A 144,179-nucleotide genomic window follows, 5' to 3' on the forward strand; every position below is an offset into this window, starting at 1 on the left:
AATATGAGAAGAGCATATATGTGATATATTATTATTTATTTCCATTGAGATAACTACCTTGGTGTATTCAAAATTGGAGACATTTCCAATCAGTAAAATCAAAAAGCACCAAAGTGTTACCTTACAATTCAATAGATTATGCAAATATTTACAAATTTCTTTTTGATAATTAGATTTACATATGCATTTCTGTCAAATAAATATTATTTTATTTATTTTCTACTCAAATTATCAAACAATAAAAATTAATTTTACACATTCCATCTTACTATCAACCTCTCATACTCCACTTGCAACACTCTTTCTACATACTTATTTCTGCAATTAAAATTTTCTTTAATTCCATTGTCATGTTCCCTTTTCCAAACTCTTTGCAATTGTGAAATTATAAAACCTAAAACATAGAATTTACCTATATCACAACTAAAGTGATTCTGCATAGAGTTCAAATGAATTTAATGAGTATTTAAAATACATTAGATTATGTTAAAGGACTAGCTAAGGATCAAACCCACAAGATGATGTACTAACATATATAAAACCTTGTCAGAGGTATGATGAGGAATACACATATATTTAGGAACTTTCTAGGAACTTACTTCTCTATTCCTTAAAGGAAAAATACTTTGATTAGCCAATAATTCAATTATAACAAGGGAAACAACCCAAAAAGTGAACAAAATTTTTCTACAAGAAACAATCCATTGAGATGAGTCAATCAAAAGAATCAACTATGCTATTATATTTCCCTTCAAGAAAATAACATTAGATTCCATTCATTCCTGTTGTCAATCAAATATTATATTTTTCTTTGATCCAATCTCACACACTTATCTTTTCATCATAGTATTCTCTCTCTAGTTTGCATTCCAAAATCTCAAGTAAAGTATCTTCCTTATACAAGTCTCAAACACTTATTAAGTCAACTCAATATGATATCTAATAACAAAAAAATTTAAATTAACCAATGTGATTCCATGATTGCTAGCTAGAACACATATAAAATACATTACAATAATAATTAATACACCATCATCTAACAAAAAATCACAATAATCCAAACAAAATGTTTCCTAACTAAGACTGATAAGAATTAAATTACCTTTCTATATTCAAGATAAAATTGACTTCTAAACCAATTATCCTCAAAAAAGCTACAAATAATTATGAATTAATTTCTACATGAAGTATCCTAAATCATATACCAAAATTTTTTTTTATTGGAACTCATCAATCAAAATGTTTGAAATAATTCTCGGTCAATACTAACATTAAACAATTTGTAGAAAATATTATGTGACTTCACCAAACATTCTCAAAAACACATGAGATGGAAAATATATAATTCAGAGTCACAAAAAATCATCTCATAACATTTTCATACTTAAGTGCATCAAATTGTGTCTTGATTGAACCTATCTGTATAGATCATCAATAGGTATGCCGACTAATAAGAAAATATTTTGACATCAATTAAAAACAATTAATAGAAAACTTAACTAGATATAATTCCATTCTCAAAAATATCTCCAATGATCATAATCCAAACATATTTATTCAATCTACCATCAAGTATTTCTTGTCTATAATACTTCCATGGTCCACCTAATGAGATATGCCACCTATCCATTGCCACAACATCACAAAGGGTGTCATCATGATAAGACACAATTTTTAATTTTACAACACATTCATCACTTATCAATAACTTATTAACAACCTCTATCCATGAAAGATAGTAATTCTTAAAGTTCTTCATCCTTAGTATCTATAATTTGGTATCCAATTGCTCTTATGCTAGGTTATTTGAACTTCCACAATCAATGATGACTTTACAACACTGTCTCACAACTTTACATCTTGTATTGAATAAAATTTTATCTAATATGTTTTTTTATTAGGTCCCTCATTAGATAGAGCTGTTATAACCATCAAGGCCTCTCCATCTTCTTGTTGAGCCAAAGATTGAGGGACTCTTCTTCTATAAATCATTCCTACTATAGCTACTAGTTCTCTTACTTTAATTTTCTTGTGTGCACTCAAATTCTCTCTGGCTTTCTAATCCACATTTGAAACAAGTTCCCTAGAACAAACTCCTATATTCCCTTATATAATTACTACTTCTAGGATAAGCTCCTTTTCTTCCTCAATATGAAACTTGTTCTTTCCACTTTGATTTTCCTTTATTTGGATCTAAATAAGATCTTCCTCCTCTAGTAAAGGATCTACCTCCACTAATGAATTTCCTTCCTCTTTCAAATCTCCTACATCTTAATATGTGTCTATGTTCTCATGTCTTGTTCAATTTTTTCTCATCTTTAAGTGACAAATGTTAAGCTTTTTTAATATATTTCATATTTACCAAACTAATCTCATCTTGAATAGATGTCCTCAAAGCATTCATATACCTTGAAATTCCCTCCACCTTATCATCCATATGTCAATGTCCAATATCCAACCTATCTAGGATTCTTTAGTATACTCTATTAATTTAGATGTCTTTCACTTTAAGTTATACATTTTCCTCAACAAACTTACTTGATAATCACTAGGCAAGAATTTACCTTTCAATTTATTTACCATCTTGTTTCATTACTTGATATTTTCCTTTCATCTCCTCTATATCTATTTACAAATGTTTCCACCATAATGTTGAACATCCTTTCAATTTAGTGCTATTAATTTTTAGCTTCTTATATGCATTTTTATTTTCATATTCAAAACATTTTTTTATATAAATGATACAATCAATAAATTCATCTAAATATAGCTTTCCATTATGTTTAGAAAAAATAAAGTGTGGTCTTGTAATAACTCTAGTGAGGGCTCTCAAGAATCTATCATCCCTTTGATCAAGTACATATATGTCATCTCCTATAGTTTCTTCCTCAATTTCTTCAGCACTCACATCTTCAATAGCTAATCCAATTCTATGAGTAGTTTCCAATTCTTCAAGTCTAGCTACAACTTGTATCAATATATCCATAAAAACATGATCTACATCTCTTCTTCTATGAAATCATTTTTTACCCACTATAATTATAGGTTGGATCTAATTTTTCTGCCCTACTAAAATCAACTAATGATTCAAATGTTTTAGTTCAACAACTCAATTCTACAATAATATAAACTAAGATTTTATGCCACCTAATTTAGTCATGGATAGAGGGACCTCAAGGTTTTTCTAAGCATGTAGAAAGAGTAAATGCAATTAGTACAACAACAAGGAATAGAGATAGAATTTTAATAAAAATAGATAATACAATATTATTAAATAAGTAGTGATAATAAAATCACATTAAGATAGAAATTGAATAATAAAATTTATAATATATTATCAATAATTAAAATGAATAGGATCTAAGGAGAGATAAAGAGGGGGGAGGAGAGAGAGAGAGGGGAGGGAGGGAGGGAGGGAGGGAGGGAGGGAGGAAGGGGCAGAGAGAGAGAGAGAGAGAGAGAGAGAGAGAGAGAGAGAGAGAGATGGTTGAGGGGAGAGAGGGGGGATCTAAGGATATTAAGAGATTAAGAATGAGAAAGATTGAGGAACAAGAGAGAGAGAGAGAGAGAGAGAGAGAGAGAGAGAGAGAGAGAGAGATAGATAGAGAGAGAGAGAGAGAGAGAGAGAGAGAGAGAGAGAGAATGGAATAGAGATAGAGTGTATGAGGAGAGGGTGAGAAACATGAGGGCATGATAAGGAGAAGAGTGTTAGGTACATGAGGAAAAGAGGAGAGGGAGGGATGGATAGGGGGATAGAGGGAGAGGGTGGAGAGAAAGAGAATAGGAAGAGGGGAGAGTGAGAGATAGGGAGATAAAGAAAGAGAGAAAGAGAGGAATGTGTGTGTGTGTGTGTGTGTGTGTGTGCATGTGTGTGCATGTGCATGATATATATATATATAGACACACACACATAGACACATGTATATACATAAATACATACATACATACATACATATATATATATATATATATATATATATGCATACATATATATATATGCATATATACACAAAGAGAGAGAGGATCTAAGGATATAGAGAGATTAAGAGATTAAGGATGAGGAAGATAAAGGTATAGGAGAGATAGTGAGACAGAGAGAGAGATATGGGAAAGAGAGATAATTCAATAGAGATAGAGAGTATTAGGAGAGGCTGAGAGAGTGAGAGAGAGAGAGAGAGAGAGAGAGAGAGAGAGAGAGAGAGAGAGAGAGAGAGAGAGAGGAGGAGGAATGCCTTTATGTTTCCAAAATGTGAGCATGTTATGGACAACTACTTGAATGTACTTTGTGCTTTCTAGAACCTGATCATGTTCTAATGGAAACAAAAACTTGAGTGCATTTTAGGCTTCAAAAAAGGGTTCATAAATGACCCCAAGGCTTGAAAGCCCATTTTCCCTTCATTTTAGTCCTTTTAAACTTTTTTCATCATCCAACTTTAATTCTTGACTTCGTCCTTATTAGGTTTACAAATGATCAAGTGTGTATCTCTAAAATTACTACCATAATCTAACACATCTTTTCACCTTTTTAACTATATAAGCTTTTCAATTTTTGGACAAAATTAACATTGTGAAATTTAATTTTCTTTAATATTGTCTTGATAGGCTTCATAGACACATGTCTACCATTTTTTAATAACTTTTGATCAACTGACTAATTGCAATTTATTTTACATATTGTTGTTCTACATTATTTTATTTTCAAAATACTCAATCTAACTATATCTATTGTTGAGCACATGAAAACCACTAAGTTATGTTTTTCACAAAAAAGTTAGGAATAGTTTATTGTGCATAGAGGGTTTTATCCTCTTAATCTTTTCTATTTTTAAAATTTTTAGCAGTTTAGAAACTTTATTTACATTACCACAATTCTTATTCTTTAGATGTCTTCTAATTTTGAGTGCAAGACGAGGTCAAATTTCTCTTTAAATTTTAGGTTTATCCGATTTCAGATAAAAGTGTCAACTTCACCCCCTTTTTGTACACTATCTATTTTCCATTTTTTGAGCTTACATCATTATCATTTTTTAATTATTAGAATAAAAAAGAATTCTTTCCTTGTTTGAATTTGAAGTGTAAATATTCAATTAATTTTATTCATTAAAATTTATAAAATTTTAAATATTAATTTGAAGCTTATTATTAACTAGAATTTTAAAACTAATTAAGTGATTATGATATTAATATTCATTTTCAAATGATCTCCAACATTTGCATGGATTTTGTTAGAAAACATAAAATTGGTATTTTCACAAATAATAGACAATACTATTTGATATAATTATTTCTACCATTTAAATCTTAAAAAATCCTTATGCAAAATATTTTCTCACTGCTCTTCATTTTAAACGTATTTTTTTCCCCCAATGGTTGCATTTGGTATAGGCTGCTACCAACTAAACAATAATGATGTTTGATTTCTAATAGGGGAAAATTTAAAATGTTTTATCAACAAAATATCTATTACAAATTTTCCTTTAAAATTACTATAGTTAAAATAATAATAAATTTGGAATAAATAATTAAAAATAGAGTTATACGGAGCAATTTAATATGGCATAGGTGTGGAAGCTATTGGTGAATTTATGAAGTTTGGATTTAGCCTTGCCTATTATAGTTGCTTGAATATTATGAGGCATTTTGGAGAAATATAATTTACCCACATCGTTTACCATCATAGCCTAGTCAAACAATTTCTCTCTTGTGTATTTAACGTGTTCCTATTAAAGCACCTCATTGTAGGTGTTCTTTCATAGCATGTCCATGATCTCTATTGCAATATTTTTTCCTACACAAGAATACTCTATATCTTGTAGAAGATAAAATGGATCAACATCCACAAATGAGACTAAATTGTCTAAAATGAAAAATGCATATTTAAATGGTGTCCCTTTATTGTAGGTGAATTAGGATGGGGATTGCGTACTTCTTTTTATTGTAATTTGAACATGGGTTCAAGGAATTTTGGTTTTCAAAGCTATTCATGGCATGTAAACATGTACTTGTATAATCTGTATATTAACCCTCCCCTCCCCCCCCCCCCCCCCCCCAAAAAAAAAAACAAAAAAAAAAAAAACATATTTGTATGCTTTCGCCTAAAGCACTCTACATATTCTCTTCCATCACTTCAATTCCATATGTTGTTTGTGGTCCCTTCTCTTAGCATGTTCTACAATAGTTTACTAAACAAGAAGATTATAAATCAGTTTGATCGACAAGCCAAAGGATCATTATAAGATAGATACCAAATAGAACTTAAAATTTTCATTAGTTTACTTAGTCAAAAAACATTATCTATTCAAACTTAACTTGTATATATTGATCATGACCATTTATAATTAAGTTTATGGAAAATGGAAAAAAAATTGTGATCTATATTTTCATGTATGTAGAGTGTAGATAATTAGATGTGTGGAAAAAGAATTGAGATCTTTCCAAAATGGATGGTCAAATCAATGATGTCTAATCACTAACTATTTTCATCTATCTCTTCATCACTTTTGTCATTTCTTTGCATGCTTTGCAACCATGGCAATTTATGAGGGGTCCAAATCAGTGAATACCTTTTCCAAGTTTACATTTTCTATTTTCTCAATTAATTGAAATGCTTCTTTTCATAACATAATATTCCTAATTCTTCTACTTGTTAGGTGGCTATATGTTCTCATTTTGTAATGGTGATCTCAATTTCCTTGATGTGCAACTTTAGTTTAAATTATAATCAACCTATCTTATACAAACTATAAAGTTTTCTTCTCCAAAATATATAGTATGAGTATCTTCTATTTATAACTATTTCCTTCACCATTCACTACTTTCAATGTTTGATGAATGTCTAATTATTTTTATATTAAAAAGAAGCCAACATGGGGGCTGATCCAAAACAAAAAGAAACTACTACATTTGGGCCTGAATTGCAATAGTAGGTCATCACAATTATGAGGGCCACTTGTCACCCAAGAAACAAAACCACAAATTGGCTCCTGTTGGATGGGCATCAAACTTTTTCTGTCACAAATTGTGATGGGAAGGGAAACCACCATAATTGCAATAGATAAAATTATCATAATTCAAAAGAAGAAAGGGGCAAGAGTTGATGTTGATGATGTTGCAATTGTGATAGTACATTGTCATAATTATGACATCTTAAGCTTCCAATCCTCTATCACAATTGTGATATCCATGTGATTGTTGTCTTGTAGAAGTGATGATTATCCATTAGGACTAGTAGTCATAATTGAGACTTCTATTTATATTATTAAAAAATATTATTGTGCAATTTCGCATGCCACCAAAATTGACCCTTGTGAAATAGAATTTTTTTCTATTTTATAAAGCAAGAAAGTAATCCTTCCAAAATAGAAAAATTCACTATTTCACAAGAGTCATTTTTTGGCAGCATTTGCATATGCAATTTTATCACATTGGAAAACTCTATTTGATCTTGCTACCTAGGAAAAATTGATTGTTCATTTTATTGTACCTAATTTAATGAAATTTCTATAGGAATTTTTAATCAACCTAGCTAATCAAAAACTAGACCAATTTAACTAGGTTATGGCTTGTTTCTTTCTAAAAATATCGACTATGACATGGTTTTGTAAAATTTCTTGTGAACTTTGCCCATTTTTCCTAGTCTGCATTTTTTTTTTTAGGATCTTGAGGTAAGCCAGTTAGCATAGGTTCAGTGAGTTTTATTGTTTTATTTTTTGGATTCTGGAATATGCATGCAACTGGATCAATTTTTCTATTGTACCAAGATCTCTTTGTATACATACCTACCTACATACACATATACATATGTGTGTGTATGTATGTATGTATAATATATACACATATATATACATATATATGTTACATACATACATACATACATACATACACACATATACATAAATAATAGTAATATATGTATTGCATCTGCATTTGTTTTGTCATTGCTTATAAGAGTGTTTCAAGGTTGGGAACCACTTCAACATCCTTTGTATGGTTTATAGGTAATATAATTGTGGTAGAGGCTTCTACAAGGGAATGAGCCTCATGATTTTTGCATTTACACAAAAGAATAAATTTCTTCTTCAACTCCTTATACTCAAATCTTCACTGAAGTTATTCCTCTAGTAGTGAGAATAGTTGCTACAAATTCCTAGGAGCCAAGGGACCTTGAACCTATGCTACATTTTCTAGAGACATGGGAGAAGTTACTAATTGCTTCAATACTTCATAACATTCTATATCATATAGTGATGCCCAAATTAATAACAACAATAGCTTCTTGGGATCCTTGCAAAAGACTATGCCAATACATGCATGGTTACAACCTTGGCTTTCATTACATTGGGCTAGCATATGTGATGCAAGAGCATCAGGGCATGCAAGAATCTCTAAAGAATACAAAAGATGGATCAAGGGCAAGGAGGATTTTGAACAAACCAATTGACATGTTTTAAAGCCAATCATAGCCTTAGAAAGCTTTGAAGATGATAAAAATGTAATGAATCCCAAAGGACCTATTAAGGACATTAGGATCTTTAATAGTGAAATATGGGCATAATGGGATATTGGAATTAATTGGGTCCTTAAGAGTCTTATAAAGGTTTAGTATTGGTTATATTTTTCTCGAGGACCTAATAGGAAAGTTTAGTGGGTTAATTAATTATTTTATTCAATAAATTGTAAGTTGGGAAATTCAAATATTTGAATCCCAATAGTTAATTCCATTTTTGGGGGAAATTATATTGAATGAGCTTTAGACATAACTAAGAATTTAATCCAATCCAAATTGGTTGGGATAGTTGTAAGGGATGTTATTAAGTCAAGTTTGAGGCATTTTATAGAGAGAGTAATATTGGGATTGATCAATTGTATGGATTGTCTAAAGAGAGCCAATAAAAACTTCATTTTCCAAGCATTTTGTGCATGGTCTCTTGACTATCATTGATTTATTGTAATCTTATGGTCTCATAATTATTTTTTCATAGTTTTTGATCAATTCCTAATGAACTAAGATTTGTGATGTTCATTCCTTTCAAGTTTGTTGTCGTTGGTTTAAGGGTTTTATTATTTTCATTAACAAGTTTGAGTTTCTATTTGAAATGTTGATCATTCCATGAATGTAGGAATATTATTCTCGTGGAATGATCTTGTAAAATTATGTAGAAATCATATCTAACAATTTTTTAACATGAATTTGTAGGGAAGGGTGATCAGGTCATTGGAGTTTGTGAAGTAAAGGACACTAAATTCATGGCTATGGAACAACAACATGAGTTATAGCCATTAGAGTTTGGTTTTTAATTATTTGAAGAGCTTTAGGATGTTGAAGAAAAGGTCAAATAACCTTTAGTTGAGTCTAAAGGTGGTTGGAAGGTAGAGACTTAGGAAATCCTTCCTTTGAGGGTTTGTAGGAGAGTGATTTGGGGCTTTTGGGGTTATGAAAGTTTTTTGGCTAATTTCTTTTGGATTTGGAACATTTACAACATAAGGAGAGACTGTCCAAAGTTTTGGGTCTTGGGAATACAAGAAACTTATGGTTGCTTTGGTAAATTTCCCTCTTTTCATGTGTTTTTGAGCCACAGTATGGTAAAAGTAGGATATGATCTGAAGGAACACATGGAACCCTTCTAATATGTTGTAGTATGGCTTAATGGGTATCTAAATCCATCATTTTTTTAAAAGTGTTTTGGAAAGTTTGAGAGGAAAGTTCACTTTTGTGTTGTTGTGGTGCTAATAGGAAATCAATTATGCCTTTAAAATAATTTGAGGGATTTGGGTGATGGTCTATAACTAAAAATGCCTAATTAAATACCTCTAACAAAATTTCAAACCTATTGCATTTTTTGGCTCCACCTGATGTTGTATGCATATGAATTGATATTGCATATTGGACTATGGCCTCTCTACATTGCTTGAAACCAAGAGATTCACATAGTTAGTTGTCATGAAATAATAGGTTAATGTTGAGATTCACTTGGTTTTGAGAATAGTTTAATATTCTCTAATAATTAGGGCCAACCATGTGAAGGTGGAAGCTCATCTGGTTGCCCCCCTCCCCCCCCCCCCCGCCAACATCTAAATTCCCCATTAACATCTAAAATCTTTAAGAAAGGATCAATCTTTAGAAACCTAGAAATTGGGCAACTCTTATGGAAAGTCCATCTTCATTTCTCATGAAAAATTCATCACAATGCTTTAGTCTTCCCATACATCTAACATGGGTACATGTCAAAGAATGTCCTCATTGCTTCCTAAATAAAATGAATCCAATATAACAAAATGCTTCATAAGAAATAATAGTTCAACTATAATAAGCACATGAAAAATGAGAGAGAGAAAGAGGAACCTACTTACCAATAGGAGTTTCTATCACATCTATTGCCTTGCTACATGTTGAGTGAGTTTTATTGTTTTATTATTTAGATTCTGGAATATGTATGCAACTGGATCAATAAGCAGTTAAAAAAAGATCTCTCTCTCTCTCTCTCTCTCTCTCTCTCTCTCTATATATATATATATATATATATATATATATATATATATATATATATATATATATATATATACATACATACATACATAGACATAGAAATATGTATGTGTATTTATGTATATATATACATATGGATATGTATATATATATATATACATATATACATACATACATACATACATATACATAGATCACAAGAACACAACAAGACATAGAAATATGTATGTGTATTTATGTATATATATACATATATACATATATACATACATACATACATACATACATACATATACATAGATCACAAGAAAAAGACAATGAAATGCAAAGATTACAAGGGCACAATAATGAAATGTAGAAATCATAAGAGAACAACAATGAATTCATAGATCTCCACTCATCTCCACCAACTTTTAGAGCTCTCCACCCTCATTTGGAGCTCTCCACCTTCTTTCGCATGTAGCTCTACATAATCGATCAAAATAAATGGGGAATGATTAATCTCGTGTTTTTTTTTTGTTTTTTTTTTTTTTATAATCTACAATCCACAAAATCTATATATATATATATATATATACATACATACATACATAGACACACACACACACATAAATATATACATACATACATATATATACATATACATACATATATAGATACATATATAGATACATACATACATACATATATACATATACATACATATACACATACATATATACATACACATATACATACATACATACATATACACACATATACTCATTAATATGTACATACATATAAACATACATGCATACATACATACATCTACATATACAATTATCTTGGAAAACTATATTTGATCCTACTAGCTAGGAAAAAATGATTGTTCATTTTATTATACCTAATCTAATGACAATTCTATAGGAATTTGTAATCAATGCAGCTAATCAACAACAAGACCAATTTAACTGGGTCATGGCTTGTTTCTTTCTAAAAATATCTTCTATGATATGCTTTTATAAAATTTCCTATGAACTCTGCCCATTTTTCCTGGTCTACATTATTTTTTATGTAGGATCTTGAGCAATCTTGAAAACTTGAATGCTGAAATGAACACTATCAAGGAAGTGATTGAAATATATGCACAAGAGCATGACATCCAATGTTTCCCTAAAGTGGGACACACACATGATGGTCTTCAAGTTTATGACTTTGGAACTATCAATATCTATTTATATTTTGTAAAACAACAAGTGCTTTTACAATCTAGAGATTGATGGGTGATTGCATCATTGTAGTAGCTAGTTGAATGTTGAAATGTTGGAATGAAAGACATAGAGGATCAACCACCTATGCAATAGTTACAACACAATGCGAAGTTGATTTTAGATATGCTAGAGGTGGATATTGATAAGTTTTGTACCTAATCTGATGATAGTTCTACAGAAATTTGTAATCAATGCAGCTAATCAATAGCTAGACCAATTTAACTAGGTTATGGCTTGTTTCTTTCTAAAAATATCTTCTATGATATGATTTTGTAAAACTTCTTGTGAACTCTACTCATTTTTCCTAGTCTACATTATTTTTGTGTAGGATCTTGAGGTAAGTCACTTGGCATGGATTGAGTGAGTTTTATTGTTTTATTATTTGAATTCTAGAATATGTATGCATCTAGATCAATTTTTCTATTGTGCTAAGATGTAATAAGCTATTAAACTTGAAATCTAGAATGTGAACATCAAAGATTTCACATATGTTCAAAACTCAAATGAAATGGATATTGGTAGTTTTGTACTAACAAACATGAGTGGTTCAATTCCATTCACATAAATCTTGTTAGTTAAAAATGGATATAGTTGTTTGTATCCAATTAACTTTTTCACAAACTTTTTGTTTGATTTTTTTGTCTAAAAATCCATTTGCCTCCCTTTGTTGAAGAATAACCCCCCGTAGATATAAATTTACAATCATATACCACTAAGTGATTTCTTGCACTTGTAAAGAGTTGCATTACATATATTAGATTTGCATTCATAGAAAATCAATTTTAATGGGCAGTCACATGTATTCCAATGCATATATTTCCTTTTATGTATAATTCGTCAATGTTGTACCTTACAAAAGATAAAATTTTATAGGTACAATTACTCAATATTGTACTACACTAGATAAGATGTTCTTTATTATTCATAATGTTCAGCTTTTCCATTGCTTATAATGTTCAAAAAGACCCTTAATCCTAACTATATTTGTTCACAATCATCATCATTAAGAGCACTACCTCCATCTTATTAGAAAAATCCTCAAAATAAACCATAATTAGGAAGTTCATAATAGAGATAATGATGGATAAAATGAAATCAACTAATTGTGACTCTATCACTAGTTTGCTCCTTTGGGCCAGTCACCCATTTTGATTGCTTGTTAATATTTAAAAACCATAGTATAATTCATTAAAAATCCCTAGCTAGCCTACTTATCCTAGATAGTAACTACCATAATTGTGTAATCACTACCTAACATACTTAGCCTAGTATAATAGTAACTATATAATCAATACTTATCCTTTTGTAAAATCACATAATTTGCATTAGCACTCACATTAATAAGTCTCAAAATCCTAGTTATTGAACCAAGCAATTAGTTAAATTGTGTCTCGACTACTATGAATAATTTTGTAGTTGCTAAATTGTGAATATTTTGCATACATTATCTAATAGTTAATTTTCATTTATGTTCTTCATTATAAAATTAATTTTTTCAAAACATGCATGACCAAGGTAAGAGATGTGAATCTTGTCCCCTTATTCTCCAAGAAAATGCATTAATAATATTCTGGAAAACCACTATCCAATATACTCAATTCAACGTGTTGTAGGTCTAAACACCATGATCAAGGGAAGAAAAAAGGATTGAAACAAGGATTGAAAACAAGTTAGGATAAAAAGTTCATATTAGTATTTCTCCCTTCAAGATATATTTTTATTTTTGTTATTTTATTTCTATTTTGAATCTACTAAAGTACCTATGTTTGAATCCAACTTGTATGTTTAAATTTGTTTTTCTACCTTTGATTAATTCAAATATTGTGGAAAAATTTCCCTACTTCTATTCAAATATAAAATATCTTACTTATCAAAATAAGCACCAACCAAATGCTATTATCTTTTTGTAAATTCTTATACAAAAATTATTATATTTAACTTTATTAAAAATATCAGTTTTAATTATCAAACAATTGAAAGCTTTTAAAATTCTAACCATTTTAATGTATAAAATAGCATTGGGAGAAGAATGTAAAATATTTCAGTTGTAGTATATGTGCTTCTATATTTTTTATATACTTGTACTATTATTACAATTATAAACCAAAAAAATCTCATCTTAATTATATTTTAATGCATTTATTTATTGATTTTTATTGTGTACATTTGAAAACAACATTATTATTATTACTATTATTATTAATATTAATATTTTTCAATATATCACAAGTATATCAAATATTTTAATTTTACAATTTTGATAAATATGAATGTGATTGAAAAGTTTGAAACATAAAATAAAATAAAATAAATTAATGATGAAAAGTTTCATTTTCATTAAGTTGTGATATATGCAATAAGCAATGGCCTAGTATAACACAAATGGATTTGGACTATACATATGCCAAATGAGAATGAGTAAAGCTGAAAACATAATATAGGGAAAAGATATGAAGTAAGTCATGCTGAGAATAAACATTTAGCACTCAATTATTCTATCATTGTGTAGACACGTATTTTATTTTATGGAAAATAACACAAGAAAGAAAGCTAAGTTTCATAAACATATGCAAAGCATTGCACTTTGCAACCTCAAAAGAGCTGATTTTAACTAGCCATTTTAATATTCAATTGAATGGATTGTCAAAATTGTGCCTCAAAACGTGCTACTTCTTTCATGGGATATAAATTTGCTACAATAATTCAAAATAAAATCTAGCTATTGTATTTCCTTTGTGTCATTTCTTTACAAAATAATCCATGTGGTGGTGAATTTTTTTGGAGATATGGAAGATTAACACATCTCATAAGGTTTTTTTATGGAGGGTTCAGATCTGCGAGGTAGCTCAACAAAGAATGATTTAGCAATCTGATACGGGCCCACTTGTGCCTGAACCCTCTTTGAATTAGAGTCAAGGATTGAGGGGCATCCACACCATCAAAATCATCTGGGGCACAATCTTGACCTCATCCCTTATGATGTTGGAGCCTTGCACTTAGCGAGACTTGATCCCTAGTGCACTAGTACAAAAATAGTAATATGTGACTGAAAAAACCACTAAAATTTGTATATATGTGACTAAACTTGGTCATGTGGCTAATAGTAGTTAATATCCAATCATTTATAGGACTACTAAATTTACTACTAAACAATTTTAGTGATTTATTTGATCACTAATTTAGTGGTATGTTTAGTAGTATATAGTGGTATATTTAGTATAGTATTTAATCACATATTTAGTTGTAAATTTGATAGTTGATTTAGTCACATATTTAGTATTATATTAAGTAGTGTATTTAATCATATAATTAATCATATATTTGGTCACATATTTAGTATATTTAATCACATGTTTAGTGGTATATTTAGTAGCATATCTAGTAGTATATTTGATCAAGTATTTAGTAGCATGTTTAATAATGTATTCGATCATAATAGGGCATGATGGAATCCAACCACCATCCATCTACCTATAAAGCAGGTGCTCTTCCATTGAGCTAGCACCCTTTAAAGAATGATCATACAATGTATAACTTTCTACATTATCCGTGTTCTTATCTTTTGAGTTAATCCCAATCATTTCTATAGTGATTTATATCTAGTTTCTATTTACAATTAGTGTACCTTTATCTTGATTTTTTCTTAGATGAAAGTATAATTGATTATTTTACTTATAAATAGCTAAATTTTGTCTATCTAAATGATGTATATTTATCCTTAAGATCTACATCATATAGTTAGAAATATCAATCAACATATTAATTAAACACCACCATTGTAAAAAAATTGTTTAAACATCTAATCATGACTCGCAATTAGTCTTAATCAACACTTGATTATAACACTTTTCATTTCTTTAAAGTTCAACCTTTAGACCTAGTTAGACCTACCAATGATGAATCCATCTTTTTTTGAAAATTTTATATTCCTTTAACACAAACTCATTAACCTTTTATTATTTAGACACCCCATTCTCTGACCATATTGAATATTTATAGTTACATTTTATAGATGAAAATATTCAAATGCTACCTATTGCATGATCTTACACAACCTCATTAGTCATCTTACACCATGTCATCCAATACTTTTATAATTACTTTAACTCCCTTTCGAGTCTTTGGAACATTTCTTCCTAAATGGACCTTGTCAGAACTATAGCTCTTGATCTTTAATCTAAATTTTGCATTCAAAGGTTTTCCTTAGCCCCTTGTTGAAGATTGAAGATGTATTCTACATGGGATACATTTTTATGGCATCGAGATTTATTTATATTATATGTAACTCACATAGTTATTTAGACTTATGTAGTATTAATGCTAACAAATCTCCACAATCCATGAAATATCTAGCTGTTGTTTACAGATGCCATTATGTGAAAAATTTTGCATCAACATTTTAAATAGCATTTCAAGATCTATCATTAGGATAAAAGAGAGCACAAGGAGAATGAAAAAAGTAATAACTAGACTATATATATATAATTATTTATTCATTTATTTATTTCACAAATTTAGTGTCAAGATGTGCCTAAACCCCCAAAAAAATTACCCTACAAGCATATGCAAATTCCATTACTAGACTAGTAATTTGGTTCTAGTTTTTTACTGGCAACTTCCATGGTGTTCTTATGAATATGATTATTCTATAATATTTGTGCTCCTAGCACATAGTTTATGTGCTTTGAAAATATTTTATCAATACAAACAAAGAAAAACCACATAACTACAAAAGAAAAAATCATAATTTACGCTAACAACAATTTCTTGACATTTTGAGAAATAGACTTTAAATTCATACTTATACCATATTGCATTTGACAAAGTAGGCTTACCTTCTTAATATTGTCCATCATAACACCCTTCACTTCAAAAACCCAAGCCTTCACTTTTTTAGGCTCATTGATCTCTTCTGAATGATCCGGACAATATGGCATATTTTCCATAAATTTTAAACCAAAAAATTTGATACAATGTAATTCATAATTGATGGCATAGTTAAAATGGAAAAATCATCTTTACTTCTATTATATGCGCATTAATATCTATAAAATTCAAACTTGAAAAAAAAAATATGAGGTTAATTTTTTAGTAAGAAACATGAAATGAGAAACATACTTCAGTATATGCTTAAAGTCTTGTTCCCCTAGAACTCACAAATTGTCACATAAAATTTTTATTTGCAAAATAATTAAGCAAATAAAATGAAAATTCTCCATCAAAATATTTGTTTTGGTCAATTAAAGAACACAATAAATTTCCTCACATTCAAAATAAGCAAACAAAATAGGTCTGTTTGAATAAATGAACCAACTCATCAATTGTCAATGAATCTTCCTTGATGGATGAGCACGATGGATCCTCAAATGAAATGGAAGTAACTAAGCCAAAAACTTCCAAAGGTTTGTTCAACCACACAAGGTCTCAAGCAAGGCTACTCTTTTGTGTTGTTGAATTTCCTTCATATCTGCAATCACAACGAAGGCAGGGATAACCATAAAAATCTAAAAATTTGTAAACATTGATGCCACTGATCAAAAATTATGATGGGGTTGTAGGTGGTTGTGTTGATTCTAAATATCTCACACAAAAAAATACAAAATCTAGTAATATAGAAAGAATATCAAGTCCTACAAATAGAAACTAGTATATCACATTTTTACCTACCAAAGATAAGAATCTTAAAGTTATTAACTTAGAAGAAATGTAATATTTAGCCTTCACATGCTTTTATTTTTGTTTAATTTCCTTGAGAATATCCACCACATAACCAAATAAATAAAGCATTATAAGATATTATTAGAAAAATGAACAACGTTAGTATTGGATATCATCAAACCAAGGTGACAAAATTTTAATTGTTATTCTCATAAAGGTATCTAGAGAAAGAACACTTGCTGAAGAAAGGAGAGCATCTAAAAATTAATAAATCTACATCAAAGAGATAATAAGTTTACCTTTGGTAGCTCAATAACTTGTTGGAAAAGATGTCTAACATCAAGGATACATGGATCAATCTTAGCTGAGGCTTTATATTTTAAACTAACAATATATATTTTAGAAAATGTTGATTGACTAGCAACTAGATTTTGTCACTTCTATTTTTTCAAAAAATTGCATTTAACATTTCAAATATTCAGTAAATGAAGATATGACTTCCATTCAAAGTATTACATTAACCAAACATAATAGAAAAGTGAAATATAATTAACATGATCATTACCCAACATTACCTACATGAAATAATAAAGTAACACATTGTAATCCTAAGATCTGAACACCTATCACATTTCATAACAAGTGACATCTTTTAAAAGGGAATAAATTTTGAACGGAAAATGTTTTTAGCCTATTTTTAGTGCCAAGAAACCTACCACAAATTGAATAAAGTAACTTCTTTCACCCATATTGTAGCTTATTAAAGTTCCTAGAAAGGACAAAAAAATAAATACTAAAAACATGAAAAGGAATGTAACAAACAAGAATCTTTCTTTTCACTATTCTTGTATCAATGGTCACAATAAACTGGAAGATTTTGTGTGGCCCATCATGCTACTAAATACACACTGCTAATAGAGAGTAACATATCAGATCCATTTTGTGATCAATGTAGGAAGCCACTATGTCATAAAAAGAATTTATCATCCTTTGAGAACCAAACAAGTTACTCAAGGTTTTGTGCTCAGATTTGAGCACTGCATGAACCATGTTGCTCATGTTTCCATTTCAATTAGAAAATGGATGAAACTCTAATACAAAACAACATTTTAAAAGTTAAGTAATTTGAATATTTTAATGTGATTCATTACATTATAGGTAAGTTTGTATTAATGTGCATTCATTTGATAAAAGAGTTGCAAATGGTATTAAACTTTGGTTATCTTCTAGAGAAAAAAGAGTATCAATATAGAAGTAAACAATTAAATATTTCCTCTTAAGTTAATAAAATGAGTTGAGTGTGCAAAGACAAGAAGATGATCAACAAAAATATATTAAGTCAATTTTTAGAGTGCCTTAAGGAACATATGTATAAAATTCTCAAGCCTAATCCAACACATAGATATCTTCATCAAACAAGTGGAAACAATACATTGGACAATAATAGTTGAGCCTCCATTGCATCATTCATCATCAAAAAAAAAAGGAAATATTTTTTATAAGCATGTAGCTATTGAAGTTTTAATTTATACATTCAAAGGGATTACAATGAACTTAACAAAAATAACTTAAGGAGTCCAGATGGAAAGGTCAAACAAACTACATGCCTGAAGTAGTATGTGACCATAACATATTCAAACAAAGCTATGCAGTGATTAATATATCTGAGTTGGTGATATCAAGGGAAAATAGGAAAATGGCATACAATAATTAGAAGTTGCGAAAACACATAAATTTCTGGTTGACGAAACCATTTAGGCAGAAAAAATACAACCTAATGATTTGATTGTAAGATACAAAGTTACTATGAATATACCTATAGATGATATCAATACAACCTATAACAATTGGCAAAGATACGATGATAGTAATGAAAGCATAAGGAAACCTAGGGAAATTGAAAATAGTTCATCCCATTGTAAATTCTACATAGATATATCATAATGAATATTAGCAATAGAGCTAGCAGAAGAATAACACCAAAGTTTCATGTTTCAAAGAAAATTGAATCAATTCTGATGCTCTAAGAGAAAACTGGTATCAATCTAGGGTCGACCATTGTAAATATATGATACTTCTCTACTAGATCTTTGTGGTTCTCTTAAATACTTAGCAAAGTCCAAGAAGAAAATAATTTAGATACTTGGTGAAGTAAAACATTGGGACCATGTTTTATGTATAGTTGAGTAAAGAATAATTTTACCCAGACAATATGTTAAGGTTCAATATGCCTGAAAATCTTTATAGGTTAGATGGTATCCCTTGCAAGATATAAACACAATTGTCTCTGCAACTTATCATGAGAAATAGACATTGCAGATAATAATAGGTCCTCAAATCATAGTCATCCTTTTATAAATATATTATAACATCAATGACAATGTCCTTTTTGTAAGAATTAATGAGTCATCATTCCATATATAATGCTCATCCCTTGTAATTCAACTTCTCCATGAAAATTTTGTGAAAAAAAAACAAATCTCAATGAGGAAACATACTCTATGTTGTATGGGAACATATGAACAACATAAGTCTAGTATAGGAAATTATTTCAAGAATTTTATTTCCATAGAATGCATGGGTTTAAGGTTGGGCTACCAATCTTGTTTTAGTGGAAGTATGGAATGAGATTAAAGCATTCATTTGATAGTGGAAATTCTAGTTTTTGTAGGTGGATGACCAAGTATTTCAGAGTACAGTTATATTCTTGTGCAACCATATCAAAATGATTTATATTCTACTTCTTTGGTAAACTATTATAGAAGATGTTGAAAGAATAGCGTGCAAAAAATAGTTGGAATTGAAGGGAGTGAAGAGAAAATATAGAGGGCTATAAGATAGGGCATGGATACATGTTTTTTGTTAAATATATATTGTGCATTTATATTTTTAAATGGCATGTGGCTTAGGGTCATAGGATATACTAAATGAATATATGAATGCCATGGAATGGACATGTTGTACAGATGGGCTAGGAGGTTGCATTTTTGCTACAACTTAGTCTTGTCAAGAAGTCATCCTAAAGAGATTGGTGCAACAAATTGTGATGCTCAAATGTGACAAGGGTTATAGTGTTCTTAGGCCACAAACAACTACACACAATTTTGATATTCACAATGAACCTAAAGGTTAGGCCACCACCATTCCACACTAATCAACTTCTTTCAAATAAAATTCCAATCTCTTAGTCTACTCAATAAAAAAAAGCTTACTTAATCATGTGCTAACTCTAATTACTAAGCACCAACTTGAATTGCATTCATTTTCATAATTGACCATGCACTTCTTCTTGGTTGATTGCATCTATTCTCTCTAATGGTACTACGCACATTCACTCCTCATAATGACAACTAGGATATCCTTTATAAATGACAAAAAAACACTCCCCATAATGTTAAGTAAATGGAAATGACCTACAAATAATCCAAACTCCAACAACTTATTGAACAAATAATGGACTACATTAACTATTCTTTCAATAATCCTACAAAAATCCTTTTGTTGATTTTACCCTTGCACCTTACGAACCTTACTACCCTCAACATGAAAGATCCTTATGACTCTATATTGGTCACCTTATGTGACCTTAAAACCCACTTTATACTTTACAAAATTCTAATCTTAAATACTATCAAACTATGACAGTCAAGTAACTTACTACCAAAATAGTCGCAATAAAATTCTTAATCCAAGTTCCCTTATCTACTATCCACTTGAAAATATCAAAGATTAACCATTAAAATTTTTTGAATTAGCAACACCCTTATAACCTACTCCAAAGAAATCAGATTTATTACAATCATAAATGCATGCACAATAATGCACATGCCCAAAATAATACTTATCATCTTTTCCAAATCCAATGCACATTCCATCCTTTGTAAGGGCCTTTTAAAAAAATACAGAATGAATTAAAAACCCTCTTCCATCCATTCACCAAGTATGATGTCTTTGTACATATGAATTAAGTGTATTCTTACATTTTTGCCACCCAAAATTTATTCTAATAAGGGATTGAATAGTTTTTACTAAAAATATAATATCCTAGCCAAAACTAATTGGAATTGAATGAGACAAAAGCCAAAAGAAAGAGAATTTGATTGTTTGCAATCCCCAATGGATGGATGTGCAATATCTTAATATTTTAATTTTAAAAAATGGTTGTAATAAGACTATAAAAACAAAACCAACATACATAATTCCTACACATGCATTCAACATTCATTGAATACTAGACCTTGGATCAGCTCTATGCATGGTTCCCTTACAATCAAATCAATGAAGGAATTAATAAAAACTTCCCTTAAAATAATCAATAATTCACAAATGACCTTGCCTTGGGTCACCAAAAAAGTGAGCACTCTCACTATCCTAATGTTGTCAAGATGACAGCCACTAACATACTTGTAAGATGGTCATTTAAAGCACCCTATCCTTATGTTTCTTCACAACTGATGCATTGAGAAATATTTTAAATTATTCTAAGACTCTATTCAGATTATTTATGTCCTTCCCACACATATAATACCCCTTTGATCCATTGTACACAACTTTGGAAACAAATAATTAAAAACATAACTTCTTGATGTCTCCTAGATAGACCTCTACATAGTGATTCATAACATTCAAACAAAATATTATTTCCTTAATTGAATCATTGAGATTCTTCCAAAAAAATTTATGTTAAATATATTCAAAATTTATATCAATCTAACAATTGGTTTATAATATATTACCCCCATAATAGAACTCTATTTTTAGATGGCAGTTTTTTCTTCAAAATGACTAGAAACAATTCCTTTTCATGGTTTCTTTGTACCTTTTAGCCTATGCATGATCCCTACAGCCAACATGATAATATGATACATCCTTCCTACTATCTATTGGCCAAAAATCAAGCCATAAAACACATGCAATATATTTCAAATCTACATTATTGCATCCACGAATTTCCTAATGAGCATTTGAGCAGTCTTAATATAGAACATGGTATCTTTGTGTATAACCAACCAAATCAAGTGATTCAAAACCCAAAATGAATGTAATTCATAGTATTATCTTTCCTAAATAATAAAATTTCACAAAATTAACACTTAATTCACTGTATGTACTTAGAAAAGTGACTTTTATAGAAGAGAACCGTGAGATGCAAGAATCAGACACTTTATTACTGCTCAAAAGATGATTGCATCTACTTCCCCCTCATTCTCCCAACATTCTAAGTTTAAATATAATATCATAAAATTCCCCTAAATTTTCATGCAAAATATTAAAAAAATTTATTATAGGTTAACAAAAATGTAGCTAAACAAATATTGCAAGAATACAATGATCATAGAAAAATATTGAAAGCAAAGATTATACAACATCATCAATCATTGGTTGGACATCTGCAAGCATTGTATATTTTAATCCAATTTGTTTCTTTGCAATTTTGAATGCTCTTTCCTCTAGTATATTTTTTAACATAAATGTCTTTGTCATTCTACCCATTCATAAAATATGACCTTACAAGAAATGTCTATTTATCCCAAATAAAAAATGGCGCTCAAGATAAGACAATCTCAAAGCCACTGCATGATAAAATAAGTTAATTTCATGTACTATAAAACAATGATTAAAAAGCTCACACACCACACGTACTTTCAAACTTAAATATTCTAAACCTTTCTCATAGTAGGTAAAATTCAACTTCTATGAAGCACCATGAAAAACAAGATCTTTGTGCAACTTTTGTAACTCAACATCAAAAGAAAAATAAACATCAATCATAAAAATCACAAAACCCTTGGCATATTCATTGAACAATTTGAAATGACAAGAATCTTTGTTTTGTTATAAATTTGAAATTCATGAATAAAATAGTAGAAAAATGTATGGTTTCAACTTGTCAAAAACAAAATAAATATTATTCTCTATAAGCATTTCTTGAATAACATAGAGCTCCTAGAATTATGTGTACTCTTTGTAAAAAATGTTAGTTCCTATTAATAAAATATGTCTAAATGTTTTCACACTCAATAATCAAGATATAATCCATAAATGCAATTAGCATAGTTCTATAGGATCACTTATTCTATAGAACAAATATTCATTACGGCAATGTGAAGGCTTCTTCTTACAATCTAGAAATAGTAAATCATATGTTAATTAGTGTTTTCATCCCATATTTCAAAATGTTTACATATTAGTTTCTTAGAAATTTCTAACAAGATGATGTGTATTGATGAACAAGAGATCATTGCTAAGATTAAGAATAAATAAATAAATATTTGCATGGCTGAAAGGTAAAAAGTATCAATACATATAATTTCAAATTTTCATTCAATTATTCCTAAGAACATTCAAATAAATTATATTATTCAATGGTAACGCACCCTTTTACAAAACATCTTTTAAGTTCAACAAGAAACTAGCACAGAGATTAGTAGTAGGAGGGCTTGTTTTGAATTTTTTGCTTGCTCTTTGGATCAAGTCAGCATTGCAAAAATGAAACCTGTACTAGAAAATTCTAGAGGAATGATGATGCTTGTTGAAACTTTTTATTCAGACAAGCTCATGAAATGTTTGTAGTGACTCTTTGCTTGTGGTGATAATGGCCACCTAAATATGAACTTTAATGTGACAATTGAAACAATCACAAGTAAGGACATCAAAATTTTCAATGCTCTTGGACCATGCTCTTCATTGAATAAAGAGGCTCCATCAGTAAGTGAGCATGAAATTGGGATTGGAGGTACTTGTTCTTGGAAAATGAGTACACTAACTAACAAAACTTTACTAGCTTTCTTCTTTAAGGCAAGTAGTCGACAGTCTATCCAAATCCACACAAGACATAACCAAAAGAATCTAAAACAAAATACAATTCCATAAACGCAATAATTTTTTTTTATAAAATCATCTCAACACAAATTCCAATACAAGGATTGAATCACTCTTATACAGAAAAGTTCCTAATGAAAGAGAATATCGTCCAAATACATTTTCATTACAATAAGAATACATAAAGAGTTCAAAACTATAATGAAATAAAATTTCATTTCTTGACACCTATGTCCAATATAGGAATCCTAAATATTGATTCAAAAAGTAACTTTGATAAACATCCTTAGCTACTTGAAACTCAAAGCACCTAAAAACCACACAGAAAGCAACATAACACAAATAGGGGCTCAGTACATACTAAGTTTAAAAGAAAAATCCATCTGCATACATGCTAGTACCAACATATAGATATCCAAAAATAGATTTCTAATCCATCTAACATAGTGCAAATCTGGTAATAATATGCAAGAAGTAAACAATTACTTTGCATTGCTAAATTAAACCCGCACTAAGAATAACTCATAAATGAAACATATATATTCTAAGGTGTTATCGTTATGGCACTAAGATTTTGCATCCAAATATGGTATGCTCTTAGTCATCATATAATGATATTCTCTATTTTACTTGTCATTGACTGAATAGAGACATGCCTTTTCTCTGTACTTAACCATATAGGTTTAAGTCACAGGTAAGGCCAATTATCTATTATGTGAAATTAACCCACCCAATTTATTTTAAAGTTATCACTGAATTAATTAACTGAATAGGATAAACCAAATTCAGCCACCTTGATATACGTTCATCACAGCTATTCTTAAACACACTTCAAATAGATTTACTAAGAATGCACATGTAATGAATAACTATTCAATATAACCTATAATACTACAGTCCTTATCAAATCGAAACACATCCTCTTCTGCCAATTCTGAAAGTAAACTTAGGTCATTACAACAACAGAAACCAAAACTATGATATGATGATCCCATAAATATAATTAAACTGACTTAACCATTTAATGACATTTATCGAACCTTAATACTATACAATTGAATACCGCTGATATAAAAAACAAACTTATCCTTCGTAATGACTAAGATATTAAAGTAATTTATGATAATAATGAAATTTCATTAATCACATATCATAAATTCATCTTTTTATTTGAAAACAACTTTTCTGTTCAACAATGAATTCTAACAGTTCTATAATCAAATATGTAATAGAATACATCTTTCGAAATAAAAGACTTCTATTTTAAAGCATTTAATTTCAACAAAAACTTATTAAAGCTAATGAAATAATTCTTATCCATTTACGCAATCTTGACAGATTACCTATCTTCAAGGTTTATTTAATATTTATACAGAGATCAAAGACAATGATGTCGACTTAACATCTGTATATATATATATATATCATCCTAATGCAAATTATTTTGTTTCACAAAAAGTTTTCATGTAAATCTTTCAGCATTTTACACAACTATTTAACAATATGTCAATACCCTGATTATATATGTATGTTTTTTTTCAAAATTACAATTTATATGTTATGTCAAAATATCATTCCTGTCAGTGATCAAAAATGAACAAAATACAACTTCCTTTGAAAATCTTTAACAAAGATCGACTAATGCTTTTAACATGTTTACGGCCGACTGTTCTTACTGAAATTAACTACAACCTATAGTTCCATATTGACATTAAAACCAACTATATACAATATCATCGAACCTCAATTTAATAATAGAATTTCCAAATCAAATTTCATTTGCGACACAAGACAAATGTTTGAGAAAATGTCACTACCTTCAATTCCTACTAACAATACTTCAGAAACAAAACCTCACCATCTACGAATGGATTATAACCACTATGCACTAAGATTTTGACATCCTAAATACATACGGTGAACATTGTATTCATTCATGGATAACATAAACACAAAATCCCAACAACATAATGTTTGAAAACTCATATTGCTTGATATCCAAATATGGATACGTGTAGAGCTCGACTCCAATTGTACAACCCTACATATATCCACACTTGGGTATCGACAAGTGTAACTTAAAACTAAACTTCCCAATTTCCTTAAAAATAAATTAACACCCATAACAGTAAAAGGGTAAAGGTTAGGAACTGCCCCCTACCTCAAAACTCAGCATATGAATAAAAACGTTCAACTCAGAGCTCCAAAAAATTTTCTCGACTCCGAAGCCCCAATCAGAACAAAATCTCCACAATGCAAAACAACTGAAACCAAATTTCCAACCGCAAGAAAACTTCCATCAAGTTCCCTTTTGCTCAATTACATAAGCAAGAAAATCATTCCAATAGAAACCCCACACCTTGCCGGAAACCCAGCAACAACACACATAGGTGTTATTCGAAACATAGGAAAAAGGCCCAAATTCAGGTGATTTCCATCAAAATCCTCTTTCAAACAACAAAGGCCGACATTCCTTCAAGGATAGTAAAGCCTCCATAAAAGAGCATTTAATAAATTTGCAACTCCCAAAGAGTTGTGCATATGGCTTTCCTAATAGCCTCCGCCATTTTGGCTTCAAAAAAACAATAAACATTTATTTTTACCTATTCAAATCATGCGAAACCCTCTAGGGTTTTATGGTAAATGGTTTTATTCAAATATAAATAAGTGCATAACAAAATCACCCCCAATGGTTATTGCCATAGTATTTAAACATTGCAAGCTCCCAAAACCATTACTCCACACAAGAATTTATGTGAATATATGTGTGAATATCACATACCTATATTTATATGAATTTTGTGTGTGACTTATCAAATTATCCCTTTATATAAATATATTCACAAGTCAAGAACTTAAAGGCATGGAATGAATTTCTCAAAAATAATAAAGATAGCAATATACCTGAGAAATTCCTAATAATACCATAATGCATTTTTCATACATGTACCAGATATGTTTTCTTTCCATCAATAAGATAAAGATTAACATCTACGTAAACATATACACAGTTACATAAAAACACAAAAGAGTTTTACAAACATCCTTTTAACATTATGCTCACAATCTAATATACCTGCAGAAGAATATAAAAATCAAATGTACCAATACATAAGTTATACCAGATCAACTTGAAGATACCAATTCTGATTTTCACAAGCATAGCCATAACTATAAATCCTACAATTAAAATCTTGTAACAAGAATTCCATGTAAACATTAATTCTAATCAAAACTTGATTCAGTTCAGAGATCAAATGATGTATTTCAAAATCAACACTACAACTAAAATAGATCAGTTGTAAACCCGAGAATAGTCCAATTGCAATGCAAAAGCAGTATCCAAAATATATGTATCTCATAAAACCAAAACTAACCTATCTGATATAACAAAACAGTGTTCAAAATATAAAATCTCCCAGCCACAGAACTTGTGTCAAAACAACATCTGAAGTGAATAAAGAGAAACAAGAAGAAGTAGGGTCAGGCATGACACCATGCTCTTCATTGAATAAAGAGGTTCCATCAATAAGTGAGCATGGAATTGGGATTGGAGGTACTTGTGCTTGGAAAATGAGTACACTAATTAACAAAACTTTCCTAGCTTTCTTCTTTGAGTCAAGTAGTAGACAGTCTATCCAAATCCAACCAGGCACTACAATTTTCATCTAATTCATCAAATAATATCAACATGGAAATGGTCAAATCCATTTGTAGGTAACTACTACTAAATTAAGGTGGATCAGTGGAACCTAGTTGCAAGAATTAGGAGCTAGCTTTGAATACAAAGTTGCAACAACCATCATGGCCTGACTTGTGATGCACAAAAGTGAGAGTGAGGACATACATGAGATTCTCAGGTGGCTAGGTAGGATCGTGATTTGAATAAATAGACATTTTATTCAGCATTTAATTTTTAATTAGAAGGAAAGCAACAACAATAAGAATATTATGCTCAAAAATAAAACTCATAAGAAATGGTGTTTAGTTGTAGCATATCAACAGAAGCTAATGGAGTAAAAGAAACCTAGCACTTCGTTTTTCTACATCTTCCAACACATATTTTAAGATATTAGCCCCTAAAACATAGATAAATAAATAAATATAATAGTAGACCATATGTAATGCTTGGATACTTACTAATGATGTGTCACATATGAATCCTCTGAATGAAAAATATATATATATATTTAAGCATGTTGCATTGTAGAGAATTAATGCAAATAATAAAACTCAATGCATGCCTAAATTAATGACTAAATGTGAGCTACAACATCTAGACTTGTTTCTGTATCAAAGAATAGCCTTGAAAATAGTAAATTACAAAACAGTGTTGCTTAATTAGAAATGCTACTATAATTATCATGACCAGCATCACTACCTATTTAAGCATGTAGAAGGTGTTGGAATGGGAGAGAGGCATTGCAACAGATGAAGGTAGAAATTGATCAGCATTTGGTAATAAGTAAAGGCTTATTTCTTGCAACTTTTGATGATGATTTCATTTTGGTGATTGTTTCAACTATGTGGATGGTTTTAACACATTATTTATTACATATTTGAAGCCCTTTCATGATTGTTTCATCATTTTTTTATCAGTTTCACTATTTGTATTGATTATCGTTAATGATTTAAAATATTTTCCTTAATAATTTTGATAATTTTAATAGAAATCAGGGCCATTCCATGAATGAACATTTGTTGCGCAGGGAATAGACCCTATCTAACATGTATTACATGATTCTAATAAGAAAATTGTAGTAAAGTTGATTGTGAATGGATATCCCATGGTTTTGGTGAATCAAGGTGCATGGTTTTTGTGGCTACCTTATAGCAGCAGGAGATCTTCCTTAATGAGATGGTACTTTTATGATTGAAATAGTGTTTTATGGTGTAGGGGCTTTTGTATTAAATGAACTCATAGAACTAAATTGACTTGATGAATATTTGATTAGAATCATATTATCATATTTTAAAAGGCCAAAAGCTTTAGCGTTAAGTTTTGTGGGTACTTCCTTTGTAAAAGTGGGTGTTTGGGGCTTAAAACAAGGCCTATAGTGGTACAATAGGAACATGGTTCAAAATAATAGTACCTAAGTTTTATATATGTTATATTAGGCTGAAATGGGTGTCAAGAAATTGATTTTTTTTACAAAGTGTTTTGGAAAAATTTGGAGAAAATGGGCAAAAATAACTACATTGGGGCTAATTGGGCTATTATGCCTAGAAGGAGGAATTTGGGGTTTGCATGAAAGATAGATAGCTAGAACCTTGAAATAAATTTAATCACACCTTATTAGGTTGGAGTAGGTTTTGGGAATCATTGGGATTCATATACAATTGGTAGATTGAAATTTTCCTTCATATAGCTTTAAGGCACCATACATATAATCAAGGAAAATTAATCATATTTTTCTATTCGATCAATGGTTTGGCCTTAGAGCCTTAAAGCCTCTTAACCTATATATCAAGTGCTATCATGGAAATTGAAAGGTTTTGGAAGAGAGAACAAGGATGGATTTCACAAAGTGTTTTTGAAAAATTTGGAGAAAATGGGCAAAAACAATTACAACAGGGCTAATTGGGCTATTGCGCCTAGGAGGAATTTGTGGTTTGTATGCAAGATAGGTGGCTAGAACCTTAAAAAAATTTAATCACACCTTATTAGGTTAAAATAGGTGTTGGGAACCATTGGGATTCATATAGAAATTGTAGATTAAAATTTTCCCTCGTATAGCATTAAGGCACCATACACACAATCAAGGAAAATTAATCATATTCTGTGATTTGATCAATAGTTTTTTCCTTAGAGACTTAAATACCCTTAACCTTTGCATCAAGTAGTATGAGAGAAATCGAAAGGTCTAGGAAGAGAGACTAATGATGACTTTCAAAAAGTTAGAGAAGAAGTTGGTAAAGTTGTTGAAAGAGTTTATGGGTAATGGTAAGAAGAAGAAGATGAAAGTAGAGAGAAAGAAAAGAGTAGAAGAAAGAAAGAAATAAAGAGTTAGAATGGATGAGAGAAGAAGAGTTGAGATGTATGAAAAGAGTACTTGAATAGAATGAAGAAATGTTAAGATGGTGAGAAGATGATAGAGAGAAGAGAAGAAGGGATTATGAACTTTGGGAAGCCCAAAGTGAAGAGAGGATAGAAAAGATAAAGAGAAGATCCATGAGTTGGCATTTGAAGTTTAGTAAGAAATTAGTGTAGCCTATAAAAAGGCTAATGAAAGTAGTAGAAGAAAGGAATAAGGATACTTAGGAGGCCTTGATGGTACATAATGATGTAGTTTACCAATAGGTGCTAGAAACCATTCGGAGTCATATATAAGTTGTAGATTGAAATAGGTGTTGGAAACATACGGGTGTCTGAAGACTTCAAACCTGATTGATTTGAAATATAGCTCAACCCTATAAATTTCCATGGTGATTTTATATCTTTACCAAACTATGTACATTTGTACCAAGGCTGGGAACAACAAAAAAATGTGAAAAACAACACTCATAATTCCAACCACTACTCAATCAAGTTCAATTTTCTCCCACATACAAATGAGTTAGAACCTCTAACTAGAATTTTTTGAAATATAATTCAAATATATTTCTAACTATATAGGTTTTTGACCTTAAATAGGCCACATAAACAAGTGGGAACCAGAAAATGACAAGATTTCAATCAAAAAATAGATTTTTTTCTTTATTTCTATAATCCAAACTTGTTCCAAAACATTTTTTTATTGTTTGATAAACTTGCATTATGATACAATTTGATCATAAAAACATAGATACACATGAATCTTAGATTTTTGAGCTCTTGTGTATTTAAAAGATTCCTAGACTTCTAAAATTGCTAGAATTTCCTAGTTGTAAAAATGCAACTTTGTACTATGCGAGCAATATTAAGCTACCATGCATTTCTAATTGTGTGACCCCTATAAAACACTTAGATAGTCCTAATATTTAATTAAAGGAACTAATTACATGCTTATAGGCTAGTTGAAAACTTGAACATGATGGTTTATAGGTGTGCCAAATCATGTAAGTGCCTTACAAAATAATCCTACATTACAACTAAATGCAATTAAAAGAATAGATGACATGAACACAACCTATCAAATATGAATAATATGATCTATCCTAATGCATGTTGTACATATTTAAGTGTGGAAATAGAATTTAAATGGAAAACTCTTTATGTAGGTGCTCCTACACCATACACCCTGGGCAAATTTATCTAAATCGACCATCTCCTTCTCTTGGTTATTGGAGGGAGGCTTGATAAGCATAAGGTATTGGAAGGAGGGTTGATAAACAGTTATAGGATATGAAGATGAAGTTAGGGACATAGAGTCATATGATCAGATGTGGTCAATAGATACAATTTAGATAAGAGGTGATTTGTGATAAGTAAAAGGTTGAGGTGTGTGTTGGAATTTGAGAGACCTAAGGCAGATAGGTCTAATCCTTGAAGGGTATTTTGGATGATATCAAGAGATAGGTTGACAAGAGGGGAGTCTATTAATCCAAGATTGATGAATTTTATTAGTGTCTTTGAAGATGATAATTGATGTAAGAATTTGTAACTTCTTGAGGCAATGGGAGATTTTCCCTTATTGATTAGGACATTTGGTGACAATTTATAGGATGCCTAACATCATAGGAGGATACTCTGCATCACAAATCCAAATAGATACGATAAGCCACCTAGGATTATGTTAAGATGTCTTTTTGTTGGGACTCCTTATTTTTATTTGGTAAGTTGATAATCATTAAAGAAATACATAGTTTTAGCAAGGTTAGTCATGTTAAGTAAATGATAATAAAAAACACACATCAAGGCTGTTTTAAGTGCCACTAATGCATTAGAATGAAGAAAAAATAGCTTTTCAAGTCCTTTCAAAATGCCTATAGTTGTGGTATACCATTAAATTAGGTGTATAGCATGCATTTGTTAATCAAATTTTAGTGTAGCATAAACCTAGTGCTATATCAAGGTTGGTACCTTAATAGATCAGCCTACCTTTATTTCATATGCTTGAATGGTGTCTTGAAGACATCAATTTCTCACCACATCATCAAATTAATTTATGCTCCATTATATTCATAATATTTATATTTTTATCCGTTATCAACCCATCTACATATTGATGTTCTTCATCATGGAGATTATCATTTATACAATTATGGACTTGAGCCCTTAACCTTAGACAATTTATTAGCCTACCAGTTCTAATGACTATATACTCTCTTATTCTTTGAAATGAAAATTGAAAAAATGTATGATAGAATGATATTAGGTAAATAAAATAAATGAATAATCCAAACGTTAAACTAAATAATAAAATATTTCAACCTAAGTTACCTAAAATTTGAAACCGCTATAACAGACCAAACACACCCAATTATCAATAACAAGCATGTTACCCGTAAAATAAAGCTTTTAGGAAAAAAAAATCAATTTGTTTAGTTTTTTTTTTTTTTTTTTTTGAGCAATAACTCAGCACATTTCTGGTAACATTTACCTATTGTGAGAGCAAGAAGAATCTTCTTCTGTAATAGAACATCCCCAACATGATCATTTCCATCATATAAACTTTTAACTTTTACATAAATAGTTTGTATTGAAATAGTTCATCAATTAGAATGGATAGAATAATTACATAGGTAAAAGAGATTTTAAAAATTAACTTATATTTTCATTCAAACAATTGCTAATTTACCAAGATCTACACTAAAGGAATCAAAATTTGGAATGGAAAGACATAATCAATGCATCTTCTCAAATTCAATCGGAAATAGAACCAAGTATAATTTGTCAAACAATATTTGAGTAAAAATAATCAGGCAAAAAATATTACATTAGTCCAAATTTGAGGCCTACATGGTCTTATGAAACCATAGTTGTGCTCAAAAAAGGTTCTAATTTAATCTCAATAGACCAACCTAGCCTACATGGTTGTAGATGCCACAACCTTGTTTAGGATTAAAATACTCTTTAAATTGACTTTGAATTCTCTCCAAGAGTCTCTGCCTCTGAAATGAGTTATGATGCTTTCCTATTCAGCAAACTTTGCACACACTATGACTATGCAAATTTTTAAAGGCAATAAGGGTTTCTAACTAAAATAAAGATTAAGGTTCTTACCTAATGGCATTGATAAAGGGCTATTGGGAATTTATTAATCTGGACTACCACCAACCTCCTCCTCCTCTTCATCCTCTTATTCACCTTCCTCCATAGCTCATGTGCATGGTTTCTCAAATTCCTCATCTATGACCAATATTTTGGTGCCCTCTAAACTCACAACTCTAGCATGTCCACTAGAGTGATGAGGCGTACAAGTAGTTTAGGAATAATAACATGTCCATTAATCTTTGATATGATCAAGCCACTCCAATTTCAATATCCCCATGGCAACATGCATTTCTCATAGCTTCAATTTCATCTTTCATTCTTTGATTTGACTTTTCTAAGTTGAAAATTTTGAATCTTCAACTTGCTTCATTTCCTCCATTTCCCTCTCAATGCGAATTTGAGAAATTAAATAATCAACATAAAAGTGTAAAAAGAGTTTAATATCTTTCATTTTATTTAGATATTGTCTTTTAGATCAAACAATTATAGAATATCAAGAGCCTTGTTTTCCTAAAAAGAATAATTTCAATGATTTGTAGTTGTCAATAAATTTAGAAATGTGATTCTATTTTTAATAATAGACAATTGTTTTATCTATTTTAATTTATCAATTTCTTATCATATATTATTTAGGGATTTAAAAGACGTGGCTATAGATAGTCTAGATTAGTATAATCAATGACTTCCAAACTAAAGTTCTATTTGTGACCATTTAACAAAAATGAAAAATCAAGAAATAAATTAATATTTACAAAATTAAAAATATAAAAAGAAATATTTAATATGATTTTTATTATTATATTATTTTCTTGTAAAAAATTAAAAGGAAATATTTGATAAATTTAAATTAAATTATAAGTTGAATTCATTTTTGAGGGTGTCCTTAAATTTGGCTTTGTTGTAGAGGGGCTCATTGACTTCAAATTCATTGTTGAACAATGTAAATTCATTTCCCACTTTAAAGCAAATGGACATGGAACTTTTCTATTTTTTGAGAAATTGTTAGCATGTCTTAGTGCTTTGAATGAAGATCTTGACTCCTTTTCAACAAGTTTGGAGCAACTCAAGGTTATTCAAATATTGTTGTTAGTCAATAAGTTGATCAATCAAGTCATATGAGATGAATTAAGTGGCATGTTGTTAGTAGGAAATATACTTCACTGCATGGGAATTTTCCATTTAAACATGGAACAAACTCTATCACAGCCTTTCAAGTAGGCAAATAAAAGTAAAATTTGTAGATAAAGTATCTATAGTCATCATCAATTCAAAAATTAGGGTCTTGAAGCCAATGGGGCTTCAGATAGTGTATATGAGCAATGTTAGTATGCTAATAGAAACCAAATTTAAATAAAGCTTCTACAAACTAAACAAAATTCATAAACATCAAGATAGACTAAGATGAGCTCTCAATTGAGAATATGAGCCATTAATGGACTCTCTCAATAAGAAGCTCTCTTGTTGAGTAGCTTTATCTAAATGGATAGGATGTATGCTCAATATGCTTCCAAAGGCTTCAATGGATGATTGTGGATTTTTGGTGTGGATAGATGGCTTTAGTATGGATTTGGCTCTCAAAATAGCATTATAACTTTACTTCATGGATTGCGTTATTTTGCAAAGGGGAAGGATCCAATTTATAGGCAAGAGGCTTGAGGGATTGAGGGCTAAGATGCAAGGATGGGAAAAAGCTTATGGAGGGCTCAGATTGCATGAGAGGAGAGCACATGGATTGTGCTTCCTTATAGCCAATCAAGGAGTGACACATGTCACATGGTGAGAGGATGGAGGAAAGGGGAAGGATGAGTCAACAAAGGAGGCTCAAGGGATAAAATCTTCATAAAGACCCTCATAATGACTTGTAAGAGCAATAAAAGGGCTTGTAAGAGTCATTTATGATCTAGTGGACTTCATAAAGTTTTATGGTTGAGATATTTTGAGGGTGATGAGAGAAATTTTGACTTGGACTTGATTAGGAAGGTTTTAAGCTTGTTTAGGCTTGTGCAAATGATTAGAGGATGGATTAGGATGGTTTAGGATTAGCTTAGGGATAGGCAAGTGGATGGCATTTAATGAGGGTGGGTGAAGGAGGAGATATTTGTTAACTTTGGCTTGGGTTATGAAGTTTTAACTCATGTTTAGGGAATGTGACAAGGTTAGGAGGGGATTAGGATTAGTTTTAAAGACATCTTCTAGAAGAGTCTAGACTTTGGATGAGGATAAAGACTTTCTAGAATAGTCTAGAATTTCCTAGGATGAGGATGAAGACTTTCTAGAAGAGTCTAGAACTTCTTAGGGTGAGGATAAATTAGATTTTTAGGAAATAAATAAAGTTTTATTTATTTCAAGGGTTTGGGTTGAGATATTTATTAAAACTTTTTTAATAAACATGAGGATTAATATTTAATCTTAATTAAATATTTTGAGTTGGGATTAGGGGTAGGAAATGATGGGATTAGCCTTTAATTAAAATTAAAGAAGGATTAGAAGATTTTGGAAGAGGTTATTGGTCATAAGGAAATTGGCCAAGTTTTGGGCAAAAAATAAATTTTTTATTTATTTTAGGATTTTTGGTCAATTTATTAATTAAATAATTAATAAATAAGGAAATAATGTTTAAATAAGATTTAAACATTTTTGGGAGGGATTCCTTAATTAAATATTTTTAATTAAGATAAAGGGATTTAATGGCATAAAAATTAAATAATTAATTAATTAATAAATGATGATGTCATCAGGACTTTTTCAGAAAATAAAAATACTTTATTTTCTAAACGTTTTTAGGAGTCTACATTTTGCCCCTCTTTGATGTGATGCCGCAAGTGGCATGGCATCAAAAATAAGAAAATAAGATGCCCAAGGCTAGAGCAGAAGAGGAGAGAATGGACTATGAGATGCCCCCTCAAGAAGGCAGCGGGGAGAGAAAGTGAGGCTCGATGGCTTCTTGAAATGTACAAGAATCTCAGATGAGCAAGGAAACTTAGATTGGAAAAGAGAAGGGGCTAAATTAGCTCAAACTCTCACTATGGGAGAATGATAAAGGAGAATCAGATGCACAAGAGGAAGCAAGCTTAAGACTTTAGGGAAGGTGGAGGATGAAGGAGCGGAGCGCTATAAAAAGGAATCCAGGATAGGGAGATGGATAAGGGGATTAAAAAGCTGATGCAACAGGATTTCAAAGAGTCAGATTGGTGGAAGATGGGTTTCGGAGATCCCTAGGACTAGGATTGTGGATCTCAAAAGATGAGACTTGGTGGATTGATTTGGATTGGTGGATCCCTAAGACTAGGATTGTGGATCTCTAAAGCTAAGAGTGATGAGTGATTCAAAGAGATACTGATGCATAAGCTGGGGTAGGAGAGACAAATGCTGGATATGGATGAGGGATAATGGAGATGAAGGAAAACCATTGAAGCTTTTTGAGCGGGGGGATACTTCAAAGAGAAGTACCACCATGTAGTTGAGCACTAGATTTTCTATAGGACTATTGGTTAATTGCCAGGGTTACCAAGAACATCAAGGCCTTTTTACCAACCGTCCAGAGGACTGACGAACTGACTCAAAAAAAATACACAAGGATTGCCCCAATATCACACATGAATCCCAGAGAAAGCAGTGTAGAAACGACACTAGGTAACCCACAAGCAGAAAAAGAAAACAAGCAAAAGACCTGATCAAGACCTTACGCTCTAATTGCCCCATTCGTAGCATACCATTATATGGAAGATCGTGGCAACCTTGAGGAGGGAACAAGGAGATTGCTTGGAAAATATATTTCAAGACCCAAAAGGGAAGATCCCAAATCAAAAGAAAGCGAAAATCCAAAAGAGAACTATTTTCCAACGAGATGGGTAGGACAAGGTACTAACAGACCAAGATCAGACATGAGGAAAGCTATTTCCTGCAAGGACCTATCGGAGAGCACCGAAGCTGGTGGATTTGGATGAGTGATGCGTCTAGCAAGCTGAACTAAGAAAGCTAACACTTTGGTGATAGGAAATCTAGCTAAAGGATGCATTGGAATATCTAACCAAAGTGTGTGATGTGTGCAAGATGTTGACCAAGGATGAACTAACACGAACGTTGGATAGATACAATGGTACTAAGCTAAAGAGGATGTTCAAGTTGATGGACCAAGATATGTTACAAATGTACAAGTCTTTTCATATTTTGGTTTTTGTGAGATGGAAATGTTTGTGAAGGATGGGGATGTCTATAATAGGTGATAGGTGGATAGGTAGATGGTTTGCAAAAAGATTAAGTGAAAATGGGGTTTTGTGTGTGCACGTGATAGTATACAAGTTAGGATACAAGATTATTTATATGCTGGAATATGGTACAAACCTTGGACAAGATTCGGATAGACAAGGTATGGTACAAGATTTATAAGGTATAATACAAGCATTAGTACAAGATTTACAAGTTGTACAAGAGGTATTTACAAGCTTCATAAGATTTTGGATATTTGGTTGGAACACCAAGGGAACAAGCAAGTGTGTCTTATGGGATGGTGGGTAAATGGATGAGGGATAGGATAGTGATAGATAATGGATTAGTCTTTAGTACACAAGGCACCTGAATTACCAGGTTTTCACCAAGGTACCTATCCAAGGTGCTTGAATTGCCAAGTTTTCACCATTGGACGCTTATTTCTCTTTACTATTTTTTTCTTTTGTATTTTTCAAAAGCCTGGTATACCAAGGATCTTCAAGCATAGAACTTCTTGAGATGAATGATGTTAGTAGGATCATTCAAGAGTTCTCCTTCTGTTGTAGATAGCTGATAAGCTCCAGAGCCAAAGGAAGCAGTGACAACATAAGGACCAAGCCATGTAGGTTCAAACTTGCCTTTCTTTTCTTGATCTACTTGGACTTTCATGTTTTCTTTGAGGACCATGTCACCTGGCTGAAAGTGTCATGGAAGCACCTTCTTGTTGAAATTTCTTTTGAGATGAGTTTGATAGACTGTGAGATGATCATAGGCTTGTTGCCACTTCTCATCTAAGAGATCTAGCTGGGTGAGTCGAGCTACTCTATATTCTTCATCTGATATTTTCCCTTGCAAAGATATGCGCAAGGAGGGAAGTTCAACCTCTATAGGTAGTACCGCTTCATCACCATAGACTAGGGAGTATGAAGTTGTGCCTGTGGATGTACAGAAGGAAGTTCGATAGGCCCATAGGGCTAGATTTATTTGTAGGTGCCAATCACGGTCAGAATCATTGACAACTTTCTTTATAATTTTGAGGAGGGTTTTGTTAGTTACCTCTACCTGGCCGTTACCTTATGGGAAATATGGGCTAGAAAAGTGGTGATGGATGCAGAGGGAAGTGCATAATTCTTCCATGTTGAGATTTTCAAAGTTACCTCCGTGGTCGGTGAAGATGGTGGATGGGATGCCGAAGCGGCAAACAATGTGGTACAAGATGAACTTGGAGACCTGAACTCCTGTAGCTGAGACTAGGGGGATTGCTTCCACCCATTTAGTGAAATAGTCTGTAGCTGTTATTATCCATTTATGTCCATCAGATGAGAGGGGTGTGATAGTTCCAACTAGATCAAGGCCCCAACAAGCGAAAGGCCAAGGTGGTGCAATAGGCTGTAGATCCTGTGCCGGAGTGTGCACAAGATTTGCATGCTGCTGACATGGGAGACACTTTCTGACAAAGTCACAGGAGTCTTCTTCAATGGTAGGCCAATAGTAGCCTGCTCTAAGGATTTGTCGTGCTAGGACAATACCACTCATGTGGGCACTACAAAGTCCAGAGTGTACTTCCTTTAACACCATCGTGGCCTCATTTTGGTCTAAACATCGAGAGAGAGTATCGTGATAACCCCGACGATATAGGGTATTGGCTATGATAACATAGCAGGATGATTTTTGGATGAGGTTCTGGCGTTGGGTAGGTGCAAGGTGAGGGGATATGATACCATCGTTAAGGTAAGCATGAATCTCATGGTACCAAGGGGATTGGGGACCAACCAAGATACAAACACGGTTTGAATCCTCATTCGCATAGGCGGGTGTGAGGAGCTGTTCCACTAAAAACTCATACTGTGTAGCTGCTTGGGGAATTTCCAAGAGCGAGCCTATAGTAGCCATAGCATCTGCTGCTTTGTTCTATATTCGAGGCACTTGTGTAAACTGAAGCTTTATAAAATGTTGGGTTAGCTAATCAACCAGCTCTTTGTAGGGTAATAGCTTTTCATCTTTGGTTTGATATTCATTTAGGGCTTGCTTGATGATGAGCTAAGAATCGCCAAAGATTTGTAGCTCAACAATGTTCCATTCTGCAGCTATCTTTAATCCTGCTATGAGGGCATCATATTCAGCTATATTGTTGGTGCTAGGGAATTGTAGCTTGAAGGCTTTTGGAATGTAATCTCCTTGAGGTGTGACCAACAATATTCCTACCCCTGATCCATGAGATGTGTATGAGCCATCAAAATAAAGTTTCCATGGGGGTTGTTCTTCAATTAGATAGATATGCTCATCTAGAAATTTTGTGATCAATGGATAAGCATCTATTAGAGGTGCATCAACTAGGTGATTTGCTATAGCTTGCCCTTTGATTGCCTTTCTATCCACATACTGGATGTCAAATTCACTAAGGAGCATAACCCATTTGGCCAAACGGCCTGTAAGTGTTGTTCTAGAGAGCATATACTTGAGAGGGTCAATCTTGGAGATGAGTTGGATGGTATGACTTAGCATGTAATGGCGAAGCTTTTGAGTTGAGAAAACAACTGCCAAACAAGCTTTTTCCATAGGAGTGTAATTGAGTTCATAACCAACTAGGGTTCTACTGATGTAGTAGATGGCTCTTTCTCTATTGTAGTCATCAAGCTGTGCTAGAAGTGCCTCTAGAGCAGTAGGTGTTGCTGATATGTACAAAATTAGGGGATGACCAAGAACTGGTGGAACAAAGATAGGGGGATTGATGAGATACTTCTTGAGATGGTCGAAGCTGCGCTGACATAAAGGATCCCACTTGAAGTTCTCATCCTTCTTCAATAAATGTGAAAATGGTGTACACTTATCTACAAGCTGGGAGATGAAGCGCCGAATAGATTGGAGCTTTCCTTGAAGAGAGAGAAGCTGTTGCAGTGTCTGGGGAGGAGGCATGTCTAAGATAGCCTTGACCTTCTTGGGGTCGATCTCTATACCTCGTTTAGAAACTATGAAACCTAGAAGCTTGCCAGATGTGACCCCAAAGACACATTTCTTGGGATTCAGCATGAGATGATATTTGGCTAACCTATCAAAGACTTTCTCCAGGTCAGCAAGATGATCCATGAAGGTATGAGACTTGACCAAGATATCATCCACATAATCCTCCAAAATGCTATGGATGAGATCATGAAAAATGGCTGTCATAGCTCTTTGATAGGTAGCCCCAGCATTCTTTAGGCCAAAAGGCATCATGTTGTAGCAAAAGGTTCCCCAAGGGGTAGTGAATGTTGTCTTATGCTGATCCTCTTCTGCAATCTTGATTTGATTATACCCAAAAAATCCATCCATGAGGGACAAAATTTCATGTCCAGCTATAAGATCTACAATCATATCTATGTTGGGCAAGGGAAAATCATCTTTTGGACAAGCTTTGTTAAGATCTCTAAAATCAGTGCAGATTCTGATGTCACCGAAAGGTTTAGTGATAGGGACCATGTTGGAGATCCACTCTGAGTAGTCGATAGGTTGGATAACCTTAGCAGCTAACATTATTTCTAATTCATCTTTGACCAATAATGCCACCTTGGGGTGCATTTTTCTAAGCTTTTGTCTAACGGGCTTGATCTTTGGATCAACTGCAAGATGATGAACTACAAGCTTTGGATCAAGTCCTGGCATGTCCTGATATGACCATGCAAATTGGCCAATGTTCTCTCTTAAGACCTCAAAGAGGAGGTTAGCTTGGTCTTGTGATAGGGATGCAGCAATGTGAACAAGTCTGGGGATCTCTGAAGAACCAATGTTGACTTCTCGAGTATCCTCAATTAGAATAGAAGACACCTCTGGTCGATTATCTTGAGGAGGCAATGCTAAATCCTCATGTTCTTCTGGATTTTCTTGTTGAGGGGTTCTCTTCGTTGCCTTAGCTAGTCTTAGATTCACCTTAGTTCCAGTTTTGGGTGTATCGGAACTAGGTTGGGGATTTTCTCCAAAATACCCCTTGGGATCTAGCTTGTAGATATAGGTAGAATCTAGCTTTTTTTTCTTGTGAGGAGTTTCAGCTCCCATGAATCTTAGAAGTGCCTCCTCTGATGTGAACTCATCGATGTGTATGACACTTGGTTGGTCCCAATCTATGAGTTGTGGATGGGCGAGTGGTAGGTCAATGAGGTGGATGGATAGTTCTTGGAGAACAGAGTCTCCGAGGGAGATTTGGTCTAGGATATCATCGTAGGCTCTCTTTTCAACTTCCTCAGGAATGTCTTCAATTTCAACAAGGTTGCGGTGAATGTTTAAAAAAGCATGACCATTCTCATTGGTGCCCCCAATTGTGGGTATGCCAAAGCCAAGACCTGACTTCGATTCCCACTTGTGTGCGTCGATGGGGCACTGCATGCCTCTTTCTTCTGGTCCTAGACCACCACCTTGATAGTTCCATTTGTTAGTGATGAGCTTATGTTCTTGGGGATACTTTTGGCTAAAGTGATCAAGGCGTGCTTGATTTCTTTGAGGTGCATCCTTATGTAACGATTTGTTGATATCTGGAGTGAGCTCCTCATGAAGAGGGATTTTTGAGGATACAAAGGTTGTTGGGCCAAACTATTTGTATCGAGGAGATGGAACCTCCTTAGCTTTGTGATATGTCGGTCGTCCATGGGCATGTGGATCAAGTGGGAGTGCCTCGATAGCAAATGCATCTGACAGACTATACTCTCCACAACCTTTGTTATTGATCTTCACGGTAGACAGGGTAGAGGCGAGGATGGTTTCTGGGTCATTATAAGTGTGGGATGAGTTGGCGATGGATGTGCCGATATCAATTCCAGGGCAATGGTTTGTAAATGAAGCTTCAACTGCATTGCAATAAGTAAAGGGTTCTAGATCGGCATGGATGGTTACCTCAGTGCCTTGATGCAAAAATTTGATGCACTGATGGTAAGTGGATGGAACGACTTTCCTGGCATGAATTCATGGGCAACCAAGGAGGATGTTAAATGGTAGGTTTAGATCAATAACATGGTAGAGTTTCTCTTGGATGACTGGCCCAACCTTGATTGGCAGCAAAATAGTTCCTTCTGTGGTTCTTTCCAAGTTGTCATAAGCTTTGATGGTGATAACCTCACTGATGATATCTGCCTCAGTATACCCAGCTTGTTTTATGAATTTTAGGCTGCAAATATTCAAGGCTGATCCATTATCTATCATTACTCTTTTTATAGCAAAGTTGGATACCATGATGGCTATGCGAAGCAGAAGGGTGTGATCTGGCTCGACCACGGGTATGTTGGTGGGTTTGAACGATAGGGCACATGAGGATGAGAGGTGTCCAACAAGATTACAAAAATTAGTAGCATTGATATCAGAAGGGACACGAGATTCTATGAGAGCACTATCAAGGATGTTCTTGTACACAGGACTAGTGCGAAGAAGGTCTAAAATGGAGATTTGGGCTAGCATGTTCCCAAGGTGTTCCAAGATATTGTACTGGCTTTTTGATGGAGCTGATGGTGTTGGTGTAATAGGTGGGCCTGCGATGTCAAATCACGCTCTTCGAGTGGTGACTGCACACTCATTTTTTGGTCCTTGGATATTGATAACATTGACGGAAGGCTCTTTCTCGGATATACAACCTATAAGGCTACCATAGTCTATATAGGATGAAGTGTGGTCATTTTTCTTCCCATGCTGTTGGTTTGGCTGACGGTTGTTGGTGTTGTTGTTGTTGGTTTGGATAGGTGCTTTTCCAGGATTTTGGTTGTGGTGTGGAGGAAAAGCATTTTGATAGATCTGTAAGCTTGCATTGGGAGAGGTTTGGGCACCAATAGTGATTTCCTTCCGATCAATGAGGTTCTGCACATAGTCTTTCAGTTTCATGCATCTGAGGGTAGTGTGACCTTTTACCCTATGAAATTTGCAGTACTCATTATCTTTGTACCATGCAGCTTTGGATTGGCTTGGGTCAATTTTCTGGGTAGGAGGAAATTTGATGAGGTTTTCTTTGACTAATTTCTCAAAAATGACATCCAATGGCTCACCAAGGGGTGTATAGTTTCTAGGTGTAGGTTGGAATCTAGGCTTTTGTCCTACAGCTACATTGATGGCATTAGCTTGATTGCTAGACCCTTGGAAGTTGGGTCTTGGATTGTGGTTTTGATAGCTTTGTTTATTCTGTTGTTGGTAGTTGATAGCTTGTTGATATGGTGGGTTGGACTGGTTGTGAGAAGGACCAACAATATTCACATGTCTGGTGTCAGTGATGCCATCTGTTGCAACGTGCTTGTTTTTGTTCCAATACCTAGACTTGTCATTGGAATGTGATTGATTTTGGTTGGCTTCCTTGTAAAGCTTGACCACACCATCTTTAATGAGTCCTTGCTCAAGGATCATTCCTTTCTCTTTGATATCTTTGTAGGTTTGCAAACAGTTCATGGTCATGTGGTGAGCCAAGCTAGGATGGGCATTATCAATAAACATTTTCACCACATGGCATTCTGGCAAGGTGCAGGATATGTGGGTGGTAAGGGTTTGCCATCTTTGCAAGTATTCGGCAAGGCTTTCTCCACTTTTTTGCTTGGTGTGGACAAGATCAACTATTGATAGCTCTGTTTCAACAAGATGGGCATATTGGGCTACAAATGCCTCAGATAATTCAGCAAAGTTTTTAATTGTGCCATAGGGGATTCTATAAAACCATTCAAGAGCTGGTCCAGCCAAGCTTTTGGGAAAAAGGTGCAAGAGGAAGACATCATTGTATGCTACATCCTGGCAGTGCATCTAAAATTATTTGATATGTTTGACAGGGTCTCCTTTTCCTCTGAATTTGTCAAATTTGGGTACCTCAAAGTGTTTGGGAAATGGTGTCATGGTAATGGCTCTGTCAAATGGGTAAGGACACACATTCTCAAACTTGAATGTCTTCGGATCATTCCCTTCTTGGATGGCTTTCAGAGCTATCTTCATTTTCTCCCATTCTGAATTGATAGGTGATGGCTGGGGTGCCCCCAACGTAGGAGTGCCTTGAGGTAGGTATGTGCTGGATGGGGCCACTGAATATGGATGGCTATGAGGGATTTTTTGATAGGGATTGTACATTGTTTGGGCAGCTGCATAGTGGATGACAGGTTGCTGAGGGGGAGGTGGCGCATATTGCTGCATGTGCTGCGAGGCTTGCTGTTGATATGGGATTTGAGGTTGGGATTGAAGAACATAAGCTGGCTGTGGGATAAATGGATTGCTTTGTGGAGGTAAGGTATAAGATGGTTGAGAGGCTTGGGGAAAGGATCAGGGGGCTTGTGGGATTTGACCAATATATGTGGGTTGTGCCCCCATTTGGGATGGTATCTGCAAATAATTGGTGGTTGGCTGGGGTGGTGGATTACCTCCTAGAAGTGGCATTGAAAAGTAGTTGGTAATTGGAGGTAATGGATTAGTTGGTGGTGGAGGTGGTGGGAATTGAAAGCTTGGGAATGGAACTGATGGGGTTTGATAGCTTTGTGGTTGGATTTGGAAGCTTGGTAGAGTGGTGGCAGGGGCTGGGGTCACTTGGGAGTTTGGTAGAAAATTGGTAGTAGCTTGTGGGATTTGATAGCTTTGTGGAGTGAGGGTAGTAGCTTGTAGATTTGTGGCTAATGGTATTGAGCTCCCAAGACCTAATGGAAATGATGGGATTGTGCTTTGGGCTGTAGTAAACAAGCTGGGGGTGATGAAAGGTTGATTACTTGGCCCCATGAGTGGCATCCCTATTGTATATTGCTGAGGTTGGCCAAAGATGCTAGCACTGATTTGGGAGATGGGTGGATTTGGAAGGCTGGGTTGGGGGGCAGTAGCAGCAATAGTGAAGGGGGTGAACGGTGAGCTGTTTTGGGTAAAGGGGGTTTGGAGCAGAGAGGTATGAACCAAGGATGCAGTGGTGGTGGATGGGTTGGCTTGCAGCATGGAGATTTTAACTTGGGTGGATGATGGTATGTTTGGGTCTGTTGGACCATATGGATTGGCTGGAGGCTCTTCTTTTGGCATATATTGAGGATAATTTGGATCATAAGAGCCTATGGGTGGTGGTAGCTACCCAAACAATGGGTGAGATGGATCTGATAATGGAGGGGGTCTTCCAAAGTCAAAGGTTCCTACATTTTCCCTTCGAAAATTAGCCATGATCGTCTCTTTGTTCTTGTCTATAATGGCATTTACCAATACTGCATTTCCTGGTTGGTTCATGAAATCTTCAATGTCAGTACATGATGGCATAGCTTTCTCTGGGCTGAAGGATGGCTGAGTGCTCAAGGGGGGTGAGGTTGTTCGATCCAAATGATAGGGCTCCATTGTTTCTTTCTTCTTGGCTAAGCGAGTGACGGGTGGCATGAAAAATGCTCCTAGGGATGAGATGCAATAATGCTGATGGATGCAAAAGGGGGAAGGCTTCTCTATGCAAATGATTTCCTAGGTTAAGGCAAAGCTATATGAAAAAACCTAAGGAGGATTGGGTTGGAGATTCTAACTTCAAAGATATTTTGCCAAAGCACGAAAGGTCTGCTTTCCTATGTGCAAGCTTGGTGGTGATTGTGTCAACTTAAGGATAGACTGATGATCCTTTAGGAAGAACACGATATTGACCACTTGTGGATCCCAACCTTTAGCTCAAGGTGATGAGGGATAACAAGTGACAAAGCTGGATTACCCTAGACAAAGCTCTATCAAAGGGATAACCTTGGTGAGATTGATGGATTTGGAAGATTTTAGGAGTGGCAAACTTTTGGCAAAAGTGACAACAATTTTGAAGGCTTGGATGTGAGGTTTTGATTGCTGGCTAGATGGTTTGATTCTAAATGAGATGGATGAGCTAATAATGCTTAAGGGGATAACCTAAGATGGCTGGCTTTTCTACAAAGATGACTCTAAAGTGAAGCTCATCCAAGAAGATGTGGAGAAACAAGGGTGTCTAATCATAGAAATCATGCCTAGTTGGTAAGGCATAAGCAGGATTAACTCCTGGATGTTGGCTAAATTTGATGGTGCGCTCTAACCAGGCCTCTTGAAGTGCTTCGTCGGTAGCTTTTTCCTCTACTTTGTGGAGTTTGGCAATTCGTGGGCTTGGTGTTATTTCTTTTCTCTTGGCTGAAAGTTCTTGGTATGCTAGAGATTGTTTGAGTTTAACTTTGTGGAACTTCTATTTGGGTTTGGGTTGCTCTGACATCAATTTTTGAATCTGCTTGGCTTTGAGAGATCTTGGTTGTTTTGCTTCAACTCGTTCAACTTCTAGAATAGGCAGTGACTACGCTAAGTATGCCCTAAGCTAGGATTGACCAAGTTTGGCAAACATTCATTCAACAAATAAAAGATCAAGCAATAGATAGAAACAACCAGATAGAAGTTTTTGATTCTTAGAAAGTGATAATTGCACCAAGGAGTGTGTATGTTTTACAAATGTTTCGATCAGTCACCTCAAACACATTAACATCCTAGATGGTTGTCTACAAGGTTGACAGTTGGTTTAGCTAAGGATTCCTCGATATACCCAAGGTACGTGAGGCCCAAATCCGTAGATGAGACCAAAAAGATGTCACATAGCCAAGAGGAGCGGTAACCCACTTCTCCTCTTTAACTTCTCAAGGGTATAAAGTTCCTTGAGGCTTAGCCCGAGTGACAAAATCTTGATCCCAAGAGAGGTGTCTTTCGATTCACCTCCCAATTCTTATACTCTGCCAGAACACTGGAGTTGAGGTCGTCCAAGGGGTGATGAAATCCCCAAGCAGGCCTCCTAAAAAGAAACAAGGTTTTGGATCCTAATCTTATGCACCCAAGATGGCCTTGAAAGACGACAAGGGGAGAGAAGACTTGGATGACCTTGGGCTAAAAAACACGCTTGTTCTTTTACCAACTGACTCTTATGTGTGCTAATCTAGACTTTGCAAGAACTCATGTTTAAGAGACAATGTTCAATTCCAACTTGAAGCACCAACAAAAGTAAATTGATCGAAGAATGCAAACAATAAGAAGAGTTAGGGTCAACAAAAGCAAACTTGCACACCCAGAGGCCCTCCACGTCAAGTATCGATTAATTTTCTTTAAGGCATTCAAGATTGAGTGTGAGTTTATTTTAAGCCCAAAACAAAAGTGTGTGAGATTCGATTTCAAGCGCGCACCCAGAGGCTCTCCACGTCAGTTGTTGTTCAATTTTAGTGCCCAAACTTGAAGTGTGATCGATGTAATCTAGAGTTTTGATCATTTAAGAATTTTGATAAAGTTAAAACAAACATTCAAAGACCAAGTGAGTGAGTTAGATTGTGGAACATTTAACACCTTTTTCAAGTAGACCCATCCCCATAAATGGCACTGAGATTACAACCAATGGTTAATATTTGATGGGTGATTAGAAAAGAGGTGAGTCTAAGGAACTACTAAAATTGATTTTTGCAAATTTGTATTTTAACTTAACAAGGTTTCTTAAATGTCCAAAAATCAAACTTTACCTAGATTGCATATGGAAAAGAGATTTGTTTTGTTCAGTTTTTAGAAGCTCCAAATGAAGTGTTTGATATTGCAATGGTTAATTTATCCTTAGAATTCAAGATTGGATTTTTTTTTTTTAATCATGCATTCAAGAAAAATTTGATTTTAATCCATGGCATTCAAGAGTGATTTTAGCAACATGCATTCAAAGAAAAGTGGTTAAACATTCAAGTGTTTTCTTTTGAGCATTCAAGATTGAGATTTTGTGTGTTGTTTTAAGAACTTTGAAGTGCATTGTTTTAACCTTAGATCATTCAAGATTTTTTTGGACTCAAAAAGTGAAAATGACTCTTTGGACTTTGGTTTTCATTCAAGATTTTGTGTTCTAGTTTGCATATTTTAAGCCCAAAAATGATATTCCTAGATTGTTTTGATGCATGAAAAACTTAAGAAACATTCAAGATTTTGCAATAAGACATTTGTTTGGAACAAATAACAAAGCTTTTAGGACAATTTTTGGCAACCATTTAGGACTCTTAGTTTTCATGAGATTTTTTAAAAGAACTTTAGTGTGCACTTAGTGTTGATTTTGAACCTTTTGAAATGGAAACTTGAAGTTCTTTTTAAATTCCCAAAAATGAAGTGTTCCTAATTTTGCATGAATGCATCTAAAACCTTGATGTTGCAAGGATGCAAATGATTAGATTGGTTTAGTTTCACTTGTTAAAAGATTTTTTCTTTCTTGCAAATTTTTTATTTTTCAATGGATTTAAGTATGATTTGGGGGTTCATTTTAAGCACTAAAAAGAAGTGTTATGATTTTGCTTCCTTAAAAAAAAATGGCCAAGATCTCCCACAAGAAGAAGAAGAAGAAATAGATGGAATAAGAAGAATATTGACAAGAAGAGGATGAAGAATTTCAAGTTCTTTGTCCACCTATAAGCTTGAAAAATCTGCAAACACTATGAGATAGATTATGAGTTCCTTTGTCTTCTTCATGCTCATGTGGACCTACAAAACCAATTTATACAATCCTACCAATCACAAAAACAAGAAAAATTAGCCAAAATCAGCAAATAACATACAAAACTTGAGAAAAAAAGCTAATTAAGATGACCCATGCGGGGTCCCACCGGGCGTGCCAAAATGTATATGAGCAATGTTAGTATGCTAATAGAAACCAAATTTAAATAAAGCTTCTACAAACTAAAAAAAATTCATAAACTTCAAGATAGGCTAAGATGAGCTCTCAATTGAGAATATGAGCCATTAATGGACTCTCTCAATAAGAAGCTCTCTTGTTGAGTAGCTTTATCTAAATGGATAGGATATATGCTCAATATGCTTCCAAAGGCTTCAATGGATGATTGTGGATTTTTGTTGTGGATAGATGGCTTTAGTATGGATTTGGCTCTCAAAATAGCATTATAACTTTACTTCATGGATTGTGTTATTTTGCAAAGGGGAAGGATCCAATTTATAGGCAAGAGGCTTGAGGGATTGAGGGCTAAGATGCAAGGATGGGAAAAAGCTTATGGAGGGCTCAGATTGCATGAGAGGAGAGCACATGGATTGTACTTCCTTATAGCCAATCAAGGAGTGACACATGTCACATGGTGAGAGGATGGAGGAAAGGGGAAAGATGAGTCAACAAAGGAGGCTCAAGGAATAAAATTTTCATAAAGACCCTCATAATGACTTGTAAGAGCAATAAAAGGGCTTGTAAGAGTCATTTATGATCTAGTGGACTTCATAAAGTTTTATGGTTGAGATATTTTGAGAGTGATGAGAGAAATTTCGACTTGGACTTGATTAGGAAGGTTTTAAGCTTGTTTAGGCTTGTGCAAATGATTAGAGGATGGATTAGGATGGTTTAGGATTAGCTTAGGGATAGGCAAGTGGATGGCATTTAATGAGGGTGGGTGAAGGAGGAGATATTTGTTAACTTTGGCTTGGGTTATGAAGTTTTAACTCATGTTTAGGGAATGTGACAAGGTTAGGAGGGGATTAGGATTAGTTTTAAAGACATCTTCTAGAAGAGTCTAGACTTTGGATGAGGATAAAGACTTTCTAGAATAGTCTAAAATTTCCTAGGATGAGGATGAAGACTTTCTAGAAGAGTCTAGAACTTCTTAGGGTGAGGATAAATTAGATTTTTAGGAAATAAATAAAGTTTTATTTATTTCAAGGGTTTGGGTTGAGATATTTATTAAAACTTTTTTAATAAACATGAGGATTAATATTTAATCTTAATTAAATATTTTGAGTTGGGATTGGGGGTAAGAAATGATGGGATTAGCCTTTAATTAAAATTAAAGAAGGATTAGAAGATTTTGGAAGAGGTTATTGGTCATAAGGAAATTGGCCAAGTTTTGGGCAAAAAATAAATTTTTTATTTATTTTAGGATTTTTGGTCAATTTATTAATTAAATAATTAATAAATAAGGAAATAATGTTTAAATAAGATTTAAACATTTTTGGGAGGGATTCCTTAATTAAATATTTTTAATTAAGATAAAGGGATTTAATGGCATAAAAATTAATTAATTAATAAATGATGATGTCATCAGGACTTTTTCAAAAAATAAAAATACTTTATTTTCTAAAGGTTTTTAGGTGTCTACAGATAGAAACCAATCTTTAAATTGCAAAACATTATTATGCGTAGGCATTTTTCATTCCCTCTCATAAAGAGGATGTAGTGCAATTTTATTTTGAGGCATATTAAATAAGTTTACATATAGTCTTGCTCAAGAAATTTAGGAGCATGTGTACTGATTTGCACGACTTATAAGTGATGTATGATCAAAGGATTCTACTATTTAAGGAACATTATTTTGCAAAATGATGCTTAATCACATAGAAAGAATTCTTTTATTTTTCTTCATTTAAGAATTTTTTTAAAATGAAAATGCATTAGAAAAAAAGTTTCATTTCACTAAGCACATTACTATAACTTTTAATGGTGAGACTAAAATTTTTAGTCACATAGTCACATATTTGCCAAAATGTACTAGTGGTGGGCTCTTTGTGAATCATTCAACTTCACTAGTAGACCAATGGCCCATCAGTTTTGGTCAAACAATGCTTCAATTTCTAGAACATGTTCAATATTGGGAGTTATTAATTTTAGGTTGAGCACATGATAATCTTTCAAAATCTTAGCTAGGAGTTGCAAATTTAAAATGAATGGCTATAATGACAGTGGCTAACAACAACTAACAAGAGTTGTGTGGACCATAATGGAAAGCCAAATAGAGGATGGAAGAATGTCCAAAAATAATAATCAAAGAATAGAATAACAAATGGACCCAGAGCAAGGAGGTCAAACTTTAATTTATGATGTTTAAGGCTGGTCTAAAATATATAGATCATGAAGAATAAATGTTGAAAAATTTAGAATAAATCTATTTTGTTTTAAACTGCACCGAGCTACCAAAGGTGGGAGATGCCTCCTAATTTCCTAGCTATAGTTGGTTTGGGGTCCTCCAAGATAGAGCTACCTTCCTTCCCTTTGGTTGGTAGAGTGTAGACTGACCCTGCCTCTGCATGCAGCAGCCTTACTATTCTAATGGGCTTGTCTTACAGAATGGTGGGGCAAGGGCATCAATCTAAATAATGAGTTCCAAAATGCTCTCCATATATACTCAACCATTCTGCATGCACCATGACACAAATTTTAAATTTTTTTAAAATAAATTGATCAACATTACATTTTTCATAAAAGATAAAGAGTCTAAAGAAAAGCATGTTTCCCATACATGACACACTCCATATTCTTTGGAAAACTTTGACAATCAATTTTTTGGCACGTAACATCTTTTGCATCTTGGTCTAATCTTGGACATTGGCTAATGAGAATCAAGCAATGAAAAACACTTGTTTCACCATCATAACTTAAAATTGTTGGAATATTAATTGCATTTAGCTATTTGTCTTTGGAGCCAAATGCCCACCTACCACCTCTGACGACCTGCACAATATTTAAAAGATTTAATATGGGTAGGTGAGTTTTCAAATTTGGAAAAGAGGGGGAAATTTTTTTGGTAGAAGACAAAAAGGAATGTCTCACATTCATTCGAGTAGTTGAAGTTCAACAAATCAGAGAGAAGTTGCAAAGCAGAGAAAAGTAGAAAGAAAGTGATCAACAGATCTAGTTGTTGCAAAGGTAGAAGGAAGCTTGTTGCATGACTACAATTGCACATGCTCCTTTATCTCATTCTATAAGTTCATAGTTTATTGTTTGATTCAACCTATGAAGCAGTAATTGCTCCAGGCACCATTATATGTAGCCATTAGAGCTACAAGTTAAATTTTTTTGAAGTTTGAAGTTTTACCAGTTTTAGGGTTATTTTAGGGTTTTCTAGTTGAACCTAAATGCTCTTAGATTTGGTAATAGTTTGAATCAAAGTTGAATAGAAAGAAAGAAGGAATACTTGAATCCATTATTCTTCTTCTATTCATTACATTTGAAAATTTTATTTACAAGCTTCATACTTTAGCTCTTTGATTTTTAATGGTGAAAACATTCACATTATAAATCTTCACTCGGTCAAGTCTAGTTGAAGTTTTTATCTCTATAGTGGCTATCAAGTTCACTCGATACCTTCTTCTACCAAGCTACACCCTCCAGTAGCTACCGAGTTCACTTGGCATCTACACTACCAAGCTCACTCAGCATCCATTGGTGTCGAGTTGTTCTTCATTTTTTGAGCTCACTTGACACTCTCCTACAAAAGTGGCACTTGGCAATAGTTTTTGTTGAGTATTATTTAGGGTTGTGAAATTAATTTTTAGGGTTGGTAATATATTTCTTCACATGGTATCAGAGCTTTAAGGCCCCACATCCATAGTGATTTAGGGAAAAAATTTATAGGATTTTTGTCATGGTAGGAGATCTAAGAAAGATATGGCAGCATAAACTACCCATCAATAGACAAAATTATGATACATGGGCAAAGAAAATGAAAACCATAATGGTTGGAAATGATTTGTGAGATTTTGTGATTAATGGGTTCGATGATGTGATAGACCCAACTTAGTATGTTGCTCTCACAAATGCCCAAAAGACTCAGTTGAAAGAGTCAAGGAGAAAGGATGCTAAGGCATTAAGTCTTATTGAAGCAGCAATGACAAAGACAATATTTCCCAAGGTTGAAACAACAAATTATGCAAAGGAAGCATGAGATATCCTTGAGACAAACTTCAAGGAGACTGATAAAGTATGTATAGTAAAGCTACAAAATATAAGGAGGGAGTTTGAGAACCTTCAGATGAAGGAAAATGAATCAATTCCAAATTTTAGTTCAAGGACCTCCAATGTGATTAATCAACTAAAATCAAATGGAGAAGACTATCAAAAGTAGAAGATAGTGGAAAATATATTGAGGATTTTACCTCATTAATATGAAAATTTGGTCATGACCATAGAAGAGGCAAAATATGTCATTATTTTGACAATAGATGAGTTGATAGGTACTCTTCAAACCCATGAACATAGGATCAATAGATCTACATCTTCTTCTTCCCAAGAGCAAGCATTCAAGGCTTAGTCAAGTCCAAGAGGAAGGGGGAGAGGAAGAAATGGCTCAGGCAGAAACTCTAGAGGTAGAGGCCGAGGTAATGGAGGACACAGAAATTTTGCAGAAGAAAGCTCAGGAAGAACAGATGGAGCAAGTAGCTCAAAAAATACTTCAAGAGGAGGTAAGAAAAACTACAACTCAAATAGGAGTAATGTAGAATGCTACTACTATCATAAATATGGGCATTATGCAAGTGAATGCTAGAAGAAGTAAAATGATGAGTCAGGACAAGCAAATGTGGCTGATGTGAACATGGAAAGTGGAAACAATGCCATTACCTTCATCATGTGTAATGTTGGTGAAGAAGGAAGCCCTGAGGTTTCGTATCTCGATAGTGGATGTAGCAACCACATGAGTGGTAATGAAACCTTGTTTTCATTCATTGACAAGAGTTTCAAATCTGAGATTAAAATGGGTAACAATGGAACCCTACCAGTAGTGAGCAAAGGATCTATTATGGTCCGCATCAAGCAAGGTGAGAAGAAGGAAATAAAAAATGTGTATTTTGCCCCTGGTGTGAAGCACAATTTGATGAGCATTGGTTAGCTCATTTAAAATGGATACAAAGTGCTGATGGAGAATGGCAGGTGTATCATTCATGAAAAGGATGGGAGCAAGAACTTACTTGCAGTAGTTCAAATGAAAAAGAATGGAATGTTTCCCTTGAGGATAGAGACATGTTTCTTATCTCAAGTTGGTACTGCAGCTCTCGCACAATCAACTTTAAGGAGTGTGATTAAAGACCCATCACGACTATGGCACCTCAGGTATGGTCATCTAGGCTATGCTGGTTTAAATTTGTTGTCAAATAAAAGAATGGTAGAAGGTTTTCCATGCATAGGAAAGTCATGTGACAAGTGTGAGGATTGTATTTTGGGTAAGCAACATAGGCTTCCCTTTAATTCTGGAAATTCTAGGAGGGCTAGATATCCATTAGAGTTAGTGCATACTGACCTAGTCGGTCCTATGCAAGTTACTTCTATTGGGGGGAGTACTTATTTTATGACATTTATTGATGATTTTAGTCATAGGACATGGGTTTATTTTTATAAATATAAATTTGAAGCATTTGATAAGTTTCTTGAGTTTAAAGCCTAGGCTGAAAGAGAATGTGGACACTATATCAAAGTCCTAAGATCAAATAGAGGAGGGGAATATACCTCCAATTCTTTTGTAAATTTGTGTAGGAAACATGGCATAAGGAAACAACTCATAGCCAACTATACACCATAGAAAAATAGAGTGGCTGAAAGAAAGAATAGGACCATTGTTGAAATGGCAAGGAGCATGATGAAAGAGAAAGGCCTCCCAACTGAATTTTGGGGAGAGGGTGTAGCAATAGAAGTTTACCTAATTAATAGGTGTCCTACAAAGGCAGTCTATGATAAAATTCCAATGGAAGTGTGGTCATGAGGAAGATGGATAGTTGAACACCTAAGGGTGTTTGGATGTGTTGCATATGCATGCGTACCTAAAGAGAAAAGGCAAAAATTGGATGAAAAAGGTGTGAAGTGCATCTTCATAGGGTACAACTTAGAATCAAAGGCATACAGATTGTATGACCTATTGAACAACAAGATGATTCTCTCAAGAGATGTGGAATTTCTTGAAAATCAGTCTTGGTATGGAACAATTGATGAGTCGCCGAGCACTTCTATTAAAGTACCAATTCTGAATGAAAAAGATGTTGATGAACAACAAGAAGAAGGAGAAAATAGAAGAAAAGGCATGTAGCCTTAGTCATTATCGAGCTCCTCTAAGCATGATCGAGTCTCAGTGTTGTGTAACAATGAGGACTGAGCTAGTTAGCAAAGAAGAAGTAGTGAAGATTCTAATCCCACATTCTCCTCCCTGTTACTAGGAAGGACCAAGAGTCTTAGGAAGATATACCAAGATGAAAGGTGTGAAGATTATGATGAGAGTGTTAATTTTGCATTATTTTCTCATAGTGATCCAATATATTTTGAAGAAGCTATTAAGGAGAAGAAATGGTGTAAGGCCATGGATGAGGAGATAGATGCTATAGAAAGGAATGAGACATGGGAGCTAACTAATTTTCTTCCCAAAAAGCAAGTGATTGGAGTGAAATGGGTCTACAAGACCAAATGCAATGCTGAAGGCAAGATTGATAGGCATAAGGCAAGGCTGGTAGTCAAGGGCTACCAATAGTAGTATGGTAGAGATTATGATGAAACATATGCCCTGGTTGGAAGAATGGAAACCATGTGTGATGTCATAGCAATTACAGCTCAACATAAATGGAAGGTATACCAAATGGATGTGAAGTTTGCCTTCCTTAATGGTGTATTGAAAGAAGAAGTATATGCAGAGTACCCACTTAGTTATGAAGTAGTAGGTGAAGAGAACAAAGTATATAGATTGAAGAGAGCTCTTTATGGGTTCAAGCAAGCTCCAAGGGCATGGTACAGTAGGATTGATTCATATTTGAGGAGCAATGACATTAGCAAAAGCAATGGTGAGCCTACACTCTACATCAAGGTAGCAAATGAAAATGTGTTGATTGTTGTCTTGTATGTAGATTATATAATTTTTACTGGTAATGACAAGGCTTTAATTGGTAAGTTCAAAGAGGCCATGAAAAATGAATTTGAAACGACAAACCTAGGTCTTTTGAAATACTTTCTAGGCATAGAAGTAAAACAAATGCATAATAGCATCTTCATCTCTCAAGAAAAATATAACAGGAAGATCTTGGAAAGATTCAAAATGCAGAATAGTAAGCCAACCCCCACACCAACATCAATAGGTCTAAAGTTGAGCAAGGAAGACTCTAGCAAGAGAGTGGATCCAATACTATACAAGAGTATGGTTGGAAGTTTAATGTATTTGACTACAACTCAGCTAGACCTAATGCATGCAGTAAGTTTAATTTTTAGATTTATGGAAACATCAAAGGATTCCCATTGGCAAGAAGGAAAGAGTATCCTAAGGTATGTGAATGGTACCAAGGAATTTGGGATTTTATATACTACATCAACTGAATTCAAGTTGGTAGGTTATATAGATAGTGATTGGGCTGGAAGTATAGATGATAGGAAGAGCACTTTCGGATACATGTTTTATATGGGATTAGGTGCAATTTCATGGGCATCCAAGAAGCAAGTTATTGTTGCTCAATCTATAGTAGAGGTTGAATACATGGCAGCAAATGCAATAGCATGTCAAGCTATTTGGTTAAGGAGGATCTTGATAGATTTGAATGAAAGGCAAGAGGATGGAACCACAATTTATTGTGACAACATCTCCTTTTTGTCCAAGAATCCAATCTTTAATGGGAGAAGCAAGCATATTGAGATTAGGTATCATTTCATTAGATAGTTGGTGGAGAATGGGGATGTCAAGATGGAATTTTGTAACTCTAAGTAGCAACTAGCAGACATTTTTACCAAGCCATTAGGGATTGGAACTTTTGTACACCTAAGAGAGTGTCTTGGTGTAGTTGATTTGGATTAGTAGTGATCCTTGTTTATTTGGATCGAGATAAAGGGGGGGTGTTGGAATATTAATTACATTTAGTTGTTTGTCCTTGGAGCCAAATGCCCACCTACCACCTCTAACAACCTACATAATGTTTAAAAGATTTAATACGGGTAGGTCAGTTTTTGAATTTGGAAAAGAGGGGGAAATTTTTGTGATAGAAGACAAAAAGGAATGTCTCACATTCATTCAAGTAGTTGAACTTTAGCAGATCATAGAGAAGTTGTAGAGTAGAGAAAAGTAGAAAGAAAGTGATCAGCAGATCCAGTTGTTGTAGAGATAGAAGGAAGCTTGTTACATGACTATAGTTACATGTGCTCCTTTGTGTCATTATGTAAGTTTTTAGTTTATTGTTTGATTTGACCTATGAAGAAATGATTGCTCCAAGCACCATTTTATGTGACCATTAGAGCTACAAGTTAAAGTTTTTTTGAAGTTTGAAGTTTTACCATTTTTAGGGTTATTTTAGGGTTTTCTAGTTGAAGCTAAATGCTCCCAGATTTTGTAATAGTTTGAATCAAAGTTGAATAGAAATCAAGCATGCATACTTAAATCCATTATTCTTCTTCTATTCATTGCATTTGAAAAGTTTATTTAGAAGCTTCATACTTTAACTCTTTAACTTTAAATGGTGTAAATATTCATGTTATAAATCTTCACTCAGTCAAGTCTAGTTGAATTTTTTATCTCTGTAGTGGCTACTAAGTTCACTCGGTACTTTCTTCTACTGAGCTCCACCCTCCAGTGGCTACCGAGTTCACTTGGCATCCACACTACTAAGCTCACTTGGCATCCATTAGTGTCAAGTTGTTCTTCATTTGCCGAGGTCACTCAAAACTCTCTTGCCACTCAGCTCCTTAAGGTGATTAGAAAAATTGGCACTCAGCAACAATTTTTGCCGAGTATTATTTAGGGTTGTGAAATTGATTTTTAGGGTTGGTAATATATTTCTTCACAAAAATGATCTAATTGTTTCAACATCATAATAAAAAAATGGCACAATTGTTTCAAAAAAGGAGGAAGACATTTTGGGCATTTTCCCTCTCATCATCTTGGTCCCACAATGTATTCTTGAAGTAGTGAATGCACTCCGCTCATCTCCTTCCAAAATGTATTATCCCAAGCTGTTTCAAAATGCAAAAGCTCCTAAATTCATCGCCGCCATTGTTGCAATTCTAGTGGTGCTATAGATTTTCTTCCACAAGAGGCAGAGAAAAGGTGCATCATCAAGATTCCCACCAGGGCCAACCCCCTAGCCTATTGTGGGAAAATTTTTCCAGTTGGGAAGGCTTCCCCACCTCAATCTCACACATTTTTCTAATAAGTATGGACCCATATTCTCATTAAGATTGGGTTATGTTCACACAATTGTAGTTTCTTCTTTCACTAGGGAAAACTTTATATTGAAAACCTAGGATTCAATCATTGCCAATCGATCCAAAATAGCTGTAGGAAAGTACTATGCCTATGACTACAAGGATGTGGCTTTCACATCTTATGGAGCTTACTGGAGGCAGATGAAGAAGTTGTGCATGGTGGACTTGTTCAATGCCAAGAGAGTGGAGTGTTTCTCACCCATTTTAGAGGAGAAGCTAACTTATGCTCTACATTTTGTGTGGAAGGAGAGCCATTGTTGGGAATGAGTCATTAATTTGAGGGAGATTTTTGTGGCCAGTATAGAGGTGTACATGTGGAGAATCCTCTCTGGCATGTCATCTAATCAGTACCGTTTGAATGAGAGTGGTAAGCAGATGCCCTTGTTCTCATCTTTCATATGGCTCTTTGTAAGATGCCCTCGTTCCTACTAATATAGCTTCTCTCCTCATTCATTAATCCCTAACTAGTTCCTATAGATTCTCATCTTTAGTATGGTCCTTAGAACTTTTGTAAATTTATGCATTTGAATGGTTGTGTTTTCAGTATCTTTTTGTGGGTAGAGCGGATAAATTAGCCACTACATTAAGATTGGAGATGAGCTTAATAATTGGAAACCTCACATGGCAAAAAAAGTGCAAGAGGAAATTGAAAGCATTCTAGAAAGAGAGAGGGAGATAAAATGTAGTGATCTTGAAAGCATGGAATATCTTGGGTGTGTGGCTAAAGAGACATTGAGGTTGTACCCAACAGCACCTTTATTGGTTCCCCATGAGTCAACACAAGCTTCCACTATTGAGGGCTACTTCATACCTATGAGAAGTAGGATTATCATCAATGCCTGGGCTTTGGCAAGAGATCCCATTGTGTGGAAAGATCCTCTAGAATTCAAGCCAAAAAGTTTCATGAGTAAAGATGTTGACTTTCTAAAAGACATGGAGTTTTTTTATATGCTTCCCTTTGGAGCAAGACATAGAGGATGTCCTCAAGCTACCATGGCCTTCACCACTATTAGGCTTACCATCACTCACTTCATGCACTATTTTGACTAGCATGTGGACGAAGAGTTAGACATGACTGAAAAATTTTGTATCACCATGCCCAAAAAACATGATGTTCTCTCCTTTCCTACCTTAAGGTTGTCCACTTGTCCTTGATTTAGTCTATGCTTCCTTTGGTATAGAATACGGTATTGTATTTAGTATAATGAGTGTAAGGGAAATAATCTATTTCTATGTGAAACTCTTACTTTTAGTAAACATATGTTAGAGCAATAGTCTATTTCAACATGAAAATAATTATGTAGCAACCTAGTGTTGTTGTTGTAGTTATGTATGGATTTCATTAAAATGTTTATATATATCTAAAACTTCTTGCTTTGAGTCACCTGTCAATTATTTCAAATTTGCTATTTTATCAATCACATTTGAAGTGCAATATATTAGATAAGCATGTCTATTCAATTCATATTATCATGTTATATTTTTTTATTGTTATAGTACTTATGTTGGATGTTATTATATCAAAAAAGTATTTTTAGTAATCTCTATGTGTATATATACATACATTGTATGTGGCACATTTGTGTGTTATAATTTATATTGATTTTTGTGAGTCATATATCAATTATCTAAAAATTTCAATTCTAATCATTTGCATTTCAAGTGTAACATGCCAAATAAACTTGAATATAATAATCTTATGATTCAATCCATCCATATATACTCTAGCTTTCATAATTTTAAAAATATGTTTCTATATTTATAACTAATCTATAGTCAATTAATAAATAGTTAAAATTTTCTCATTAAATTGGATAGTTTATAAATCTAATAAATAGTTATTTTTATCATAAATATTTATTTTATGAATAAGTTAATCAATGAATGTACATATTATTCATGTTAGACCATGTAATACAACTTTAAGAGTTAGAAATAGATCCTCCATGCAAAGTGAACATGCTAGGTTTTTGTTACCCTTCTTATTTTAAGGCATATTTGTTTTGAAGCTCATTTATTTGACTCTAGGCCAAATCGATAAGGCAATCTGGTCTATGAAACAAAAATTCTAAGGTTCTTTCTTGGTAGGTAAAGATCCATTTGAGTTCCCAAAATTATGATATATCCACTATTCCCAAACCATGTAAGGATCTCCTTCACCAATGACACCAAGTAGAACTTTGACATGCATTGAGAGTTGGATGATTCCTTCATCACACCTTTCATGACATGCTCATCATAGATAGAATAATGTGTCAAATCCATAAATTTTTTAGAGAAAGAAGGAAGTTGACATCAAATAATTTTATGATAGCCTACCACATGTCTAGTCTAAACTACACCATCTCTTGAAGATTTGACATGGCTTTCCATTCAAAAGAATATGATGCTTCTTTCTATCCATCCTTCTAAATCAACCCCCTTTCATATACCTTTTAGTCTCTACGCCATCTTATTTCTCCAACCAAACCTCCTCTAACAATATATCTAGTTTATTTTATCTCTTGATTACTCTCTATTCCTAATATATCTCCCCCATTTATATGATCATATATCTTTATTTTTATCTTTCACATATATCTTGATCTTTTTCTCCCTCCCTCCATCTATGTCCTATTTATTTTTTCCCACGTGTAATCTCTCCCCATCTTCATATATTTTCATATGTGTACTCATAATGGTATTGGCAATAAAATTATTGGAACTCATTTATTTCCAATGAAAGAGAAGGGAAAATGGTAGTTATTAATGGTACCTAATCTATAACTGTAAATATTCCATTATTATTTCAAATGCCTATTCTAGCCACTCCAAATTTCTTATTTTAAATCTGCCTTCTACAAGGTGGGGGGTACATTTCTTATTTTACATCTTCCTTCTTCAAGGAGTGTGTATGGTTCCTCAATGTTTGGGTGTCATATATGTGAATTACTATATTTGAAACCATGATCTTGGCAAGATATTTTATCATCAAAGGTTGTATTTCTTTGTATCATATTTTTTTCTAGAAGGAGAATCCCTAAAAGAAGACATGTCATTCAACACTTGTCCATAGTGCTATGATTTAGATCCTATATTAGGATTGCATAGCATGAATCTAAAATTTTTAGTACTATCCTGATTGAACTATGATATCATTAACCTTGTCACCTTTTCTTATTTGATAATTATGTCTCACCAATTTAAAGTATGGATCTTAAATTTCTCCCAGATTCTTGGTTCTCTATATATGTCGTTCTCATTTGTAAACTATGGAAAGTAAATTCATAACCATTTGAATCAATGTGTTAGTTTCTTAATGTTTCTTAATTTTGTCTTTTAATTTTTTCTTTGTAAGCTCTATTTTTGTTCATTTTTTGTAGTGATTTGTGAATTCAATGTCATTTTATTTCATAGCATTGATAATGAATTTGTAGTGATGCTTGTGTTGCCTGATCCCTAATTTCTGTAAACTCCTATTGAGGGAAATGGAAAGCTATCTGTTGTAATGCCTCATTGACTTCAACTGATGGTGAATGCATGAGTAGTTTGGGTGCACAAAATCAGAATTATAATTGAGACAAATTAGAATTTGGCATCCTCATTTACCCTCTAAAACCATAATTTGTTCTTCCATCTAAATAGGTGAAATTGCAACCATTCCTAGATTTTAATTCCAATTTTCCAAAAATGAGGATTATATATTATTTCAAATGAAATCATTTTAAAGTTCTAATGTATTTTACCTAAGTTTAGAGATCAACAACTTTGATTAGGCCTTATCCCATGATATTTTACTTGAGTTCTGAGACTAACAAGTTTAAATTGCTTTGCCAAATTGTCATGAGAGTCAACATCCATAAAATTCAATATGTCTTGGAGAATGGAACCATATTTAATATGCTCAAAAATTCTCTTGTAAGGCTCTTCTAGGTGATACTCATTTGGGTTTAAAGGCTATAGAACAAAATTTGAAAAATAACATTGTTATTATCAGTGCATAAGAAACCACCATGAGATAGAAAGATATAAGAATCAATGTTGTTGTGATTTCCCACTATCACATAACACTCCTAGTACATTTCCTACTCCATTCATTGTTAAACCAAAAAAATTGTGTATTATAATATGCACTTAAAGTTATTATTCTTTAATTGATGATGAGATCTAGTGTAGTCTAAGTATGAATTTTATTAGTATACATCAAGTAAGTTGGTTGCATTAAATGAAAATAAAAATTGTGTTTACATAAATAGAGTCTAATTCCTAAGGAGAAGACCTTAAGATATTAACATCACTTATGCTCTACATTTGGTGTGGAAAGAGAGCCATTGCGAGGAATGAGCCATTAATTTGAGCAAGATTCTTTTGACTGTTATAGAGGTGCATGTTTGATAAATCCTCTCTGACATGTCATTTGATGAGTGCCATTTGAATGATAGTGGGAAGGAGATTAGAGAGTTGTTTCTAGAGATGTCACACTTGGTGGGAAGTCTCAACATTGGGGAGTTAATTCCATGGTTGGAATAGCTTGATTTGGAAGGAATAAAGTAAGGGATTCAAATGGCACACCAATCTTTGGAAAAAATTGCTTCCAAAATATTAGAGGACCACAAGGATTTTCACATTACTTGACTCTCTTCATCTTTGAGAACTTCTTGTATAAGATATCCTCCTCCTTGCCATTTAGCTTGAAATTTGGATCTATTTTTCCCTTGTTCTCATTCATTTTCATCCTTACTAGCCCTTCATCATCATTTAGTACTATTTCTATAAGATATCCTTCTCATTTTTATTCAAATTAGTTCTTCATGTTTTAAGTCTAGAGCATCCCTTCAACAATATAGGATTTTCATTATGGAACAAGAAAGATTAATCCATATAAGCCAAATCCATTGATCAATTCTATTCCTTAAAGTCAAAAATGAGACCAAGAGGGAGAAAATCCATAAACCAAGCCAAGTCAACTATCCATCTAGGTTATTGATATTCAACTTCTTATACATTATCCTCTTGTTCTCATGATTTTCAATAATACTAGCCTCTCTGTCTTTCCTTGAGAAAAATATCCCTTTTTATTTTTCATTTATCTTTGAAGCTTCTTATTCCCTATCTTCCTACTATCATTTATTTTCATCATTAGTATCCTTTATTCATCATCAAGCAATACTTACGCCAATTACCCCTCTCCTTTTTAATTACCTTCAAATTTTTAATTATTATCAACTTGTTTACATTAAATTTTTATAATTACCAGCCCCTCTTCATTTTTTAGAAGGGGTCTCATATCCATTTAGTTTAGACTCTTGATGCATCATCTCCTTTTTATCATTTATTTTCACCATTCCTAGCCACTTTATCTTCAAGTAGTACTTGCACCAATTATTTTACCTATCATCTTGTATCTGTAAAAATCTTATCTTCTTAAATAATATGTAACACAAGATATTGAACAAAATATTTACTAATCTCAATGCTTCCAAGTACTTCCAAGGTTATTTTAATTTTAAATTATATAATCTCTAGTAAGCTCAAGGCCTATATTTTGAACCTTGGTTTGTGGGTCCAAATATTAATGAAATTATGGGTAATAACATGTAGGTCTTTATAGATTTTATAAATCTCTAATGATGTGATAGTTAGTTATTATTATTTAAAATTATGTAGGTTTTAGTGATCTCTAGGCCTAGTTTGAATAACCCTAAATTCTGGGTTATAAAGTATAGGTCCTTATGGTTTTTGTAAATTTCTACATTCAAATGTTTTCTTTCAAGATCATTTTTTGGCTTCCATAAAATATCAGCCATTATATTAGGATGGGTGATGGGATTACTAATTGAAAACCATCCTATTGTGAAGAAAGTGTAAGAGGAAATCGAAGGCATTGTAGGAAAGAAAGTGGTAAAAACTAGTGATCTTGAAAGCATGTAATATCTTGGGTGTGTAGTGAAAGAGACATTGAGATTTTTCCGATCAAGAGAAGCTTCCACTATTGAGGGCTACTTCTTTCCTTAAATAAGTAGGATTATCATCAATGCCTGGGCTTTCCCAGGAGGTCCTATTGTGTGGAAAGATCCACTAGAATTCAAGCAAGAAATATTCATAAGTAAAGATGTTGACTTTCTCAATGACAAGGAATTTTTTTGATATGCTTCCCTTTATAGAAGAATGTAGAGAATGTATTGGAGCTACCATGTCCTTCGCCACTCTCAAGCTTACCATCACTTAATTCATGCACTACTTTGGTTGGTTTGTGGAAGGAGAGTTAGACATGATTGAAAAATTTGGTATTACCATGCCTAGAAAACATGATTTTCTTGCCTTTCCTACCTTGAGGTTACCCATTTGGCCTGGATTTAGTCTTCTCATTTTTTTTCTTAGAATATGGAATTGTATTTACTATATTATGTGTAAGGGAAAGAATCTATTTCATTGTGAAATTCCTACATTTAATAATCCATGTGTAAGGCCAATAGTTTGTTTAAACATGAAACTAGTTGTGTAACAACCTATTGTTGTTATAATAGTTATGTATATATGTCATTAATGCATTTTTAGATAAATTTAAAATTTATTTCTTTGCATCACCTGTTAATTATTTCAAATTTTCTATTTTATCAATCATATTTGATATGCAACTTATCAAATAAGCATGTTTGTTTAATGCATATTGTAATATTATTATTTGTGATTGTTATAGTATTTCTGTTGGATGTTAGTATACCAAAAAATATTTTCAGTCCTCTCTATGTGTATATCTACATACATTGCATGTAGCACATGTGTGTATTAATAGTCCTAATTTTGAGTCATCTAGTTTTTTTAATATTAACCATTTGTCTTTCCAGCAAAACATGTCAATAAACTTGCATACAATAATTTTACAATTCAATCTATCCATATAAAATTCAATTTTCATAATTTGACAAATATATTTCTATATTTAGAATCAATCTATAGTTAAATAAAAAATAGTTAAAATTTTCTCATTAAATTTGATAGTTTATAATTATAATAAATAATTTTTTAATAGAAATGATTTTTTATGATTGAGATAATCAATGAACATAAATATTAGTCATGTTAGATTATGTAATAGAGCTTTATAATTTAGAAATAAAAAAATTGAATGTACTTAGAAAACCCATCCAATGAGTGACAAATATTCAAATTGATTTTTCTTTTGATCATAATGTAACATCATAAGAAATGGGCAATTCTTATTTATCTCCCATTTGAAAATGTGAAGGAAGTTATTTGGTAGAGGAATTTCTTATTTTGGGGGATTCTGAATTGTTTATTATTTTGGATTTCTTGTTAATTGGGAGGATAATTGGAACAAGTTATGGTATTTTGTTGAAGATATTTGATAGTAGGCTTTTTGGATTTTATCTCTTTATCTATAAATCTATTTTTGTAGACGTTAATGATTGATGATATTGTACATGAGTATTAATTCAAGCTTCATGGTGTGCAATGTTTGGGAATGCATTGTGAAGGTCAAGCTCATCCATATGAAAAGAGAAACCTTAGAGCATGAGTTGAAAGATGTGGGATCCTCCTTGGGATGTGAATTTTTTTGCCTTAGAAAAGGATAGGTTTGTTGGGTATGATTATCTCTATGTGTGTGATTTGGTAATATGTACGAAGAGGAATGTAAGTGGATTATTTTTATTATGAGAAGACCATATATGTGATATATTTTTATTGATTTCCATTTAGATATCTGCCTTGGTTTATTCAAAATTGGAGATATTCCCAATTAGTCAAATCATAAAGGACCAAAATCTTACCTTACAATTCAATAGATTATCCAAATATTTACAAATCTATTTTTGATAATGAAATTCAAATATGTATTTCTATCAAATAAATATTGTTTTCTTTATTTTCTACTGAGATAATCAAACACTAAAAAATAATTTTAAACATTCCCTCTTATTATCATCCTCTCGTACTCCATTTGTAGTTCTCTTTCTACATATTTATTTATGTAATTAAAATTTTCTTTAACTCCATTGTCATGTTCTCTTTTCCAAACTTTTTGTAATTGCAAAATTAACAAACCTACAACATAGAATTTACCTATATCATAACTAAAGTGACACTAGATAGAGTTCAAATGAATTTATCAAGTATTTAAAATATATTAGATTATGTTAAAGGACTAGCTAAGGATTAAACCCACAAGGTGATGTACTAACACATATAAAACCTTGCCAGAGGTACAATGGGGAATGCACATACATTTAGGAACTTTCTTGGATCTCACTTCTCTAGTCCTAAAAGGAAAAAAACTTTAATTAGCTAATAATTCAATTATAACAAGGGAAACAACCCAAAGAGTTAACAAAAATTCTCTATGAGAAACAATTTGTTGAGATGAGTTGATCAATAGCATCAACTATGCTAGTATATATCCTTTCAAGCACATAACATTAGATTCCACTTATTCCTCTTGTCAATCAAATCTTATATATTTATTTGATCCAATCTCACATTCTTATCTTTTCGTCATAGTATTCTCTCTCTAGTTTGCATTTCAAATTCTCAAGTATCTTCCTTATACAAGTTTGAAACACTTATTCGGTTAGCTCAATATGATACCTAATAACAAAAAAAATTATAACCAATGTGATTCCATAAGTGCTAGCTAGAATACATATAGAATACATTACAATAATAATTAATACACTATCATCCAACAAAAAATCACAATAATCCAAACAACATGTTTCCTAATTGAGTCTGCCAAGAAATAAATTACGTTTCTCTATATAAGAAAAAATTAAGTTCTAAACCAATTATGGTCAATAAAATCTACAAATTATTATGAGTTAATGTCTACATGAAGTATCCTAAATCACATACTTGAATTTTGTTTCATTGGAACTTATCAATCAAAATGTTTGAAATGATTCTTGGTCAATACTAACAGTAACCAATTTGTAGAAAATCCTTTATAACTTCACCAAATAATCTCAAATGTACATGTGATGCAAAATATATAATTTGTAGCTGCAAAAAATCATCTAATAAAATTTTCATTCTTAAGCACATCAAATTGTGTATTGATTGAACCTATCTAAATAAATCACCAATAGGTATTCTGACTGATGAACAAATATGTTAACATCAATGAAAATCAATTAATGGAAAAATTAACTAGAAATAACTCCACTCTTAAAAAATCTCTCCAATGATCATAATCAAAACATATTTATTCAATCTACCATCAGGTTTTTCTTATATATCATACTTCCATGGTCCACCCAATGAGATATGACAACTATCCATTGGCACAACATCACAAAGGGTTTGATAATTATAAGACACAATTTTTAATTTTAAACCATATTCATCACTTACCAATAGATTATTAACATCTTGTACTCATGAAATTTAATAAGGCTTAATGTTCTTCATCCTTGGTATCTATAATTTGGTATCTAATTGTTCTTATGCTAGGTTATTTGAACTTCCATAATCAATGATGATTTTACAACACTTTCTCATAACTTTACATCTTATATTGAATAAAATCTTCCTTGATATTGGTTTTTCATTAGGTCCCTCATTAACTAGAGTTGTTATAACCATCAAGGCCTCTACATCTTCTTGTTGATTCAAAGATCAAGGGACTTGTTCTATAAACCATTCCTACTACTGCTACTAGTTCTCTTACTTTAATTTTCTTGTGTGCACTCAAATTCTCTATGGATTTCTAATCCACATTTGAAACAAGTTCCCTTCAAAAAACTCCTATATTCCCTTCTATAGTCACTACGTCTATGATAAGCTCCTCTTCTTCCTTAGTGTGAAACTTCTTCTTTTTGCATTGATTTTCCTTTATTTGAATCTAAATAATATCTTCCTCCTCTAGTAAAGGATCTACCTCCAATGGTGAATTTCCTTCCTCTTCAAAATCTCCCACATATTAATATATGTCTATGTTCTCCTCACTTGTTCAATTTTTTCTCATCTTTAAAGGACAAATGTTAAGCTTCTTTAATACATATCATACTTACCAAACTAATCTCATCTTGAATAAATGTCCTCAAAACATTAATATAACTTGAAATTCTCTCCACCTCATCATCCATATGTCAAGATCCAATATCCAACCTATAGGATTCTTTAGTATACTCTTTTAATGTAGATTCCTTTCACTTTAAGTTATATATTTTTCTCAACAAACATAGTTGATAATCACTACGCAATAATTTACCTTTCAACTTATTTACCATGTTGTTTCATTACTTGATATTTTCCTTTCATCTCCTCTATCTATCTATTTACAAATATTTTCACCATAATGATGAACATCCTTTCAATTCAGTGCTATTAATTTTCAGCTTCTTATATGCATTTTTACTTTGATATTCAAAAAGAAATTCTATATCAATGATACAATCAATAAATTCATCTAAATATAGCATTCCATTATGTTAAAAAAAAAACAATGTGTGGTCTTGTATTAACTCTAGTCAAGGCTCTCAAGAATCTGTCATTGCTTTGAGCAAGTACATATATATAATCTCTTATAGTTTCTTCCCCAATTTCTTCATTGCTCACATCTTCAATCAGTAATCCAATTCTTTGAGTGGTTTCCAATTCTTCAAGTCTAGCAACAATTTGTATCAAGATATCCATAAACGTAGGATCTTCATCTCTTCTTCTATGAAATTATTTTTTACCTACTATAATTGTAGGTCAGATCTAAATTTTCCACCCTACTAAAAATTAACTAGTGATTCAAAACTCTTAGTTCAACAACCCAATTCCACAATAATACAAACTAATATTTTGTGCCAGCTAATTTAGTCATGGATGGAGGGACCTCAAGGTTTGTCCAAGCATGTAGAAAGAGTAAACACAAAGAGTACAAAAACAAGGAATAGAAATACAGTTTTAATACAATATAGATAGTACAATATTATTAGATTAACAGTGATAATAAAATCACATTAAAATAGCAACTTAAAAATTGAATATATACATATTATCAATAAAATAATATTTATTATAAGATTTTTAATTATTAAATAATAATAAAATTAAAATGAATAAGATCCAAGGAGAGATAGAGAGGGGGGAGGAGAGAGAGAGAGAGAGGGGGGGGGGGGGGGGATACTGAGAGAGAAAGGGATAAGAAAATGAGATTGGGAGAGATAGAGAGGGGGATAGGAAGAGAGGGTGGAGATAAAGAGAATAGGAAGAGGGGAGAGTGAGAGAGAGGGAGATCTAGAGAAAGAGAGGAAGAGAGGAATATGTGATTGTGTGTGTGTGTGTGTGTGTGTGTGTGTGTGTGTGTGTGTGTGTGTGTGTGTGTGTGTGTGTGTGTGTGAGTGAGAGAGAGAGAGAGAGAGAGAGAGAGAGAGAGAGAGAGAGAGAGAGAGAGAGAGAGAGAGAGAGAGAGAGAGAGAGAGAGAGAGAGAGAGAGAGAGAGAGAGAGAGAGAGAGAATGGGATAGGTAGGGAGACATGGTTGAGGGGAGAGAGAGAGGGTTGGGGGATCTAAGGATATAGAGAGATGAAGATATTGAGGATGAGAAAGATAGAGGAATGGGAGAGACAGGGAGATAGAGAGAGAGATGGGGAAAGAGATATAATGAAATAGAGATAGAGTTTATAAGCAGAGGGTGAGAGACATGAGGACATGAGAAGGAGAAGAGTTTTAGATACATGAGGAAAAGAGGAGATGGAGGGGGAGAGATATAAGATGGAGATCAAGAGGACTAATTATAGATCAAATAATAGAGATAATTTGATGAGTGAGGAAAATGAGAGTGAAAGAGGAGGCATGCCTTTATATCTCCAAAATGTGAGCGTGTTATGGAGAACTACTTGAATGTTCTTTGTGCTTTCTAGAACCTAATCATGTTCTGATGGAAATAAAAACTTGAGTGCATTTTAGGCTTCAAAAAATGGTTCATCAATGACCCCAAGGTTTGAAAGCCCATTTTCCCTTGATTTTAGTACCTTTACACTTTTTTCATCTTCCAAGAGTAATTGTTGAATTCATCTTCATTAGGTTTACAAATGATCAAGTGGGTATCTCTCAGATTACTACCATAATCTCACACATCTTTTCACCTTTTTAACCATATAAGATTTTCAATTTTTGGACAACATTAACATAGTTGAATTTAATTTTCCTTTAATACTGTCTTGATAGGCTTCCCAAACACATGTCTACCATTTTTTAATAACTTTTGATCTACTTGACCGATTGCAATTTTTTTTTACATATTATTGCTGTACACTATTTTCATTTTCAAAATACTAAATCTAACTATATCTTTTGTTGAGCCCATGAAAACCATTAAGTTATGTCTTTTCATAAAACATTAGGAATAGTTTATTGTTTGTAAAGCATTTCATCCTCTTAATCTTATCTATTTTTTTTTAAAAATAGCAGTTTAGAAACTATATCCAAATTACTACAATTCTTATTCTTTATATGTCTTCTAATTTTGAGTGCAAGACAAGTTCAAATTTCTCTTTGAAGTTCAAGTTTATCCGATTTTAGATAAAAGTGTCAACTTCACCCCCTTTTTGTACACTATCTATTTTCCATTTTTTGAGCTTAAATCATAGCCATTTTTTTATTATTAGAATGAAAAAAAATCTTTCCTTTTTTTAGATTTGTAGCATAAATATTCAATTAATTTTATTCACTAAAATTTATAATTTTTTTAATATTAATTTGAAGGTTATTATTAACTAGAATTTTAAAACTAATCAAATGATTATGATATTAATATTCATTGTCAAATGATCTCCAACATTAGCATGGATTTTGTTAGAAAACATAAAATTAGTATTTTCACAAATAATCAACAATACTGTTTGATATAATTATTTCTACCATTTAAATCTTAAAAACTCCTTTTGAAAAATATTTTCTCACTACTTTTCATTGTAAACATATCTATTCCCCCTAGTGGTTGCATTTGGTGTAGTCGACTACCAATTAAACAACAATGATGTTTGATTTCTAATAGGGGAAATTTTAAAATGTTTTATCAACAAAATATATATTATAATTTTTTTATAAAAAAAATTACTATAGTGAAAATAATAAGAAAGTTGAAATAAATAATTAAAAATAGAGTTATAAGGAGAAATTTTATATGGCACAAATGTCGAAGGTATTGACAAATTCATGAAGTCTGTATTTATCCATTCCTATTACTATCACTTGAATATTATGAGGCTTTTTTAAGAAATATAATTTACCCACATTGTTCAACATTATGGCTTGGTCAAACAATTGCTTTCTTGTGTATTTAACTTGTTCCTATTGAAGCTCCTCATCATAAGTGCTCTTTTAGAGGATGTCCATGATCTTTATTGCAATTTTTTTCTTACAAAAGAATACTCTATATCTTATAGAAGATAAAATGGGTCAACACCTACAAATAAGACTAAATTGTTTAAAATGAAAAATGTATATTTAAATTATGTCCCCTTATTGTAGGTGAATTAGGAAGGGGATTTCACACTTCTTTTTCTTGTAATTTGAACACAGTTTCAAGGAATTTTGTTTTTCAAAGCTATTTGTGCCATGTAAACATGTACTTGTGAAATGTATATATAACCCCCCCCACCGCCCGCTCACCCCCCCCTCCCCGCCCCCCCTCCCAAAAAAAAGAAAAAAAAACATATTTCTATGTCTTAGCCTATAGTGCTCTACATGTTCTCTTCCCTCTTTTCAATTCCATCTATTGTTTGTGGTCCCTTCTCTTAGCATTGTGTACATTAGTTTACCTAAAAAAAAGATTATAAATCATTTTGATCAACAAGTCAAAGGATCATTATGAGATAGATACCAAATGACACTCAAAATTTGCATTAGTTTTCTTAAGTCAGAAAACATTATCTATTCAAACTTAACTTGTATATACTGATCACGACTGTTTATAATTAAGTTTATGGAAAATGCAAAAAAAATGTAATTTGTATTTGCATGTATGTAGAGTGTAGATAATTAGATGCATGCAAAAAGAATTGGGAGTTACCCAAAATGCATGGTGAGATCAATGATGTCTAATTACTAACTATTGTCATCTATCTCACTTTTTTCATTTCTTCGCATGTTCTACAACCATGACAATTTATGAGGGGTCCAAATTAGTGAATACCTTGCCCAAGTGTAATTTTTCTATTTTCTCAATTAATATAAATGCTTCTTTTCATAACACAATATTCTTAATTCTTCTACTTGTCAAGTGGCTATATATTCTCATTCTATTGTGGTGATCTCAATTTCTTTGATGTGCAACTTTAATTTAAATTATAATCAACCTATCTTTTGTGAGCTATAGGGTTTTCTTCTCAAAAATATATAGTATGAGTATCTATTATTTATTATTATTCCCTCCACCATTCATTATTTGTAATGTTTGATGAATGTCTAATTATTTTTTATATAAAAAAGAAGTTAAAATGGGAGGCTGACCTAGAACAAAAAGACACTACTAGATTTGGGCCCAAATTGTGACGGTAGGTCATCACAATTATGATGGCCACTCATCACCCAAGAAATAGAACCATGAATTGGCCATAATTGTGACAGATAAAATTTTTGTAATTTGGAAGAAGAAAGGGGCAAGAGTTCATTTTGATGATGTCACAATTGTGATAGTACACCATCATAATTATGATGTCTTAAGCTTCCAATATTCTGTCACCATTACAACATCCACACAATAGTTTTCTTGTATAAGGGACAATTATCCATTGGGACTAGTAGTAATAATTGTGACAGCTATTTGAATTATTAAAAAAAATTATTTTGCAATTTCATAGGCCTCTAAAATTGACCCTTGCGAAATAGAAATTTTTTCTATTTAGAAAGCCAAGAAAGTAAGCCTTTTAAAATGGTGAAATTAACTATTTCACAATGATCATTTTTTGTAGCATTTGTATATGCAATTTTATCACATTAGAAAACTCTTTTTAATCCTGCTAACTAAGAACAACTAATTGTTCATTTTATTTTACCTAATTTGATGAGAATTCTACAAGAATTTGTAATCAAGCAAGCTAATAAAAATCTAGATTAATTTAACTAGGTTATGGTTTGTTTCTTTTTAAAAATATCTACTATTATATGTTTTTGTAAAATTTTGTACAAACTTTGCCCATTTTTCCTAATCTGCATAATTTTTGTGTAGGATCTTGAGATAAGTCACTTAGCATAGGTTGAGTGAATTTTATTGCTTTATTATTTGGATTATGGAATATTGATGCAACTAGATCAATTTTTTTTGTGCCAAGATCTCTTTGTATACATACATACATACATACACACACACATATGTGTGTGTGTATGTATATATAGTACACACACACACACACACACACACACACACACACACACACACACACACACACACACACACACACATACATATAGATATACATATATGTATGTATATGTATATGTATGTATATGTATATATATGTATATGTATATATATATATATATGTATATATATATATATGTATATATATGTATATGTATATATATATATGTATATATATATATATATATATATACATATATATATATACATATACATATATATATATATATATATATATATATATATATATATATATACATACATACATACATACATACATACATACATACATACATACATATACATAAATAATATTAATGTATGTATTGCATCTACATTTGTTTTTTCATTGCTTATAAGAGTATTTCAAGGTTGGGTACCACTCCAATATCCTTTGCATTGTTTAGAGGTAATATCATTGTCACAGAGGCTTCTACAGGGGAATGAACCTCATGATTATTGTTGGAAATATTCAGGATATGACAAGTTACTAAGAGGGGAGGGGTGAATCAATAACTTTAAAACTTTCCTTTAAATTTATCACACATCCATCTATACTACTATATACATTAGTATTGAAAGGTAAATCATTCATCACACAAAAGAACACAATATTTTGGTGACCCAAAAACCTTCCAAATAGAAGGTAAAACTAGGGTGGGGATGATACCCACAAAACTTCAATACTGTAGCATAAAGTTGGCCTATTAAGGCTTACATTGACCACTTCTGGTGATCTACCCTGTTAGGAGCACAAAGGACTACTAGGTCCACCTTGTTAAAGGATTTACAAACATACAATGAAGTATGCACTTGGTTAGGAGATTTATACAAAGACTGTTAAGTCTACCCTCTTAGAGGATTTAGAAAATTGATTCACCTATTAAGATGAAGTAGTGGATCTACTTTCAATTGCTTTCTGATAAGATCCTTTATGCACTGATCACCTTATGTGATGGATATAACTTTTTTGCCTCTGTATTGACCTTGTTGTATTCCTTAAACTACTACTGAAAAACTATTGCATATCCTTTTCATTACTTAGTTATTTCTTCATACATATGATATCTTGCAATACACCTTACATATTGATGGAGACACAACCCATGTATAGAATGGGCACAATAGGAAAGGGAAAACTTTATTAACTATGAAAATATGCTAATACACTCAGTGCGGAGAGAATAGACTCCAAAACATGCCCTATGGGCTTACAATAGTATAAATCTGGAGATAATTTCTTCTTCTAGTACCTTCTCTCAAACTCCACTATGAACTGCCTTTTAGAATGCCAGAAATGTTCTTAAATAGACCCTAAAGGGTTAAAGATTAGGAATACATTCTAGAAAGTGCTAGTTGCCATCCACTGCCAAAATGGAAGGCCCCAAAAGTCGCTTTAGAAGTCAGTGCAAAATTAGAAGAATCCAGATATGGTAGTCAAACTTCTGAGAGGCGTAACTTTTGAACTGTAGCTCTAATTAATGAACCGTTTACATTTCTAGAAAGCTCTCAAAGTGCTCTATAGCCATATTGAAAATCTTTGCTTGTTCCCAATTTTTTAGGCCTATAAAAGGTCATTTAGTACCTCAAACATTACTTTGAAGCATTCTTAGGAGGTCTCCAGAAATCAAAAAATTGCGATAACTTTCAAAACGTACAACCTTTTGACCTGATTTTTTTTTTTGGAATGTTCTAAATTACAATTTTAATCATACCTCCAATTTACAACTTCTAACTCACCATAATTATGGCTCAATTACATAGTCCTATTTTTCCTACATTTACATGTATTCCAAGGTGCTTAAAAACTCTAACCTAGAACACTAATAGTGGAACTGCGAGAATTGGAACCTTTATTTGACCCAAATGGGTATCTAGAAATGAAAACACATGAAACTAAAACTATGTCTAGGTATATTTTTTTTGGGTGACATTGGATTGTCCTTATACCTAGGATACTCTTGCATCAAATATATACCTTTTAAATTTACAAAACTGGAAGGTCAGCCAAAATACAAGTAAACAAATACATTACAAAGTCTACCCAATAATAAATAACTAGGGTTAACTAAACTGACTTGGTGACCTTCCGATACACGGCATCCACTACATTACTCAGCATCGCCATGCACTCAGTAGAAGTGAAGGCTTGGTCCATACTAATCACTTGATGCAATTCTGAACTCAGTAACCACTGGTGACTCGGTAGATGTAGTGTCACTCGGTAGATACTGCATATTGAGTTTACCTTGCTTAACTTAGTAAACACTACTTCTTCCAATGCTCAATTTACATTGAACTTCATGACATAAATTTACTACTTGATAAACAATGTGAAGCATGGCAGATACTGAGAAGCTTGTTAGACACTATTGGTCTTCACATTGCCTGTATTTACTCAGTAGCTTTAGGAATGCTCGGTGTAAACTAACTAACTGCAAAGTTTACAAGGTAACCACTAAATGCTTAGTATAAACTATAGACTGAGTGATGAGGTTGGTAAGCATTCCAAATCAAGTAAGTGTTGTCACTAATGAAAAATATAACATAATGCCAAAAGATTATGACATTTACATAGAAGCATACATTTTTTCTTCAACTCCTTACACTCAACTCTTCACTAAAGTTATTCTTCTAGCAGTGAGAATAGTTGCTACAAATTCCATGGAGCCAAGGGACCCTATACCTATGCTACATTTTCTAGAGACATGGGAGAAGTTACTATTGGCTTTAGTACTTCATAATATTTTGGATCATATAGTGATGCCCAAATTAATAATAATAGTAGCTACTTGGGATCCTTGCAAGGAGACTATGCCAATACATGCATAGTTACATCCTTGGCTTCCATTACATTGGGCCAGCGTATGTGATGTAGGAGCATCAAGACATGCAAGGATCCCTCAAGAAGACGAAAGATGGATCAAAGGAAACGAGGAATTTAAAAAAATTAATTGGCATGTGTTGAAGCCAACCATAGCCTTAGAAGGCTTTAAATATGATAAAAATGTAATGAATCCTAAAGGGCCTATTAAGGACCTTACGATCTTTAATAGTGAAATATGGGCATAATGGAATATTGGAGTTAACTAGGTCCTTAGGAGTCTTAGAAAGGTTTAGGATTGCTTAGGTTGGCCTTCAGGACCTAATAGGAAAGTTTAGTGGGTTAATTGATTATTTTATACAATAAATTGTAAGTTGGGAAATTAAAATATTTGAATCCCAATGGTTAGTTCCATTTTGGGGGGAAATTAGATTTTATGATTTTTAGGCATAAATAAGAATTTAAATCAATACAAATCAGTTGGGATAGTTGTAAGGGATGTTATTAAGTCAAGTTTGAGGAATTGTATGGAGAGAATAGTATTGGGATTGATCAATTGTATGGATTGTGTGAAGTTCATTCCTTTCAAGTTTGTTGTCTCTATTTTAAGGGTTTCATTATTTTCATTAACAAGTTTGAGCTTCTATTTGAAATCTTGATCATTCCATGAATGTAGGAATCTGATTCTCATGGAATGATCTTGTAATAGTATATACAAATCATATCTAACAATGTTTTGACAAGAATTTCTAGGGATTGGTGATCAAGTCATTGGAGTTTGTGAAGAAAAGGGCATGAAAGTCATGGCTATGGAGCAACAATAGGAGTTATAGCATTAGAGGTTAGTGTTTAATGATTGGAAGTGCTTTTTTATGTTGGAGATAAGGTGAAATAGCCTTCAATTGAGTTTGAATGTCCTTGGAAGGTAGAGACTTAGAAAACCCTACCTTTAATGGTTTGTAAGAGACTGATTTGAGGCCTTTGGGATTACAAAAATTTTGGGACTAATTCCTTTGGTATTTGGAACACTTACAACATAAGGAGAGATTTCCAAAATTTGGGGTCTTGGGAGTACAAGAAACTTGTAGTTTCTTTGTTAAATTTCCCTCTTTTCATGCATTTTTTAGCCACGGTATGGTAGCAATAGGATATGATCCAAAGGAGCACATTGAACATTTCTGTATGCTATAGTATGACTTAATGGGTATCTAAATCCACCCTTTTTAGGGGGAGTGTTTTGGAAAGCTTGAGAGGAAATTTCACTTTTGTGTCATATCAAGGCTATTTGGAAATCAATTAGGCCTCTAAAACAGTTTGAGGGATTTGGGTGAAGGTTTATAACTTAAAATACCTAATTAAAGACCTCTAACAAAATTGCAAGCTTGTTGTATTTTTTCAGCTCCACCTTGATGTCACATGCATATGGAGTGAGATTGTATATTGAACTATGGCCTCTCTACATTGCCTAAAACAAAGATATTCACATAGTTAGTTTTCATGCAATAATATTTTAATGTTGAGCTTCACTTGAGCTACATTATTTTTTGTGCAGGATCTTGAGAAATCTTGAAAACTTGAATGCTGAAATGAAAGCTATTGAGGAAGTATTTGAAACATATGCACAAGAACATGACATCTAATTTTTCCCTAAAGTGGGACACACACATGATATTCTTCAAGTTTATGGCTTTGGAAGTGTCCATATCTATCTAGATTTTGTAAAACAACAAGTGCTTTCACAATCTGGAGATTGATGGGTAATTATATCATTGGAGTAGTTAGTTGAGATGCATCATAATCAAACTAGAGGAAACTTGAAAACTTGAATGTTGAAATTCTAGAATGAAAGCTATTGAGGATCAAACATGTATGTCAAAGTTACATTACAATGTGAAGTTAATTTTGGATATGGTAGAGGTAGATATTGAGAAGTTTGATTGTATCTAATCTGATGATAGTTTTATAGGAATTTGTAATCAACCTAGCTAATCATCAACTAGACCAATTTTATTGGAGTATGGTTTGTTTCTTTCTAAAAATATCTTTTATGATATGTTTTTGTAAAATTTATTGCAAACTCTACCTATTTTTTCTAGTCTGTATTATTTTTGTGTAAGATCTTGAGGTAAGTCACTTAGCATGGGTTGAGTGAGTTTTATTGTTTTATTATTTAGATTTTGGAATATTTATGCATCTGAATTTTTTTTTTATTGTACTAAGATATAATAAGAAATTAAACTTCAACGTTAGAATGTGAGCATCAAAGAATTCCCATATGTTCAAAACTCAAACCAAATGGATACTGGTAGTTTTGTACTAACAAACATGAGTGGTTCAATTCCATTCACACACATCTTGTTGGTTAAAAATGGATATAGGTGTTTGTATCCAAATAATATTCTCATAACCCTTTTAATTGATTTTGTTATCCAAAAACCCATTTTCCTCCCTTTGTTAAATTGCCTTGAATATGATTAAAGAATAACCCCCAACACATATAAATGTACAATCATATATCACTAAATGATGTCTTGTGCCTATAAAGAGTTGGGCTACATATGTTAGATCTGCATTCATAGAAAATAAATTGTAATGGGCACTCACATGTATTCCAATGCATATATTTCCTTATATGCACAATTGGTCAATGTTGTACCTTACAGAAGATAAAATTGTATAGGTACAATTACTCAATCTTGTACTACACTAGATAAGATGTTGTTTATTATTGTTAATATTTAGCTTTGTCATTGCTTGTAATGTTCAAAAAGACCCTTAACCTTAACTACATTTGTTCAAAATCATCATCGTTAAGAGCACTACCTCTATGTTATTAGAAAACATCTCAAAAATAAACCATAATTGGGAAGTTCATAATAGAGATGAGGATGGACAAAATGAAATTGACCGATTGTGACTCTATCACTAGTTTGCTCCTTCAAGCCAGTCACCCATTTTGATTTCTTTTTAATATATAATAACCATAGTATAATTCATCAACAATCCCTAGCTAGCCTATTTAGCCTAGATAGTAACTAACCATAATTATGTAATCACTACTTGGAATACTTAGCCTAGTATAACAGTACCTATATAATCAATAGTTATCTTTTTGTAAAATCACATAAATCTCAAAATCCTTGTTTTTGAACCAAGCAATTAGTTAAAATGTGTCTCAACTACTTTGTATAATTTTGTAGTTTCTAAATTGTGAATATTTTGCAAACATTATCTAATAGTTAATTTTCTTTTATATTCTTCATTATAAAAACTAAATTGTTCAAAAAATGCATGACCAAGGTAAGAGATGTGAAGCTAGTCTCCTTATTCTCCAAGAAAAAATACTAATAATTTTCTTGAAAACCAGTACCCAATGTACTCAATTCAATGTGTTTTAGATCTAAACACCATGATCAAGGGAAAGAAAAATCATTGAAATCATAGATGTGGGTTTTGCCTAATCTTAAAAAAATACATAGATTTCATAGAGAACAACTATCAAAACTTATTATCTCAAATATATACTTTTTTAAAACAAGTTTGGATAAAAACTTCATATTACTAGTATTTCTCTCTTCAAGATATATCTTTATTTTTTAAATTTTTTTTCTATTTTGAATCTACTAAAGTACAAATGTTCGAGTCCAACTTGTATGTTTAAATTTATTTACCTACCTTTCATTAATTCAAATATTGTGGAAAAATTGCCCTACTTCTATTCAAATATAAACTATTTTACTTATCAAAATAAGAACCAACCAAATGCTATTATCTCTTTGCAAATTCTTATACAAAAATTATTATATTTAAGTTTATTAAAAACATTATTTTAAGTTATAAAAAAATTGAACGCTTTTAAAGTCCAATCATTTTAATGTATACAATAGCATTGGAAGAAGAATGTAAAATATTTTGCTTGTAGTATATGTGTTTCCATATTTTTTATATGCTTGTACTATTATTACAATTATAACCCAAAATAGTTCTCATCTTAATTATATTTTAATGAATTTATTTACTAGTTGTTATTCTATACACTTGAAAACAATATTATTATTATTATTATTATTATTGAATACATCACAAATATATGTGATTTTTTAATTTTCCAATTTTGATCAATATGAATGTGATTGAAAAGTTGGAAACATAAAATAAAATCGAATAAAAAGATAATGAAAAGTTTCATTTTCATTAAGTTTTGATATATGCAATAAACAATGTTTTAGTCTAACACAAATGGACTTGGACTTTACATATGCCAAAAGAGAATGATCAAAGCTGAAAACATAAGATAGGGAAAACATATGAAATAAATCATGCTAAGAATAAACATTTAGAACTCAATCATTCTATCATTGTATAGACATGTATTTTATTTTGGAGAAAATAACACAAGAAAGATATGTTTCATAAACATATGCAAACATTGCACTTTGCAACCTCAAAAGAGTTGATTTTAACTGGCCATTTTAACTTTAAATTGAATGGATTGTCAAATTATGCCTCAACATGTACTAATTCTTCCATGGGATATAGATTTGCTACAATAATTCAAAACAAAATCTAGCTAGTGTGTTTCCTCTGTGTCATTTCTTTACAAAATAATCTATGTGGTGGTGAATATTTTTTTGAGATATGAAATATCAACACATCCCATCAGTTTTTTTTTAGTTTTTTTAATGGAGGGTACATATCAACTCAACAAAGAATGAATCTGATACATGCCCACTTGTGCTTGAAATATCTTCAGCTTAGAGTCAAGGATTTAAGGGCATCCATGCCATCAAAATCATCTAGGGCACAACCCAAACCTCATCCCTTATGATGTTGAAACCTTGCACCTAGTAAATGTTTAAAAATTTAGAATAAATCTATTTTGTTTTCAACTACACTGATCTGCCAAAGGTGGGAGACACCTCCTAATTTCCTAACTATAGTTGGTTTGGGGTCCTCTAGGATAGCAAGAGCTACCTTCCTTCCCTCTAGTTGGAGGAGCATAGACTCTCCTTGTCTCTGCATGAACCAACCTTAATATTCTAATGGGCTCATCCTATAGAATGGAGCACTAGGGGCATTAATCTAAATAGTGAGTTCTAGAATGTTCTCTGTATATGCCAAATCATTCTATATGCAACATGGCCTAGTTTTCAAAAAAAAATTAAACGAAATTGATCAACATTAAATTTTTCATAAAATATAAAGAGTTCAAAAAAAAATGCATGTTTCCCACACATGAAACACTCCATCTTCTTTGGAAAACTTTGATAGTCAATTCTTTGGCATGTGACATCTTTTGCATATTGGTCTAATCTCAAGCATTGGCTTATGAGAATTAAGAAAAGAAAAACACTTTTTTCACCATCATAACCTAAAATGGCCCAATTGCTTCAACATCATAATAAAATATGGCATAATTATTTCAACAAAGGAGCTAAAGCTAACATAGTGAAACACACTCCTCTCATCTCCTTCCAAAATGGATTATTCCAAGTTGTTTCAAAATGCAAAAGCTCCTAAATTCATCACCACCATTGCTACATTTTTGGTGGTACTATCAATTTTCTTCCATAGGAGGTAGAGAAAAGGTGCATCTTCAAGATTTCCACCGAGGCCAACCACTTGGCCTATTGTGGGAAACTTGTCCCAGTTGAGAAGGGTTCCCCACCTCAATCTTGCACATTTTTCTAACAAGTATGGACCCATCTTCACATTAAGATTGGGTTATGTTCCAACAATTATAGTTTCTTCTTCCACCATGGAAAAAGTGATATTGAGAACCTAGGATTCAATCTTTGCCAATCGACCCAAAATATCTACAGGAAAGTACTATGCCTATGACTACAAGGATATGGCTTTCACATCTTATGATAGAAGAAGAAGTTGTGCATGGTGGAGTTGTTTAGTCCCAAGAGAGTGGAGTGTTTCAAACCCATTCTAGAGGAGGAGCTAACTTGCACTCTACATTTTGTGTGCAAGGATAGCCATTGTGGGGAATGAGCCATTAATTTGAGCAAGATTTTTGTGGTTGTTATAGAGGCACACATGTATAGAATCCTCTCTGGCATATCATCTGATCAATACTATTTGAATGAGAGTGGGAAGTAGATCAAAGAGTTTTCTCTAGAGTTGTTGCACTTGGTAGGAAGTCTCAACATTGGGGAATTTATTCCATGGTTGGACTAGCTTGATTTGGGAGGAGTAAAGAGGGCCATGCAAAGGGGACAACAATCCTTGAACAAAGTTGCTTCCAAAATATTAGAGGACCACAAGGAGAGGAGGAAAAAGTTTCCATTAATACTTGACAAGGAGAAGAAAGAGGACATCATTGATGCCCTCTTCTAGATGCAGGCCAATGACTCCATCATTATGATAGATGTGTGAAAATTAACATTGTTGAAGTCATTGGTTATTAATCTCTTATTTTAAATGATTATTAAATTGATGGAAACAAATTCAAAACTAATATCAAAAAATAAGACAACTACAACTTCACCAATAAAAGACAGAAAGAAATTTAGAATACAAAGAACAAAATATTTTTGGGCAAATCATCACTATAAAAACCCCTAAGGGAAAACTATTTTTTCAAATGGAAAATAAATTAACTTCAACAAATCAAGAGATATAGTATTCCTTGCCTCTCAATGGAAAAATTCAGACAACTTCCTAATTTCTCCTACTAATATTCTCCACTACTATCCCTAATGCTATCACTGCACCCTTGCTTACACTGCAAGACTATTTTCTATCATTGCAAACTCATTGCTAACACTACAAGACTATTTTCCATCACTACAAACTCATTTGATAACACTACAAATTCTTGTTACAACTCTTGTTTTTCTCTATACTATTATGTTCTCCAAATGCCTCCCTTGACCCTCTTTTATACTACTTAACCAAGAGGTTTCTAGTTGCTTCTTGATCAAGACAACTCAACCAAGAATTTTCTAGTTGTTTCCTAACCAAGAATTTTCTAGTTGCTTCTTGACTAAAACAATCAAGAAGTTTCTAGTTGCTTCTTGACTAAAACAACCTAACCAATAGGTTACTAGTCGTTTCTAGAAAGAGTCAATTAATTAACAAAAAAGTATTTTTCATAACTCTAACAATTATTTTCCAATTAATCATATGGATGAATAGATGTCCAAGCTACCTAAAACTAACACTCCCTCTCAGTGAGAAAGCTATTTTGCATGACACCCAACTTATCTTTGAAGAAGATGAATTTCACCTTCCCTAATGTCTTTGTCAAAATGTCTACTACTTGAATCTCTGTAGGTATGTACTATAGCTGAACAACCCCCCATTATACACAATCTCTGATGAAGTGATATTTGATGTCCATGTGTTTTGATCTATCATGAAACACAATATTCTCAAACAACCTGATGTAACTCTGATTGTCGCAGTGTATCATAGTAGTCTTAACCTTCTAACCAAACAAGGCTACTAACAACTTTTGAAGCCATATAGCTTCACATGTCGCCATGGTATTTTCTATGTATTCTACTTCTTCTAAACTTAGAGCCATGGATTTATGCTTCCTACTGAACCAAGATACAACTCCTGATCCCAAACTGAAACGACACCTCGAAGTGCTCCTTTTGTCTGTTGTACTTCTTGCCCTGTTTGCATCAATATAGCCCATCAACCTAATACCTTTACCTTGAACATATGTAATCAATCTACACATGTGGGGCTCTTTGTTATGTGTTACAAATCCTTTTGGTTACTTTATGTATACCTCCTCCTTTAACTCACTATTAAGGAACACTATCTTGACATCCATTTGATATATCTTCCATCCCATTTGTGTTGTAAATGAGATCACAGCTCTTATATAAGTATACCTGGCCACTGGATCAAAGATCTCTACATAGTCTATTCCCTCCTTCTGAGAGAAATCCTTGGCTAGGAACCTTCCCTTGTATTTCTCGATGCAACCATCTACACCATGCCTTATCTTATAGATCCAACATGATCCAACTACTACTCTATCTATTTGTCTAGAAACTACCTCCCATACATCATTTTGCATTATTGGGTTATACTCCTCAACCATAGCATCCTGTCATACCTAATGCTCTACTACCTCTTGATTTCTAGAAGGTTCACTATCTACCAACTAACTAACTAGTTCCACATAGTCACTAAACTTGGCTAGTTGTCTCCACTATCTCATACTCTTCTTAGGTGCTCCGAAAAACTCTTGAGTATCCCTTAGTGTCTCTTAAATATCATGGTTCTTTCTGCCAACTATAGAAAATGAGATATCAACCTCTAAGTCTTTTAGATGCATTTCCTATGCATTTTCTGCTCCATGCTCTATGAAACTTCACCACCTAATTCTACACTTGTACTGGTACCTATACTTTTTCTTTGTTGCCCTTGACTAGGCCCTAGAGCTTCTATTAGATACTCAATCTAATCATCTACTAGCAAATCTCTAGACCTTCTAAATTCCTAGTCCTCCATCAACTTGACATCACATCTAACAATAATTCTTCTAGTCCTGGGGATAAAAATTGTATATGCCTTTGAGGTTTCATTGTACCCAACAAAGTACCCCCTCTCTATAGTCTAATCTAACTTGGTACATGTACCACCTAGAATATTAAAATATGCCAAAATTTAAAATATTTTGAAATGGCTAACATCAAGCTTCTTATCTATGAAAGCTTCCTCTGGTGTTGTCCTCCCTAGCATGTTATGTGGAACCCTAGTCTAAATGTAGAGTACTATAATACATGCCTTTACTAATAGGTAGTGGGGCATATCCTAGTAATGTAGCATAGCTCTTTCCACCTCGATTATAGATTGGTTCTTCCTCTCAACAACTTTATTCCACTGTAGATTGTGAGGAACTATCCATTCTCTATTGATTCCTTCCCTAGTAGAACTCTTGGAAGTTCTTTCCTTTGTACTCATCTCCATTGTCTGAATAAAGAACCTTTATCTTCCTTCCTATAGAGTTCTCTACTATAGCCTTGAACACTTGGAAACAACTAAAAAACTCATCCTTGGTCTTCAAGAAGTATATCTAGGTCTTCCTAGAGAAATCAATGATAAAAGTAACATAGTAGTCATATCCTCTAAGAGACTTCATTAACATAGGTACACATACATCTAAATGTACTAGATCAAGAACACCTTCAAATTGTGTGTCACTCCTTGGAAAAGATGCTTCTGCAAACATCCCCAACATGCATCCCTTACATATATCATCATGCTCTGTGCTCACCTCTAGAACACCTGTCACCATCCCATGAAGCAATTTGAGTGCTACATGATAAATATGGCCCATCCTCCTATGACATAGCTCTCCAAGATCTCTAGCATTAGTGATGCTCGTGAGCGCTTTAGGAGTATTAAATTGCAACCTAAAAAGATGACCACTCCTAACTCCTATAGTTATGAGTGATTTCCAATCCTTGTGCTTAATCAGCACATTTATCCCTCTAAAGAGTACATTATAACCCCTATCATGAATAATAGATATGGAAATAAAATTCATACCTAAGTCTGGCACATGCAACACATCATGAATTGGAACTATCTTTCCATTCTCCCTCTAAAATTGAACAATCCCTTTCCCAACTAGGTTGATTTTGGACAACTGTCCCATAGAAATTTTCATATCGATGCTCTCCTCCTTATAACTAGAGAAGTAATCTCTAACTCATATCATATAAAATGATGCTCCACTTTCTATATATCAAATAGTCTATGAGGTTGAGCTCACCATAGAAGATATAAGTGCAAACTCATCTTCCATTCTTTTGGAGAGTTCTTTTACACTTGTTGAAGTTGTTGCTTGCCTCTTTGCCATCTTCCTTTCTAGGTAATCACTGACATAGTAACCATACTCATGACATCCAAAGCACTTGACCTTAAGAAGGTTGTTCTTCTCCTTACCTTGTGAGCTAAATCCTTTGCTAGATCCCTATTTTTTCCTCCCTTTCCCTATTAAGGCAACATTTTCCTGTTCCACCTCACTTGTTTGACTCTTGTTGGCCCCATTGACAAGACTTAGTCTAAATTCCTCCTTAGTGAAATTGTTCCATAGTCGATCCAAACTCAGTAAGGTATCTCATCCACTAACTTGAACAAAGACAATCCACTATTTAGGAAACACATTTAGGACTATTCCCACTAGCTCATCATCACTAGGACTATCTCCCACATCTTCTTTGCTATATCTAGCCTCATGATATGTGGAATAATATGATGCTTGACACCATTAAGGATAATCCTCCTCATCTTGGCATCATCCTTCTTATATGTTGCAAGCTATATAACATTTTTAAGTATAACTATACCAATGGTAGCATAATCTTTTATACCATTCTCTTCCAACAATAAAGAAATTTTTGTCTTCTAGACATAAAAATTAGAGGCACCATCTAATCTATCCTAATCTCTTATACTAGCTAAAGCCATCTCAAGAAGTGATAATAAATATGAAGAGATGACAATTTCTTTCCTAGGGTAAAACTCTTCTACCCTCAACAATTTTCTAATACCATGTGAAAATTAACATTGTTGTAGCCACTAGTTATTAATCTCCTATTGTAAACAATTATTCAACTTCTAGAAACAAATTCATAGCTAATGTTGAATAATAACATAACTGCAACTTCACCAATAAAATATGGAAAGAAATTTAGACCACAGAGAACACATTTTTGAAAAAATCATCCTTGGAAAAGCTCCTAAGGGAAAACCAGTTCTACAAATGGAAAATAAACTAACTTCAACAAATCAAGAGATACAAAATTCATTTCCTCTCACTAGTAGAATTTAGACAACCTCCTAATTTCTCCTAATAATATTCTGCACTACTACCCCCAATGCTATCATTATGTCCTTGCTACCATTGCAAGACTATTTCTTATCACTGTAAACTCATTGCTTACATTGCAAGGCTTTTTTTTATCACTGCAAACTCATTTGCTAACACTACAAATACTTCTTACAACTCTTTTTGTTCTCTATACTATTTTTTTTTGCAAATACTTCCCTTGACCCCATTTTATACTACTTAACCAAGAGGCTTCTAGTTGTTTCTTGATCAAGACAACTCAACCAAGATGTTTCTAGTTGTTTCCTAACCAAGAAGTTTTTAGTCACTTCTCAATTAAAATAACCTAACCAATAGGTCACCAGTGGTTTCTAGGAGTCAATTAGTTAAAATATAATTATTTTTCATAACTCTAACAATTATTTTCCAATTAATCGCATGTGGATGAACAATTCTCCAAGCTACCTAAAAGAAACACTCCTTCTTAGTGAGGAAGTTGTTCTGCATGAAACCCAACTTATCTTTGAAGAAGATGAATTTTTCCTTCCCTATTGTCTTTGTCAAAATGTATACTACCTGCTCCTCCATAGGTAAGTACTGTAGTTGAAAAATCTGCCATTGTACACAATCTCTGATGAAGTCAATCTAATGTCTATATGTTTAGACCTATCATGAAACACTAGATTCTTAGACAACTTGATGCAACTCTAATTTTTACAGTGTATCATAGTAGTCTCAACCTTCTGACCAAAAAAGGTTACTAACAACTTTCAAAGCCATATAGCTTCACATATTTCCATCCTCACTGCTATGTATTCCAGTTCTTCTAAACTTAGAGCAACAGATTTCTACTTCTTGTTGAATCATGATACAACTCCTAAGCCCAAACTGAAACAACACCATGAAGAGCTCCTTTTGCCTATTGTACTTCCTACCCAATTTGCATCAGTATAGCCCATCAACTTGATACCTTCACCTTGAAAATATATGATCAATCTACATGCATGGGTCTCTTTGTTGTGTGCTACAAAGTCTTTTGGTTTCTCTATGTATACATCATCCTTTAACTCACCATTAAGGAATGTTGTCTTGACATCCATTTGTTATATTTTCCATCCCATTTATGCTACAAATGATATCATACCTCTTATAGAAGTATACTTGGCCACTTGAGAAAATGTCTCCTTGTAGTCTATTTCCTCCTTCTGAGAGAACCCCTTGGCCACGAACCTTGCCTTGTATTTCTTGATGCTACCATCTACACCATGCTTTATCTTATAGATCCACCGTGATCCAATAACTTCTCTATCTATTGGTTTAGGAACTACCTCCAACACATCATTTTATGTTATTGACTTATAATCCTCAAACATAACATCCTACCATACATGATGCTCTATAGCCTCTTGATAGCTAGAAGGTTCACTATCTACCAATTGGCTAACTAGTGCCACATAGTCATTAAACTTGGTTGGTTGTCTCTAATATCTAGTACTCTTCCTTAGAGCTCCCACAAACTCTTGAGTATCCCTTGGTGTCTCTTGAACTTCACAATTCTTACTACCAACTATAGAGGATGAGATATCAACCTCTAAGTCTTCTAGATGCATTTCCTATTGCACCTGCTACTCCGTACTCTATGAAAATTCACCACCTAAGCTTACACTTGTACTAGTAACTATAATTTTACTTTATTGCCCTTGAATAGGCCCTAGAGCTTCTATTGGTTCCTCACTCTAATCATCTACTTGTAAATCTTTGGACCTTCTAAATGCCTTGTCCTCAATCAACTTCATATCACATCTGAGAATAATTCTTCTAGTCTCAAGGATAAAAATCCTATATGCCTTTGAGGTTTCATTGTACCCAACAAAGTACCTCTTCTCTATAGTATTATCTAACTTGGTACATGTATCACCTAGAATATAGAAATATGTTGAACTTCCAAATATTCTAAAATGGATAACATCGGGCTTATTACCTATGAAAGCTTCCTCTATTATCATCCTCCCTAGTAGAACCTTATTATGAATGTAGACTATTGTACTACATGCCTCTGCCCATAGGTAGCAGGCCATATCCTGGTCATGTAGCATGGCTCTTGCCGCCTCTAATATAGATTATTTCTTCCTCTAAACAACTCAATTTGGCTATGGATTGTGAGGAACTATCCACTCTCTCTTGATTCCTTCCCTAGTATAAAACTCCTGGATGTTCTTTCCTTTGTACTCATCTCCATTGTCTGATCGAAGAACCTTTATATTCCTTCTAGTCAAGTTTTCCACTAGAGCCTTGAACTCTTGGAACCAATTAAAAACCTCATCCTTGATCTTCAAGAAGTATATCTAGGTCTTCCTCAAGAAATCATCAATAAAATTAACATAGTACTCATATCCTCTTAGAGACTTCATCAACATAGGTCCACATAGATCTTAATGTACTAGATCAAGAACACCTTCAGATGTGGTGTCATTGCTTGCCCAATAGGCATACCTTACATATATCATCATGCTCTATGTTCACCTTTGGAACACCTATCACTATCTCATGAAGCAAGTTGAGTGCTCCGTGATGAATATGGCTCATCCTCATATGCCACAGCTCTCCAAAAATCTCTAGGATTAGTGATGCTCATGAGTGCCTTAAGAGTATCAAATTGCAACTTATAAAGGTGACCACTCCTAACTCCAATAGCTATGGGTGATTTCCAATCCTTGTGCTTAATCAACACATTTGTCTCTCTAAAGAGTAAACTATACCCCCTATCCTAAAGAAAAATGTGGAAATAAAATTCATACCTAAGCCTAACGCATGCAACACATCATGAATAGGAACTATCTTGCCATTCTCCCTCTAAAACTAAATAGTCCCTTTCCCAACTAGGTTGAGTTTGGGCAAGTTTCCCATAGAAATTTGGATATTGGTGCTCTCCTCCTTATAACTAGAGAAGTACTCTCTAACTCCTATCATATGAAATGACATCCCACTATCTATATACCAGATAGTCTATGAGGTTGAGCTCACCATAGCAGCTATAAGTGCAAACTGATCTTCTAATCTTCTGGAGAGTTCTTTTACACTTACTAAAGTTGTTGCTTGCTTCTTTGCCTTCTTCCTTTCTAGGCAATCACTAATATAGTGACCATACTCATGACATATAAAGCACTTATCCTTAGGAAAGTTCTTCTTCTTCTCACTTTGTGAGCTAGATCCCTTCTTTTCCTTCCCTTTCCCTAATAGGGCAACATTTTCCTATTCCACCTCACTTTTCTAACTCTTGTTGGTCACATTGACAAGACTTAGTCTAAATTCCTCTTGAGTGAAATTGGTCCATAGTCAATCCAAACTTGATAAGGTATCTCATCCACTAACAACTTGAACAAAGACACTCCACTATTTAGTAAACCTATTTAGGGCTATTCTCACTAGCTCATCATCATTGGGACTATCTCCAACAGCTACTAACTCATCCTTGACAAGTCTAATCCTGGTGAAGTAACTTGTAACATCTTCTCCCTAGTTCATCTAGGTATTCTTTAGCTTCTCTCTGAGAATCATCTTCCAATTGGTGGTAACATTCTAGTATAGATTTAGAGTTGCATCCCACATCTTCTTTGTTGTATCTATCCTCATGATATCTGGAACAATATGATGCTTGACACCATCAAGGATAATCCTCCTCATTTTGACATCATCCTTTGTATATGTTGCAAGCTGTATAGCATTTATACATATAACTATACCAATGGTAGCATAATATTTGGTACCATTCTCTTCCAACAATAAAGAAATTTTGGCCTTCCAAACACAAAAATTAGAGGTGGCATACAATCTATCTTGATCTCTCAAACTAGATAAAGTAATCTTAAGGGATTAAAGCAATAATAAATCTGAAGAGATCACAATTTATTTCCTAGGGAAAAACTCTTCTTCCCTCAATAATGCTCTAATACCATGTAAAAATTAACACTATTGTAGTCACTGGTTATTAATCTCCTATCGTAAATGTTTATTAAACTATTGGAAACAAATCCATAGCTAATATTGAAAAATAAAAAAATTGCAACTTCACTAATTAAATATGAAAAGAAATTTAGACCACAGAGAACACAATAATTTTGAACCAATTGTCCTTGGAAAACCCCTAAGGGAAAACCAATTCTCTAGATGGAAAATAAATTAACTTCTACAAATTAGGAGATACAAAATTCCTTTCCTCTCACTTGCAGAATTCAAACAACCTCCTAATTTCTTCTACTGATATTCTTGATTACTATTCCCAATGCTATCATAGCACCCTTTCTAACACTACAAGACTATTTACAATCACTCAAAAATTGCTAACATGGCTAGACTATTCTCTATCACCACAAACTCATTTGCTAACAATGCAAATACTTCTTATGACTCTTGTTGTTCTTTGTACCATTCTATTCTCCAAATGCATCCATTGACTCCCTTTTATTCTACTTGACCAAGAGGTTTCCAGTTGCTTCTTGATCAAGACAACTCAACCAAGAAGTTTCTAGTTGCTTCTTGATTAAAACAACCTAACCAATAGGTTACTAGTGGTTTCTAGAAGGAATCAATTAATTAACAAATAATTATTTTTCACAACTCTAACAATTATTTTCCAATTAATCACATGTGGATGAATAGCTATCCAAGCTACCTAAAACTAACATGCTTAACACATCAAGGCCATGGTTTTTGTATGATGCCCCTACCTTACTAATATATCACTTCTCTCCTCATTCACTGCTCACTAGTTCTTGTTGATTCTCATCTTTCATATTTCTCTTTGTAAGATGTCCTTGTTCCTACTAATATAGCTGCTCTCCTCATTCATTAAATCCTAACTAGTTCTTGTTGATTCTCATCTTTAGTGTGGTCCTTAGAATTATTGTAAATTTATGCATTTGAATGGTTGTGTTTTCAAGATCTTTTTGTGGGTGCAATGGAAACATCAACCACTACATTAGGATGGGTGATAAACTTAATAATTGAAAACCCTCATGTGGTGAAGAAAGTGTAGAAGGAAATTGAAGGCATTGTAAGGAGAGAGAAGGTGGTAAAATGTAGTGATCTTAGAATCATGGAATATCTTGGGTGTGTGGCTAAAAAGACATTGAGGTTGTACCCGGTAGTGCCTTTAATTGTTCCCCATGAGTTAACACAAGCTTCCACTATTGAGAGCTACCTCATTCTTGAGAGAAGTAGGATTATCATCAATGGCTAGGCTTTGGAAAGAGATCCCACTGATAGAAAGATCCACTAGAATTCAAGCCAGAAAGATTCATGAGTAAAGATGTTGACTTTCTAAAACAAAAGGAGTTTTTTTATATGCTTCCCTTTGTAGCAAGATGTAGAGGATGTCCTAGAGCTACCATGCCCTTCACCACTTAGGCTTACCATCTCTTAGTTCATGCACTATTTTGACTGGCATGTTGATGTAAAGTTAGATGTGACTGAAAAATTTGGTATCACCATGCCTAGAAAACATGACCTTCTCACCTTTCCTACCTTGAGGTTGCCCACTTGCCCTTGATTTAGTCCTCACTTTTTTTGGTATAGAATATGGTATTGTATTTAGTATAATGACTATAAGAGAAATGGAACTATATTCAACATGTCATGGAGAATGGAACCATATTAAATATGCTCAAAAATGCTCTTGTTATGCTCTATTGGGTGATATTCATTTGGGCTTCAAAGGCTATAGAACAAAATCTGAAGAATAACATCATTATTATCGATGCAAAGGAAACCACCATGAGATAGAAAGATATAAGAGTCAATGTTGTTTTGATTCCTCACTATCCCCTAATACTCATAGTACATTGCCTACTCCATTCATTGTTAAACACAAAAATTTGTGCATTATAATATGCACTTTAAGTTATTATTCTTTAATTGATTATGAGATCTAGTGCAGTGTATGTATGTATTTGATTAGTTTACATCAAGTAAGTTGGTTGCATTCAATGAAAATAAAAAATTTAGTATACATAAATAGAGCCTAATTCCTAAGGAGAAGACCTTAAACTATTAAGATAGAGTATTGGGTACATGACAATTCATAGAACAATGTGTGAAAAGAGCTACAAGAGGATGTCATAACTCTACAACTCATATTGCTTTTATTTTAGTCTTTGTCAACCCATTTTTAAAACAAATTTCCTTTTATTGATGTGTATTATTTCAATAAATACTACCATATGCTATGAAATTAAATATGTATAATGTTGATATCACTTATTATTTCCTTTTACTTTAACCATCAAAGAATATTTCTTTCATTTCAAATATAAATAAATAAATAAATGCTTATTCTAATTGATATTCCAATTCCAAAAATGTGCAACCAAAAGGATGAAATGTGTATTCTCATAATCAATTCTTGGTGAACCAAATAGTCCCAAACTAAATTCTTAAAACTAAAATATGGATTCCATATTCAAAATTTGAAATGCCAATTCCCAAATCATATTGTAAGAACCAAATGACCCCTAAAAGTTTGTAGTCTTTCGTGCCCATTCTAGAGTAGGAGATAACTTATGATCTATATTTGGTGTGGAAATAAATTCATTATGGGGGATGGGCCATTAATTTGAGCAAAGTTCTTATGAATGTTATAGAGGTGCATATTTGGTGAATCCTCACTAACATGTCATTTGATGAGTACCATTTGAATGATAGTGGGAATGGGATTAAAGAGTTGTTCTTGGAGATGTTGAACTTTATGGGAAGTATCAACATTGGGGAGTTCATTACATTTTTGGATTGGCTTGATTTGGAAGGAATAAAGTAAGGGATGCAAATGGCACAAAAATCTTTGGACAAAATTGCTTCTAAAATATTAGAGGACCACAAGGATATTCACATTACTTGCCTCTCCTCAACTTTAAGAATGCTTGTATAAGATACCCTCCTTGTTTCCATTTAGCTTGAACTTTGGATCTATTTTCCCCTTATTCTTGTTCATTTTCATCCTTACTAGTCCTTCATCATCATTTAGTACTATTTATATAAGATACCCTTCTCATTTTTATTTAGCTTACTTCTTCCTATTTTAGGTCAAGAACATCCCTACAATGATATAGGTTTTTTGTTATGGAACAAGAAAGATTAAGCCATAAATAAGCCAAATCCATTCATCTCTTCTATGCCATAGACTCAAAACAAAGACTGAGATGGAGAAAATCCATAATCAAAGCCAAGTCAACTATCCATCTAGGATATTGATATTCAACTTCTTATACATTATTGTCTTGTTCTCATGATTTTCAACACTACTAGCATCTCTCTATCCTTGAGAAAAATAACCCTTTTCCTTTTCTGTTTATTTTACAAGCTTCTTATTCCTTATCTTCCTAATACCATTCATTTTCATCATTAGTAACCTTTATTCATCATCAAGAAATACTTGCACCAATTAACGCTCTCCTTTTCATTTAACTTAAAATTTTGAATTATCATCAACTTGTTCTCATTGTTTTCTTAATAACTACTATCACCTCTTTATTGTTGACTCCTTTCCATTTAGTTTAGACTCTTGATGCATCATCTCCTTGTTATCATTTATTTTCACCATTACTAGCCACTTTATCTTCAAGTAGTACTTGCACCAATTATTTTACTTGTCATCTCATTTCTGTAAAAATCTTATCTTCTTAATTAAACTAAATATTTATTAATCTCAATGCTTCCAAGTACTTCCAAGGTTATTTTAATTTTTAATTATATAATCTCTAGTAAGCTCAAGGCCCATTCTTTGAACCTTGGTTTGTGGTTCAAAATATTAGTGAAATTTTTGGTAATAAGGTGTGGGTCTTTATAGATTTTATAAATTTCTAATTATGTGATAGTTATTTATTATTATTTTTAATTATGTAGGTTTTAGTGATCTCAAGGCCTAGTTTGAACAACCCTAAATTTGGGGTTATGGAGTATAGGTCTTTATGGTTTTTGTAAATTTCTACTTTTGAATGTGTTTTTTCAAGATCTTTTGTGGCTTTTATAGAAATATCAGCCATTAAATTAGGATGGGTGATAAGATTAGTAATTGGAAACCATCCTATTGTGAAGAAAGTGCAAGAGGAAATCGAAGGAATTGTAGGAAAGAAGGCAGTACAAAAACTAGTGATCTTGAAAGCATGTAATATCTTGGGTCTATAATGAAATAGACATTGAGGTTTTACCCATCAACTCAAGAAAACCTTCCACTATTGATGGCTACTTCATTCCTCAAAGAAGTAGGATTATCATCAATGCTTGGGCTTTCACAAGAGATTCCATTGTGTGGAAAGATCCACTAGAATTCAAGCTAGAAATATTCACAAGTATAGATGTTGACTTTTTCCATGACAAGGAATTTTTTATTATGCTTCCCTTTAGAGAAGGATGTAGAGGATGTATTGGAGATGCCATGGCCTTCACCACTCTTAGGCTTACCATCACTTACTCCATGCACTACTTTGGGTGATTTTTAGAAGGAGAGTTGGACATGACTGAAAATTTGGTATCACCATGCCTAGAAAACATGATAGTCTTGCCTTTCCTACCTTGAGGTTACCCATTTGGCCTTGATTTAGTCTTCTCATTCTTTTTTTTAGAATATGGAATTGTATTTACTATATCAAGTCTAAGGGAAAGGGTCTATTTCAATGTGAAAGTCCTACATTTAGTAATGCATGTGTAAGGCCAATATTCTGTTTAAATATGAAACTAGTTGTGTAACAACCTATTGTTGTTATTGTAGTTATGTATATATGTCATTAATAAATTTTTGGATATATCTATAAAAAAAATTCTTTGAGTCACCTATCAATTATTTCAAATTTTCCATTTGCTCAACCATATTTGAAGTGCAACTTATCAAATAAGTGCGTTTGTTTAATGCATATTGTAATGTTATGGTTTATGATTGTTATAGTACTTATGTTGGATGTTAGTATACCAAAAACTATTTGTAATCCTCTCTATGTGTATATATACATAAATTTTATGTAACACATTTGTGTATTAATATTCCTCAATGTTTAGTCATATAATTTTTTTAATACCAATCATTTGTCATTCAAGTGAAACATGTCAAATAAGCTTTCATATAATAATGTTACAATTCAATCTATCCATATACAATTTGATTTTCTTAATTTTAAAAATATATTTTTATATTTATAATTAATCTATTGTTCAATAACAAATAGTTAAAATTTTCTCATTACATTTGATAGTTTATAATTATAATAAATAATTATTTTAATAAAAATGATTTTTAATGATTGAGATCATCAATGAACTTAAATATTTGTCATGTTAGATTATGCAATAGAGCTTTAAAATTTAGAAACAAAAAAAATGAATGTACTTAATAAAACCCATTCAATGAGTGACAAATATTCTAATTGATTTTTCTTTTGACCATAGTGTAACACCATAAGGAGTGGGCAATTCTTATTTATCTCCCATTTGAAAATGAGAAGGAAGTTATTTGGTGGAGGAATTTCTTCTTTTGGGGGATTTTGAATTGTTTATTATTTTGGATTTCTTGTTAAATGCGAGGAGAATTGGAACAAGTCATGGTATTTTGTTGAAGATTTTTGAAGGTAAGCTTTTTGGATTTTATCTCATTATCTATAAATCTATTTTATGTGGATGTGAATGATTGGTGATATTGTACATGAGTATTAATTCAAGCTTCATGGTGTGCAATGTTTGGGAATGGGTTGTGAAGGTCAAGTTCATCCATATGAAAAGAGAAACCTTAGAGCATGGGTTGAAAGAGGTGGGATCCTCCTTGGGATGTAAAATTTTCTACTTTAGAAAATGATAGTTTTGTTGTGTATGATTATCTCTATGTGTGTGATTTGGTAATGTGTATGAAGAGGAATGTAAGTGGATTATTTTTATTATGAGACGAGCATAAATGTGATATATTTTTATTTATTTACATTTAGATGACTGCCTTAGTGTATTCAAAATTGGAGATATTCCCAATCACTAACATCACAAAGCACCAAAGTCTTACCTTACAATTCAGTAGATTATGCAAATATTTACAAATTTCTTTTTGATAATGAAATTTAAATATGCATTTCTATCAAATAAATATTGTTTTCTTTATTTTCTACTCTAATATATGTATTTCTATCAAATAAATATTGTTTTCTTTATTTTCTACTCACATAAGAAAACACTAAAAATTCATTTCACACATTCCCTCTTGATGTCAAAACCTCACACTCCATTTGTAGCACTCATTCTACATATTTATTTCTACAATAAATAATTTCTTTAACTTCGTTATCATGTTCTCTTTTTCAAACTCTTAGCAATTGCGAAATTATGAAACATACAACATAGAATTTACCTATATCATAAGTAAAGTGACACCAGATAGAGTTCAGATGAATTTAATGAGTATTTAAAATAAATTATATTATCTTAAAGGACTAGCTAAGGATTAAACCCACAAGATGATGTACTAACACATAAAACCTTGTTAGAGGTAAAATGGGGAATGCACATACATTAAGGAACTTTCCTTGATCTCACTTCTCTATTCCTAAAAGGACAACAACTTTGATTAGCCAATAATTCAATTATAACAAGGGAAACAACCCAAAGAGTAAAAAAAAATTATCAATGGGAAACAATTCATTGAGATGAGTTGATCAAGAGCATCAACTATGCTAGTATATTTCCTTTCAATCACATAAAATTAGATTCCACTCATTACTCTTGTCAATCAAATCCTATATGTTTCTTATATGTTTCTTTGATCATAATAACAAAAATAAATTACATTAACCAATGTGATTCCATAAGTGCTAGCTAGAATGCATATAGAATACATTATAACAATAATTAATACACTATCATCCAACAAAAAACACAATAATCCAAACAACATGTTTCCTAACTGAGTCTGCCAGGAAATAAATTACCTTTCTCTATTTAAGAAAAAATTAACTTCTAAACCAATTATCCTCAAAAAATGTACAAATAATTATGAATTAATGTCTACATGAAGTATCCTAAATCGCATACTAGAATTTTGTTTCATTGGAATTCAACAATTAAAATGCTTGAAATAATTCTTTGTCAATACTAACATTAATCAATTTGTAGAAAATCCTTCATAACTTGACCAAATAATCTCAAAAACACATGTTATGAGAAATATATAATTTAGAGTCACAAAAATCATCTCATAATATTTTCATACTTAAGTGCATCAAATTTTGTCTTGATTGAACCTATATGTATAGATCATCAATAGGTATACTGATTAATAAAAAAATATGTTGACATCAATGAAAAACAATTAATATAAAATGTAACTAGAAATAATTCCATTCTCAAACAATCTCTCCAATGATCATAATCCAAACAAATTTATTCAATCCACCATCAATTTTTTCTTGTCTGTCATACTTCTATGGTCCACCCAATGAGATATTACAACTATCCATTGGCACAACATCACAAAGGGTGTTATCATCATAGTACACAATTTTTAATTTTATAACACATTCATCACTTACCAATAGATTATTACCATCATGTATCCATTCAAGATAATAAGGCTTAAAGTTCTTCATCCTTGGTATTTATAATTTAGTATCCAATTTCTCTGATGCTAGGTTACTTGAACTTCCACAATGAATGATGGCTCTACAACACTTTCTTTCAACTTTACATCTTGTATTGAATAAAATCTTCTTTGATATTAGTTTTTAATTAGACCCCTCATTACATGGAGTTTTTATAACCATCAAGGCCTCTCTATCTTCTTGTTGATTCAAAGATCAAGAGACTCTTCTTCTATAAATCATTCCTACTATTGCTATAGTTCTCTTACTTTAATTTTTTTTTTTGTGCAGTCAAATTCTCTATGGCTTTCTAATACACATTTTAAACAAGTTCCCTTGACCAAAATCCTATATTTTATTCTATAATTACTACTTCTTGGATAAGTTCCTCTTCTTCCTCAATATGAAACTTATTCTTTCCACTTTGATTTTCCTTTATTTGGATTTGAATAAGATCTTCCTCCTGTAGTAAAGGATCTACCTTCAGTAGTGAATTTCCTTCCTCTTCAAAATCTCCCACATCTTAATATGTTTCTATGTTCTCATCTCTTGTTCAATTTTTTCTCATCTTTAAGAGACAAATGTTAAGCTTCTTTAATACATTTCATATTTACAAAACTAATCTCATCTTGAATAGATGTCCTCAAAACATTCATATACCTTGAAATTCTCTCCACCTCATCATCCATATGTCAAGGTCCAATATCCAACCTATAGGATTCTTTAGTATACTCTTTTAATTCAAATTCCCTTCACCTTAAGTTATATATTTTCCTCAACAAACATACTTGATAATCACTAGGAAATAATTTACCTTTCAATTTATTTACCATGTTGTTTTATTACTTGATATTTTCCTTTCATCTCCTCTATCTATCTATTTACAAATGATTTCAGCATAATGATGAACATCCTTCCAATTTAGTACTATTATTTTTTAGCTTTTTATATGCATTTTTACTTTCATATTCAAAACAATTTTCTATATCAAAGATACAATCAATAAATTCATCTAAACATAGATTTCCATTATGTTCAGAAGAAAATAATGTGTGGTCTTGTATTAAATATAGTTAGGGATCTCAAGAATCTATCATCCATTTGATCAAGTATATATGTGTCAAGTCTTATAGTTTCTTCCTAAATTTCTTCATCGCTCACATCCTCAATAGGTAATCCAATTCTCTGACTAGTTTCCAATTCTTCAAGTCTAGCTACAATTTGTATCGATATATCTATAAATGTAGAATCTACATCTCTTCTTCTATGAAAATATTTTTTACCCACTCTAATTGTAGGTTAGATCTAATTTTTCCACCCTACTAAAAATCAACTAGTGATTCAAAACTTTTTGTTCAACAACTCAATTACACAATAATAATAAAATAAGATTTTATGCCACCTAATTTAGTCATGGATGGAGGGACCTCAAGGTTTGTCCAGGCATGTAGGAAGAGTAGACACAATGAGTACAACAACAAGGAATAGAGATATAATTTTAATAAAAAAATAGATAATACAATATCATTAAATAAGTAGTGATGATAAAACTGCATTAAGATAGAAATTTAATAATTAGATATATAATATATTTCAATAAAATAATACTTAGTATAAGATTTAAAATTATTAAATAATAATAAAATTAAAATGAATAGAATCTAAGGAGAGATAGAGAGAGGGGAGTAGAAAGAGAAAGAGAGAAGGAGGAAGAGGGAGAGAGAGAGAGAGAGGGGGGGGGGGGGGGGATACTAAGAGAGAGAGAGGGATAAGATAAGGAGATTGGAAGAGATAGATCAAGGGATAGGAAAAGAGGGTAGAGAGAAAGAGAATAGGAAGAGGGGAGAGTAAGAGAGAGGGAGATAGAGAAAGAGAGGAAGAGAGGTGTGTGTGTGTGTGTGTGTGTGTGTGTGTGTGTGTGTGTGTGTGTGTGTGTGTGTGTTTGTGTGTGTGTGTGTGTGTGTGTGTGTGTGTGTGTGTGTGTGTGTGTGTGTGTGTGTGTGTGTGTGTGTGTGTGTGTGAGAGAGAGAGAGAGAGAGAGATAGATAAGGGGATACTAAGAGAGAGAAAGGGATAAGATAATGAGATTGGGAGAGATAGATAGGGGGATCGGAAGAGAGGGTGGAAAGAAAGATAATAGGAAGAGGCGAGAGTGAGAGAAAGGGAGATAGAGAAAGAGAGGAAGAGACGAATGTGTGTGTGTGTGTGTGTGTGTGTGTTAGGGTACAATTTAGTGGCTAATATTCGTAATTTGGCTAATTTTAGAATTTTTTGGCTAGTAATTTGGCTAATAATTTAAGATTTGATACAACCTAAATTGCCATAGTTTTATAAAATTTAGTTCTAGAATATTTAAAATTTCTCAATAATTTATTTTGTTCAAAAATTTAAACTCAAATATTCGCCATAATATTTGTTACATGAATAGATTTGAGTTACCTAAATATAATATATTATTGCAGAAATTAAATTAAACTGACTAATAATTATCATAATTATTAGTTACTTTAGGGATATGTCACCAATATTTATTTTTCACCATTGATTTAAACTATATGTAACAATTCACATAATATTCCATGAGGTAAAAAAAAATTCAATTTTGATTTGTAATATTCCATGGTGATTAATGAACTTCCTATTATTATTGAGATTCATCAATATTTTATACAAAAAAAATTATGATTCAAAAATAATCGCCAGTATTAATCATACTTAAAATAAAAAATTGAGAGATTTGCCAATAGAAATAAATTTTTTTTCAAAATAATGAAAGATTCGCCAACATTTTATATCTTTTTTTGAAGGCGGTTTTCTTAAAGTTTACCTTGGTGTGTGTGTGTGTGTGTGTGTGTGTGTGTGTGTATGAGAGAGAGAGAGAGAGAGAGAGAGAGAGAGAGAGAGAGAGAGAGAGAGAGAGAGAGAAGAGAGAGAGAGAGAGAGAGAGAGAGAGAGAGAGAGAGAGAGATAAGGGCATGAAAAGGAAAAGAGTGTTAGATACATGAGGAAAAGAGGAGAGAGAGGGGGAAAGATATAAGATAGAGATCAAGAAGACTATTTATAGCTCTCAAATAATAGAGAAAAGTTGATAAGTGAGGAAAGTGAGATAGAGAGGAGGGATGCCTTTATGTCTCCAAAATGTGAGTGTGTTGTCGAGAACTACTTGAAAGTAATTTTTGCTTTCTAGAATCTAATCATGTTCTAATGGAAACAAAAACTTGAGTGCATTTTAGGCTATAGAAAAGGGTTCATAAATGACCCTAAGGCTTTAAAGCCCATATTCCATTCATTTGAGTCGCTTTACACTTTTTTCATCATCGAACGTTAATTCTTGACTTCATCCTCTTTAGGTTTACAAATGATCAAGCGGGTATCTCTAAAATTACTACCATAATCTCACACATGTTTTTGTCTTTTTAGCCATATAAGCTTTTCAATTTTTGGACAACATTAACATAGAGAAATTTAATTTTCTTTAGTACTATCTTGATAGCCTTCATAGACACATGTCTACCATTTTTTAGTAACTTTTGTTCTACACTTATTTTTTTCAAAATACTAAATCTAACTATAACTTTTGTTGAGCACATGAAAACCACTAAGTTCTATTTTTTAGAACAAAATTGGGAATAGTTCATTGTGTGTAGAGGGTTTGATCTACTTAATCTTATCTATTTTTTAGAAAAAATTAGCAGTTTAGAAAATATATTCAGATTGCTATAATTATTTTTCTTTAGATGTCTTCTAATTTTCAATGCAAGATGAGGTCAAAATTCTCTTTGAAGTTCAAGTTTATCCAATTTCAGATAAAAGTGTCAACTTGACCCTCTCTTGTACACTATTTATTTTCCATTTTTTGAGCTTGCATCATTATAAACTTTTTATTATTAGAATGAAAAAATAATTCTTTCTTTTTTTTGGATTTGAAGTGTATATATTCACTTAATTTTATTCATTAAAATTTATAATGTTTTAAATATCAATTTGAAGCTTATTATTAACTAGAATTTTAAAACTAATCAAATGATTATGATATTAATATTCACTGTCAAATGCTCTCCAACATTAGCATGGATTTTGTTAGAAAACATAAATTTGTTATTTTCACAAAATAATCAACAATAATCTTTGATATAATTATTTCTGCCATTTGAATCTTAGAAACTCCTTTTGAAAAATATTTTATCACTGCTCTTCATTTTAAACGTATTTTCCCCCCCCAATGGTTGCATTTGGTATAGGTTGCTACCAATTAAACAACAATGATGTTTGATTTCTAATAGGGGAAAAGTTTTTTAAAATTATCAACAAAATATCTATTATAATTTATTTATTTTTTAAATTACCATAGTGAAAATAATAACAATGTTGGAATAAATAATTAAAAATAGAGTTTTAGGGGGCAATTTAATATGGCATAGGTGTGGAAGCTATTGATGAATTTGTGAAGTCTGGATTTATCCTTGCCTATTACCATTGCTTGAAAATTATAAGGCTTTTTTGAGATTTATAATTTACCCACATCGTTCACCATTACGACCTGGTCAAACAATTGTTCTCTTATGTATTTAACTTGTTCCTATTGAAGCTCCTCATTATAGGTGTTCTTTTAGATCATGTTCATGATCTCTATTGCAATATTTTTTGTTACATGAGAATACTCTATATCTTATAGAAGATAAAATGGGTCAGCATCCATAAATGAGACTAAATTGTGCAAAATGAAAAATGTATGTTTAAATGGTGTCCTGTTATTGTAGGTGAATTAGGAAGGGGATTTCATACTTCTTTTTCTTGTAATTTTAAAATGGGTTCAAGGCATTTTGGTTTTCAAAGCTATTCATGCCATGTAAACATGTACATGTGCAATGTATATATACACCCCCCCCCCCCCCCCCCCCCCCCCCCCCACCTCCCCCCCCAAAAAAAAAAGAAAAGAAACAAATTTGAATGCTTTAGCTTATAGCACTCTGCATGTTCTCTTCCCTCACTTAAATTCCACCTATTATTTGTGGTCCCTTCTCTCAGCATCATGTACAATGGTTTACCAAACAAGAATATTATATATCATTTTGATAGACAAGTAAAACTATTATTATGAGATAAATATCAAATGGCACTCAAAATTTGCATTAGTTTACTTAGTCAGAAAACCTTATCTATTCAAACTTAACTTGTATATGCTAATCATGACTATTTATAATTAAGTTTATGGAAAATGAAAAAAAATTGTGATTTTTATTTGCATGTATGTGGAGTGTAGATAATTAGATGCATGGAAAAAGAATTTGGAGTTTCCCAAAATGGGTGGTGAGATCAATGATTTCTAATCACTAACTATTGTCATCTATCTTTTCCTCACTTTTGTCATTTCTTTGCATGTTCTCCAACCATGAAAATTTATCAGGGGTCCAAATTAGTGAATACCTCAACCAAGTGTACATTTTCTATTTTCTCAATTAATGGAAATGCTTCTACTTGTCAGGTTGTTATATGTTCTCATTTTGTTATGGTGATCTCAATTTCTTTGATGTTCAACTTTAGTTTAAATTATAATCAACCTATATTTTGCAACCTATAGGGTTTTTCTCTCTGAAATATATAGTATGAGTATCTATTATTTATTATTATTCCATCCACCATTCACTATTTGTAATGTTTTATGAATGTCTACTCAAATTTTATATTAAAAAGAAGCCAAAATGGGGGCTAACCTAGAACAAAAAGACACTACTACATTTGGGCCAAAAGTGTGATGGTAGTTCATCACAATTATGATGGCCACTGATCACCCAAGTAACAAAACAATGATTAAGCTCCTATTAGATGGGTGAACAAGTTTTGCTATTGCAAATTCTAATAGCATGGGCAATTGCCACAATTGCAATGGATAAAATTGTCATAATTTGGAAGACAAAAATCACAAGAGTTGACATTGACGAGGTCATAATTGCAATAATATGCCATCATAATTATGATGTCTTAAGCTTCCAATCCTTTGTCACAATTACGATGTCCATGAGATAATTGTCTTGTAGAAGTGACGATTAGCCATCGGGACAAGTAGTCATAATTGTGACAACTAGTATTATTAGAAAGAATTATTTTGGGATTTTGCAGGGTGCCAAAATTGACCCATGTGAAATAGAAAAATTTCTATTTCAAAAAGGAAAGAATGTAAGCCTTTCAAAATGGCAAAATTTACTATTTCATAAGGGTCATTTTTGGCAATATTTGCATAAGCAATTTTATCACATTAGAAAACTCTATTTGATCCTTCTAGTTGGGAAAAATTGGATGTTCATTTTATTGTACCTAATTTAACGACAGTTCTACAAGAATTTGTAATCAACCCAGCTGATCAGGAACTAGACCAATTTAACTGGGTTATGGCTTGTTTATTTCTAAAAATATCTGTTATGATATGGTTTTGTAAAATTTCTTGCAAACTCAATCCATTTTTCTAGTCGGCATTATTTTTGTGCAAGATCTTGAGGTAAGTCACTTAGCATAGGTTAAATAAGTTTTATTGTTTTATTATTTGGATTATAGAATATGCATGCAACTAGATCATTTTTTCTATTGTGCCAAGATCTCTCTATATACATACATACATACATACACAGACACACATATGTGAGTGTGTGTGTATATATAGTATATAAATGTACATACATACATAGATATACATAAATAATAGTAATATATGCATTTCATCTACATTTGTTTTGTCATTTCTTATAAGAGTGTTTCAGGGTTGAGAACCACATCAACATCCTTTGCATGGTTTAGAGGTAATATCATTATGGGAGAGGCTTAAGCAAGGCAATGAGCCTTGTGATTATGGTATTTACATAGAAGCATAAATTTTTTCTTCAACTCCTTACACTCAACTCTTCATTCAATTTATTCTTCTATAAGTGAGAATAGTTGCTACAAATTCCTGGGAGCTAAGGACCCTGAACCTATGCTATAATTTCTAGAGACATTGGAGAATTTACTACTAGCTTTAGTACTTTATAACATTCTAGATCATATAGTGATGACCAAATTAACAACAATAGTAGCTACTTGGTATCCTCTTAGGGAGACTGTGCCAATACATGCATGGTTACATCCTTGGCTTCCATTACATTGGGCCAGTGTATGTGATGCAAGAGCATCAAGACATGCAAGGATCCTTAAAGAAGACAAAAGATGGATTAGAGGCAAGGAGGAGTTTAATCAAATAAATTGGCATGTGTTGAAGCCAATCATAGCCTTAGTACACTTTAAAGATGAAAAAAATGTAATGAATCCTAAAGGGCCTCCTAAGGACCATAGGATCTTTAATAGTGAAATATGGGCATAATGGCATATTGGAGATAATTGGGTCCTTAGGAGTCTTTGAAAGGTTTAGGACTGGTTAGATTAGCTTTGAGGACCTAATATGCAAGTTTAGTCACGGGTTAGTTAATTTTTTTATTTAATAAATTGTAAGTTGGGAAATTCAAATATTTGAATCCCAACAATTAGCTCCATTTTGGGGGGAAATTAGATTTAATAAGTTCTTAGTATTAATAAATTCTAGGAAAAACTAAAAATTGAAGCCAATCCAAATCACTTGGTATAGTTGTGAGGGATGTTATTAAATCAAGTTTGAGGCATTTTATAGAGAGAGCAATATTGGAATATAATTGTATGGATTGTGTAAAGAGAGCCAATAAAAAACTTCATTTTTCAAGCATTTGGTGCATGCTGGCTTGACTATCATTAATATCCTGTAGTATTATGATATTATAATCCACTTTTCATATTTTTTGATCAATTCCTAATGCACTAAGATTTGTCTAGTTCATTCCTTCCAAGTTTGTTGTCATTGCTTTAAAGGTTTCATTATTTTCATTAACAAGTTTGAGATTCTATTTGAAATGTTGATCATTCCATGAATGCAAGAGTCTTATTCTAATGGAATGATCTTGTTGCAGTATGTACGAATCATATCTAACAATATTTTTAGAGGAATTTCTAATGATAGGTGTTCAAGTCATTGGAGTTTGTGAAGTAAAGGGCACTAAATTCAAGGCTATGGAGCAATAGCAGGAGTTATAGTCATTAGAGGTCAACATTTAATGATTGGAAGTGCTTTCATATGTTGGAGATAAGGTGAAATAACCTTTAATTGATTCCAAAGGTGCTTGGAAGGCAGAGTCCTAGAAAACCCTACCTTTGAGGGTTTGTAGGAGAATGATTTGGGGCTTTTGGGGTTACAAAAGTTTTGGGACTAATTTCTTTTGGATTTAGAAAAATTACAACATAAGAAGAGAGTCTCCAAAGTTTTGGGTCTTGGGAATATAAGACACTTGTAGTTGCTTTGTTAAATAGCCCTCTTTTCATGTATTTTTGAGCCATACTATGGTAATAATAGGATATGATCCAAAGGAACACATGGAACCCTACTAATATGTTGTAGTATGGCTTAATGGATATCTAAATCCACCATTTTTTTGTAGTATTTTGGAAATTTTGAGAGGAAAGTTCACTTTTGTGTCATCATAGGGCTGTTGGGAAATCAAATAGGCATCTAAAACAATTTGATGAATTTGGGTGATGGTCTATAACTTAAAATACTTAATTAAAGACCTCTAAAAAAATTGCAAAACTATTACATTTTTTCAGCTCCACCTAGTGTTGTATGCATATGAATTGAGATTGCAATTCGAACTATGGCCTCTCTACATTACCTAAAACCAAGAGATTCACATAGTTAGTTGTCATGCAATAATAGCTATTATAACCATCAAGACCTCTCCATCTTCTTATTGACTCAAAGATCGAGGGACTGTTCTCCTATAAATCATTCCTACTACTACTAGTTCTCTTACTTTAATTTTCTTGAGTATACTCAAATTCTCTATGGCTTTCTAATCCACATTTGAAACAAATTCACTTGAACAAACTCCTATACTCCCTTCTATAATTACTACTTCTAGGATAAGTTCCTCTTCTTCCTTAGTATAAAACTTCTCCTTTCCACTTTGATTTTCCTTTATTTGGATCTGAATAAGATCTTCCTCCTATAGTAAAGGATCTACCTCCACCAGTGAATTTCCTTCCTCTTTGAAATCTCCTACATCTTAATATGAGTCTATGTTCTCATCTCTTATTCAATTTTTACTCATCTTTAAGGGACAAATGTTAAGCTTCTGTAATACATTTCATATTTACCAAACCAATCTAAGCTTCAATAGATGTACTCAAAACATTCATATACATTGAAATTCTCTCCCCTCATCATCCATATGTCAAGGTCCAATATCCAACCTATAGGATTCTTTAGTATACTCTTTTAATGTAGATTCCTTTCATTTTAAGTTATACATTTTCCTCAACAAACTTACTTGATAATCACTAGGCAAGAATTTACCTTTCAATTTATTTACCATCTTGTTTCATTACTTAATATTTTCCTTTCATCTCCTCTATCTATCTATATACAAATGTTTCCACCATAATGATGAACATCTTTTCAATTTATTGCCATTAATTTTTAGCTTCTTATATGCATTTTTACTTTCATACTGAGAACAATATTCTATATCAATGATACAATCAAGAAATTCATCTAAATATAGCTTTCCATTATGTTTAGAAAAAAATAAATGTGGTCAATCATTAACTCTAGTTATTACTCTCAAGAATCTATCATCCCTTTGATCAAGTACATATATGTCATCTCCTATAGTTTCTTCCTCAAGTTCTTCATTGCTCACATCTTCAATAGGTAATCCAATTCTTTGAGTAGTTTCTTCAAGTCTAGATATAATTTGTATTAATATATCCATAAACACAAGATCTACATCTCTTCTTCTATGAAATTACTTTTAACCCACTATAATTGTAGGTGGGATCTAATTTTTCCACCCTACTAAAAATCAACTAGTGATTCAAAACTTTTAGTTCAACAACTCAATTCCATGATAATATAAACTAAGATTTTATGCCACCTAATTTAGTCATGGATGGAGGGACATCAAAATTTGTGCAAGCATGTAGAAAGAGTAAACACAATGAGTAAAACAAGGAATAGAGATAGAATTTTGATAAAAAAAATAGATAATATAGTATTATTAAATAAGAAATGATAATAAAACCACATTAAGATAGAAATTTAATAAATAAATATGTAATATATTATCAATAAAATAATATTTAGCATAATATTTAAAATTATTAAATAATAATAAAATTAAAATGAATAGGATCTAAGGAGAGATAGAGAGGGGGGAGGAGGAAGAGAGAGAAAGTATAAAGACAAACACACAAACACACACACACACACACACACACACACACACACACACACACACACAGAGAGCTTGAATGGGATAGGGAGGGAGACATGGTTGAGGGGATAGAGAGAGGGGGCATCTAAGGATATAGAGAGATGAGGAGATGAAGGATGAGAAAGATAGAGTGATGGGAGAGTTAGGGCAACATAGAAAGAGAGATGGGGAAAGAGAGATAATGGAATAGGGATAGAGAGCATGAGGAGAGGGTGAGAGACACATGGGAATGAGAAGGAGCAAAGTGTTAGATATATGAGGAAAAGAGGAGAGGGAGGGGGAGAGATATAAGATAGAGATCAAGAAAACTAATTATAGCTCAAATAATATAGAGAAGTTGATGAATGAGGAAAATGAGACAGAGAGGAGGCATGTCTTTATGTCTCCAAAATGTGAGTGTGTTATGGAGAATGACTTGAACGTACTTTGTGCTTTCTAGAATCTAATCATGTTTTGATGGAAAGAAAAACTTAAGTGCATTTTAAGCTTCAAAAAAGGGTTCATAAATGACCCCAAGGCTTGAAAGCCCATTTTCCCTTCATTTTAGTCCCTTTACACTTTTCTCATTGTCCAACATTAATTCTTGACCTCGTCTCATTAGGTTTACAAATGATCAAATGGGTATCTCTAAAATTACTACCATAATCTCACACATATTTTCATCCTTTTAACCATATAATCTTTTTAAGTTTTGGACAACATTAACATAGTGAAATTTAATTTTCTTTAATACTTTCTTGATAGGCTTCATAGACATATGTCTACCATTTTTTAATAACTTTTGATCTACTTGACCAATTGCAAAAAAAAATTTACATATTATTGTTCTACACTAATTTCTTTTTTAAATATTAAATCTAACTATATCTTTTTTTGAGTACATAAAAACTACTAAGTTGTGTTTTATTAGAAAACATTTGGAATAGTTTATTGTGCATAGTGGGTTTGATCCTCTTAATCTTATCTATTTAAAAAAAAAATTATATTACTACAATTCTTATTCTTTAGATTTCTTCTAATTTTCAGCACAAGACAAGGTCAAATTTCTCTTTGAAGTTCAGGTTTATGCAATTTCAGGTAAAAGTGCCAACTTCACCCCCATTTTTTACACTATCTATTTTCCATTTTTTGAGCTTACATAATTATCATTTTAATTATTAGATTGATTTTTTTTTTCCCTTTTTTGGATTTGAAGTATAAATATTCAATGGGTTAGGATGTTATCACACAAAGATGTAGCTCACGCTAGGGCCTACATTCCTTAGCCCATTCTGCATGCCCTAGCTTGACCTGCATCTAGGGTTTCAACTAATGGAGCTTGGATCTCTTCCTGTGAAAACATTTCTACGGAAGCTATTAATTATTTTTCTTATTTGTTTACTAGGGAGGATCTTATTGGTGAGAAAAAGGAGTAGGCCATCTTGGATTGTATTCCCCTCATGGTCTCTGTTGACACGAACAGGGCCTTCTTATGTCTTATTTTGTTGCTTGAATTAGAGAAAGCTGCGTTTACTATGAAAAAAGGTAAGTCCCCTAGCCCAAGTGGTTTTACGATAGAATTTTTTCAAGAATTCTAGGAAATAATAAAGTTTGATCTCCTAGATATGGTTTAGGAATCACATAGAAACAAACAGATGCTAGAGTCTTTGAATTCTACCTTCTTGGCTCCCATTTCTAAGAAGGAAGGGGCTAATCAGTTGGATCAATAAAGGCCTATAACATTATGTAATTTTGTCTATAAGATCATCACCAAATTGGTTATTGAGACACTCAAACCACTCCTTGGTTCTTTGATCTTTGTTGAATAGAGTAGTTTTTTTGAAAGTACACAAATTTTGGATGGGGTTGTAATTTCAATGGAGGCAATTCACTCTATGGCTACCTCTAAGGAGAAATCTATGTTCATTAAAATTGACATGGCTAAAGCCTATGATTAGGTGAGTTGGGAGTTCTTACTGAAAATTCTTTTGGATTTTGTGTTTGATGAGGAGTGAGTGAACTAGGTTCTTAGCTATGTGACCTCAACCTCCTTCTCTATTCTCATTACTAGGAAACCCTCAAAGTTGTTTTGTGCTTCCCAAGGACTTTGGCAAGGAGACCCTTTATCTCCCTATTTATTAATTATCATTGCATAATGTCTTTAAAAATTTATAAAATATCAGGTGAGGCAAGGTCTTATCCAAGGTTGGAGCTAGAAAAATAATCTTCCTCCCTACTCTCATCTTAAATTTGTGGATGACACTAGGTTGTTGGGAAATGTTAGAATTAGTGAGGCAGTGAATTTTAGGAGAGCTTTGGATATCTACTTGAAAGCCTCAGGTCAGAGTATTAATGAGGATAAGTCATCCATTTATTTCTTCAATACTCCTCAACTTATTCAGAGAAAGATTGCTAGGATTCTTAGATTTCAAATTAGTTCCCTTCCTTTGACATACCTTGGGGTTCCTTTGGGCTTTGGATCTCAGCATAGAGGCTAGTGGTAGGGGATTTTGGATAAATTTTAGAATACATTTACTCACTAGTCTTACAGATGGTTATCTTCTAGTGGGAGAGTGGTTCTCCTAAAAACTATGGTGTGGTCTCTCTCCATTTATAGGTATTGTGTTTAGGTCCCCCCTTCCAACTTTGTGAGGGATTTTGATGCTTTATTTTGGTAATTCCTTTGGCCTACCTACCTTCTTTCCTTGAAGTGGAGCCTAGTCAAGTGGGAGTTTTTATGTAGGCCAAATCATGTTGGGGGCCTTGGTCTTAGATCAATGACTCTTGTTGTCACGACTTTGGCTACCAAGTTGTAGTAGTGGTGGTGCAATAATCAAGATCAAGATTTTCCCAAGATTCTTGCACACAAGTATTTTCCTGGTGTTGATTTCCTTGATGTGCCGTGGCTTTCTTTAGTGGGTAAAGGCTCATGTATTTGGGACATTGTTAAGAAGGAAGCTCAACTTATTAAGGAGGGGCTCTTCACGATTTGTAACAAATTCTCAAATGTTCTATTTTGGCAAGACTCTTGGGATGACCACCCTCCTATTCTTTTAAGCTTGCCCTAGCTTCAACCTCTTTGCCATATTTTTACTAATGGTGGATGGTTTAAGGTGGATCATTTTAATATTGTCACATGTATGGGGCATGTGGAGGTGACTTGCTAGAAGGAACCTTAGGAGTTTCCCATGGGTGGATCTGATTAGGATCATGTTGTTTTTATTAAAGCTCTAGAGAGTAGGTTTTGTAGCTCCCTTAATGTCAGGGATACTTTGCCTTGGAGTCCTAGCCCAAACGGTAAATTTACTATGGCTCAAGGCTATGCTATACTTGAGAAGAACTTACATGGTCTAGCTAAGGTGTACTAATGGAAGAAGGTTTGAAATAACTTTTCTTGGCCCAAATGTATTTGTTTCTTATAGTTGTTGGTCAAAAAAAATGTCTTACATGGGAGAATAATCACAAATGAGGGTTTTAGGGACCTCTTGTTTGCTTCTTTTGTTTGAATAATGAGGAAAATATCTCTCACTTATTTTTTCTTTGTCATTTTTTCAGAGAGATATTGTGTAGATGGTGGGAGGCTTGGCATCGTGGTTGTATTCATGCTACCTCCTTAATTAATTTTTGGGAAAGTTTGGCCAGACCTCTAGTGAAGACTTCTTTGCTATAGGTGTCCTAGCTGCTTGGGCTGATTTTCATTCTCTAGAACCTTTAGCTAGAGAGGAACTGTAGAATTTTTTGTGATTTTAAAGTAGGAAGTTTTCAATTGTTGAAGATGATTCTTATTAGGCTTTAGGAGACTATTTTTGTAAAGTGTGATATGTCTAAAAGTATTGATCCTGGTGATTATGCTATTGTGAGGAATTTAAACCTGGATGATAGTAGATAGGAATGAACTCTTGTAAAAAGACCTCAAAGTGTCAAGCAATGGGTTTTTTGGGATGGGAGGTTGACTCCTCCCTCGGTTGGGATCTTGAAGATTAATACAGATGGTTCTTCTTGTGGGAACCCTGGACATGCACCTGTTGGGGGTATAGGGAGAGGTAATGATCATGGTGTGATTTTTCTCTTCTCTATTTACAATGGACAACACTCTTATAATTTGATGGAGGCTCTTGCTATTAAGCTTGTTGTTGAGAGAGAATGCTCTTTAGGCTAGAGGAGGATCATCTATGAGTCAGATTCTTAGATTATTGTGGATATGCTAAATAATTAGAGTTTGGAGGATGTTAGTTGGTAATTAGCCTTTTTAGTTAGAAAAACTCTAAGTCTTTGTAGTTCCTTGGACTCTGTCTCCTTTCCTCTTATCCCTAGAGAATAGAACAAAGTAGATGATTGTTTGCCAAATTGGGCTTTAGGGAATGTGGATGGTTGGGATATTAGTAGTAGGGAAAAATTACCCTCTGACTATCATGGGATCATTGAACAACTATTATTCGAAGACAAAAATATGTAGTATTTTTGTGGGCATTTGGCCTTTCCTGTGTAATTTGGATTTGATTGAATAAATTTTTACCACTTTATCAAGAAAACAATTTGTAAATATTCAATTAATTTTATTAATGTTAAAATTTATAATGTGTTAAATATTAATTTGAAGCTTACTATTAACTAGAATTTTAAAACTAATCAAATGATTATGATATTAATATTAATTGTCAAATGATGTCTACCATTAGCATGATTTTTGTTAGAACTCATAAAATTGGTATTTTCACAAATAATCAATAATAATATTTGATATAATTATTTCTACCATTTAAATCTTAAAAATTCTTTTTAAAAAATATTTTATCACTACTCTTCATTTTAAATGTATTTGTTCCCCCCAATGGTTGCATTTGGTATAGGTTGCTAACATATAAATAACAATAATGTTTGATTTCTGATATGAAAATTTAAATTCTTTTATCAAAAAATTATCTACTATAATTTTTTTTTATTTAAATTACTATAGTGAAAATAATAACAAAGTTGAAATAAATAATTTAAAATAGAGTAACAAGGAGCAATTTAATATGGCATAGGTGTCGAAGCTATTGGTAAATTTGTGAAGCCTGAATTTATCCTTGCCTATTACCATTGCTTGAATATTATGAGGTTTTTTTGAGAAATATAATTTACCCACATTGTTCAGCATCACTACCTAGTCAAAAAATTTCTCTCTTGTGTATTTTACGTGTTCCTATTGAAGCTCCTCATCATAAGTGTTCTTTCAGAGCATGTTCATGATCTCTATTGTAATATTTTTTCTTACATGAGAATACTCTAAATCTTATAGATGATCAAATGGGTCAACATCCACAAATGAGACTAAATTGTGAAAAATGAAAAATCTATATTTAAATGGTGTCCCTTTATTGTAGGTGAATTAGGAAGGGGATTTCATACTTCTTTTACTTGTAATTTGAAAATGGGTTCAAAGAATTTTGGTTTTCAAACCTATTCATGCCATGTAAACATGTATTTGTTCAATGTATATATACCCCCCAAAGAAACAAACACATATTTGTATGTCTTAGCCTATATCATTCTACATGTTCTCTTCCCTCGCTTTAATTCCATCTGTTGTTTATGGTCCCTTCTCTCAGCATTGTATACAATAGTTTACCAAACAAGAAGATTATAAATCATTTTGATCAACAAGTCAAAGGATCATTATGAGATAGATACCAAATGGCACTCAAAATTTGCATTAGTTTACTTATTCAGAAAACCTTATCTATTCAAACTTAAGTTGTATATCCTAATCATGACTTTTTATAATTAAGTTTATTGAAAATGGAAAAAAAATTGTGATTTTTATTTTCATGTATGTAGAGTGTAGATAATTAGATGTGTGGCAAAAGAATTTGGAGTTTCCCAAAATGGGTGGTGAGATCAATGATGTCTAATCACTAAAAATTGTCATCTATCTCTTCCTCACTTTTGTCATTTATTTGCATGTTCTGCAACCATGGCAATTTATTAGAGGTCCAAATCAGTGAATACCTTTCCCAAGCATACATTTTTTATCTTCTCAATTAATGGAAATACTTCTTTCCATAACACAATATTCCTAATTTTTCTACTTGTCAGGTGGCTATATGCTCTCATTCTATTATGGTGATCTTAATTTCTTGTATGTGCAACTTTAGTTTAAATTATAATCAACCTATCTTTTGTGAACTGTAGGTTTTCTTCTCCAAAATATATAGTATGAGTATCTATTATTTATTATTATTTTATCCACCATTAACTATTTGTAATGTTTGATGAATGTCTAATTATTTTTTATATTAAAAAGAAGCCAAAATGAGGGCTTACCCAGAACAAAAAGACACTACCACATTTGGGCCCAAATTGTAATCGTAGGTCATCCCAATTATGATGCCCACTCATCACCCAAGAAATAGAACCACACATTAGCTCATGTCAGATAGGTGTCAAACTTCTGTTGTTGCAAATTGTGATGGCAAGGGCAACTGCCACAATTGTGATAGATGAAACTATTGTAATTCCAAAGAAGAAAGGGGCAAGAGTTCATGTTGAGGAAATTGGAATTGCAATAGAACGACATCATAAATATGGCATCTTAAGCTTCCAATTCTCTATCGCAATTGTGATGTCCATGCGATAGTTTTCTTGTAGAAGTGACAATTATCTTTTAGGACTAGTAGTCATAATTATGACAACTTGTTCAATTATTAAAAAATATATTTTGTGATTTCCCAGGCCACCAAAATTGACCCTTGCAAAATAGTAATTTTTTCTATTTTAGAAAGGCACAAAAGTAAACCTTCCAAAATGGTGAAATTCACTATTTCACAAGGGTCATTTTTTGTGGCATTTGACTATGCAATTTTATCACATTGGAAAACTCTATTTGATCCTACTAACTGGGAACAACTGATTGTTCATTTGTTGTACCTAATTTGATAACAGTTCTACCAAAATTTGTAATCAAATGAGTTAATCAAAAACTAGACCAATTTAACTAGGTCATGGCTTGTTTCTTTATAAAAATATTTTCTATGATATATTTTTGTAAAATTTCTTATCAACTTTGCCCCTTTTTCCTAGTCTACATTATTTTTGTGCAAGATCTTGAGGTAAGTCACTAAGCACAAGTTATACACACACACAAACACACACACACACACACACACACACACACACACACACACACACACACACACACACACACACACACACACACACACATATAGACATAGATACACATGCATACACATGTATACATAAATAATAGTAATATATGTATTGCATGTACATTTGTTTTGTCATTTCTTATAAGAGTTTTTCAAGGTTGGGAACCACTTCAACATCCTTTGCATGGTTTAGAGGTGATATCATTGTGGAAGAGGCTTCTGCAATGGAATGAGCCTTGTGATTATGGCATTTATATAGAAGAATAAATTTCTTCTTCAACTCCTTACACTCAACTCTTCACTAAAGTTATTCTTCTAGTAGTGAGAATAGTTGCTACGAATTCCTGGGAACCAAGGGACCTTGAATCTATGTTGCATTTTCTAGAGACATGGGAGAAGTTACTACTGGCTTCAGTACTTCATAACATTCTAGATCATATAGTCATGCCCAAATTAACAATAATAGTACTTACTTGGTATCCTCGTAGAGAGACTATGCCAATACATGTATGGTTGCATCCTTGGCTTCCATTACATTGGTCAAGTGTATGTGATGCAGGAGCATCAGGACAAGCAAGGATTCCTCAGGAAGACAAAAGATGGACTAGAGGCAAGGAGGAATTTAAAAAAATCAATTGGCATGTGTTGGAGGCAATCATAGCCTTAGAAGGCTATAAAGATGATAAAAATGTAATGAATCCTTAAGGGCCTGTTAAGGACCCTAGGATCTTTAATAGTGAAATATGGACATAATGGCATATTGGAGTTAATTGGGTCCTCAGGAGTCTTAAAAAGGTTTAGGATTTGTTAGATTGGCCTTGAAGACATAATAGGCAAGTTTAGTCGGTTAATTAATTATTTTATTCAATAAATTGTAAGTTGGGAAATTCATATATTTGAATCCCAATGGTTAGTTCCATTTTGGGGGGAAGTTAGATTTAATGAGTTTTTACGCATAAATAAGAATTGAAACTCATCCAAATCAGTTTGGATAGTTTTAAGGGATGTTATTAAGTCAAGTTTGAGGCACTGTACAAAGATAACAGTATTGAGATTGATCAATTGTGTAAAGAGAGCCAACAAAAACTTCATTTTCCAAGCATTTGGTGCATGGTGGCTTGACTATCATTGATTACTTGTAGTCTTATGATCTCATAATGTTTTTTTCATATTGTTTGATCAATTCCTAATGTACAAAGATTTGTGAAGTTCATTCCTTTCAAGTTTTTTGTCTTTGCTTTAAGGGTTTCATTATTTTCATTAACAAGTTTGAGTTTCTATTTGAAATGTTGATCATTCTATGAATGTAGGAGTCTTATTCTCATGGAATGATCTTGTAAAAGTAAGTACAAATCATATCTAACAATGTTTTGACAGGAATTTTTAGGGATTGGTGATCAAGTGATTGGAGTTTGTGAAGTAAAGGGCACTAAATTCATGACTACGGAGCAACAACAGGGGTTATAAAAATTAGAGGTCAATGTTTAATGATTGGAAGTGCTTTGGTATGTTGGAGACAAGGTGCAATAACCTTCAATTGAGTCTAAAGGTACTTGGAGGATAGTGACTTGGAAAACCCAACCTTTGAGGGTTTATAGGATACTAATTTGGGATTTTTGGGGTTACAAAAGTTTTGAGACTAATTCCTTTTAGATTTGGAATATTTACAACATAAGGAGGGACTATGAAAAGTTTGGGGTCTTGGGAATACAAGAAACTTGTAGTTCATTTGTTAAATTGCCTTCCTTTCATGCATTTTTTAGCCACAGTATGGTAATAGCAGCATATGACCCATAGGAACACATGGAACCCTTCTGATATGTTGTAGTATGGCTTAATGGGTATCTAAATCTACCATTTTTTTTAGGAGTGTTTTGGAAAGATTGAGAGGAAAGTTCACTTTTGTTTCATTGTGAGGCTATTGGGAATCAAGTAGGCCTCTAAAATAGTTTGAGGGATTTGGGTGTTCTTCTATAACTTAAAATACCTAATTAAAGACCTCTAATAAAATTTCAAACTTATTGCATTTGTTTAGCTCCACTTGATGTTGTATGCATATGAATTGAGATTGCATATTGAACTATGGCCTCTCTGCATGGGTTGAAACAAAAAGATTAATATAGTTTTTTGTCATGCAATAATAGGTTAATGTTGAGCTTCACTTGGTTTTGAGAATAGTTCAATATTCTCTACTAATTAGGGCCAACCACATGAAGGTGGAAGCTTACTTGGCCACCACCACACCCAACCCCACAACCCCCCCCCCCCCACCCAAACATCTAAAATCTTTACTGGAGGATCAATCTTTAAAAACCTAGAAGTTGGGGAACTCTCAGGGGAAGTTCATCTTCAATACTCATGAGAAATTCATCAAAATTCCTTAGTGTTCTCGTACATCTAACATGATACATGTCCAAAAATGTCATCATCACCTCCTGCATAAAATGAATCCAATATTACAAAATGCCACCTAAGAAATAATAGTTCAATTGAAATAAGCATATGAAAAATGATAGAGAAAAAGAGGAATCTACTTACCAATAGGCATTTCTATCACATATGTGAACATGCTACGTGTTGAGTGAGTTTTATTGTAACTTTATTTTTTGGATTCTGGAATATGTATGCAACTAGATCAATAAGCACTTGTTCAACTAGAAACTTGTTCTAGTTGGGAAGGCTTCCCCACCTCAATCTCACACATTTTCCTAACAAGTATGGACCCATCTTCTCATCAATATTTGGTTATCATCCCACAATTGTAGTTTCTTCTTCTAGCATGGAAAAAGTGATATTGAAAACCCAAGATTCAATCTTTGCCAATCGACCGAAAACATCTATGGGAAAGTACTATGCCTATGACTACAAGGATGTGGCTTCCACATTTCATGGAGCTTACTGGAGGCAAATAAAGAAGTTGTGCATAGTGGAGTTGTTCAGTGCCAAGAGAGTGGAGTGTCTCACACCTATTTTATAGGAGCTAACTTACGCTCTACATTTTGTGTGGAAGGAGAGCCTTTGTAAGGAATGAGCCATTATAGAGGTGCACATGTGGAAAATCCTCTCCGTCATGTCATTTGATGAGACTATTTGAATGAGAGTGGGAAGAAAATCAAAGAGTTGATTATGGATTTGTCACACTTGGCGGGATGTCTCAACATTAGGGAGTTTATTCCATGTTTGGACTGGCTCTATTTGGGAGGAGTAAAGAGGGCCATGTGAAGGTGACAACTATTCTTCAAAAAAGTTCCTTCCAAAATATTAGAGGACCAAGGAGAGGAGGAAAAAATCTTCATTAATGCTTGACAAGAAGAAGAAAGAGGATGTCATTGATGCCCTATTGGAGATGTAGGCTAATGAATCCATCACTATGACTACTGAACACATGAAAGCCATGGTTTTCATATGATGCCCCCACCCTACTAATATATTGTTTCTCTTCTCATTCATTGCTCACTAGTTCTTGTTGATTCTCATCCTTCATATGACTCTTTGTAAGATGCCCTTGTTCCTACTAATATAGCTTTTTGATCTTTCATATGGTTTTTGTACGATGCCCTTATTCCTATTAATCTTCATTCATTAAGCCTAACTAGTTCTTGTTGATTCTCATCTTTAGTATAGCCCTAACAATTTTTGTAAATTTATGCATTTGAATGGTTGTGTTTTTAGGATCTTTTTGTGGGCACAATGGAAACATTAGTCACTACATTATGATGGGCAATGAATTTAATAATTCGAAACCCTTGTGTGGAAAATAAATTCCAAGAGGAAATCAAAGGCATTATAGGAAGAGAGATGGCAGTAAAATGTAGTGATCATGAAAGCATGGAATATCTTGGGTGTGTGGTTAAAGAGACATTGAGGTTGTACCCAAAAATGCCTTTATTGGTTCCCCCTATTGCACTATTGTGGGAAACTTCATTCCCGAGAGAAGTAGGATTATCATCAATACCTAGGCTCTAGCGAGAGATCACATTTTGTGGAAAGATCCACTAGATTTCAAGCGAGAAAGATTCATGAGTAAAAAAGTTGACTTTCTTAAAGACAAGGAATTTTTTGATATGCTTTCCTTTGGAGCAAGACATAGAGGATGTCTTGGAGGTACCATGGCATTCACCATTGCTAGGCTTAACATCGCTCACTTCATGCACTATTTTGATTAGCATGTGGATGGAGAGTTAGGCATGACTAAAAAATTTGGTATCACCATGCCTAGAAAACATGATCTTGTTGCCTTTTCTACCTTGAGGTTACCAACTTGCACTTGATTTAGTCTTCACTTCTTTTGGTATAGAATATGGTACATTGTATTTAGTATAATGAGTGTAAATGAAATAATCTATTTCTTTGTGAAAATCCTACTTCTAATAATGCATATGTTAGAACAATAGTCTATTTCAACATGAAAACAATTATGTAGCAACCTAGTGTTGTAATAGTAGTTATGTGTAGATGTAATTAGAATGTTTATATATATCTAAAACTTCAATTATTTCAAATTTTGTATTTTATCAATAACATTTGAAGTGCAATATGTTAGATAAGCATGTCTATTTAATGCATATTATCATGTTATGGTTTTTTATTGTTATAGTACTTATGTTTGATGTTCATATATCAAAAAAGTATTTTTAGTACTCTGTATGTGTATATATACATACATTGTCTATGGCACATGTGTGTATTATAATTTATATTCCTTTTTTTTGCGTCATATCTCAATTATCTAAAAATTTCAATTATGATCATTTGCATTTCAAGTGAAACATATCAATTTAACTTGGATATAATAATTTTATGATTCAATCCACCCATATATAATCTAGTTTTTATAATTTTACAAATATTTTTATATATTTATAACTAATCTATAGTCAATTAATAAATAGTTAAAATTTTCTCATTAAATTTGATAGTTTATAACTCTAATAAATAGTTATTTTAATCATAAATGTTTATTTTATGAATAAGATAATCAATGAATTTGCATATTAGTTATGTTAGATCATGCAATAGAACTTTAAAAGTTGGAAATAGATCCTCCAAGTGCACATGCTAGGTTTTTATTTCCCTTCTTATTTTAAGGCATGTTTGTTTTGAATCTCATTTATCTGACTCTAGGCCCAATAGATAAGGCAATCTAGTCTATGAAACAAAAATTTTAATGTTTTTTCTTGGTAGGTAAATATACCTCTGAGTTTCCAAAATGATGATATATACACTATTCCCAAATCCAGACCACCTAATGATCTCCTTCACCAATGACACCATGTAGAACTTTGACATGCATTGAGAGTTGGATGATTCCTTCATCACACTTTCCATGACATGCTCGTCATAGATTGAATAATTTCTCAAAGCTACAAAGTTTTAAGAGAAAGAAGGAGGTTGACATCAAACAAAATTATGATAGCCTACCATATGTCTAGTGTGCAATTGGATCATCTCTAGAGGATGTGACATGGCTTTCCATTCAAAAGAATATGATGCTTCTTATTCATCCAAATGAAAAATAAATAAGGCATGTTCAAATTACAAGCGAAACTTCTCCACTATGATGGAATGAATTTTAAAATAGGGAATAGTGCTACACATGTCATATACCAAAAGAGGATAATTCTTACAAGGGTAGTGTTCCTAAAACCACTATGATAACCACCATGATGATTCTCTCACTAGTATATATACTAGAAATTGCACCTTAGTGTGCAATGGGTATGTCATAGATGTATGGAATGTGAACTAAGTATTTGTCCCATTTACAAACTATCCCTCATCCTCTCTATATTTCCTTATCTCATTACCAATCTATCTCAGCATCTATATCTCTTTCTATCTCTTCCTCTCTATCTCTCACTATGTATCTCCCTAAATTCATTTCTATCTTTACCTCTAGATATCTCTATATATTTATCGATCAATTTTTCTCCAATCCTCTCATTCTATGTTCATCTCTATCTATATCTTGTACCTTCCCTTCTATATCTCAAAAACTCTCCCTCTTTCTATCCATCCTTCTCAATCACCCCCTTTCATATACCTTTTAATCTCTACACCATCGTATTTCTCCAACCAAGCCTCCTCTAACAATATATCTAGTTTATTTTATCTCTCCATTCCTCTCTACTCCATATATATCTCTCCCATTTATATGATCATATATCTTTATTCTTCTCTTTCATAAATATCTTGATCTTTTTCTCCCTCCCTCCATCTATGTCCTATCTATTTTGTCCCACACGTAATCTCTCCCCATCTTCATATATTTTCATGTGTACTTGTGTATGTTTGATGCTCTTCTATTTATCTCTACCTCCCTCTTCTCCCTATACATCTTATCCTTTTATCTATCTTTTAGTCCATCTCATCATCTATATATCTCTAACTATCTCCATTCTTTCTTATCTTTCAATATTTTCTTCTCTCCCTCTCCCTCTCTATCTTTGTAGCTTTCTTTATCTTTATAATTTTGTGTACAATTATGTATCTCTATGTTCTCCCTCTTTCTACCCCCTCTATTCCATATGTTTTCTAATCAATATTAATTTACTTTTTCAAATCGAATTTTGAAGGTTAGACTTTCCTTTTTGTGAAGATATCTTACTATTGTATAATCGGTATCATAAGAGTATTGGCAAGAAATTATTAAGACTCATTTGTTTCCAATGAAATAGAAAGGAAAATGATAATTATTTATGGTACCTAATCTATAACCATAAATATTCCATTATTATTTGGAATGCCTATTCTGGCCACTCCACTTTTTTTAGAAAAAGTCTGCCTTCTACAAGGCGGGGGTACATTTCTTATTTTACATCTATGTTTGGGTGTCATATATGTGAATTACTATATTTGAAACCATGACCATTTCTTTGTATCCCTGAAAGAAGACATGTCATTCCGCACTTGTCCGTAGTGCATTTTTTCTTTCTAGAGAGTCGAGCACCATTCTACTTCTGTAGCTACACTTTTTTCTTCAGAGAGCCGGGCATTTATTTTGGCAAGTAACTTGGTCCAGAACATTATTGAACGTTGTTGACTTCACTTTCAGTAAAAGTAGATAAGGAGTAATGAACATCGAAGAATTCGAGAACAAAAAAATGAACGTCTCGGATCTTTTCAGCTTCTTCAACTTCATATAGGGAACGCCTACGGCGTAATTAGGGCTCCACTGGTTTCATTTTTGAGATTTCGTTGAGGGATTTCTTTCTATAAAATGCCTACGATCACTTTGTAAAAGGAGTGTTTTGGAGATTTTAGTTAGAGCTAGGATTTCTATTCTAATAGATGCATTTTTTTCCTTTTGATCCTAGTCTTATAAGCTCTTCATATTTAACAAAATAGAAGTACTAGATGGTTTTGGACCAGTCAACATTGTCCAGTAACATACCCATCGTTATTGAAATTTTAAATAAACAATATTCTTGAACTGAAGTCTTAGATATACAAGTTGGGCATGGGCTGAGGATCAAGCAGCGAAACACACTTCTTACTTTTTCGAAAATGGATTATCCCAAGTTGTTTCAAAATGTAAAAGCTTCTGAATTCACCACCGCTATTGCAATTCTGGTGGTGCTCTGGATTTTCTACACGAGGCAGAGAAAACCTTCCTCAAGATTGTCACCGGACCCATTGTGGGAAACTTGTTCCAGTTGGAAATCTTCCCCACCTTAAACTCACACATTTTGCTAAGAAATATGGTTTCTGTCCCCACAAATTGTAGTTTCTTCTTCCGCTATGGCAAAAGTGATCATGACAATCCAAGATTCAATCTGCCAATTGACTCATTTGTCATGAAGCTATGGAAAATTTTTTTTAAAATGTTAACCAAATTAATAAATTCTCACCAAAACATACACAATTCATCTTCATCTTCCTTGCAACTTTCAACGTCATGTTTATAGAAAACCTATAGTGATTAACTTTCTTTTGATTATGATATAGAAGTATGGATGCATTATAGTTCAAAGTGCATACGTGGTTACAAATATCACATTTTGACCATTTCTGTGTCTTTCAACTTGGCCCAATCATATGGTCACAAAGCATGAAATTTTAAACAAGGTCATTTAAATGAATGAATGTTTCAAATTTATCTTCTAATGTTACATCATGGTTTGATGTGAAATATTTATTAAAGTTATTGGAAGATAATAATGTTATATGGGGTAAGGCAAGAGCTTGTAACACATCGGTAACTTGTGAGCCTCTTATGTGGGAGGTCTTGGGTTTGAGTCTACTTGAATTGAACACATAATAATTATAATTAACTACAACAAATAATAATTAATCTATTCTTTGGCCCATTACCGATCAAAAAATAATAATGTTGTATGAAGTTTTCTTCTAGAATTATCATTTCCTCGGTATAAATATGGTTATACAAGGTTTAGTATAAAAATTGAGTAAAATCTATAAAAATAAATCAAACATAACAAAAAAATGTTTAGATTTTTTTGAAGCTTCTTTGACAAAAAATAATTAATCTAGGCTTTGGCCAATTACCAGTCAAAAAATAATAATGTTGTATGAAGTTTTCTTATAGAATTATCTCTTCCTTAATATAATTATGGTTATACAAGATTTCGTATAAAAATTGAGTAAAATCTATAAAAATAAATCAAATAGAACAAAAAAGGTTTAGAATTTTTTGCATGGTGGAGTTGTTCAGTGCGAAAAGATGTGACGCTTCCAGACTGCACTCATTTAGGTGGGAGCCTAGGTCTTGGATTGATACAAGGGCATTGAGCTTGGATTTTGCTGGAGTTATGTTTTTCATGGTTAGGGATATGTTGGAAACACATTGGGAACCTTTCCTCATGAGTGCATAGAGATTTGAGTTACCGTGTTGAAGTTAGAGTTGTTTTACCTCACAGCTAGAGTTATATTTTTCTAGTTTCTGTAGGCTACTTGTGGGTGGTGCAACTAATTATCTTTAATAAATGAGAGGATGTTCTTTCCAAGGATTTAAGGGGGCCTAGAGTAATACCTTCTTCCAAAGGTGCAAGTCCTAATTCATTATGAGTTGTGAGATATTACTATTCTCTTGGGACATCAATTTTTTGTCAGTTTACATGTCAAGTTTATGCACATGACTTTCGTGATGAATGTGCAGTTATCCCGAATGAATCGGTCTTTACAAACTTAGGAAATTGTAGACTACTCAAATTACTACCCTCACTTAAGATAACAAGTCTTGATTCAATTAGAGTGAGGAGATATCTCGATTTTCCTCGGGTATCAATTTTCAAGCAGTTTTTGTGGAAACATGTGGAGTTTTCATCGTGCAAAATTTCATATGAGGAAATGGGATCTTGTTAATAGAGGGACATGTCATTGGGTCACATGTGGACCCAAATATAACTTTGTATTAAGTTTTGGTTTACTCTTCCAAGGTGGACCTATACTGTAACTAAATACTTGACTAGATGACCTGTGGCTTAGCTAGCTATTTAAGTAGGGTTTGGGTAGTGTCTTAAGAAATAAGAAGGCAATTTAGTTCAGTGTGGGAGCTAGAGAGAAAATATTTGTGTTGGAATCTAGAATGGGAGTTTGTGAGAAGAGCTAGTAGCTATGGTTTAGAAACAAGGATGTTGCTTGGTGACTTGCAAGCACAAGTTGAGATCTTGGAGGTTTCTACTAGATTGATGTCATGTTATAGATCTAGGCTAGCTAGGATATGAGTTCTATCTCGAGTGATTTTTAAAAACTATTGTAATTTCTTTGTATTTGGCCATAACCGAGAAGCCTTACAACTCGACACATTGCATATAATCAGTTATTTTATGAATAAAGAGTCATGAATTAGTATTAGATCTTGTGTTACTATTTATATTCTATTGTTTGGTTATTTGCTGGTGGTTAAGACATCTCCATTAAGGATTGTCCTACCTTTCACTATGTCATGAATCAATAGTAAACATCCTCTCAAATGATGTATACCATTAGAAATAATCACAAATTTGGCAACAAGTAAGATGTACGTGTTACAAGAGTTGAGAAAACTAGTTACAACAAGTTTTGGAACTTCAATAGTTGAGAATTTGGATCTAAATATCTATTATTCATGTTTTGATTCTAGATGCATCAAAATATATCTTAATATACATTTGTATCTATTTTCGATCTAATTAGATCATTTATTATTTCATTTAATCAATTTTTACACTAGTCTTATTCATTCTTTTCTAGTTTTAAGTGACAAAGGAATACAAACCATCCTGAAAGAATATTTTATTAGCATTTCTTCTATTAGACAATATTGATCTAGCTTGTCTCAAGGGGATTTAATATTGTAATGTAAGGCATGAGTTGGGGAAATTTTGGCTTTCTGGTGACCCCTTTTTTATCCATCACATTTATCTCTTTATTAGGCTCAATCAAAGGAGATTAATAGATTCTAAGATTCAATAGATATGGACAAAATTAAACTATTGAATTAATCAAATATGTTATAGATATTTATTTAATTAATAAAATCAAGTGAATGGTGAAATGTTAAAAATATAGTTAATATTTAATTAATTAAAATTAATATGGGAGTGGGTTAACTGATGAAATTGACTAAATATAATATTCATTATGGTTTTCAATTAATGAATTATAATAAGGTAAAACTAGGAATTATTAAGGGTTGACAAATTTATGTGTTTACAAAAAAGCATGCATCATCAATGATGGCATATTATACAAGCCACACCAATTTGTTTGATGGAGTTAGACTATTTTTTGATATTTAAAGATACATAGAACAAAATAGAGGTAATGGATGGATCTAAGATCATGTGCATCCTATGGATTACACTTATATCCTATAACTTATATAGCATAATAACTATTGTAGTGGTGGTATCATTCCTAAGACTAGATAGTTTTGACATATGATCACCTTTAAATGAATAAATAAGTCATAATACATATATATGACTTGTAGTATTAAGGTGTGCATGAGATTAACACTATCAAAAAGCTTCTAAACCTCCATGGTCTTCTTGATAATGGATGATACTATTACATTATGAATTCATTTGTAGAATAATAGTTTTTGTTGATGGTTTTGTACATGATGATAATAATATTTATACTTGGAAAAATCTTTTTCTGTACCTTGTGTCTCCATTATGTCAAAAATTTAGAAATTACATAGATTATAATCCACAATAATTTTCTAATAAAATGTGGGAATACCTCATGATTATTATAAAGAGGTCATTTAAAAATAATCCACAAAATTACTAAAAAATTATTATTTATTCTGCTATGACTGCAACAACTAGTAAAAAACTCTTGCAAATGGTTTAGTATATTTTTAATTTGTATAAAGTGAAGAAATGTTGTATTTCATTCTCTCTTGTATGTAATTCATCACAAGATAATTATCATAGACATTTAGAAATATGACTTCTAATGTGCCTTGGATCAATGAATTTGAGCTACCATTGTGTCAAAATAGTTCATCAATATTTCTATTTATCTTCTATTGATGTAGCATGGTTTGATGTGAATTCTTTCAAAATAATTAACCAATTTCATAGTTAGAGTATTTAGGTCTACTTTTATCTTTAGAAGATATTATTGTCTTTGTTAACAATTTAGTTAGAATGTTGGAATATATTTGTGTAACATGGAGTTTTATTCTAGAATTATGTCTTCCTCAATAAGGTTGTGATTATTGTCTACAAAATTTGGAATGAAAATTTAAAAAATAATAATAATAAATTCTAAAAAATAGATTTTTGAAAAACTATTTAATTTTTTTTGGGCAAACTCTTTTCACACGAAGCTATGGAAAATGAAGAAAAGGGTTAGTCAAAATTAATATAACCAAAACACACACATAATTCATCTTCTTCATTCTTGGAATTTTTAACATCATCTTTATAGAAAACCTATAGTGTTTAAATTTCCTTCTATTGTGATATAGAAGCATGGATGCATTATAATTCAAAGTGCATATATGATTATAGATATATAGTTTTGGTCATTTCTTTTTCCCTCTACTTGTTCCAAAAATACAATTGTGAAGCATTAAACTTTAAATGAGATCATTTATTTATAAATGTTCTAGTTTATCTTCTAGTGTTGCATCATTGTTCAACATGAATGATTTAGTCAAATAGTAGGAAGATATTTATGTTGTATGGGGTTTTATTCTTGAATTTTCTATTCCTTACTATGATTATGGTAAATGGCTACAATATTTCTAATGAAAATTGAGGAAAATCTAAATTAAACAAATAGGACAAAAGTGGTTTCAATTTTCTGGCAAACTTCTTTGCTACAAATCTATGTACAATTTTTTTTAAAGGTGATTAGAATGACACAATTCATTTTCATCAAATGTTTCAAATCATAGTTACAAAAACAAACTTGTCAAAAGAACAAAAGTTATTTAAAAAATAAAATACATTTTACAAGTTTAAAACTCATGAAAATATTTTCAAAATTCTACAAGTTTATTTGAGAAGAAATTATGCAAAATAAAGAAAAGTATTTCCCAAATCACACATAGTTTATTGAATGACACAACCATGTTTCCAAAATGAAACAATTATGGAATGAAACACTTCATATTATTTTAATCATATTCTTTGGAAAACTTCACATGTCTATTGTGATAAGGATAAAATATAGAGAAATTAAACAATAAACTTTTGTAAAATTCTGCAAACTTTTTTTAACAAGAAACTATGCTAATCATGATTTCCAAATGATAGAATCCATGTCCTTTACACATCATATTCTTTATGAAACCTAGAGATTCAATTCATGGACTTGAAATGATAAAGAAGCATGAATGTATAAGAAAATCTTTGGTCATTCCCATATCTCTACTTAACACTTTTACCCTAAGAAACAAGCTAGGATGTTTAGGATGTTCCCTCAACTTTGACTAGGCATCTTGTCCACTCTCTTGATTTTGGTCTAGTCAATATTGTCCAATAACATGCCCATCATTTATGAAATTTTGAATAAACAATATTCTTGAACTGATCTCTTGGATATAGAAGTAGGGCATGAGCTATAGATCAAGCAGTGGAACACACTTCCTTCTCTCCTTCCAAATGGATTTTCCAAAGTTCTTTCAAAATGAAAAAGCTCCTAAATTCACCACCACCATTGCAATTCTAGTGGTGCTCTAGATTTTCTAAGGTGGAGAAAGGTTACATCAAGATTGCCACCTGGCCTAATCCCCTGGCATATTGTGGGAAACTTGTTCCAATTGGGAAAGCTTCCTCACCTCAAACTTACACATTTTTCTAAGAAATATGAACCCATCTTCTCATTAAGAATGGGTTATGTTCCAAAAATTATAGTTTCTTCTTCCACCATGGCAAAAGTGATCTTGGAAACCCAAGATTTAATCTTTGTTAGTAGACTCAAAATAGTTGTATGAAAGTACTACACCTATGACTTCAAGGGTGTGCTTTTCACTTCTTATGGACCTCACTAGAGGTAGATGAAGAAATTAGGCATGGTGGATTTGTTTAATGCTAAGGGTCCATTTGATTTCTAGAATTGGAGAGGAATTGACATTCAAAATTTTGAAAATTTCTTATCCATTGTTTGTGCGCACAAAATCAGAATTGGAATTGAGAAAAATTAGATTTTGGTATCCTCATTTACCCTCTAAAACCATACTTTGGTCTTCCATCTAAATGGATGAAATTGCTCCCATTCCTGAATTTTAATTCCAATTTTCCAAAAATGAGGATTATGTATTAATTCAAATGAAAAAAAATTCAAGTTTTTCTTACGTATTTTACTTGAGTTTAGAGATCAATGACTTTAGGTAGCATCCCATGATATTTTACCTGAGTTTCGAGACTGATAGCTTTAAATTGCTTTACCAGATTGTCACAAGAGCCAATATCCATCAAATTCAACATGTCTTGTAGAATGGAACCATATTGAATATGCTCAGAAATGCTTTTGTAAGGCTCTACTAGGTAATATTCATTTGGGTATTAAAGGCTATAGAACAAAATCTAAAGAACAACTTTGTTATTATCATTGCACAGGAAACAACCACAAGATAGAAAGATATAATAGTCAATGTTACATTGCACTTCCCCACTATCACATAACACTCCTAGTATATTGCCTACTCCATTCATTGTTAAACACAAAAATTTGTGCATTATAATATGCAATTAAAGTTATTATTCTTTAATCGATGATGAGTTCTGAGATCTAGTGCAATCTAAGTACGCATTTGATTAGTATAAATCAAGTTGGTTGCATTCAATGAAAATAAAATTTGTATACACATAAATAGAGTCTAATGCCTAAGCAAAAGATCTTAAACTACTAAGATAGAGTTTTGGGTATATGATAACTCATAGAACAACACATGAAAAGAGATACAAGAGGACATCATAGAGTTGCAACTCATATTGCTTTTACTTCAGTCTTTGTCAGCCCATTTGAAAAAAAATTCACCTTTGATTGATGAGTATTATTTCAATCAATACTACCATACATTGTGAAATTAAATATGTCTAATGTTGAGCTCACTTATTATTTCCTTTTACTTTAATCATAAAATAATATTTCATTCATTTCAAAAATTTAAAAAAATTTAAAATGCTTGTTCTAGTTGGTTTTCAAATTCCAAAAATGTGCAACCAAATGGATGAAATGTGTATTCTCATAATCAATTCTTAGTGAGCCAAAAAATCCCAAACCAAATTCTAAAAACTATAATCTAGATTCCAAATCCAAAATTTAAAATGACAATTCCCAAATCATATTACAACAACCAAACGACTCCTAAAAGATTGGAGTCTTTCATGCCCATTCTAGAGGAGGAGATAACTTACACTCTACATTTAGTGTGGAAAGAGAGTCATTGTGGGGAATGAGCAATTAATTTGGGAAATATTCTTTCGACTATTATAGAGGTGCATGTTCGATAAATCCTCTTTGACATGTCATTTGATGAGTACCATTTGAATGATAGTAGGAAGGATCAAAGAGTTATTTCTGGAGATGTTGCACTTGGTGAGAACTCTCAATATTGGGGAGTTCATTCCATGGTTGGACCACCTTGATTTGGGTGGAAAAAAATAAGGGATCCAAATGGCACAACAATCTTTGGATAGAATTGCTTCCAAAATATTAGATGACCACAAGGATTTTCACATTACTTGCCTCTCTTCATCTTTGAGAATTGCTTGTATAAGCTACCCTCTTCCTTTCCATTTAGCTTGAACTTTGGATCTATTTTCCCCTTGTTCTCACTCATTTTCATCCTTACTAGTCCTTCGTCATCATTTCATACTATTTCTATAAAATACCCTTCTCATTTTTATTCAACTTACTTCTTCCTATTTGAGGTCTAGAACATCCCTACAATGATATAGGTTTTGCATTATTGAACAAGAAAAATTAAGCCATATATAAGCCAAATCCATTCATAATTGTTATGCCTTAGAGTAAAAAATGAGACTAAGAGGGAGAAAATCCATAATCGAAGCCAAGTCAACTATCCATCTAGGTTATTGATCATCCTCTTGTTCTCATGATTTTCAATAATACTAGCTTCTCTTTGTCCATGAGAAAATTTACACTTTTCCTTTTATATTGATCTTTGAAGCTTCGTATTCCTTATCTTCCTACTATCATTAATTCTCATCATTAGTAATCTTTGTTCATCATCAAGCAATACTTGCACCAATTACCCTTCTCCTTTTCATTTAACTTCAAATTTTAAATTATTATCAACTTGTTCTCATTGTATTTTTATAATTACTAGCCCATCTTTATTGTTGAGAAGCTTCCCCTTCTCCTTTCCATTTAGTTTAGACTCTTGATGCATCATCTCCTTGTTATCATTGATTTTCACCATTACTAGCCACTTTATCTTCAACTAGTACTTGCACCAATTATTTTACTTGTCATTTGATATCTATAAAAATATTATCTTCTTAATTAATATGTAATACAAGATATTAAACTAAATACCTATTAATCTCAATGCTTCCAAGTACTTCCAAGGTTAATTTAATTTTAAATTATATAATCTCTCGTAAGCTCAAGGCCTATTCTTTGAACCTTGGTTTGCGGGTCCAAATATTAATGAAATTTTGGGTAATAAGGTGTGGGTCTTTATAGATTTTATAAATTTCTAATGATGTGATAGTTATTTATTATAATTTTAAATTATGTAGGTCTTAGTAATCTCAAGGCCTAGTTTGACCAACCCTAAATTTTGGGGTATGGAGTATAGGTCCTTATGGTTTTTGTAAATTTCTACATTTAAATGTTTTTTTTGAGATCTTTTTGTGGTTTTTATAGAAATATCATCCATTACATTAGGATGGGTGATGAGATTACTAATTGGAAGCTATCCTATTGTGAATAAATTGCAAGAGGAAATTGAAGGCATTGTAGGAAAGAAGGCAATAAAAACTAGTGATCTTGAAAGCATGTAATATCTTGGGTGTGTAGTGAGAGAGATATTGAGATTTTACCCATCAACTCAAGACAAGCTTTCACTATTGAGGGATACTTTATTCCTCAGAGAAGTAGGATTATCGTCAATGCTTGGGCTTTTACAAGAGATCCCATTGTGTGGAAAGATCCACTAGAATTCAGCCAAAAATATTCATGAGTACAGATGTTGACTTTCTTGATGACAAGGAATTTTTTTATATGCTTCTCTTTAGAGAAGGATATAGAGGATGCATTGGAGCTACCATGAACTTCACTACTCTTAGGATTACCATCACTTATTTGATGCACTACTTTGGGTGGTTTGTGGAAGGAGAGTTGGACATCACTGAAAAAATTGGTATCACCATGCCTAGAAAACATGATCTTCTCGCCTTTCCTACCTTGAGGTTACCCATTTGGCCTTGATTTAGTTGTCTCATTCTTTTTTTTAGAATGTGGAATTGTATTTATTATAATAGGTGTAAGGGAAATAATCTATTTCAATGTGAAAGTTCTCCATTTAGTAATGCATGTGTAAGACCAATAGTCTATTTAAACATGAAACTAGTTGTGTACCAACCTATTGTTGTTATAGTAGTTATGTACATATGTGTCATTAATAAATTTTTAGATATATCTAAAATTTGTTGCTTTGAGTAACCTATCAATTATTTCAAATTTTCTATTTTATCAATCATATTTGAAGTGCAAATTATCAAATAATCATGTTTGTTTAATGCATATTGTAATGTTATGATTTGTGATTGTTGTAGTATTTATGTTGGATGTCAGTGTGCCAAAAAAAAAATGAGTCCTCTCTATGTGTATATATATACATACATTGTATGTAGCACATGTGCATAGTAATATTCCTCATTTTGAGTCATCTATTTTTTTAAAAAAATTATTCATTTGTAAGTGAAACATGTCAGACAAATATGCATATAGTAATGTTTTTTTTTAAAAGGAAAAAGTGGCAAGCCACTATAATATTTATATATAAATCTAATTCAAAATAGGTTAAATAGGAAAGAATTAGTAAGAAAACCCAACATCATCCCTTTTAATTACATCAATATAGTTTCCAAAGTTTCTTTTTTGAGCACCATTAAAAGAATATTATAAATACATTAAGAAATATAAAATACCTCCCAATATTAAACTTTCAAGTTATAAAAGTTAATTACCATGCCATCTGATGTTCAAATTTACAAATTATCCAGCAAAAAAACAAAAAATCCAAAATTCATTTCACTGTTCACTCCTCCATTTCATCATAGCCACAAAGACCCCTATTTACCTTATCATTCATGTTCATCTTGTCTTGGTTATGTCAAAAATTTGTGATACCTTGCAAACTTGAATTCATGCATTCTACTGAAGCCCAACCCCAACATGAGTGCCCTCGGGGTCCCAACCAAAATACACCAACTTTGATAATTTGGGGGACCATCCTAACCCAACTTGTATTGTATTATGCGATGACAGTATTTCTAGTGCAACGAGAGATTCCCAAGCATTCCATTACCCTGATTGTGAATCAAATTAGAAAATGTGAGAAAATCTAAAAGAGCATACCCAACCTTCTTTACTCTCTCTACTAGTTGAAACCTAATTCACAGGAAGTGGCCTTCAATGCAACTTTCATTTGGGAAGAATTGCACTTTTTTATTTCCTTTTTAAGGGTTTCAAACATAAAAAAACATTCATGCTTGTGAAGCAATTGTGAATGAAAAAATAAACCTCGCACTAGAGCCATTCCACTCCAAACATCATAGTTTTATATAGCCATAGATAGTTTCTTATCAACAATAAAATTGGGTCATGTTACCTTGTGAGCTAGTGAGTGAAGAAGAAGAGGAGATTGCATTAAATCCATTGTATTCGATAGGAAGATGGATACCATGTTTGAAGGATATAGGAAATGTAACACTAAAGAAACTGTGAATTCTTCTCCAATAACTTGTTTGATAGCTCTCTGAATTGTAGAGGAATGGACAATAAACATCAAGTTGAGTACTATATCATCCACATCAAATGGCAACACAATTTCATTGAAACTTGGTAGAATCCATATGTGATAGTTCTTTGGCAACAAACATGATGCTGGTTGTGAAAATTTTTGTGGGAAGCAGAAATACCTATCACTTTTGACATTTTCATAACAAATGGGTAAAGTGCAAACTGGAGCTAGATAAATAACCTGGAGAAGTATGCTATGTTGAAAGCACTTATTAGTAGATATGGAAAATACCTATACGTATGAACCTAATGTAAAGTGATGCTTTACATTTAGTTTCACACCTAAGAACCCATGTGAATATTGCATAAAATGTGTCCTTGGAAAATTTTGCAACTTGTACTTCTAGACATAAACATGAGTGCCCAAATATTCCACATGAAACACCGATGATACTCCCATTGATTAATTATTTCAATGGTGTTGTTCTCTTTTGTGTTTTCTTCCATTGTGTTAACTCTTACATGGTGGTTTGCGTAGTTGAGTGTGTCAATCGGCCTTAGTTACTTGCACCTACCCTATATTAGGTGGTATTAGAAGTTGAGGTTTATCCTTATGCTGATTGTATCTTGTATAACCCTATTTTAGATTTGGTTGTAGGGTGGTAGGTCTATGGATTTGACTTATAACTTGCAAAGGGTTACAATCTTCCAGGACCATAATTTGTAAAGATGGTTTGTTGCAAAGGAAATTCTTATAATGCTATATTGGATCAATTTGAGACAAGTTGCAGCCAAATCAAATGCTGTGGAGATAACCCAGAGGAGAGGAACACATCTTGATGATGCAAGTGATGATGAAGCAGTAGCATCAAACCCTAATCCAAAACCTAAAGAAGACCAAGATGAAGCAAGGTTGTTGAGAGTATTATCTAGGGCACATTCAAAGCCTGTTGTAGAAGTTGTTCCTTGTGATGAAAAATTGGATACCAATGCTGTCTTAGATTGGATCTCGTATATGGAGAATTTCTTTGAGTATGAAAACATTCTTGATAATAAGAAGGTGAAGATTGTAGTTACAAGGTTGAAAGGTCATGCCTCACTATGGTGGAAGCATTTACATACTAATAGGCAAAGGAGAAGAAAAGAGAAAATCAAAACTTGGCCAAAGATGGTGAGCAAGGTAAAGAACAAATTCCTTCTTGCTGATTACCTAGTTAGCTTGTTGAGAAAGATGAAAAATTTGAGGCAAAAGGACGTGACTATAAAAGAATATACCAAGGAATTATATATATTGGACATCAAATCTGGACATGTCAATAATGATGTTGAGAAAATTGTAAGGTACATAAATGGATTAAGATCTAGAATTCAAGATGAAATAAGTTTTGTGAAGTTGGAAAGTGTGGAAGAAGCATATCAATATGCCTTGAAAGTTGAGGAGATCTTGACAAAGAAGCATGAACAAAGAAAAAGAGTTAGAGGTGGTAGATTCTAGAGAGGTAGAGGTAGATCCTATAGAGAAGGCAGTAGATCTAATAGTTTTGTGCATGAGAAAGGCAAATCTAAATGGAAAAATGATGGCAAAGACAAGACTAAGTGGAAAGGTGGTAGTTCATATAGAGGAGGTATTAGATCTTACCAAGGAAAAGGTAATTCATATTCTAGGGGTAGTTTCTATGGTAATTGTTCCAGATGTGGTAAAGAGGGGAATAGATATTTTTAATGTAGATCTCCTAAAAATGGGTAGAATAATAGAAATGTTGTGATTCAAGAAGACATTAAGAGTTCACCAAGTGGACCTAAGGCTAGAGAAAATACGATGGTGAGAAGAACCTTATGTAATAAGGGAAATTATGAGAAACCTATTTTAAGAAGTTGTCTTTTCAAGACTAGATGTAAGATGGCTAGAAAATGCTACAAAGTGATCATTGACAATGGAAGTTCTACAAACTTGGCATCAGAATAGTTGGTTACCAAGTTGCAATTGCAAAGACTGAAGCATCCTAAGCCCTATCATGTTTCATGGATCAAGGGTGAACATAAGATATTGGTAAGTGAGTAATGCCTTGTTAAGTTCAAGATTGGACATTACTTTGACGAAGTCTTGTGTAATATTATGCCAATGGATTATTGTCATATTTTGTTGGGTAGACCTTAGCAATGTAATAGATATGTTGTACATGATGGAAGATTGAATCAATGTACTCTTTGGGTAAATGGGAAGAAATAAATATTGCTACCTTTGATTGAAAGTCCATATGAGGTCAATTGTACTTCAATAAAAATTTTCATGCTTAATGGAAAGCAATTTGAAAAAGGAAGTAAAGAACAATCATGTCTATTTTGCTATAGTTCCTAGAGGACTAAGTAACAAAAGTTGTTAATGATAGAGTGATAGTAGATAGCGGTTGCTAAGTACCAAAAGAAATTGCAAAATTGATGAATGAGTATAAAAATATTATTACTAAGGATATTCCAGATGGTTTACCATTAGTAAGAAGTATAAGTCATTTTATGGATCTAATTCTTGGAGCTAGTTTGCAAAACAAAGCACCATATAGATTGATGCCTATAGAGAATGAGGAACTTAATAGACAAGTGCATGAGTTGTTGTAGAAAGGTTTGATCAGAGAAATTTTGAGTCCATATCTTGTACCTATTGTTTTAGCACATAAAAAGAATGGAGGATAGAGGATGTGTACTAATTCTAGAGCTATTAACAAGATCACAATGAAATGTAGGTTTCCTATGCTGAGCATGGATGACATAATGGATTTTTAGATTGAAGCAAAGTATTTTACTACGATTGATTTGAAGAGTGGCTAACATTAGATCAAAATAAGATAAGTTGATGAATGGAAAACTACTTTCAAGATAAAAGATGGTTTGTATGAATGGTTGGTTATGCCTTTTGGTTTGACTAATGCAGCTAGTATTTTCATGAGGTTCATGAATAAAGTTCTAAAAAGATTCTTGGCTAAGTTTATGATTGTTTATTTGGATGACATTTTGATATTTAGTAAGACTAAGAAAGAACATCTTGAGCATATTAGACAACTATTGCAGAGGTTGAAAGAGGAAAAGTTGCTGATTAATCTGAAAAAGTGTTCTTTTATACAAGAGGAGATTGTGTATTTGGGATTTGTAATTTTAGTTGATGGTTTGAAGATGGATCCTGAGAAGGTTAAATCAATTTTGGAGTGGCCTACACTTGAGAATATAGGTGAAGTAAGATCTTTTCATGGTTTGGCTAGTTTCTACAGGAAATTTTAGTTATGTTTGTAATGCTATGATTGATACAATGAGAGGAGATAAAAAGGAATTCAAGTGGACGCATGGAGTTGATAAAATTTTTGAAACTTCAAAAGAAAAGTTTGTTGAGTAACCTATATTGGCTTTGCCTAATTTCAATAAGGTATTTCAAGTTGAATGTGATGCAAGTGGTAATGCAATAGGAGCTCTATTAAGTCAAGAAGGTAAACCTGTTGCTATCTTTAGTGAAAAGTTGAATGATGCTAAAATGAAGTATTTTATGTATAATCAATAATTTTATGTTATTGTCCAAGCATTGAAGAAGTGGAGACATTATTTGTTTCCTAAGAAGTTTGTGCTATACATTGATCATAAAGCTTTACAATACTTGGGAAGTCAACATAAATTGAATCAAAGACATATGAATTGGGTTGAATACTTGTAGAGTTTTATATTTGTGATTAAGAATAAGAGTAAATATACTAATAGAGTTGCTGATGCATTGAGTAGAAGACATTCCTTGTTGACTGAAATGAAGGTTGAAGCTCTTGGTTTTATTGAAATGAAAGAGTTGTATGATGCTGATCCTGATTTTTGTAAGGCATGGAGAGAGTGTAGAGCACCAAATCTAACAAATCAGACCAATAAGTATGATGGGTATTTCATTCAAGAAAGTATTTTGTTCAAAGGTATTTAGTTGTGTATTCCCAGAAGTTCTAGGAGGTTGAATCTGATTAAAGAAAAGCATAGTGGTGGATTGGCTAGACCTTTTGGAATTGATAAGACATTGAATTTGTTGAAGGAAAAGTATTATTGGACACAAATGTATAAGGATGTTCAGAAATTTTTAAAGAGTTGTGGAGTTTGTCAAGTTGCAAAAGGAGTGAGTCAAAATACTAGTTTGTATACACCTATTCCTATTCCTAAAAAACCTTGGAGTGACATCAATATGAATTTTGTTCTTGGATTACCTAAGATAGTGAAGGGGTATGATTCCATATTTGTTGTAGTGGATAAATTTTCTAAGATGACTCATTTTTACCATGTAAGAAGACATCAAATGCTGAGCATGTTGCTGAACTTTTCTTTAAAGAGATTGTGAGATTGCATGGACTAATAAGAAGTATTATTTTTGACAAAGACAATAAATTTTTTGGTTGTTTCTAGAAGAATTTGTGGAAGAAGATGGGTATTGAGTTGAAGTCTAGTTCTACATTCCATGCATAGAAAGATGGATAGATAGAGGTTGTGAATAGAAGCTTGGGTAATCTGCTAAGATATTTAGTAGGGAATAAGTCAAGTAATTGGGAGATGGTATTGACACAAGCTAAATTTGTATGTATACAATAATTCTATGAATAGGAGTACAGGGAAGACACCTTTTGATATTGTTACTAAAATGCAGCCTAGAGGTAGATTAGATTTGAGAGATGTTGTTGGTGAAGAAAAGAGAAGTGTTGTAGGAGAAGAATTTGCTAATTTTATGAAATCTTTACATAAAGAACTGAAGTTGAGATTAGAACAAAGTAATCAGAAGTATAAGAAAAATGCTAATTAGTCTAGAAGACATCATGATTTTCAAGTTGGTGATGAGGTGATGGTTCATCTAAAGAAAGGAAAATTTCTTGTTGGAACATATAGTAAGCTGAAGATGAAGAAGTTTTGACCTTGTAAGATCTTGAAGAAGTTTGATAGTGGTAATACTTATCAAGTTGAGTTACCTAATGACATGGATATATCTCCTATATTCAATGTTACTGATTTGTACAAGTATCATGAGTCAGATGATGAAGTTATTGTATCAGAGGATTATCCTAAGAAGCAAATTGATAAAGTTGAATAGGTATTGGATCAGAGAGTTGGTAAGAGCACAAGGGAAAAATATTATTATGAATATTTGGTGAAGTAGAAGAATAGACCTATGGAAGATGCTTCATGGATTTATCAATTTGAGTTGGATTCAGCTCAAGTTGTAACATCTCAATGATTCAAGCGAATCATTTCTTCCAACCCTAGTTGTGTGATACATGAGCATCCTGGGTTGCACTACTATCTTGCATGTTCTTAGTTTTCCTTCCTAATTTTGATGCATTGAAATGTATTGAATTGTGAGGTTTCAATAGTTACTAAGAATTGGTGACACATTGGAGAACCTTTTTCCTCATGATTGGATGCATATTGGATGGATTGAGTTGAAGTTAGAGCCATTTGTAGCTTTCTATTGGAACTGTGTTTTTGTTAGGATAAACCACGGACATAAATAAAAACTACATGAAAATATAAACAATAACAAAAAATAATAGAACACACAGAAATGAACACAAGGCACCAAGATTTAACGTGGTTCACCCAATCCCTAGGCTACGTCCACCAAATAGCAAGTCCGATCTTATTACAATCCAGTGATTACAACCTGATTACAATCCGTAATCTCTTATAGCTCAATACCGATGCAAGAACCAATTTCATATCACCACACATGAAAAATACCCAACCCTAAGCCCTTTTTATACAAGTATTAAACTGCTTTAGGGTTATAACATGTTGGCCATATGTCGGCCATAATATGTCGGCTACTTCCCAAAAAAAAAAAAAATCAGAGCGATGCCCCGAACCCCACTATTTATGAAGTATGTACAATACTTTCCTGATCAGTCACCACAATCTAACAATCTCCCACTTGGGAACTGATCAGGCTCCACACTAAAAAACAATCTCCCACTTGGAGACTGATCCTGTAGCAATACAACTACCACATGGGGCTCCCACTGGATCAAACCACCTTAGACTCTGTTGCTCTTGTATTCACATTTAGTCTAAAAGACCAACTGAAGATGAAGAGGAGTTCAGCTTCTCCCTTATTACAACCTTTGTCAACATATCTGCTAGATTTTCATTGGTATGTATCTTCTCCAGCTTTAATTGTCCATCCTCCAAAACTGACCGAATGAAATGGTACCGCAACTGTATGTGTTTGGTCTTAGAATGCAGAGCTGAATTCTTAGCAAGATGAATGACACTTTGACTATCTGTGAACAAATAATTATCCTTCTGAGGATGTCCCAATTCTTCCAAGAATAACTGAAGCCATATCATCTCTTTGGCTACCTCTGTAGCAGCAACATACTCTGCCTCTGTAGTGGAGAGAGCATTAATCTTCTGTAGCCTAGAAACCCAGCTCACGGCTGCCCCACCAACAGTAAAGACATAACCTGTAGTACTCCGCCTGGTATCAATATCCCCAGCCAAATCTAAGTCAACATAGCCCTGTAAATCAGTAGTAGAGCCCCCAAAGTGTAAACACTTATTGGATGTTCCTCTCAAATATCTGAGAATCCACTTGACAGCATTCCAATGCTCAAATCCTGGATGACTCATATACCTGCTAACGACACCCACTGCATGTGCTATATCTGGCCTAGTGCATACCATAGCATACATCAAACTTCCTACAGCTAAAGCATAGGGTACCTTGGACATCTTATCCTCCTCTTCCTGTGTCTTGGGACACATCTCCTTAGTCAATTTCAAATGACCAGGTAAAGGTGTGCTGACAGCTTTAGCATTCTCCATAGAGAAACGTTGCAACACCTTCTCAACATAATTAGCTTGAGATAGCGTCAATGTTCTATTCTTCCTATCTCTTCAAATCTTCATACCAAGGATTTGTTTTTCTGCCCCCAAATCCTTCATAGCAAATGCATGTGCTAATTGGCGTTTCAGCCCCTTAATATGATCCATGTTAGACCCAGCTATAAGCATATCATCAACATATAAACATAAAATATTGTAGCTATCATCATCCAACCTCTTAAAATAAATACAGTAATCTGAATGACACCTATTATATCCATGCTCATGCATAAAACTATCAAATTTTAGATACCATTTCCGAGGTGCTTGCTTCAAGCCATATAAACTTTTCTTCAATTTGCACACTAAGTTCTCCTTACCTTTGACCTCAAAACCCTGTGGCTGAGCCATATATATTTCTTCATCCAAATCACCATGAAGAAAGGTTGTTTTAACATCCATCTGCTCTAAATGCAAATCTTCAGTAGCCACAAGACTTAAAAAAGTACGAATAGAAGTCATTTTAACAACAGGAGAAAATATCTCATCAAAATCAATTCCCTTTTTCTGTGCAAATCCTTTTACAACTAACCTGGCCTTAAATCTTTTCTTACCTCCTTCCTCTTCTTTCAACCTGTAAACCCATTTTTTCTGTAAAGCCTTTTTACCTGCAGGCAACTTGCACAAATCCCATGTCTTATTTTTCAGCAAAGAGTCCATTTCATCTTTCATTGCAGACTCCCACTAAATCTTAGTATCCACCTGCACAGCTTCATCATAACTTTCAGGTTCACCAGCATCAGTAAGTAAAATAGAATACAAAGAGGGAGAAAACCTTTGTGGAGGTCTAATTGGCCTTGTTGACCATCTAACATTCACTGTTGTGTGTGGTATTTGTTCTTGCAGTTGTTGCACATCATGAGGAATGGCTGGAACATCAGCTTTTGGAGTATCATCCAGCACTACATAATCATCTTCTTTCTTCTCATGTTGCTGCAACAGATCTTTGTACAACACTTTTTCATTGAATATGACATCCCGGCTTCTTATAATTTTATGATTTTCAAAATCCCAAAGCCTATAGCCAAATTCATTAATGCCATATCCAAAAAAGACACATTTCTTTGATTTAGCTTCTAGCTTGGTTCTATTTTCAGAGTCTATATGAGCAAAAGCTTCACAACCGAAGGTCTTGAGAAAAGAATAACTCACCTTCTTACCAGTCCATGCTTCCTCTGGAATACCATAGCCCAAAGGAGTAGAGGGACCTCTATTAATAAAATATACTATAGTATTGACAGCCTCCGCCCACATGTGTAAGGGCAACCCAGCATGCAACCTCATGCTCCTTGCGCGCTCCATTATAGTCCTGTTCATGCATTCAGCCACTCCATTTTCCTGTGGAGTCCTTGGAATAGTTTTTTTGTCTACGAATACCATTAGTGGAGAAATAATCTTCAAATTCATGACTGCAATACTCACCACCATTATCAGATCTGAGAGATTTTAATTTCTTACCAGTCTCATTTTCAACCAAGCATTTCCATTTCTTAAAAGTTTGAAATACATCAGATTTCTGTCTAAGGAAATAAACCCATACTTTTCTAGTTGCATCATCAATAAATGTAACATAATAATGAGAGCCACCAAGGGAAGATACCTGAGCTGGTCCCCATACATCTGTATGCACAAGCTCTAATTTCTCCTTTTTGTTTTCCTTCCCAGTCTTTACAAAACTCATTCTCTTTTGTTTTCCATACACACAACTTTCACAGAAATCCATATTCACACATTTTAGACCTGGTAAAACTTTCCTTGAATGAAGTACTTTCATACCTTTCTCACTGATGTGCCCAAGTCTATTGTGCCACAACACTGTATCAGAATCTATAGCAGCTATTTGTTCTCCTTGCTCAACTGTAGTAATTGTTCTTGAATATTCATTTTTCTCTAAAACAATCAAAGTAGAAGGAACAATATGACCTGTACAAAGATATAAGGTGCCTACTTTCACACCTTTTGCTACTACAAGGGAACCTTTTGAAACCTTCCAATTTTTATCATTAAAAGTAACTACACGACCCTCATCACCGAGTTGCCCTGCTGAAATTAAATTTCTACTTAGTTTTGGAACATGTCTTACCTCATGTAGTAGCCAATGATTCCCATTCTGCAACTTAATCTTAATTTTTCCCTTTCCAACAATCTGACAGGGTTCATTATCCCCCAAATAAACAAGCCCAAAATCCCCTTGGACATAATCAATGAAATAACCACTATGAGGTGTAGCATGAAAAGAAGCACCAAAATCTAAAACCCATGAATCATCAACACTCTCTAAAGACAGAAGCAAAGTATCCTCTTCGGATTTTTTACTTACCACATTTGCCTCTTTGTCTCCATCTGATTTATCTCCTTCATTTTTCTTTCGAGTCCAGCAATCTTTCTTTTTGTGCCCTGGTTTCCCACAGTACCAGCAATCATTTG

This window comes from Cupressus sempervirens, chromosome 4 (assembly GCF_028749045.1).
Source record: "Cupressus sempervirens isolate cs-2001-9-10 chromosome 4, ASM2874904v1, whole genome shotgun sequence".
Taxonomy (NCBI): Eukaryota; Viridiplantae; Streptophyta; class Pinopsida; order Cupressales; family Cupressaceae; genus Cupressus; species Cupressus sempervirens.